The sequence below is a fragment of the Schistocerca cancellata genome, chromosome 5 (assembly GCF_023864275.1).
Source record: "Schistocerca cancellata isolate TAMUIC-IGC-003103 chromosome 5, iqSchCanc2.1, whole genome shotgun sequence".
NCBI classification, from domain to species: Eukaryota; Metazoa; Arthropoda; class Insecta; order Orthoptera; family Acrididae; genus Schistocerca; species Schistocerca cancellata.
The window spans coordinates 377,508,856-377,653,034 of record NC_064630.1 but is presented as its reverse complement, the minus strand read 5'-3'; the positions used below and the strand labels follow the sequence as shown (position 1 = coordinate 377,653,034).

At 43.8% G+C, this 144,179-nt stretch overlaps 1 protein-coding gene across 1 annotated transcript; it reads left to right on the top strand.

Annotated features, from left to right (window-relative positions):
* The first annotated feature begins 39,198 nt into the window (after nt 1-39,198).
* LOC126188026 (facilitated trehalose transporter Tret1-like) lies at nt 39,199-141,452 on the top strand. Its single transcript, XM_049929443.1, has 5 exons — nt 39,199-39,280; nt 64,378-64,763; nt 74,429-74,776; nt 107,838-108,131; nt 140,775-141,452. Exons 1-5 carry the CDS (start codon nt 39,229-39,231, stop codon nt 141,081-141,083), a joined length of 1,389 nt encoding a protein of 462 aa, XP_049785400.1. The 5' UTR covers nt 39,199-39,228; the 3' UTR covers nt 141,084-141,452.
* The last annotated feature ends 2,727 nt before the right edge of the window (nt 141,453-144,179 follow it).

Sequence of the window (144,179 nt, the reverse complement as noted above, 5' to 3'; positions counted from 1 at the left end):
TTTACAACACACAATGACCATAACTCCCAGTTGCAATTGATTTGCGAGTCAAGGTCTCTAAACGACATCGCTACATGTCGTGCACTATGTACCAAAGAGCATTTCATGACGTTTTGGTAGAACGCCTAATTAAGAAGTGCTGTTTGGAGGCAAACAAGTGGCCTAAGTTTAGGCACTGAAATATATAGCAGAAAATAATGGTCATGATCCAGTATCTATGAAACTACAAATGGGTCAATTTAGAAAAACGGATGTTATGACAGTGTCACAAATACACTCACCCTTCTAACGAATCCGATCAAGTACAAACAGCGATTAAAAATAATAGATCTACAGAGAATTTCAAGTATTCTCACGCTGAAATACTAATTGGTCCTATTGCCTATGACTTTAAATACGACGAAATTGACTCTTTCATCTCACACACATCATACTCCAAGAGATTATATCATTTTGTTTTCATTACATCCATACTAATATTATAAATGGGAAAGTAGCTGTGCTGTTACGTTTTCACTAGTTCGCTGAATCGATTTCCATGAAATTTCGTATGGAGATAGTCTGTACCCTAAGGAAGAACATAAGCTACTTTAAAAAGTGTGTAGTACAAAATATTTATTGATTTGAAGAAAATGACACGAATTAGAAAAATATTTATTGTTCGAAAAAGGTATTCACTCTGATTTTCTAACTTTATAATATCTGCGTAAATGCGTTTATTGGTCCATATGTTCTATGTAACACGATTCAACACAATGAATACAATGCTTATACACTCCTCAACGTGTATAAGCCATAGTCCCATAGGTCTCCTATATTATTAAATGTAAAAGTGACTCTGTTTGTTAAGTTTTCACCACTAAACCGTTGAACTGGCTTCGATGAAATTTGGTACGGATATAGCCTGAACCCCGAGGAAGAACATACATTACTATAGAAAGTTTTGTTACCTTTTTGAGCATGATTAATATTTTAAAATACGATACACGTGACTGGGACGCAGTAGACACTTGCGAGGTGGTCGATGACAGGTTTATAGCTTATCCCGTGCTAGTGCCAATCCAATGTTACTGGGCGCGCAGTTCATGACACTGAACTGCTACACCTCCTGGCATAGCTGGACAGTTTTTACGGATCCAGAGCAACAAAATCCGACGGTAAGACGGAAAACCAATTTAAAACTATCCGATATGCCTCATAAATGTAAGTCCGATTTAGGACGTAGATCATAAGAGAGCTTGAGCTGTTATAGAACGCAACAAACCTAGGAGCAATCTCAGATACACCGGACCTTAAATGAAGAAAGTCTTGCGACCGTAAGTGCTAAAGAGACATTAGAAGTCATAAGCCCGTCACGTTTTAGACGCTGAGTTTCACACTTCTCTTACAGCTACCGAGACGCTTGAAGACCCACAACGACAGCGTCATTGAAAGACAGAAATGTCATGCCTTTACAAGTATAACGCCGGAGGATTCTTAGGGAGAAAGGATAAAGATGGAGGAATTTTATTACGTTGATATAGATGGAAGAAATGGTTCAGAAATGGTTCAAATGGCTCTGAGCACTATGGGACTTATCATCTGAGGTCATCAGTCCCCTAGAACTTAGAACTGCTTACACCGAACTAACCTAAGCACATCACACACATCCATGCCCGAGGCAGGATTCGAACCTGCGACCGTAGCAGTCACGCGGTTCTGGACTGAAGTGCCTAGAACCGCACGGCCACCGAGGCCGGCTGCAAGAAATGGTTGGTATTTGCTGAGATAGAGACAATAACTCACTTCCAGTACTTGGTGAGCCAGAAGAAACCATAAAAACTATTTCTGTACGAATGTAATACACGTAGGTGGTTTTTAAATACAGTTGGAAAATATAATGCGTTCTTTCTGAGGACTTCTTTTCGTGTGAATACAGAAGTCAAAACGCCCGGTTTTTTACTTACTTTTAGGATTCAAGGTCAAATTTACCGTAGTATTGACCCCCCACCAGATAATCATCAGTGTGAGTCCCCACGGAATGACTTCATTGAGGATGAAACCAATGAAGCATACTGTAGGTGTAATAATGCCAAGACATCGAAAAAGAGACGGTTTTGCATATTCTTCGACTGTTGCATGAACGTAACCATCTAATAACCACTTTTAAAACAGCTTAAGAGAAAGTGACAGGGGAAGCTTGCAGATTAATGATCAAAAATGTTTCAAAGGCCTGTAAGCACTATGGGACTTGACATGTGAGGTCCCCTCGACTTAGAACTACTGAAACGTAACCAACCTAAGGACATCACACACTTCCATGCCCGAGGCAGGAGTCGAAGCTAGGACCGTAGCAGCAGCGCGGTTTCGGACTGAAGTGCCTAGAACCCCTCGACCACAGCAGCCGGCGACTAATGATCCACCCAGACAGTACGCCAAGTGGGGAACACTAGAGACGATATAAAGCACCATTGATAAATGAAGTAGCAGCTTTGGTTACGGGCGAACAGTTCTCAAGTCGCGATATCCTTTTGCAGTCTTGTGATGATAGATTAACTGAGGTGTTTGATAAACGTAAATACGAGGTATGTCCACAAAGTAAGTTCCGTTTGGTTATATGAAACAAACGTGTACAGATACAGAAGAAAAATTTATTGTACAAAAATGTACAACTGTTAGACTGCTTCTCTACATAGCTTCCGAAATTTAGTAGGCACTTGTCATAGCGTGCCACAAGTTTTTGAGTGCCTTCTTCACAGACGGTCGCCACCTGTGTATTCAACCATGTGGTAACATGTTCTTTCAGCTCGTCATCATCGTTGAAGTCTTGATCACCAAGGACAGATTTTAGGTGTAAGAACAGCTGAAAGTCGCTAGGAGCGAGTTCCGGGCTGTACAGAGGATGATCAAACGCGTCCCAGTGAAAGTCCCGTAAGAGTCGTTTGGTCATATTCGCCGTGAGAGGTCGGGCATTATGGTGGGACCGAGCAAGGTGGCTCAGTGGCTAGCACACTGGACTCGCATTCGGGAGGACGACGGTTCAGTCCCGCGTCCGGCCATCCTGATTTAGGTTTTCCGTGATTTCCCTAATTCGCTCCAGGCAAATGCCGGGATGGTTCCTTTGAAAGGGCACGGTCGACTTCTTCCCTAATCCGATGAGACCGATGACCTCGCTGTCTGGTCTCCTCCCCCAAAAACAACGACAACAATTATGGTGGAAAAATACATCTTTTAACAGCAATCCTCGCCGCACGTTCTGTATTGCGGGGCGCAATTTCTAAATGATCTCGTAGTAACCATGTGCATTGATTGTGTTGCGCCACTTTACGCTAGCACATGAAAGGTTTAGTTAATGGAAGGACTAGGTCACAATTGTCAAACATGATTGACTTTATTACAATATAACTCTCTGAGCAAGTTTCATTCCTTGGTGCTTTATACAATAAATACAGAGAGCACACAATTTTAAGACAAATTTTCTCATAAAACATTACTCTAATTAAATATAGAAATCTCTAAACAAATTCAAGCTGACAAGTAAATGACTATATAGTTAACTTCTGCAATAGTTTAACACAAGATCACTAAACAACATTAAACAAACTCGTGGTTTTAAAATTAAGCCAACGCTCACGCAACTACAGATGCATCAAGAGATAATATCAAGAGATATAATTGCAGGCGTATACTTAAAGCAGGATTACACAGCTTTCCTATCATTACACATGAACTGCCGCTCTCGGCACGAGCAATCAACAGGCCCAGCTCGCCCGTCTCCTCAGGCAGGTCGTTGTGCACACGGGAGAGAACTCGAAGTAACAAGACAAGCTTCTAAAACCACAAACAGATGGTGTTAATTCAACAAGCCTCAACAACATGTTCATACGTGCTTCAGGAAATACAGGCCAGACAATAATGACAATTTAAACTATGGCCTGGAAAACTTAAGCAACCAATTGGTCCCGTAAATAAAATTTTAAAAAAATTTAACCACACTTGATAAACCATCAAAACACGGGCATTTCACTACTAAGGAAATCGTTCACGACTGGCAGTTGGCAATACCCATAGCACAGATTGTAGTACCTGACGAGAATTTTGAATGAGGCAACGAGAGGCAGCAATACATTAAATCGCGTTGTTACCACATTTCATAGGCTGAAATTTTGCTCACCCCAAAAAAAAAAAAAAAAAAAAAAAAAGGAATAAAAAAATCTATCCATGGTTCCAGTGCCGTCGTGAGCAGAGGGTCAAATGGCTCTGAGCACTATGGGACTCAACTGCTGAGGTCATTAGTCCCCTAGAACTTAGAACTAGTTAAACCTACCTAACCTAAGGGCATCACAAACATCCATGCCCGAGGCAGGATTCGAACCTGCGACCGTAGCGGTCTTGCGGTTCCAGACTGCAGCGCCTTTAACCGCACGGCCACTTCGGCCGGCTGTCGTGAGCAGAAACAAGGCTGTCCACTCAAAGCCCAGTCAACCAATGAACGTCAGAATCAGCAGCGCCAGTACCAACAGTCTCTGTTCTACGCGTTGCCCGCTTATACTGCCGCCCAGCGTGCTTCCAGACACAGTGAATGAGCGATTCACGCCTCCTAGCGGCTCCGTGTTCACTCTTCTCTTCCCGTGCCTCGCCTCAGGCACGCGCTATACAGGCAAACTTCACGCCAGACGGTACTGATAACCGCTACGTCGATGTGCACACACCAGAATGTTTGGCTTCGTGGTAAGAAATCAATCAGCAAAATGCCTTTTCTGTCCCAAAAACGGTGCACATGACTTTTCGAGGTGTCAGGATTTGCTTAGGCTTAACCTTCGTTGTGGATGAAGTGTGCCTCCATACCATTGATTGCCGTTTTGTTTCAGGGGTGTCGTACAACACCCAAGTTTCATCCCCCGTGACTATCCGAGAAAGAAAACCATCGGCTTCTTCATTGTAGCGTGTCAAAATCTGAAGTGCACTGCCCATCCGTTGTTTTTTGTGTTCAGTAAGAATTTTGGGTACTCAACGTGAGCAAAGTTTTCAAAATTTCAGTTTTTCTGTAACAATTTCATGAATCAGTGATCGTGAGATTTGCGGAACTTCCATAGCAAGGGCACTAAGTGTAAACTTACGGTTGTGCTTAATCTTCTCTTCAATTATGTGAACCAGTTCATCAGTAACCACAGACGGGCGTCCACTTCGTTCTTCATCGTGCGCTTGATCACGTCCTTAATTGAACAGTCTGATCCATCTTCTAACCATTGAATCCCTCATAGCATTTTGTCCGTAAACCTCGCAGATTTGCAGATTTGCCGATGAATTTCCTTTGGTTTAACTTTCTTTGCATTTAAAAAACGAATCACAGACCTGATTTCACACGCCGTGGCATTTTCAATTACGGCTGACGTTATAAAGAAGTACTACAAAGCACACGTCGGCAGCAGCGATCTGAAAATGGCGTCCATGTCTTCTCTTTGAGTCAGAGTAGCTGCCGCGCCGGCTCGGAACTGCGATCGTAGCGCCGCTGCGGATAGAAATAGAAACGAACTTACTTTATGGGCGACCCTCATGTTATAGTGCGTTGGAGTACCATTTGTTTTTAGCAAGTGGAGGGAAAGACACGATTTTCAAATATCGTATAATGGACTTAACCCTGCCAAACAAGAAAGTGTCATTTATCGACCTGCATGCTTATCATAAGACGATACGAGAAAATAATTTTTATATGATATCACGATGCCAGCAACTGTCCAATCATTTTATGTCAATATGTATGTTTAGATAGAAAGCGAACGACTGAGACAAATATCATTAAAATCAAGCTAGGCTGACAGCAGAAATTATATCCATCTTAAAGACGCTGTGGCAAATGATGCAAATGTAAATCGTAATACTACGGGCAAGATAGTGACTGTACACTCTTCATTTGTCTATAGTTCACGTTACCTGCGTGAGTAAACCAAAATATGTGCACACGTATAATCGTCCTGATTTATTCATAACTTTCACATGCTACCCGGCATGGAAGGAAGTAGTCGATGAATTATTACCAGGACAGGCTGTTATTGGTAGACATACCATAGTTGCAAGAGTTTTTATGTTAAAAGTAAAGAAACTAATGTCAGTTATAACTAAGGGAAAAATATATAGAGAAATGCTTCGTTTCATGTATTCCATTGAATGGCACAACTGCAGTTTACTACATGTACGTGTTTCACTTTGGTTAGAAGACAAATTGAGATCTAATCAAATTGATAACATCATCAGTGGAAAAATACTTGATTTAACCGTTGGCAAGATACTGCACATTATTGTAAAAAATATGATCAATGGTCCATGCGACTGAGTCCTGAGTCTCCTTGTTTGAAAGATGGACAATACACGAAAAAGTTTCCAAACAGGCTTCACACCGCGCGACCGCTACGGTCGCAGGTTCGAATCCTGCCTCGGGCATGGATGTGTGTGATGTCCTTGGGTTAGTTAGGTTTAAGTAGTTTTAAGTTCTAGGCGACTGATGACCTCAGCAGTTAAGTCCCATAGTGCTCAGAGCCATTTGAACCATTTGAACCAGACTTCACAAGAAGATCATTCACAATGTACCGATAAACAAAGGTAGTGATCATGCTGTTTTCAAGTTCAGAAAGAGAGACCACGCAAATCCCGTAGCTGAGGTACACACATGTCAGTCCAGCCGTTATATCAGCAGCAATGAAGCTGTGTGCCCGCTTTCAGGTTTTCTGCTACACGAAAGACATCACACCGTGACACACCTCATTGTTCACTTAGAGAATGGTGAAAAGGTGTATTTTAATGAAAATGATTTTCGTGGGTGAATCCATAAACAACAATGATCGCATTTTTTAATCTTTGTGAAAGAAACGATTTCGCAAAAACTCTTCCATATGTTGAGGTACCGAGGTATTACATCTCGATTACACAAACAATAGGCTGGAAACGTCGAGTTCAAGGAATCCCTGTTCACATTTGGCCTGCTCCCAAATCCTGAGATCTTTAGGTGGAGTCAGCACGTGGAATAATCTTGCTTGAGAATGATGCTACACCACGTGCGAGAGACAATCTCTTTCAGATATATTAAAAAACAAAATGGTCAGTGCGAGGCAAAACGGATGTTACAGAATGATCGTGTGGCACTGTTCCTCCGAGTAAAAGTCTTATTTCAGTCAACGCCACCCTGGCCACCACCTCCCGTTCCCACCCTCCAGGAACAAAGAAAAGCGTAGGGAAAATGGAGTAAAGGTACAATGAACGTCGTTTATTTATTTATGTTTCTTTTCGTTCTTTTCTTTTTATTGTTATTTATTTATTTTTGTCATTAATACCGCCAAGAATATCACAAAACCGGCGTCACGCGAGTAGGAGGCCGCAGCATGACATCAGACTAATTGTGACTATCAACGCAAAATTTTTCCGAGAAGATCATTCTGATTACAAGTCAGTATATCGGATCTAAGTGTGGAAGCGGCAGGGGTCAGCTCTTCATGACAGGAACACCCCATGTCGAGGGTGGATTAAGGAAGACACTGCAGAGTAAATTGGAGAAAAATTGTATTTTGGATTGCAGACAATTGCACAATGGCGTTCATTAAGAAACAGTCAAAAATCAAGGATACTTTTCTCGCCATCAGCAAACAAGTAATGTGCTTCGTGTCGTCTTCGCTTGCGGGAAGTATCTCGCTTTCGGAAAGAGTGTCAGTTGAGTAGATATGTGATGAGGAGTCGTAGGGTAATTGGGGAGAACATTTGTCGTATCAAGAACCAGACACCTTTCGCCAATCGGGACTCCAGGCGGTGCTCGTCTGTGTCCATAACATCACAGTCGACACAACAATGGAGTGTCTGCGAGGTGAATCCTGTGAAGGCGTGACCGGCACACTTGCTTCCCATTGACAGTAATATACCATGCAGACTGGACGTCAGTGTCAAGATAAGGAGCGCAAACCGACCGCCAAACGGCACGCCAGTCAACGTGGGGAAGCTTCCCCTCAACAACATTCGGTGACCTGAGCTGCTGAATGAAACCATAGATCGACTTCGTCGTTGTCAATTGCTCCGTCAGTACCACAGTATGGACGTTTTTCGAGAAAAAACTGGCGTAAATAAAAAAAGGGAGGCGGGAATCCTGAAAGTAGGATAGGTGCTGAGAGAGAGTGTGGTGCTAGGGCCTCCAGCAATAGGCCGGTAAGGCACGTTGGACTAAGGCACCACAATGTCATGTGAGAGCCAATGAAAAGGGCTACCGCTCTGTCAGGGGAAATACAGAAGTGTCCGATCTTACCCGTCGGCTTTGACCCATGACGTCACAAATGTAGCGGAAACGACCATAAACAACAATTCCAATATGGCGGATATAAAAACATCGCATACGTATTATAAACACTGAAATACACAAGTTTCACAAAAAGCCTAATGACTCTAACGGGACAAGCGTGGGAAATTAGGGGTTTTTGGGTGGGGACAAACTAAATATACACAAATGTAGCCACCGACCGCCATACAAAACCACGCAATACAACGAAATAAATCAACATTACAAAACTGACCAAATACAAAAAAACACATTCCTATCCAGAATCGGACACTTCCCTTGACCTATATAGCTCAACAGAACCTACCGATCACATCCCCCAATACAAAACTAAAAAACCAACACTTCCCTTACACCTACATACATCTACAACAGCTCCCGATCACATAAATTACGATCGAACACTTCCGTTGACCTATGTAGCTCAACACAACCTACCGATCACATCCCCCAATACAAAACTTAAAAACCAACACTTCCCTTACACCTACATACATCTACAACAGCTCCCGATCACATAAATTACGATCGAACACTTCCATTGACCTATATAGCTCAACAGAACCTACCGATCACATCCCCCAACACCAACCTAAAAAACCAACACTTCCCTTACAGCTACATACATCTACAACAGCTTGCGATCACATAAATTACGATCGAACAATTCCGTTGACCTGACCATAAACGACACAAAGGTTTCACAAGAACAATCTGCTAACATTGATAGCAAACAAAGATAATAATAAACAAGTGGTACTCGAGGCCAGGCAGGGGGGGGGGCTGCGCCCCCCCTGATCCCCCCCCCCCGCCAAAAAAAAAAAAAAACTCCCAACCTAACCTCGTATTCAGTGCTACGCTACAGATCAATGTGTAGGTCCCTAAAAACGCGGGTCAAAGCCGACGCGTGAGATCAGATATTTCTGTTGACACAAAACATACATCAAAAACAAAAAAAACGGAACTTACCTCAAAAAAGTTCCAGCCCCAGAAACTAGATTGGCCACCACAATCACAATCAAATGCACCCTAACTAACCACTTTCGGCCTATACATTTTACTCACAGCCCTTAAAAAAACCCTAAAAATGCAATAGGCCTCTGGGACACTCTTCCGCCAACAGTACTCATCTAAATGAGACTGAAGGTTGGAAGAGCGCCTCTTCCCCCTCCCAAGAACTGACTTAACCGCCCCCCACATCCCCTCAATTGTGTTAGTGCAAGCCCCAGTATCATAATTCTTAAATTCTAGACTGTGGTTCACTACTAAATGATTAAATCCCCTGTCACCCAACCCCCTATAAGAAGAAAAAGCATCAGAAACTATTGTGGACCCGGGCTCTACATACTCCTCAATTAACCCCACTAATTCAGCCTTCGACCTCCTCTCTACAACCCTAAAAACACATTCAGTACCCCCACCCCCGTGAACAACAGCCCCCCACACCCAAAGACCAGCCACAGACTTCCCCCTCCCATACTTCCTTTTACCAAACTGCGACTCGTCCACCTCCACAAGCACCCCATGCCCACCCAACTTACCCCTGTACTTAATAAATTCCGAACACACTTCACGACAAAAGGAATACCAGTCTAAAACAGTCCTCTCACTCACACCAGTCTCAAACGCGCAAAAACTCTGAGGGCATCTATAACAAAAATAATATGTAATAAGCACAATCTCACGCATGCCCAATCTAGACTTCTCGAACCAGGTACCACGCCTTATAGAACGCCATACGCCATCTTTCCGGCAACACCACATGTATCCGTCGCTGGTCCGAGAGGCCGGAACTTTAACCAATTTCATCGCCTCAAGGCAAAGAGAACACTTAACAACTTCGGCGATTAAACCGAATAGTTGTAAGAACATGATAAGTTCTAACGCTGTGTCGCCCATCATCGCCCTCAACCGAACACTATTAAGGCGGTCTTTCATATCCATTCCTAAACAAAAAACCACAACCAAATACACTCAATAACAAACTCACCCGACGTACAGCAATGAGCATTAAATTAAAACAAACGAAAACCATGAACACACCACCAGAGAGCACCACAAACAAAAACAAGACATCTACAAACACGCCACAATCGCGAAACAAACTCCGCGCCGTAATGACGTCACACACCACAACACGCTTACGTCACGGGTCAAAGCCGACGAGTAAGATCGAAGGTTTCTGTTGACCCAGAAACAGTCAAAAATCAAGGATACTTTTCTCGCCATCAGCAAACAAGTAATGTGCTTCGTGTCGTCTTCGCTTGCGGGAAGTATCTCGCTTTCGGAAAGAGTGTCAGTTGAGTAGATATGTGATGAGGAGTCGTAGGGTAATTGGGGAGAACATTTGTCGTATCAAGAACCAGACACCTTTCGCCAATCGGGACTCCAGGCGGTGCTCGTCTGTGTCCATAACATCACAGTCGACGCAACAATGGAGTGTCTGCGAGGTGAATCCTGTGAAGGCGTGACCGGCACACTTGCTTCCCATTGACAGTAATATACCATGCAGACTGGACGTCAGTGTCAAGATAAGGAGCGCAAACCGACCGCCAAACGGCACGCCAGTCAACGTGGGGAAGCTTCCCCTCAACCACATTCGGTGACCTGAGCTGCTGAATGAAACCATAGATCGACTTCGTGGTTGTCAATTGCTCCGGCAGTACCACAGTACGGACGTTTTTCGAGAAAAAACTGGCGGAAATAAAAAACGGGAGACGGGAATCCTGAAAGTAGGATAGGTGCTGAGAGAGAGTGTGGTGCTAGGGCCTCCAGCAATAGGCCGGTAAGGCACGTTGGACTAAGGCACCACAATGTCATGTGAGAGCCAATGAAAAGGGCTACCGCTCTGTCAGGCACATGATACAGACCTAAACCGCCCCTGGAGCGTGGGAGGGTGAGGGTGAGTAATCGCTCGATTTGCGGTCATCAAGGCAGCTACCAGAAGCTTCGTCGCGGGTGGTAACCCATGCCAGTGACTCCCTGACCTCTGCACCGCTACGAAGAACGATGACGAGATCGTCTGCATATGCAGTTCAGCTAAATATATACTCACCGAGAGACATCCCAACGAGGCGTTGACGGAGGTCGCATAGCAACGGTCCTATGGCGAATGCATACAACAGGGCAGAGAGCGGGCAGCCTTGACGCACTGGTCGACAGATCGAGACGGGAGGAGTAAGACGGCCATTGTAGAGTACACGAGACGTAACTCCACGAAGGAGACGCATTACGACTTCCACGGTAGTATCAGGATAGCCCATATTGCGCAGCACCCCTTCCAAGAAGTCGTGATCGACTCGATCGAACACAAGACTGAAGCCCAGGCATACGGCGAGCTTGAGCAAGTGCGATTATGTCCCGATAGCGGCAGAGGGCAGTGCGGATGTTATTGGTACCTCCCGAAGAAGTTTGATCGGTGGAAACCGCGAACCGAGCTGTTCGTTTAAGTCGTGCAGACAACAGATCTTTGTATCGCTGTTGAGTAACCTCAAGGGGCGGTAATCGCATATCCGTGAGGTACCCCGAGGCTTGTGGATGGGAATGAGGAAACCATCGAGGAAATCGTCTGGATAAGGTCCTGACAAATTTCCGTGCACACTGGCGGCAGAAGGGGAAGAAATGTGCGATAAAACTCCAGTGAGAGGTCGTCAGGACCAGGCGACCTGTTCATACAATCCGCCTGGATAGCGTCATGGACTTCGTCCTCCGTGACGTTAGCAATCAGATCCATCGTCGCATCCACATGGTCTCGGTGAGCTGCCGGCAGTCGGGTGAAGTAAGGTGGATCGTGGTCAGTTTCCATGGTCCACGGCCGCGCCACACCCTTGGCGGTAGAGATTGATGGCGCAGATATGTGCGCCATGGTCAGAGAACGCAGTGGTTCAGACTTTGGCAGCCTGCACCCCTCTGATAATATCGCGATAGATGTGAACACGACCGAGTTGGCTGGAAGATGGCTAGTGAAATGCTAAACGCCGGACGATCGCCATGAACATGCTCACAAGAATCTATTAGGCTGAGGTGCTGGAGAATCGTCGCTAGCGCTGCGCACGGTGAATGACGTGGTAGTTTGTCTTTGGGTGCCTGGGTGCAGCTGAAATCGGCTCCCATGATCAATGCATCATGGCGGCCCAGGAAGAGACGTTCACGGCGGCGACCAGAACCAGATGGCGCATAGACATTGACGCTGCTGACGACACTGGCATCAGGGAGATAGGCAACTGCATCAGCGAGGGTACCGTCAGGTAAGAGGATAGTCACCCCATTAACAGTAGGAGTAGCATGTGCTGTAAACCCATGGGGAGCACAGTAAGTCGCAACGTGAACCTTCTGAAGGAGAGCTACATCAACGTCCGTCATGGAGTAAAACCAGTTTGTGGCGTACGCGAATAGAGTTGATATTGACAGTGAATTTGCGATAAGTCTGGGCCGGCCGCGGTGGCCGTGCGGTTCTGGCGCTGCAGTCCGGAACCGCGGGACTGCTACGGTCGCAGGTTCGAATCCTGCCTCGGGCATGGGTGTGTATGATGTCCTTAGGTTAGTTAGGTTTAAGTAGTTCTAAGTTCTAGGGGACTTACGACCTAAGATGTTGAGTCCCATAGTGCTCAGAGCCGTGTGAACCATTTTCGATAAGTCTGGAAAGCTGCCATCGCCAGGAGGACAGGCATTTCAAAGGCGGGAGAAGCACAGGGAACTCCCTGTAAGGCCCCCACGGAAGGGCACATCACCGTGATGCGGAGGGAGCCGACCCCACTAAGGGGGGTCCGTCGTTTTGTACACCTCCAGAGTGTCTATCCTCCGCATCGACGTCGTCCGCCCTGGGGACAGACATGTCACAGGGCCGGTTCAGTGGAACACTATCAGAGGTGCGCCCACAGGTAGCGTCAGACACGAAAAGGGAGGCAACCGCATCCGATTCAGACAGGGGAAGGTCGGTGTCCGGAGGTGGACGCTGACTGGAGATGGAGGCGGGGAAGGACGTCACGTCGTCAGGTGTCAGGGCGCCAGAGGACAGCGCACCATCAGTAGCAGGGTCGTCATTCTTTGCAGACTTCCGATTGACGCAGTCATCACAAGGGGTACGGCGTTGTCTCTTCCGTTTCCTCAGCGACCGTTCTTTCCTAACATGCTGCTCAGTGTCGGATGGCGCAAGGCTATCGTCCGACATGTGGCCAGACGGCAGAAAGGCAGAGGTAGGTACAGCTCCATGATCAACAACCATAGAGTCGGGACAGACAGCTTGTACCTGCTGACGGTCGTCGTTCCTTTGTATTGTTTCCAGGAGGGACATGTGAAACGTCCATCGCGTCTTCGAGAGGAGCCGACACCGGTACCGATTGATTCAGAAGGGGCGTAGCAGGGAGCACCGCCGCAGACGCGTAAGACAGAAGTAAGGAGCGACGTCTCCGATCGGCGTCTGAACCAGTCTACGTCGGAGACAGAACGGACATGGCCTTCCTGGCCACAACCTGAACAGGTGCGCGGTTGGCCATCGTAAATGCCGATAGCCCTGCAGCCGGCAATAGCCAAGTAGGAAGGCACTTGTTTCCGTAGTTAAATGTGTATCCGACGGACACCATTGAGGACACGGTACGTTTCGAACGTTTTCCACGTTTCAGCCACGTGATTGAGGACGTTGCCGTAAGCTTTAAAAGCGGCCACCGCAGCGTCCGACGGTACTTCAAACGGGAGTTAGAAAACCCGCAACGGTCGGAGGCCAAAACCAGTGTGATCAACCACGAAAGTCCCCATATGTCCGTCAGAGTATCGAAACTTTAGATCGTTAGCGTGGCCCAGCACAACATCGGTGCACAGCTCGTGATCATTCGCCAGCTTTATGAACACAGTAGTACTGAGGATCTAAAAATGCATTCCGAGAACGCCTTGTGGTCGGAGACGCATTTCATACCGTATAAAACGTTCAACTTCATACACATTCGGTCGTTCGTGATTTAATGGAAACATTGGCGGTAAGAAAATGCCATGATGGTCAATGAAATCGGACTCTGAAACAGGCAGCTTCGCGGAAGTAAACAAACGCACGCCCGCTAGCTAGCAGCACAACAGGCGAGACGCAAACAAGGCGTGTGCGCCTCACCACAGCTAGAGGCCGACTGCCACATTGAGCGAGTTGCGTGCCGATGATGAAAATGAAATGACGATGAGGACAATACAACACCCAGTCCACCACGAGCGGAGGAAAAATCTGCAGATAAGCCGGGAATCGAACCCGGGCCTGCTGCACGGGAGACAAGCATGTTACCACCCAGCCTCTTTTTTTTTTCTTTTGCCAAGTAGTACACAGAAATTGTCATGGTGCACAAAAGACTATCACTTCATTGTTGAAGGAAAGTTGCTCCGCTGCTCAGCGTGAGGAGGAAAATGTTAAAACAAAAATGGGAAAGAAAAAATGCCTTCTGCATTGGTAAGCGTCTGGATATTATCTTAAATTTCCGACTAGAACGTAAGTGCCATGAAGCAATTGGGATTCATACATACAGATCACTGGCAACATCTGCTATCTGAAATATTGGATTTGAAGCATTTAACTGTTAATTATGATTTTCAGCATATTTTCAAATATCATCCTGTATTCATAATGTTGACTCATTTTAAAGTGTTCAATTTCTATGTAAGAATAATAGTCTAGAAAAGTAGCATGCCTATTCTGCATAATAAACGATGCTGTGTGGCTCATGATCTACGTTGCAGCGTTGTTTTTTGCTCGTGGATATCTCAGTTTTTGTGGCTGGATGATCTCTAAAAGGTCTACGCCACTGGGCGTCGTACGGTCTATCACCGACAATCGTTGACGAAGAAAAGTTGTAATTTCTTTTGCATGTCCGCTCGTGAGCCTGTGAATAAGCGAATCGACTCTTCCGCATGGCCGGCCGGGGTGGCCAAGCGGTTAAAGGCGCTACAGTCTGGAACCGCGCGACCGCTGCGGTCGCAGGTTCGAATCCTGCCTCGGGCATGGATGTGTGTGATGTCCTTAGGTTAGTTAGGTTTAAGTAGTTCTAAGTTCTAGGGGACTGATGACCATAGAAGTTAAGTCCCATAGTGCTCAGAGCCATTTGAACCATTCTTCCGCATGCGTCACAGTTGGGCGTTGGATGAAGGCCTGTGTTATGTAGCTTTTCATTCGTTGCTACTTTATCGTTGACTGTTGGATACCAGTCGGCTACGACGCGTGATGGTAACATATCACTGTGCACATTCCGCCATACTATACTCCAATGTATATGTGGATGTTTTTCTCCGAGACGATTTCTGTGGTTTGTCGTCATGAGAAGGACATAAAGTTTCCTGTTCGTCAGGCTTCCGTTATCGACGATGTTGTGTCGAATGTAGCTCATTTCCATGTAGTATAGTCGCACATGTCGGTAAGAAAGTGGAATGCCGCTGATATTAATGGGTGGGTCAAGGCTATGAGGCTCCGACCACTGAATGAGGTTTGTGTGATACTGGTCCTCCGGGTACGAAACTCCTTCCTGATGCGATTTAGGAGCAGGGTTACACATTTTTTGTGCACCTTAATGAGGTTAAGGCCACCTTTGGACGAAGGTAAGGTTAAGGTATCGAATTGAACTTTGAAAATGTGCCCTCTAAAAAGAAACCAACATAACGCTTGTTGTATACTCTTTGCTAGATGGTCGAAGATTGGAAGAATTTGAGCCAAATAATTCATCTTGCTTGTAATGGCGATCTCTATGGTCTTAACTTTCTGTAGTATGTTCAACTCACGGTCGGAGTGAAGTGTCAAAGAAGCACGTAATTTATTAAGCATGTGTAGCCAGTTCTTCGTCGGGAATTTGTCTGGTTTGGCCTCAAAGGTAACACCGAGAGTTGTTTGATAATCCTTGACCTTGCACCAGGTAACATGGGATATGTCTCCGATACCGCCTCCGATCTGCAAAGCTGTGGTTTTAGTTATGTTTAGTATTGCTCCTGAAATAAACGTGAATGTTTGTAAAACAGTTTCTGCTGACAGGAGTTGTTGCGATGATGACACAGTTACGCATATATCGTCAGCATACGCAATGCATGGGATAGTGACAGACTCGACGCCAAGTCCGATCCCGCTATGCGCTAAGTTGTTCAGTAGCGGCTCTACTCCAATGGAGTACAAAATCTTTGACAGAGGACATCCCTGGCGGATGGACTGCCCAATGGAAACTTCTTTTGTAAAATGGCCATTAATGAGAATCCGTAAAGAGGTGTTTGTAGTAAGTTTGCGAATTAATTCTATGAGATGAAGTCCAAATTCTAGTTTATTCATGCTTTTAAAGAAGAAGTCATAAGCCTTCTCACAATCTAGAAAGATCAGAGCGCCCTGTTCTTTGGTTTCAGCATATGAACAGATGATGTCCCTCAAATCGCTGGCAGCTGAGATTGCACTTCGGCCTTGCACTGCACTGTACTGGTAACTGCCTAAAACCTTGTACATAACGGTTTGCATCCCTAGCTTAATCGATCTGGTAATGATTTTGAAATCGGCATTCAGGAGTGTGATGGGTCGCATGTTTTCGTCCTTCCTGCTGTTACCTATTTTCGGTAAGGGCAAAATGACACCTTCCGTAAATGCCTTGGGTATTACTTCCAGGTGTCAGATTTCATTCGCTATCGCAAGGAGTGTCGGACCGAGGAGGTTTCAGTATCGCTGGTAAAACTTAGCGCTGAGACCGTCGGGTCCTGGTGGTTTCCCTTTCTTTGCACTGTGGACCGCCAGTCGGATTTCGTCCTCTGTGAAAACAGATTCCAGATTTGCATTATCCTGTTGTGACAAGCGGCAGCTCAAGGTCTTAAGAAAATCGTCGCACGAGTGTTCATCAACGGATTGCTTCTTGTAAAGTTGACTATAATAGTCGTAGACGTGCGAGATGGTGTTACGTTCCTTCGTGATGGCATTCTGAGCGTCATCAACGACGGCTTCAATCAGCATGGCTTTACTCCGATGGATTGGTAGTGCGGCTGTACAGTTCTCTCAAACAGCGATAATAAAATTCAATAGTCTGTTTCTGCCAAAAGCTTCTTTGTCGGGCGTAACTCATGAGGGTGAGGCGTAATTTAGGCTTAGTACACTGAATCCACCACTGTAGAACGCTAGCGTAAAGACGTCGGTGCCGCTGGAGCCGTTGCCATGTTATGTTCACCTCCTCTTCAAGTTGGGCATCCTGCAGAAGGCTGACATTCAATTTCCAGTAGCCTTTCCCACGGTAAATTTGCTGGCGTTGTAGGTTAAGGTAACACTGATATGCCCAATGGTCGGAGATGTTGCAGGAGCTATGTCACAGTTCACTGTGTGTCGCTGGAGGGCATCGGACACAGAGATCCTATCCAGCCGACTGGCAGAATGACTGGTTACGAAGGTGTACGCTACCCGTGCACCGTGCAGTTGTTCCCATGTATCGTGAAGACGCATACCATGAATTAAATGTTCAAGTTCGATACATCTGTTCGTGTTAGGAGTTTGGTCTCTGCCGTTAAGCACACCTCCAAGGATATTATGTGCACGATAAGCGCTAAGAATGGGAACTTCGTTTTTATAAAAATTTGAACGATCTCTCTTATGAGTGCTACCTGAGGGGGCGTAGTTAACAATCTGCACACCATTCAATCGAAGAGAAATGCCAAGATCACTAGGCAGCCGCTGCACGTCCGTAAAGGGTATACCGTGGCGCAGAAGTATGGCAGTGATACAGCATCCTGGAGATTGATGTTATCAATAAGAACGCAACCGGGCACTTCTAAGACTGTGACTATCTCCTGTATAGGAGGGCAATGTCAACGCTGGTACCATACAAGATATCAGTTAGCGAACGGAGTTTCACTGCACTTTGAACCCTATTGACGTTAAATGTGGTAATATTATAGGTTTGGCTGTCGCACATGATGGCTCAGAGGACAATGAGCTCTGAGTGTTGGGATCGTCCTTCTCGACGGCTTTGAACCAATCTCGTTGGTAACGTCTGGAGTATGAGGCGAAACGTCAAAGCCATAACGGGTCAGGGAGTGGAAAAGGTTGCAGCACGATGGTCATGCAGCTACTGCAGCATCTCCTCGTCCTGCTGCCACACACGGCTCTTTGCTGTCGGGGTGCTGGGCGGTGCGCGAGTCGCCCTGCCCGCCACCGCCGGCTGAGTCTGTCAGCGTGGTCGCATCCGCCTGGCCACCACGCGGGGCTGCGACTGACGTCAGCGAGTTCCTGCGGAAGCGCTGCTGCAGCTGCTCGCTGCTCTGCTCGCTCTTCCTCTTAGCCGTTACAGTGCTCTGTTCCCTCTCAGCGCTCAGTAGTGCCTTCAGGTGTTCGGTTTGTTCACGAATGAGTTCTTGCCTCGCGGTGTTCTCACAGCGCACTGAGCAAGAAGATTGAAGTTCAGTCTCGCTGCCACTTTCTGACATGTGTACGGGTCTCAAATCATCCGACTTTCCCTCTTTGCGACTATTCCCTTTGCTTCTCCTTCGGCGGCCTTTCTTCGTTTCTGCTGCAGTCTCTGCCGATAGGGGTGTTTCAGGCAAACTGATCTACACCTGCTCCTGCGTCTCACACGGCTTAGTTTCAGAGGTGGCTGGCGCATCGTTGGTATCCAGCGGCAACTGTCCCGGCGAGGATGACGGGGCCGAATCGACGTCCGTCCTACCGAGAATGTCTTTGGCACTGCATTTCACCTGAACTGGCATATCCGCCTCGTAAACATGTTCCGGCTGCTGGGGTTGTGGTACAGTCCCCGCGACTACCTCACTCAATAATGGAACAAGCCGTTCACTACCGTCTGCAGGACGTTCCCGTGGAAGCTGAAATGGACACCGACGTGTGCAGTTCATCCGCAGATGTTCTATTGAATGGCAGATCGAACAGGTAGGCGGTTATCCAATGTAAGTTACCTGTGCGCGACAGCCGCCAATGAAAACATACGAAGGTATATGCTTTTTTAAGTCTACACGTACACTTCGCACGCCGCTGCTAACTTGGTAGCGATATGCACTTGACCATTTTTCTTTGGTAACTGACAAAACAGCGCCGTACAGTGACAGAAAACGTGCAATCGGATCATTAAGGCACTCAGGTGGCACATTATATACCCTAACGGCTCTCACTCCGTATCCCGAAGGCACGATTTGGACATTACTAATACTGCCATCATTATGACGAAATGGTCTCACGCCAGCATGCTCCTCGACGAATTTCTCGTAAGTGTCACTCGAAATAAATTTGACAAATAACGAGTGCTGCACAAAGTCCATCTGGAACGTGTCGACTATATCTTCGGGCAATTTCAAAAAAATGGCTCTGAGCACTATGGGACTTAACTTCTGAGGTTATCAGTCCCCTAGAACTTAGAACTACTTAAACCTAACTAACCTAAGGACATCACACACATCCATGCCGGAGGCAGGATTCGAACCTGTGACCGTAGCGGTCGCGCAGTTCCAGACTGTAGCGCCTAGAACCGCTCGGCCACTACGGCCGACCTCGGGCAATTTCAAAACCTCGAAAATCCACTCATGACTTTCAAACGCCGTCGGTCGCAATGCAGCGCGATCGAAAACACACTGAACGCTGTTCGCTCTGTTAATTGTCGACATCGTACTTACAACAGTTATACAGAAACAAACGTTAACAGCGCTCGCACACGCTGCTCAGCTCTCCACCTCAGCACTGCTCGCGACGTAAACACTGGCCCGCGCTACCGCCAGTCACCGCGCGATGTGCACTGGCCGAGTGCCTGAACACGACCAAGAGACCGTACAGTGCAGTTCAGCGACAGAAGTGCCAGAGCTCTTTGCGATGTTGATAGCAACCTAGGCTTTCAAATCTCCAACAAATGTTGGAAAAATACAAAAGTTTCATGGCGGAAGCTATATTATCAGATTTAAAGGCGTTACTATTACATACAATGATTTTATCTACAACTAATCTCTCATGAATGTGGAAGACCACGTAATAATAACAGAAACCATTTATCAAACTCCGGATTTAGTAGAGCAATTAGAACTGAGAAAGTTAGTATTGATTTACTATGAAAAATAAGTTATGACCTTATTCACTGCAACAGCAGCCAATGGAATAAGTTCCGCAATTCAGCCCAGAAAGGATAGTTTTCAACAACTTTATACAACAAATTGAGAGTGGTGAAGGCTGTTTGTTCTTTTTAGATGCTCTGCGAGGAACTGGTAAGACTTTTCTTCTAGGTCTGCTTTTAGCCCAAACTCGGAAAAGCAAAAGATTTGCTGATGCAGTAGCCTCCTCTGGAATAGCTGCTACGCTACACCATGGTGGGTGAACGGCGCACTCTGTTCTTCAGCTGGTGCTAAACTCGGCTTATGAAGGAACACCTATTTGTAACATATTATTACACGCGGACGTAAACAGTGTTCGTATTAATGTGACTTAACTGTGTAAAATAATTATTTTGAGGACTCCAGCACTCTCAAATGCTTGACGAATGACATCTTCCAACCGGGAGAAGCTGATATATCAGTAATTTTCTTATTTACGAAAAGTTTGAATCATAGATCTCCATCGGTTCAATACAAGAAATATACCAGACAAGCCAAGATCTTCGACATTAGGCATACAAGGAAATAAGAGCTCACGGCATAAAGTACCATGCATTTCAAGATGTATTTTGTTCTCCAAACTGCAGTGTATGTAGAGCCATAATGCTCAGTATAGTAGGCCCTTACATTACCGGACATGTCCCAAAGAACCGATACCATCGCTGACCATGCAGCTTGTTAGAATGAAATTACAATGAAATGAACACCCCTAGCTGCATACAGGCGTTGATATAAGTCAACGGGGACAGTTGAAAATGTGTGCCTCCACCGGGAATCGAATCCGGGATCTCCTACTTACATGGCACACGCTCTATCCAGCTGAGCCACCGGGGACACAGAGGATAGTGAGGCTGCAGGGACTTATCTCTGGCGTGCCTCCCATGAGACCCACATTCCCAACTTATTGTCCCGCACTCTGTTCAGTGCGTCTGCCCATTATGCTCATTATTCGCGGCTTTTTGCCGATTCCCGTAACAATTCATATATATATATATATATATATATATATATATATATATATATATATATATATATATATATATACCCGCCATTTGACCATCTTCCTCTGTGCGGATGCACGAACAGTGCCCGAACTCTTACGGGAATCGGCGAAAAGCCGCGAGTAATGAGTATAATAGGTAGGGGCACTATGAATATAGTGCGGCACAATAAGTTGGTAATGTGGGTCTCTCGGGAAGACATGCCAGAGATAATTCCTTGCATTCGCACTATCCTCTGTGTCCTCGGTCGCTCAGATGGATTGCCATACGATCATTTCATATCACAGATGCTTCCCGATCGCTGGCACGGTAGCTTAGCGTGTTCGGTCAGACAGTTAGCTACCCTCTGTAACAAAAAACTGAGTGAACTGATCAACGAAGAACCTAAATGGGTATCATCGGACGTCCGCCCCGAACAAATTCAACGGACAATATAGAACAAAATGAGATCAAAAAAAAAGATCGATAGAGCGCCTGCCATGTAAGCAGGAGATCCCGTGTTCGAGTCCCGGTCGGGGCACACATTTTCAACTGTCCCCGTTGTCTTCTATCAACGTCTGTATGCAGCTGGGGTTTTCATTTCATTGTAATTCCTTATAAATTGCTTGTGTATCTGATGTTAAAAAACTGCCCTTTACATTATATTTGTAATACTAGGTAAGTATTTACATTCTGTTAATCATATGTGTCAGGAGCGCATCCATGTAATTTTCTTACTACATTTAGGAGCATATGCTATGTGCTTTCGAATCTATCGCTGTATTTGCCGAGCTGATGATCATCTATGATTGAAACCAAATCTAAATAAAAAATGCTGATACAGCAATTTTGACACTATGAGTAAGACATTCCTGAATGTTCTGAATACAGCAAAAGAGCATAACTCATGTGGATGGGAATCTTTCTCGCCACTGTTTATATGTACAATAATACTAGTCTCTCGACGATTTACGAACTCAACATAGCAGTCATTCAGGATAGATGTTGACTCAATTTCCTTCGAGACAATGGTGAAGGAAAGCAGAGGACGAATGTCATAGTACAATGACACTTTCAAGTCTTTCGATAACACACATAAGCGTTTGAGTGCAGTGTCACGTGAACAACGCTGCACTTACGAGAGGCGTCCAATAGGTAACACAATTTTTTTCTCGACCAATATCGGTTAAAAAATGCGAAATTTGTTGTGGGCCGTTGTAGAATATTTCCTCTTCAGCCCCTATAGTTACATGAAGTTCAGATAGGTGGCGGCGCTATACGTAGCCTTCAAAGATTAGATTAGATTAATACTGGTTCCATGGATCATGAATATGATACTTCGTAATGATGTGGAACGAGTCAAATTTTCCAATACATGACATAATTAAGTTAATTGAACAACATAATTAAGATAATATAACAACTTTTTTATTTTTATTTTTTGTGTTTTTTTTTCTTTTTAATTTTTTAATTTTTTTCCTTAATTTATATCTAAAAATTCCTCTATGGCATAGGAGTTGTCATTCAGATATTCTTTTAATTTCTTCTTAAACACTTGTTGGTTATCTGTCAGACTTTTGATACTATTTGGTAAGTGACCAAAGACCCCTTTCTGTGCCAAAGTTAGATTTAATCTTGAATAGTGAAGATCATCCTTTCTCCTAGTATTGTAGTTATACACTCTGCTATTACTTTTGAATTGGGTTTGGTTGTTAATAACAAATTTCATAAGAGAGTACATATACTGAGAAGCTACTGTGAATATCCCTAGATCCTTAAATAAATGTCTGCAGGATGATCTTGGGTGGACTCCAGCTATTATTCTGAATACACGCTTTTGTGCAATAAATACTTTATTCCCCAGTGATGAATTACCCCAAAATATAATGCCATATGCAAGCAATGAGTGAAAATAGGCGTAGTAAGCTAATTTACTAAGATGTTTATCACCAAAATTTGCAATGACCCTTATTGCATAAGTAGCTGAACTCAAACGTTTCAGCAGATCATCAATGTGTTTCTTCCAATTTAATCTCTCATCAACGGACACACCTAAAAATTTCGAATATTCTACCTTAGCTATATGCTTCTGATTAAGGTCTATATTTATTAATGGCGTCGTACCATTTACTGTACGGAACTGTATGTACTGTGTCTTATCAAAATTCAGTGAGAGTCCGTTTACAACGAACCACTTAGTAATTTTCTGAAGGACATTATTGACAATTTCATCAGTTAATTCTTGTTTATCAGGTGTGATTACTATACTTGTATCATCAGCAAAGAGAACTAAATTTGCCTCTTCATGAATATAGAATGGCAAGTCATTAATATACACTCCTGGAAATGGAAAAAAGAACACATTGACACCGGTGTGTCAGACCCACCATACTTGCTCCGGACAGTGCGAGAGGGCTGTACAAGTAAAGATCACACGCACGGTACAGCGGACACACCAGGAACCGCGGTGTTGGCCGTCGAATGGCGCTAGCTGCGCAGCATTTGTGCACCGCCGCCGTCAGTGTCAGCCAGTTTGCCGTGGCATACGGAGCTCCATCGCAGTCTTTAACACTGGTAGCATGCCGCGACAGCGTGGACGTGAACCGTATGTGCAGTTGACGGACTTTGAGCGAGGGCGTATAGTGGGCATGCGGGAGGCCGGGTGGACGTACCGCCGAATTGCTCAACACGTGGGGCGTGAGGTCTCCACAGTACATCGATGTTGTCGCCAGTGGTCGGCGGAAGGTGCACGTGCTCGTCGACCTGGGACCGGACCGCAGCGACGCACGGATGCACGCCAAGACCGTAGGATCCTACGCAGTGCCGTAGGGGACCGCACCGCCACTTCCCAGCAAATTAGGGACACTGTTGCTCCTGGGGTATCGGCGAGGACCATTCGCAACCGTCTCCATGAAGCTGGGCTACGGTCCCGCACACCGTTAGGCCGTCTTCCGCTCACGCCCCAACATCGTGCAGCCCGCCTCCAGTGGTGTCGCGACAGGCGTGAATGGAGGGACGAATGGAGACGTGTCGTCTTCAGCGATGAGAGTCGCTTCTGCCTTGGTGCCAATGATGGTCGTATGCGTGTTGGGCGCCGTGCAGGTGAGCGCCACAATCAGGACTGCATACGACCGAGGCACACAGGGCCAACACCCGGCATCATGGTGTGGGGAGCGATCTCCTACACTGGCCGTACACCACTGGTGATCGTCGAGGGGACACTGAATAGTGCACGGTACATCCAAACCGTCATCGAACCCATCGTTCTACCATTCCTAGACCGGCAAGGGAACTTGCTGTTCCAACAGGACAATACACGTCCGCATGTATCCCGTGCCACCCAACGTGCTCTAGAAGGTGTAAGTCAACTACCCTGGCCAGCAAGATCTCCGGATCTGTCCCCCATTGAGCATGTTTGGGACTGGATGAAGCGTCGTCTCACGCGGTCTGCACGTCCAGCACGAACGCTGGTCCAACTGAGGCGCCAGGTGGAAATGGCATGGCAAGCCGTTCCACAGGACTACATCCAGAATCTCTACGATCGTCTCCATGGGAGAATAGCAGCCTGCATTGCTGCGAAAGATGGATATACACTGTACTAGTGCCGACATTGTGCATGCTCTGTTGCCTGTGTCTATGTGCCTGTGGTTCTGTCAGTGTGATCATGTGATGTATCTGACCCCAGGAATGTGTCAATAAAGTTTCCCCTTCCTGGGACAATGAATTCACGGTGTTCTTATATCAATTTCCAGGAGTGTAATCCCGAAATCCGCCGAAAAGGAAGAAAAGGAGAAATTAAATCCACCATTTTTGTCCTACGAAGACGTAAAATGAATATTTTGATTGAACCTCGTCTTGTGATACTCGGGTAGAAAATGACTTTTCATCAACTTCCGAACGTTACTCGTAGCACTATAATAAAAAGGTACAGAATAAACTGTTACGTAGCGTAGCACGGCGGGAAGATGGGCAGGCAAGATTCCTTGGGTCTGCTTGGGTTGGGCTAACTTGGATTGGTTGGGAGTAAGGCAGACTGGCCTCTCTGCTGGTAACGTACAGCAACTTGCCTGCTTAGACAACAGGCAAGCGTGCGCAGCTTAAAAGCAGAATATGTACACCTCTGAGTAAGAACCCATGCTGAGTTGGTGGATGTGTACGACAACAATGCACGACCATATGACACAGTGGTCACTAACGAATTCATTGTAGTCAAAAGTCTGAATGACGAAGAACGAAGTGGTAGACCATATCTCTGTGGAGAATCGAGAGGTCCTGGTACTCGAAGACCTCCGTATCACAGTTAAGACGATAATGGGAAAATGAAAATGAAACATAGATCAGTTTTGAACATCTCGCAAGACATTTTGAACATAACGTAAGTCACCGTCCCTTGAGTTACGCCGAATCGAAGCAGCATCGGAAATGATGCACATATGTCAGGCAAATATAAAATGGTTAGCTTCCTAGTCACCATGGACGGGTGCTGGGTGTGTCACTATGACCCCGAAACAAAAGAGTAAACTGAGCATTGGAAACCTGTGGATTCACGACAGCCGCAAAGGACAAGATCCAACCACAATCAGGCAAGATTATGCAGTGTAGTTTTTGAGACTACATTGATGTTCTGCTAACAGATTATGCTAGTAAGTAGCATACTACAAAGGGCATTCAATAAGTAATGCAACACTATTTCACTGAAGGCAGTTTGGTTTTATTCAGGATTCCAGTACACCATATTATTCCCCAGTATTTTGGATACAAAACCCTATTTTTGAATATAATCTCCGTTCTATGTGATAGCCTTACGCCACCTTACTGGGTACCACTCTACTGATGGACGTCGGAGCCAACGTCTTGCTGCATGAATAACCACCACATTCTGCTTCCCAAGGAGTGGGTCCTTCATTGGGGCAAACAGATGTAAGGTGCGAGATCCAGGCTGTAGGACGAGGACCCTATCTGGTGGATGAGTGTGTCAGCACTGCCAACAGAGACGTCCAGATGTGCAGCGAGGTGTTTTATAGTGATGCTTCGATCATATCGACTGAAAGTGTCCGCACGTTCCAACACTGCGGGAGTCACAGCTGAGTGCGGCCGGCGGCTCGCGGGAGATCGGACGGGTCTACGCGACCTTGAGATGACGACAGACGCCTCGCCCAGCGGCTCGCCGTGCTTTTGTGCAAGCGCCCATGAATATCTGTGATGCTCTGGTTTTCCGCGAAAAGAAACTCTATGACCACTCTCTGCTTGGAACGCACGTCCATTGCAGATGCAATTTTGAAGGTTACGTATAGCGCCCCAACACTTCAGAACTTCATGAAACTATAGGAGCTGAAGTGGGAATATTCCACGATGCCACACTAAAAATTCTGTTTTTTTTTTCAACCAAAACTGACCGAGAAAAAAGAAGCGTGGCATTACTTATTGAACGCCGCTTGTATAAATATCTCCTGACAAGGTTACAAGAGGATGTCAAGGCGAAGTGCCGCGGGATGTTGTTCGAAAGGGTGCTTTTGCTCCACGATCAACACCCCAGCTAATTCTAAGCCCAAATTTTGTCTCACCCATTTTTGCGTGTATGACACGGAATGATTTCTTTCTACTTCTTCTGCTGAAGAAATCATTGCGTGGCAGTGATTTCAAGAACGAAAACGAGATGATTTTTAAGGTGTAACGTGTGATAAACAACCGAACTACAGACCTCTACAAACAAGGTCTCCACAAAGTCATCTATTGTTGGGGAAAGTCTGTGGCTAAAAATGGTTCAAAGGCTCTGAGCACTATGGGACTTAACATCTGAGGTCATCAGTTCCCTAGAACTTAGAACTACTTAAACCTAACTAACCTAAGGACGTCACACACATCCATGCCCGAGGCAGGATTCGAACCTGCGACCGTAGCAGTCGCACGGTTCCGGACTGAAGCGCCTATAACCGCTCGGCCACCGTGGCCGGCAAAGTCTGCGACTGAAGGCTGAATACCGAGAGGAATACTAATACCACTAGCACATTTCACGGTCTCAGCTTGACTTTTTCGAAATGATGATCAAAACTAAGTGATTCCTCCTCGAAAAAATTGCAGAATTCCGTATAATTAGTTTAGTTTAGAGTTGTCGAAAACTTTCATATAATTTGTCTGGTTTAGAGGCGTCAGAGTACAAACACCCACAAGAAAGAGGAACACTTTTGTGAGATTCAAGTCACAGGGCTTCCGCGAGTGTTTAGCACAGCCGCTGTGAGGTGACCTTCGGCGGCTTCTGTGGCTCTGTCACGATGACGTGCACTCCCGGCCGGGAAGTACCGAACAACTCCGCCTTCCCGTGGGCTTTCATACTCTCCTCCTGGCCCTTGGCAGTGCGGACATTTCGTTTCCTCCGTGGTCAGTGTAATGGGCGTCCAGAGTGCTCTTCGTCTCCTCACGATTCCCGTGCCAACTGGAATTCCGTACTGGATGCATTAAAGCAAAAAGAAGTCAGAACATGGATAGAAGTGGAAAGGAACACAGTTAGTTAGTTAGTTTCGTATTTCATGGATCATTTGCGCGGTAAATCATAGTGATGTGGAACAAGTTATTTTTACATACACAGCGAAACTTATTTTGTTTTTAGATGTGGCTACATGCTGAACATTTACAAGAGCTTTTTAATGTCTGCAGATGTGGGTTAGTACTTTCTACCCACCTCCTTTTACACATTACAGTAATAGAAATTCTTCTGCGGAACAGAAGGAGTCGTAAAGGAGAAGCTTTTTTAGTTTGTTTTCAAATTTTGCTTTACTATCTATCAGACGTTTTATATCAGTGGGAAAGTAATAAAATATTTTAGTTGGAGCATTATGCACAACTTTTTGTGCTAAAGACAATCTTTATGTGGAATAATGAATGTTATTTTTCCTTCTGGTACCGTAATTATGTACATCAGTGTTCTTTTGAACTACAAAGGATTATTTACAATAAACTTTATGAGGGAATAAATATACTGTGAAGCATCTCTCCAAACAGATGTCTAGAAGGTGATCGTGGGAGTGCACCACATATTACTCTTACAGCAATGAATACTTTCTTTCTTATTGAATGAAAATATGCAAAATATGTCAGAGCACTGTTTTGCCTCTCCCCAAGATTTGCAATGATTCTAAGTGCAAATGCGCTTGAACTGCTTTGGGAGTTCCAAAGTGTGCTTTTTCCACTTTAAAATCTCATCAATATGAACACCTAAGAGTGTTGAAGCTTCCACCATATTTATTATTTCCTCACCATGTGTTACACTTAACAAAGGTGTAGTACCCCTAGATGTCAAACACCTGTGCTAGAAACTTCCTGCCAGATTAAAACTGTGTGCCGGACCGATACTCGAACTCAGGACCTTTGCCTTTTGCGGGCAAGTGCTCTACCAACTGAGCTACCCAAGCACGACTCCCGCCCCGTCCTCACAGCTTCACTTCTGCCAGTATCTCGTCTCCTACCTACCATACTTTATAGCAGCTCTCCTGAGAACCTTGCAGAACTAGCACTCCTGAAAGAAAGGTGGTAAGATAATTGTTTTCCACATCCATGATGCTTCTAAAATACCACATTATTTTGATCAATCTCCATGTCAGCAATAGTTGGCAAGCGTCCCAGTATTCTAAAATGTCTGTAAAAATATATTTGCAACGTAAAGAAAGTGCAAATGTCATAGTGTTATTTTACACATAAAGACACATCAAAAAAAGTTTTGCATCACATCGGTTTCGACAGAACCTGCATCTGTGTAGAAAATTGGAGTAGAGATCAACATAAACATCATTTCCACCCTGTTTATACTGCGACACTTGCCAACCATTGCTGATATGGAAAATGATCAAAATAATGTTGTATTTTAGAAGCATCATGGATGTGGAAAACAATAATCTTACCACCTTTCTTTCAGGAGTGATAGTTTTGCAAGGTTCGCAGGAGAGCTTCTGTAAAGTTTGAAAGGTAGGGGACGAGGTACTGGCAGAGTTAAAGCTGTGAGGACGGGGCGTGAATCGTGCTTGGGTAGCTCAGGTGGTAGAGCACTTGCCCGCGAAAGCCAAAGGTCCCGAGTTCGAGTCTCGGTCCGGCTCACAGTTTTAATCTGCCAGGAAGTTTCATATCAGCGCACACTCCGATGAAGAGTGAAAATTTCATTCTAGAAACCTGTGCTAGAATTTGCTGGACCACTGCCCGAAATATGCCTTGAAACGTTAATAATAAACTAAATTAACATCTATATACATTATGAAGGAAACTTAAGTCAACTCCTTCACACCATTGATTTTTTTTCTATACAGGTCTCCTACTTCCTGTTTTCGTGTGGACTTGTGTGTGTGTGTGTGTGTGTGTGTGTGTGTGTGTGTGTGTGTGTGTGTGTGTGGATTGTAATGTGAACGTTGTGTCATCTGAGCAACGCAAGCGGTGTGCTTAATTAAATGCTATCTGATGAAATGAGTCGCCAAATCTGTCTGAAATTGTGTACTGTATTCCAGTTAACTTGTACTAAAATAGTTACAAACCTTAAAACTGTATTCTAAAGAAGCTATCTCAAGAAATTCTGTAGATCAGTGACGAGTGGTACAATGCATGATGTCACAACACGTGTCTTGCAATACCAATACATAGAACTAGCAGAGTAAAAACTCTGCATCAAATTACAAATTGAACTTTGAAAGAATAAATGCCCAAAACGCTTCTGTTAAAATTCCCTGCAAATATACGTACCAAAACTCGCCAAGTAAAATTCCGAACACTGAATGACGCACAAGCGAACATACAACACTGCACTGTAAGAATAAGAATATTTGACGAAAGAAATGAGATCTGGACTAACCTTTAACTGAACTGATCCTGATGATAATTTTGAAATGCAATTCTTGAGTGTAAATGATCTTACTGTGTACTAACACTGATGTTAAACTAGCCCTAACAAAATTCCGTGACTTACTTTGCGGCAGCAGAAACTCGGTACTGCTCGAAAAAGGCGAATGTTAAAATGCTGCACAGCAGCAAACCAGCTAAATAAAACCTTGCCGAATTAGAACGCATGGATAAGCAACTATGGTACTATGGTACACAAACCATACTTTAAGCTTGAGCAACTGTGTTCCGCAAAGTGCAATGCGATGGCACACGATTAGAAAGTAAAACTTTAGTAAGGAGATGGTGGAAGAAACTGAGTTTACTGAATGATATAGAAGAGACTACCATTTAAGAACTTTGTTATGAAACTCACTTTTATCTATTACAATAATCTTTACAAAATTCACTTCTTATGGAAATATAACTCTGCTATGTAATTAGTTAATGAAATGGTAAAGGACTGGTGAATCTATAACTTTGAGGTGAAGCCACGTCACCAGGTAATTTTGCTTAATCTCGTTTCGACTATCAAACTAACCGACCCGAATCAGTAAAGAAAAATCACACCGAAAATTTAGTTTTGTCAGACTGATCACAAATCAAAAAACGAGCAAGCAATCCAGTGATAACGTTACCTGAATATCTTTACACTTCTAAAATCAATCCTTATAAAACCATATTTCCAAAAATTAACATCTTCTGCGTTTGTATTTCTGTGTCCTGCTAGTTATTCCCAGACCGCTCAGCAGCGTGACCAACACCAGACGCCCTCACTTAATATTCTCCTATTCTGCACAGGCAACGACTATACTATTGACAGCCAAAGATCACATGCTTGTACTCAGAACGTCGATGGCGTAAAATATCGACTGAGTAAAAACATCTGTCTGAAAAGGTATCCAGTGTACAAATATTAAGTATGACTCATCGAATAAAAAACTTACATCACTCTCATTGAATATTAAAAATAAGCTAGAAGCCTTACAAAATAATCGTGGAAATCCACTGTGATTATATGCATCTCAGTAGCTGGGCAGTCTGTTGCGTCAATGCTTATATTTCCATCAGAAAGATGACTAAGTGACCTAACTGCCGTTGCACTTCAAGGTATATTCGCAGACTGCTTCAAATCTTGCGGGGACAATAGTTTTCATTTCGCCGAACAGTTGGAGCACTTGACTGACATTATGAAACCTACCAATTAAGTTTACCTACTGCTTGTTGGTACTATGTAACACAACTTCAACAAAAAAGTTTGAGGGATGTGCACTTGATGCAGCATTCTGCAGTATCCTCACCAGCCAAACCGTCAGCTTTTCGTCAGTGGTTTCAGCTTTCAAGACAATACAAGAGGACACAGCTTTCAACTCGTAAACACCACCCACCAGGAGGTAGAAGTCAACTGAATGGAATGACCTGTAGTATGTTAACTCGATTAAAAGTGCTTGGACCAGTAGAAATTTGTAAAGCGTCCTCACACACGAAGAAGTGTGTTTCAGCAACTTCCCTACGGTCGGCACAAAGACTGAGGTTCGCGGTTCGCGTCCCGTCTGCGCACTTTTCCCTCCAATTCTCAAGAGGAGCCGCATCCGGTCACCGCAGGCTGAGATCCACAGCAGGGAAGTGGCGTCATATAAGACCGCCGCAACGGAAGACAGTGCCAACTGAAATCATTTCATTACTTTCATCTCCGATATTCAAATTCCAAAGCATCTATTACTCATTCAAAAGCATCTATCAACTAAACCATCACTCAATTTTTTTCTTCCTACTACAGAGAAGTTATAGTTTTAGGAAGGGCTGTATTCAGATCTTTGATTCCCTGACAAAAGCTGAATTCTGAATTGAGTACTGAACTAATAACCTTCAATTGAAAACATACATAAGTCATCATTTCCATGCCCTTAATGAAGTAAGACCAGACAGCTCCATTTGACACAGATTATATGATCCTCCGAAGATCCACAAGAAAGGTGAGCGATTACGACCAACTACCTTTTGTGGGTAAAATGCTCTCACCGTATTTGTTGTTCTGCTGGCTTTTTTAATAGGCTGATGTCAGTACGACTCAGGTAACTGGCAGGAAACCTTGTAGGCTATGCAACAACAGTGGTGACTAATTATGACTTCTTAATCCATAAAGTGATCAATTAACTGGACTTATTAGTAAGTTTAGACTTTGTCTCTCTCTTTACTATGTACCTTCTGATAGATTCGTTGTTGCTCATCGGCAGTAGGAGAGAAAGGAGGAATTGCGGTAAGTTAAGCAGTAATTATCATACTAATGTTTAAGATTACCCAACGTCAAAATTCAGTCGAGCTATTGCTAATGATAGTCAGTAATGCGCATATCCCCAAAAATTCATGTACTTTAGTTAAAACTGTGCGAGACGAATTATACTAATTAGGAAAGGGTGGTCGTGATGAAAGATGAGTCATGAATCAACCACATAGCTATACAGGGTGAATTAGCTTCCCTGCCGCTGTGTTTTGTGCAGACAACAACGCCATCAAATATCACGCTCAAGATTTTTATATTATCTCGCTCGCAACACGGGAACTGTTAGACCTACAGAAAAAATGAACTGAGTCTTTTTGTAGGAAATTTGATACAATTACATTTTGTACTGGGACACGTTTTCGCTGGCGGCCAAGGTTTGCGAGTTATTCAAGAAAAACGCATTTAAAGGTCGCTTTTGTACTTTTTTTTAATATCTCGAAAACTACGGCATCTAGCGAAAACGCATCATACTACAAAATTTAGTTAAGTTAAATTTCCTACAAAAACGTCCTGTGCATTTTTTTCTACAGGACTAATATTTTGTGTGTTGCGTGCTAGAGAATATGAATCTTGCTCGTAGTATTTGATAGCTTTATGGGTTGCATACAACCCAGTTGTAGGAGAATCTGAATCACCCTGTCACACTGTATATAATTAGTACAAGGAGATCATCTGTCAACGAAACAAAATAGGATTCTATATCAAACCTATTTATTGGAATAGTTCTCTTGTTTAAATACAATGAAGAGCCAATATCGTGTACGACCCCTGCGAGCGCGCAGAAGTGCCAGAAAAAGACGTAGAATGGACTCGAGTAACGTCTGAAGTAGTGCTGGAGGGAAATGACAGCATGAATCCTGGAGGGCTGTCCATGAATCCGTAAGAGTACGGGAGGGTGGAGATCTCTTCTAAACAGCACGTTGCAAGGCATCCCAGATATGCTCAATAATGTTCATGTCTGGTGATTTTGGTATCCAGTGGAAGTCTCTAAACTCAGAAAGGTGTATTTCTGGAGCGGTGTCGCATTGTCCTGCTGGAATTGCACAACGGACAAGAATGGATGCAGGTGACCAGACAGGATTCTTACGTACGAGTCACCTGTCAGAGTCGTATCTAGACATATCACACCCATTGCACACACCCCACACCATTACAGAGCCTCCACCAGCTTGAACAGTCCCCTGCTGACCTGCAGGGTCCTCTGATTCATGAGGTTGTCTCCATACCCGTACACATCCATCGCTTGATGCAATTTGAAACGAGACTCGTCCGACCAGGCAACACGTTTCCAGTCATCAACAGTCCAATGTCGGTGTTGACGGGCTCAGGCGACGTGTAAAGTTTTGTGTCGTGCAGTCATCAAGAGTAAACGAGTGGGCTTTCAGCTCCGAAAGCCCATATCGATAATGTTTCGTTGAATGGTTCGCACACTGACACTTGTTGATGGCCCAACATTAAAATTTGCAGCAACTTGCGGAAGGGTTGCACTTCTGTCACGGTGAACGATTCTCTTCAGTTGTCGTTGGTCCCCTTCTTGCAAGCTGAATTTCCGGACGCAGCGATGTCAGAGATTTGATGTTTTGCCAGATCCCTAAGATTCACAGTACACTCTTTAAATGGTCGTACAGGAAAATCCCCACTTCATCGCTGCCTTGGAGGGGCTGTGTCCCATCGCTCGTCCGTCGAATATAACACCACGTTCAAACTTATTTAATTATTGATAACCGGCCATTGTCGCAGCAGTACCCGATCTGATATGGGCGTTGCCGACCGCAACGCTGTATTCTGCCTGTTTACGTACCTCTGTATTTGAATACGCGTGCCTATAGCAGTTTATTTGGCACTTCAGTGTACGCACATCAAAAAAAGTTTTGCATCACCTCGGTTCAGATAGTTCCGGAACCTGTACGGGAAATTGGAATAGAGATCAACATAAATACTATTTCCACCCTTTTTACTGCTTAGGAAAACCACACATTGCATGTTGTGCCACCATACAGCGAGACATTCAGAGATGGTGGCTCAGATTGCTGTACACATCGGTACCTCTAATACCCAGTAGCACGTCCTCTTGCATTGATGCATGCCTGTATTAGTCGTGGCGTTCTATGCACAAGTTCATCAAGGCACTGTTGGTACAGATTGCCCACTCCTCAACTGCAACGGTGATTCGACGTAGATCCCTAAGAGTGCTTGGTGGGTCACGTCGTCCATAAACAGTCCTTTTCAATCCATCCCATGCATGTTCGATAGGGTTCATGTCTGGAGAACATGCTGGCCACTCTAGTCGAGCGATGTCGTTATCCTGAAGGAAGTCATTTACAAGATGTGCACGATGGGGGCGCGAATTGTCAACCATGAAGACCAATGTCTCGCCAATATGCTGCCGATGTGGTAGCATTATCGGTCGGAGGGTGGCATTCACTTCTCGTAGAGCAATTACGGCGCATTCCATGAGCACCAGCGGTGTACATTGGCCTCACATAATGCCACCCCAAAACAGCAGGGAACCTCCACCTTGCTGCACTCACTGTACAGTGTGTCTAAGGCGTTCAGCCTGACCGGATTGGCTCCAAAAACGTCTCCGGCGATGGTCTGGTTAAAGGCATATTCGACATTCATCGGTGAAGAGAACGTGATGCCAATCCTGAGCGGTCCATTCGGCATCTTGTTGGGCCCATCTGTACCGCGCTGCATGGTGTCGTGGTTGCAAAGATGGACGACGGGAGTGAAGTTGCGCACCATGCAGCCTATTGGGCACAGTTTGAGTCGTACACGACGTTTTGTGGCTGCACCAAAAGCATTTTCAACATGGTGGCGTTGCTGTCAGGTTTCCTCCAATCCATAATCAGTAGGTAGCGTTCATCCACTGCAGTAGTAGCCCTTGGGCGGTCTGAGCGAGGCATGCCATCGACAGTTCCTGTCTCTCTGTATCTACTCCATGTCCGAACAACATCGCTTTGGTTCACTCGAAGAAGCCTGGACACTTCCCTTGTTTAGAGCCCTTCCTGGCTCAAAGTAATAATGCAGACGCGATCGAACCGCGGTATTGACCGTATAGGCATGGTTGAGCAACAGACAACACGAGCCATGTACCTCCTTCGTGGTGGAATGACTGGAACTTATCGGCTGACGGAGCCCCTCCTTGTAATAGACGCTGCTCATGCATGTTTGTTTACATCTTTGGGAGGGTTTAGTGATATCTCGGAACAGTCAAAGGGAGTGTGTCTGTGATACAGTATCCACCGCAACTTCTATCTTCAGGAGTTCTGAAAACCCGGGTAATGCTAAACTCTTTTTGATGTGTGTATATGTGTATAGGATTGATCACAAGATCTAACTGAAGTTCGGAAACACCAAGAAGACAGAATTAGTAGTCGCTTAACACGAGAGGTACGAATGTCTTGACAAAGACCGGGAGAAAACATGTGAGATCACCATCCAAGAAAACCATCTTTGAAAACACGAACCCACAATTCCTGCTCAGCGTTTGCTTGATTACGCCGAAAGAATGGTTCACTGCGACATGCGTACTACAACAAAGAACTAATCGTGAATGAGCCCTCGTTCTTTCCATGAAATTACAAGATTCACAACAGTACTTGGCTCTATTATCGCAACTACAAATAATTTCTGAGACTCGTCACCCGTTTGCCTAAGCTTGCGTAATCGCCAACTTCTGCAAGTCGTTTAGTAGAAGACTGCGTGCGCCATGATCAGCCGCTGACTGCTGCTGGCAGAAAAGTCGTAATCACTCGCTGCCCACGGTGAAGAAGTCCTCTGTCGCCGACTACCGAAGCAGAAGTGATTCTTGTCAGCTCGTCAGACTGACTTGTTCCTGAGCCTGCATAATTTTCTGTGTACCAATGAGACGACTTTACGATATTTTGACCAATGTTTCGGTAGTAAATAAACTAACATATGTCCGAGTCGGTAACATTTTTGCAGCATTAACCTATAAAAGGACGCAATTCTTAACAGTTCTGTCTGATGGCACATCTCTACAATTGAGTTTTCTCGGCAGCCAATGCGCTGCGCTCCACGTTTGGATTTTCTGGAAACTAGTGTTCGGCTCCTCTCGTCTGCTAAATGATTACTCTTAACCAGGAAGAAGCTCAGTTGTAAATTTTCAACAAACGACTTGGCTGTCCCCTGTGGAGGAACACGGCTGCCTCGTTTCTTAAAGTACGACACGGAGGGCACTGTGTGTTCTGCAATGTCCTGCCTTGCTGGCCAGAAGATTGGTAAGGAGTCTTTGTGGTAGGCCGTTCCATTTCTCCACCAGAGCGTCTGACAATTGGACGTGGTGCAGTATGTCTCCCCAACTCGTCCCACACGTGTTCGATGGTCTCTAAGTCGGGGAGAGGGTAGGCCACTCCATTCGCTGAGTATCCTTTCGTTCCAAGAACTCCTCCACCTGCGCAGTTCGATTCGGTCGCGCATTGCCAACCACAAAAATGAAGTCACAGATTACCACTGAAAAGACGTACATGAGGCAGATCAGTATCACAGTTACTTTGACGGGTGAGTGTCGCGCGTTTTTAGATTCCACAGTGCTGGATGTCACCTCATATGACGAGAGGCGGCAAAAAGTAATGCAATCAGAAACATTGTCGAACGTAATCGAGAAAGGTGGGGAGGGGTTTGGGGGAAGGTACTGCCCCACGTCCACGTCTGCCAATTACCATCCAGCAGTTGTCAATCATGCTGGTAGAGGAATGGAACTACAAGAACCCCTTGACAACCTTGTGGTCAGCATAGGAACACGTTGCAGAGCATGCATTGCCGTCGAAGGTGATCACACGCTCTATCACACTGAAGAGCCAAAGAAACTGCTACACCTGCCTAATATCGTGTAGGACCCCCGAGAGCCCGTAGAAGTGAAGTGCCGCATCACGACATGGCATGGACTCGATTAATGACTGTAGTAGTTCTGGAGGGAAATGACACCATGAATCCTGCAGGGCCGTAAGAGTATGAGGAGGTGGAGATCTCTTCTCAACAGCACGTTGCAAGGCATCCCACATATGCGCAATAATGTTCATGTCTGGGGAGTTTGGTGGCTACCGGTAGTGTTTAAACTCAGAAGAGTGGAGCCACTCTGTAGTAATTGTTGACGTGTGGGGTGTCGTATGGTCCTGCTGGAATTTCCAAAGTCCGCCGGAATGCACAATGGACATGAATGAATGCAGGTGATTAGACAGGATGCTTACGTACGAGTCACCTGTCAGAGTCGTATCTAGATATACCACCCCAACTGCACAGGCGCCACACCATTACAGAGTCACCATCAGCTTGAACAGTTCTTGCTGACATGCAGAGTCCTCGGATTCATATGGTTATCTCCATACCCGTACACGTCCATCCGCTCGATACAATTTAAAATGAGACTCGTCCGACCAGGCAACATGTTTCCAGTCATCAACAGTCCAGTATCGGTGTTGACGAGCGCAGGCGAGGCGTGAAGCTTTGTGTCGTGCAGTCATCAAGGGCGTACGAGTGGACCTTTCGCTACGAAAGCCCATAATGATGATGTTTTGTTGAATGGTTCACACGCTGATACTTGTTGAGGCCCAGCATTGAAATCTACAACAATTTGCGGAAGGATTGCACTTCTGGCACTTTGAACGATTCTCTTCAGTCGTCGTTGGTCCCGTTCTTACAGGATCTTTCTCCGCCGCAGCGACGTCGGAGATTTGATGTTTTACCGGATTCCTGATATTCACGGTACATTTGTCTAATGGTCGTACGGGAAAGTCCCCACTTCATCGCCACCGACTATAACACCATCTTCAAACTCAATTATTGACAACCTGTCATTGTAGCAGCTGTAACCAATCTAACAACTGCGCCAGACATTTGTCTTATATGGGCGTTGCCGACCGCAGCGCCTGTTTACATTTCTTTGCATTTGAATACGCGTGCCTATACGTGTTTCTTTGGCATTTCATTGTAAGAACTAATGTCCAAGGGACCGTCACGAATCGGCGTGAATTCAGTGTAATTATTCTCTGCGGACAAAAGTCTCATTTCTGTTCGTCACATTTCAGCTACCTTATTTACTATACTGTAGCAGATCTTACTATGTACAACCTAAGTTTCATCGAACTATGTTCCTTGGCAGCGGCGTATCATGCGAAAGCTACTTTTGTTTTGGCACAGTAGTAGAGTTGTGTGACTAAGAAGAGGTCCAACAGCCTGTGGAATAATGTCATTCAACAAATCTGGTGCCCACTTGGAAGAAGTTAATTTCGCGAGGTTTAAGACACATGATTATGCTAATGCTTTGTTGACCCAATACGAGTACGATACATCAACAGTCAAACAAGAAATTTTATAGTACAGATTTAACATGAGTGATAGATTTTTGAAGTAAGCAACATTCCTCACTTCAAATCCATTCGACAACGAAGTACGACGTACACAACACATAAAGACTGATAAAGAACGAGTTTTAAAAATCGTTGTGGCGCTATGAGGAGGGCTTGAAAAACCCAATCGCAAGACTGACGTTTGCGTTGGCGGCAGCTTCAGAAGATATCGTTGAGAGGTATTCGATTATCGCCACACGCTGTCAAACATACCGCCACTGCACTAGGCCTCGTAGTATTCTTCGGTCTGTGCGATAAGAAGGAGCGCGGGCGCTAAGCGGGTGGTGGGAGAACCGTTGGCAGCGGCTGGGTCGGCAGCTTATGCGCTGGGGCCAGTATTCGCCGCGAGCCGGCCGCCGTCGCAGCCACTCATCTGCAAACATGGAGCCGCGCATGCGCGGGGTACTCATGCAGTTCACCGCTGCCAGTTCAGGTGCGTAACCACACCACTCGTCACTGGCCTAGCCACTAGAGATCAAAAAGGAAACGAGCGCGAATCCAGTGTTGAGGGTCACGTACCTTAGAAATCAAGGCCCTTCTGTTACGTCAGTGCTATTCCGGTTTCCTCCATTCCCCCTGTTCATTTCACGACTGTGACAAGTCTGGGAAGGAGACGCTGCGATCGTTTCATATACGACGACTCGTTTTCTCTTACTGAAGCGTGCAGAAGTCGTGACGTATCACGTAAATTCAGTGCATGATCTTGTTGTTGCAGTTTAGGCCGAAAATGACCAACTCTCGGGATGTGATGGCCTCCAACGAAGCTGTGAGACTGTGGAGGGTGTAAGACGAAATTTTAAGGGTTGCGTATGTATGTATATACTCCGAGGTGACAGAATTCATGAGTTAGCGATATGAACATATACAGATGGCGGTAGTATCTCTTACGCGAGGTATTCAAGATCAGTGCAGTGGAGAAGCTGTCTGACTCAGGTGATTCATGTCAAGAGGTTTCCGACATGATTATGGCGGCACGACAGGAATTACCAGACTTTGAACGCGGATTGGTAGTTGGAGCTAGACGCATGGGACATTTTCTTTATCGGAAAACGTTAGGGAAATCTGTATTTCGAGATCCAGTGTGTCAAGAATGTGCTGAGAATACCACATTTCACGCATTAGCTCTCACCACGGACAGCGCAGTGGGCTACGGCCTTCACCTAACGACAGCGGCGTTTGCATAGAGTTGTCAGTGCTAACAGACAAGCAACACTTCGTGAAATAACCGCAGAAATCAATGTCGGACGTACGACGAACGTATCCGTTGGAACAGTCCAGCGAAATTTGGCGTTAATAAGCAATGGCAGCAGACGAGCGACGCGAGAGCCTTTGCTAACACCACGACATCGTGCGGGAAAAATGATTGTTTGAATGCTTCTGTGCGTGCAGTAATTGTTCTAATCTTATTCTCACAATCTCTGTATGACCGATACGTAGGGGATTGTAGTATATACCTAAGAGTCACCATTTAAACCGATACTGGAAATTTTGTTAAGAGACTTTCTCGGAACAGTTTACGTTTATCTTCAGGAGTCTTCCAGTTCAGTTCCTTCAGTACCTCTGTGACACTCGCTGCATAACAGTCATTGAAGGTTAACTGACAAATGTCTGCACAGCTTCAAACAAATTCAGCAAAACAGATCTCTAGTGCCTGCCTAGAGGAATGATTTGAGTTCTCTTAAAAATACGATATTCACATTGAAGATACAATTCTGGCTCAAGTAAAACTAAAAGTGACACTTTGATATTTGATATCTGGTGATTACATCTTCCCAAAGATTAGATCTACATCCCGTTCTGAAAAGTACAGTTTCAATGTTTTTGTGTGATATGTTGGACGTTCAGTACCATGTCCTAAATACTTATTTAAAGGCTAAAACTAACATTTTCAACCTTGCACCCCAAATACTACGAAATTTTTAATTTATTCTACAGGGTGGTCCATTGACAGTGACCAGGCCAAATATCTCACGAAATAAGCATCAAACGAAAAAAACTAAAAATATCAAAACTCGTCTAGCTTGAACGGGGAAACCAGATGGCGCTATGGTTAGCCCGCTAGATGGCATTGCCATAGGTCAAATGGATATAAACTGCGTTTTTTTTAAAGTAGGAACCCCCATTTTATTACATATTCGTGTAGCACGTAAAGAAATATGAATGTTTTAGTTGGACCACTTTTTTCGCTTTGTGATAGATGGCGCTGTAATAGTCACAAACGTTTACGTGGTATCACGTAACATTCCCCCAGTGCGGACGGTATTTACTTCGTGATACCTTACCCGTGTTAAAATGGACCGTTTACCAATTGCGGAAAAGGTCGATATAGTGTTGATGTACGGCTATTGTGATCAAAATACCAAGGGGCGTGTGCTATGTATGCTGCTCGGTACCCTGGACGACATCATCCAAGTGTCTGGACCGTTCGCCGGATACTTACGTTAAGGAAACAGGAAGTGTTCAGTCACATGTGAAACGTCAGCCACGACCTGCAACAAATGATGGTGCCCAAGTAGGTGTTTTAGTTGCTGTCGCGGCTAATCAGCACATCAGTAGCAGGCAAATTGGGCGAGAATCGGGAATCTAGAAGACGTCGGTGTTGAGAATGCTACATCAACATCGATTGCACCCGTACCATATTACTATGCACCAGGAATTGCATGGCGACGACTTTAAACGTCGTGTACAGTTCCGCCACTGGACACAAGAGAAATTACGGGTCGATGACAAATTTTTTGCACGCGTTCTATTTAGCGACGAAGCGTCATTCACCAACAGCGGTAACGTAAACCGGCTTAATATGCACTATTGGGCAACGGAAAATCCACGATGGCTGCGACAAGTGGAACATCAGCGACCTTGGCGGGTTAATGCATGGTGCCGCATTATGGGAGGAAGGATAATTGGCCCCCGTTTTATCGATGGCAATCTAAATGGTGCAATGTATGCTGATTTCCTACGTAGTGTTCTACCGATGTTACTACAAGATGTTTCACTGCATGACACAATGGTGATGTACTTCCAACAAGATGGTTGTCCGGCACATAGCTCGCTTGCGGTTGAAGCGGTACTGAATAGCATATTTCATGACAGGTGGATTGGTCGCCGAATCACCATACCATGGCCCGCACGTTCACCGGATCTGACATCCCCGAATTTCTTTCTGTGGGGAAAGTTGAAGGATATTTGCTATCGTGATCCACCGACAACGCCTGACAACATTCGTCAACGCATTGTCAATGAATGTGCGAACATTACGGAAGGCGAACTACTCGCTGTTGAGAGGAATGTCGTTACACGTATTGCAAAATGCATTGAGGCTGACGGACATCATTTTGAGCATTTCTTGCATTAATGTGGTATTTACAGGTAATCACGCTCTAACAGAATGCGTTCTCAGAAATGATAAGTTCACAAAGGTACATGTATCATATTGGAACAACCGAAATAAAATGTTCAAACGTATTTTAATTTAAAAACCCACCTGTTACCAACTGTTCTTCTAAAATTGTGAGCCATATGTTTGTGACTATTGCAGCGCCATCTATCACAAAGCGAAAAAAGTGGTCCAACTAAAAAATTCGTATTTCTTCACGTACTACACGAATATGTAATAAAAATGGGTGTTCCTATTTAAAAAAAACGCAGTTGATATCCGTTTGACCTCTGGCAGCGCCATCTAGCGGGCCAACCATAGCGCCATCTGGTTTCCCCCTTCAAGTTAGACAAGTTTCGTTATTTGTAGTTTTTTTTTTTGTTTGATGCTTATTTAGTGAGATATTTGGCCCGGTCACGATCAATCGACTACCCTGTATATCGAACTATGCTTTGTGCAAGTGCTCTACATGACACTGAAATTGCCCGCATCTTGTGGTCGTGCGGTAGCGTTCTCGCTTCCCACGCCCGGGTTCCCGGGTTCGATTCCCGGCGGGGTCAAGGATTTTCTCTGCCTCGTGATGGCTGGGTGTTGTGTGCTGTCCTTAGGTTAGTTAGGTTTAGGTAGTTCTAAGTTCTACGGGACTGATAACCATAGATGTTAAGTCTCATAGTGCTCAGAGCCATTTGAACCATTTGACACTGTAATATAGATGATTTTCTTTACTACAAGCTACACTGAACCTGAAATAATAATGCAACGAGAAATTTTGTTACGTCCTTTCTCAAATCCACTGCGCAAGTGTTCAAATGGTTCAAATGGCTCTGAGCACTATGGTACTCAACTGCTGCGGTCATCAGTCCTCTAGAACTTAGAGCTACTTAAACTTAACTAACCCAAGGACATCACACACATCCATGCCCGAGGCAGGATTCGAACCTGCGACCGTAGCGGTCGCGCGGCTCCAGACTGTAGCGCCTAGAACCGCTCGGCCACTCCGGCCGGCGCGCAAGTGTTCAAAGAGCAGTGAAGTCTTTAGTACTAGAATCTGATTATCTGAACAGACCTACTGCCAGTATTTCATTAATATACACTGTTTTTAGAATAATGCTAGCTGCTGTAAAACCGCAAATCTACTTTTCATTAATTAAATAACACTTGCTTGCTCACACACAAATTTTTGTCCATTCATCATATAGTAGAAACATATCCTTTCACCATGTAAATTAACCAATATGTCCTCATAACCTCATTGGCAGAATCTTTATGCACCGAAATCGCCACTGTAGTATATTAAACCATTCTCCGAACAACGTGTTTTGGAGAGATCCTTAGTGCGTTGTTTCATTGAAACTAAACATTTTCGTAAAACATGAGTATGTCTTAAAACTTGTCTGGAAGTTCCAATAACTGAATATATAGTGTACAGTACTCGAAATGTTCTTTTCGAGACAGATATACCTCATTCGGCATATTGTTAATAGCAAACGCCTCATTGAAACACTCGTCACCAAGCACAGAGGCGTCGTGGTATCCATCCCACCCATGGAAGTTAAAATCTAACCTACTTCATACATCGACCAGATTCTAAACTAACCTGCTCGACTCTGCCAAAAACTGACGAATGAGGTCGGACGCACCGCGACCAAGCTGTCGTCCAGTGTTATCTGGCGACCACGGCGACGGAGTGTGACTATCGTTGCCTGTGCCACCGCGAGCGCAGCGTAAGGCGTATGGCGCGGCCCAGGGCAACGCGCAATTTTGTAACTTAAGGGGCTCCGGAACGCCCTATACTTGCAATGTTAAAATAACGCTTATAAATTACATCTTTCCTCACAAAGTATTTGAGGTAGGAAGTTGAACTTTATACAGATTATTTATTGGAATATGGGCTACAACTTAACACAGCGATTTTACAAAATTTTAGTTCAGTTATTAAAGATGATTTTTTTTTCAATTGTAATGAAAATTCACAACATTTTTTTGCAATTTTTATTTATATATTCAAAAACATACAGTTTTTTGGAAAAAGGCTGTGTTAAATTATGCAGAAGTTACGGTGTAACATTTACTGAAAGTTTGAAACAAATACGTTTGGAAGATCCTTAGAAAACATGTAATTAGTATGAGAAAATAAAAGTTTTGGGAATCGAGCGACAAAGATTGGATTAACTTTTTAGTGCATTCCAGGTCCATAGGATGGATTATCTTCATCCTCTGCAAACTACTCCTCCAGCTTCCTCTTGTTCCTCCTCCTGTTTACTCTTGCTTGTATTTCTAGACTCTTTACAGCCCTGTCTGCAGCCCGAAGGCGTTCCTTGTCTAAAGCAAGCATCGCTCGTACCATGTTAGAACCTATCTTCATTCCCATATTTGTAAATACCTTGCACCTTACAATGTTGCCATCATTGAAAGTCGGAACAGCATCATACACAGCAAAGTGAAGTGTTTCTATTCTAACAAATACAGTCTTGGGGATTCTCGACCATATAACACTATTTACACTTTCATTGGGGTTTTGAGTTTTTCCGTGAATACACTTTTCAACAGTTCAGGTGCTGCTAAGTCTCTGAAAATAGGTTTTATCACCTCCATTATTGCATCTCACATCACTAAAATGTACCTGATGAACACGGACGTTAATAATAACACCATTTGACAGCAGTTTAACAGCGCCACAGAGGGTCACGCCCATGTAGAACACTTAAAAAAAATTTAAAAATAGTTGTAGTCTTCGGAATTGAATAAATTATATATCTATTAAAAGGTAATAGTCTGTAGATTCAGAAAACACAAAAAAGTAAAAATTGAACTTTTCATGATTTTGAGCCTTTCCGGAGCCCCTTAATAGGCTGAAGTGGGACCGCACAAACTGGGACGCGACGCGATGGTAACACGACGGCGCTTGCGCGTGGCCGAGTGGCGCGGTTGTGGGCTTGTTGTCGCTTCGCACTGTGAGACGGTGAGCAGGAAAGCAGTCCTCCCATAAGCTTCCTTCGGCAACGCGCATGTCGGCAATGGTAGTATTGGCCGTCCGTTGAATATTGCTTCACTAATGTACTTTACTGTCATCGAGCAGTATTTCATTATTCGCCATAGCACTCATCGAAACAAGAAAAATAAGTCCAATAGTCGTGAGTCCGTAAACGCATACTTTCTGAGATAAGTCCAATACACATGTGTCCGGAAACGCATACTTTCTGCAATAAACACGTGTTGCAGAGGTGTTCAACGTGGCGCCCATTAACGACAGTGCAACCCTCTGCCCTCCGGCATAAGGAATCACGCACCCTTTGAACTGCACGCAGTTGTTTGTACCTGCTGGCATATATTGGCGTGGCATAGACCAATTCCCTCCAACGAGCCGATCAAGGTGTGGCGCACTCCCCTCCCCCGCCCATCACGGCCAATCAAGCGGTCCCGAAATGTCTGCGTCAGACCACATCAATATTCGTTGCTGCAATGGCACACAACATCCAACAAGATAAGCAATACATTAATGAGAGAGTCCAGATAATGCGTCTCACCTCTTTTAACTTTTGTGGTGGCACGTATGGTGTTGTTGAATAATTAGTTTATTAATGCTGATACGGTGCATGAAACCACTGAAAAACTTTTTCTCGTTACAGGGCCAAGTACGACTTCCCATACGTTGATTGAGAGTCGCTGTTGATGCCCTCTTTCCTAAATTGCTTGGTGATTTACACTATGTGATCAAAAGTATCCGGACACCCCCCAAAACATAGGTTTTTCATATTAAGTGCATTGTGGTTCCACCTACTGCTAGGTACTTCATATCAGTGACCTCAGTAGTCATTATCGTGTGAGAGCAGAATGGGGCGCTCCGCGGAACTCGCGGACATCGAACGTGGTCACATGATTGGATGTTACTTGTGTCATACGACCGTACGCGAGATTTTCAAAGTCCTAAACATCCCTAGGTCCACTGTTTCCGATGTGATAGTGAAGTGGAAAGGTAAAGGAACACGTACAGCACAAAATCGTACAGGCCGACCTCGTCTGTTGACTGACAGAGACTGCCGACAGTTGAAGAGGGTCGTAATGTATAGTAGGCAGATATCTATCCAGACCATCACACAGGAATTCCAAACTACGCCAGATCCACTGCAAGTGCTATGACAGTTACACAGGAGATTAGAAAACATGGATTTCATGGTCGAGCGGCTGCTCATAAGCCACACATCACGCCGGCAAATGCCAAACGACGCCTCGTTTGTGTAAGGAGTGTAAACATTGGACGATTGAACAGTGGAAAAACGTAGTGAGGAGTGACGATTCAGGGTACACAATGTGACAATCCGGAGGCAGGGTGTGTGTATGGCGAATGCCCGGTGAACGTCATCTGCCAGGGTGTGTAGTGCCAACAGCAAAATTCGGTGACGGTGGTGTTATGTTGTGGTCGTGTTTTTCATGGAGGGGGCTTGCACCCCTTGTTGTTTTGCGAGGCACTATCACAGCACAGACCTACACTGATGTTTTAAACACCTTCTTGCTTCCCACTGTTGAAGAGTAATTCGAGGGTGGTGATTGCATCTTTCAACATAAGCGAGCACCTGTTCATAACGCATAGCCTGTAGCGAAGTGTTTACACGACAGTAACATCTCTGTAATGGACTGGCCTGCAGACCTGAATCCTATAGAATAGCTTTGGGATGTTTTGGAACACCGTGCCAGGCGTCACCGACTGACATTGATACCTCTCCTCAGTGTAGCACTCCATGAAGAATGAGCCCCCAACCTCCAAGAAATCTTCAAGCACCTGATCTGACTGAACGTATGCCTGCGAGAGTGGAAGCTGTCATCAAGGCTAAGAGTGGGTTCAAATGGCTCTGAGCACTATGGGACTTAACATCTGAGGTCATCAGTCCCTTGGAACTCAAAACTACTTAAACCCAACTAACCTAAGGACATCACACACATCCATGCCCGAGGCAGGATTTGAACCTGCGACCGTTGCAGTCGCTCGGTTCCGGACTGACGCGCCTAGAACCGCTCGGCCAACACGGCCGGCGGCTAAGAGTGGGCCAACACCATATTGAATTCCAGCATTATCGATGAAGGGCGTCACGAACTTGTAAGTCATTTTCAGTGAGGTGTCCGGATGCTTTTGATCACATAGTGTATATATGTCCATACATGCTGGTTATGCAAATTCATAAGACCATCTCTTAAGAACCCTGCCTCATGAATAAACAAAATCTTGGATATTGCGGCACACTTCTGCAACAGCCATCGACAGAACCGCCTCTGCCATAATGATGCTGTGCGCTTAGGGCCTGAACGCGCTGTAGATGATACGGGTACACCAATTGCTCGTGAAGTAACCCCCAGATAAGAGAGTGAGACACACCTGCTGTCGCTAATCGTCGTCAGGCGTACAGGCTGTGCGGGGCCTTCCACTGTCAGTCTTCCGAGGTGCAAGATTACTTGAGCCCTCAGACTCTGGATAAGTCTGCCGAACAGCTTATCTGAGGACACTCTGCGCTGTGGATATTTTTCAGCTCAGCAGGCACGGGTTTGCAGACTACGTCCATTTGCTAAACCGTAGTAGAATACCATACTCGCCATTACACTTGTCTAGTAGTAGGCTTCCATTGCTAACAAGTGGTGGAAGATAGAAAATGTAAATGTACTGCACGATTTGTACGTACAAACGCGCTACAACAGTAAACATATAAATGAATCCTCATTAGTCAGGCAATAAAACACCATGATTTGTACCTAGAGTTGACGGCACTTTACAATAAGGCACACAAACACGACGAAAACTGACGTAGCTTACAACACGACTCGAACTACACAACTGACTGCAGACCACCTAATGGTAGGCACAATACTGTGAACAAGATTTCATAATACCCAGCCGACACTTTTTACGGAGCTCAACTGCAAGGACTGTGCTAATATCCGCAACCAATTGTCGCGCAGCCCTTCCTATAAACAAGTGTTTATCTCGGAAAGTATGATTTTCCTGACCCATGTTTATTGGTCTTATTTTTCTTGTTTTGTTGAGTACTACCACCTCTCAAAATATTCGACACATTTTTGAACAGTCTGTATTTTTCGGTTATATATCTCTGTATAGTTTTAGTGTTGTGTATCGTTATCGTTTTTCTTCTGTAAGAACAATGTACATTTCAATGACCGCTGGGATTATATCTTCTCCCTCCACAATCTCTTCAGAAGAAGAGGCACAAGAGTCATCGGAAGAATAGTGAAATAGCAAGAAATATTATAAAAGCATGTATCAGGAAGAAGTTTTAGCGATACAGTGAACAAGGTTGTCTAACAGCTGCCTATTACGCTGGTATATATGAACGATCTGTTACAAAAATTCTGTTGTTGTTATGGTCTTCAGTCCAGCGACTGGTTTGATGTAGCTCACCATCCTACTCTATCCTGTGGAACCTTTTTCATCCCCCAGTACCTACTGCAACCTACATAGTTCTGAATCTGCTTAGTGTATCCATCTCTTGGCCTCCCTCTACGATTTTTACCCTCCGCGCTGCCCTACAATACTAAATTGGTGATCCCTTGATGCCTCAGAACATGTCCTACCAACCGATCCCTTCTTCTAGTCAAGTTGTGCCACAAATTTCTCCTCTCCCCAATTCTGTTCAATACCTCCTCATTAGTTATGTGGTCTACCCATCTAATCTTCCGCATTTTTCAGCGGTACCACATTTCGAAAGCTTCTATTCTCTTCTTGTCTAAACTATTTATCGCCCATGTTTTACTTCCATAAATGACTACACTCCACACAAATACTATCAGAAATGACTTCCTGACATTTAAATCTATACTCGATGTTAACAAATTTCTCTTCTTCAGAAATGCTTTCCTTGCCATTACCAGTCTACATTTTATATCCTATTTACTTCGACCATCATCAGTTATTTTCTTCCCCAAATAAAAAATTCATTTACTACTTTAAGTGTCTCATTTCCTAATATAATTCCCTCAGCATCCCCCGATTTAATTTAACTACATTCCATCATCCTCGTTTTGCTTTTGTTGATGTTCATCTTATATCCTCCTTTCAAGACACTGCACATTCCGTTCAACTGCCCTTCCAGGTCCTTTGCTGCCTCTGACAGAATTACGATGTCATCGGCGAACCTCCAAGTTTTTATTTCTTCTCCGTGGATTTTAATACCTACTCCGAATTTTTCTTTTGTTTCCTTTACTGCTTGCTCAATATACAGATTGAATAACATCGGGGAGAGGCTACAACCCTGTCTCACTCTCTTCCCAACCACTGCTTCCCTTTCATGTTGCTCGACTCTTATAACTGCCATCTGGTTTCTGTACAAATTGTAAATAACGTTTCGCTCCCTGTATTTGACCCCTGCCACCTTCAGAATTTGAAACAGAATATTCCAGTCAACATTGTCAAAAGCTTTCTCTAAGTCCACAAAAACTAGAAACGTAGGTTTGCCTTTCCTTAATCTATCTTCTAAGATAAGTCGTAGGGTCAGTATTGCCTCACGTGTTCCAGCATTTCTACGGAGTCCAAACTGATCATCCCCGAGGTCGGCTTCTTCCAGTTTTTCAATTTTCATAATACTGTCTACATCGCACTTTTATAGACCCTCTATATACTCCTTCCACATTTCTGCTTTCCCTTATTTGCTTACAACTGGGTTTCCATCTGAGCTCTTGATGTTCATACAAGTGGTTCTCTTTTCTCCAAAGGTCTCTTTAATTTTCCTATAGGCAGTATCTACCTTACCCCTAGTGAGATAAGCCTCTACATCATTAAATTTGTCTTCTAGCCATCCCTGCTTAGCCATTTTGCTCTTTCTGTCGATCTCATTTTTGAGACGTTTGTATTCGTTTTTGCCTGCTTCATTTACTGCATTTTTATATGTTCTACTTTCATCAATTAAATTCAGTATCTCTTCTGTTACCCAAGGATTTCTACTAGCCCTCGTCTTTTTACCTATTTGATCTTCTGCTGCCTTCACTATTTCATTCCTCAAAGCTACCCATTCTTCTTCTGCTGTATTTCTTTCCCCCATTCCTGTCAATCGTTCCCTAATGCTCTCTCTGAAACTGTCTACAACCTCTGGTTCTTTCAGTTTATCCAGGTCCCATCTCCTTAAATTCCCACCTTTTTGCAGTTTCTTCAATTTTAATCTACAGTTCACAACCAATAGATTTTGGTCAGAGTCCACATCTGCCCCTGGAAATGTCTTACAATTTAAAACCTGGTTCCTAAATCTCTGCCTTGCCATTCAATAATCTATCTGAAACCTTCCAGTAACTCCAGGCCTCTTCCATGTACATATCATTCTTTCATGATTCTTGAACCAAGTGTTAGCTATGATGAAGTTACGCTCTGTGCAAAATTCTACCAGGTGGCTTCCACTTTCATTTCTTACCACCATTCCATATTCACCTACTACGTTACCTTCTCTTCCTTTTCCTACTATCGAATTCCAGTCACTCATGACTATTAGATTTTCGTCTCCCTTCACTATCTAAATAATTTATTTTATCTCATCATACATTTCACCAATATCCTCGTCATCTGCGGAGCTAGTTGGCATATAAACTTGTACTACTGTAGTAGGCGTGGGCTTCGTGTCCATCGTGGCCACAATAATGCGTTCACTATGCTGTTTGTAGTAGCTTACTCATTATTAAACCTACTCCTGCATTACCCTATTTGATTTTGTATTTATAACCCTGTAGTCTTGTTCCTCCTGCCACCGTACTTCCCTGATTCCCACTATATCTAACTTTAACCTATCCATTTCAATTTTGAAATTTTCTAATCTACCTGCCCGATTGAGGGATCTGACATCCCACTCTCCGATACGTAGAACGCAAGTTTTCTTTCTCCTGATAACAACGTCCTCTTGAGTTGTCCCCGCCCGGAGATCCGAATGGGGGACTATTTTACCCAAGAGGACGCTATCATCATGTAACCATACAGTAAAGCTACATGCCCTCGGGAAAAATTACGGCTATAGTTTCCCCTTGCTTTCAGCCGTTCGCAGTACCACAACAGCAAGGCCGTTTTGGTGAGTGTTACAAGGCCAGATCAGTCAATCATCCAGACTGTTGCCCCAGAAACTATTGAAAAGGCTGCTGCCACACTTCGGGAACCACACGTTTGTCTGGCCTCTCAACAGATACCTCTCCATTCTGGTTGCACCTACGGTACAGCTGTGTGTATCGCTGAGGCACGCAAGCCACCCCACCAACGGCAAACTCCATGGTTCATGGAGGTGGGGGGAGAGGGGTCAAAAATTCTAAAAGCGGAAATTTCTGCAGGTTTGTCGCTTAGTGTTCCTCGTAAAAAGCATCCAAGATCTTAGGTATATAAGTTTCACTGTGATTATTTGGATATGGATGTAATAGGAGACATTATACTACAAACATGTGGACATCACACTTTCACTGTAAGCTAGAAACATTCGAGAAACCCCCACGAATTACAATTCCTAATTGGCCCGTTGTGACGCGAGAAAGTATTTCAGTGGTTTCATGCACGGTATCAGCATTAATAAGCTCATTATACAACAGGCTACGCAAATCAAGAATGTTGTCGGCATTATTCTGAAAGTACCAGTATCCTGAAAGTGTGTAGTGATCTGATAAATTTAATTAGCTTAAATTTATTGCTGACAAACGCACCCTATATTCCTGACAATGTTTTTCGAACGACGTGAGCTCTTCCCCTCACGATGGACTTCTGGCTAGCTACCGCATTCCTGTCACACGCGTTATTTCTCCCATGTACTTCAGAAAACTGCTTTCTAGTCATTCTGAAATAATCTGTAAAATCAGCGAAACTCATCTCCTTCATAGTTTCACATTGTCCACAGATTTTCCTTTCAAACCAAATACATTTGTTTGGAGTTTGAAATATTTTATTTATTTAAGAAGAAACCAACACTTCGTCTTCAGGATTGGTCCCGGCGGAGGTTCGAATCCTCCCTCGGGCATGGGTGTGTGTGTTTGTCCTTAGGATAATTTAGGTTAAGTAGTGTGTAAGCTTAGGGACTGATGACCTTAGCAGTTAAGTCCCATAAGATTTCACACACCGTCTTCAGCATTAGTATGCGAATGTGATCCGGAACACAAGTGTAACAATAATAACGCTAACTAATTCGAGAGTTAAACATTGTCGTTTTGACCAGTTGTAGGTGTGTAACCAGTGTCTGGCATGTGCACGTCACTCCGCCTGAATTACACACTCGTCAAACGTGTCTCAATATGCGCAGGACCGCACGGCACGTATGGAAAATGCACGTCGCACAGTAATGTCGTGTACTTCACATGTGTTATACGTGTCTAAATTTGTACCTAGCCCTAGGCCAGCTTAGTTGGTCAGATTTTATTTCGTTTAACATGAGGGTAATGAAAAACTAAGACTGTTATAAAGTTATGAAGAAACTAATTACATTTCCGATTCGATAAAACCTTACCCTCACAAGCGCAGTAGTCTCGTAAGGCCAAAGAAACAAAAAACACTTTTATTCTTATGCCTCATATTTCTGCAAAATTCAGGCATGTTTTACCTTTTTTGAAAAAAAACTGCATTTAGTTTGTACATATCATTTTTTATTCTGACAAATTTTAAAAACAAATTTCATAGAGACAACAATTTTCTTCACAATCGGGAATGCAGGTCAGATATCGGATAGTTTGGTCATGTGGCTTAAGGTGCCAGCTATCTCACGATTGAGCCACTCACACTGTTAGGCATTAGTACAGGAGATATCAGCCTCCATATGGTATGAGATCATTGTACCTATCATCCATTAAAACAGTGTCCACCGTGAGACAGCCTAGCATGTATAGCATCAGTTTAGAACACAATAGGTCTTAGTGGCACAATAAACTTTTTAATTTTTATCATTGTTGTAGCAATGTCCCTTTCATTCATTTTTCATGTTGTGAGAACACTTTATGTTAGCATTACTTCTATAAGACTATCACTCTAAAAATTACAAACCATAAAATGAAAATGAATCTGAAATCTGTATGCACCTGATTTTGTATATGTTAGCATTACTTGTATGATGACTATCACTCTAAAAATTACACACCATAACATGAAAATCAATCTGAAATCTGTATGCAGCAGGTCTCACAAGTATCAGCACTGCGGGATTTATAGCCTCCTAGCTCCAGTGGGAGCAGAGATAGGGCAAAATTACGTTTCTCCAGGCCTGGCATATAAGCTGCTTGTATGACAGTCATGTTGTGTCGGAACAATATCAGCCTGCCAAATCAACCAGCTATACAGGGCAGCTGTATATCAGCGCAAGAAACAGTTTTCCAGGACCTGACAAGTAGACCGCCCTGCACAACAGATGTGTTGGAGTAATATCGGTCTGCGTTATCAACCTACTTTGCATGGTGGCCTTTATGTCAATAGCAAATGGATACAAGAGAGGATGGACAGAGCGAGGGAGAGCAGAAAATGGACAGATAGTTTGAAGGTGTAGAGGGGTGGTGGTACAGTGGAAAATAAAGAGGGAGAGATGGAGATGGAAAGAGAGGGGGAGGAAGATATGGTCAGCGAGGGTGAGAAGCAGATATGGCGAGAGAGAGTAGGTGGAGGAAATGGACAGGTAGAGGAACAGGAAGAGGCACAGAGAATGAGGAGCAAGAGACAGAGGTGGGAGAATGAGATAGATGTACAGAGGGAGGAAGAGGTGGACACACATAGGGGGAGGAGATGTGTTCAATATATATGCAGAAAGCCATGGGGAAATTTCTGGTATATATATTTTAAAGTTCCACAATCTGGTTTTCTGCCTGTACGTGACGGCTAATTTCAGAAACTTCTTTAGAGATTTTGACATTGTTTTCACAAATAGACAGATCGATTAAAGAGATAGGTTTGTGTGCATAATTTATTACAGCTATGCCACACAAGTCGTTTGGGCCATAAATACTTAGCAGGGGAGACTGGGGCTAGTTGACATAGATTTTTGTTTTTGAGTTTTCTATTTTAGCTCCAGTACTCGGAGAAATCCTAGTGAATGCAGCATATCAACATTTTTGCTACAAAATCATCTAAAAGCCATCTCTTAATCGCGTGTTTAGGTAACCCCAAAGACACTTTTTCTAAAAGTTTACAATTATGCCAAACAAAACCTGAACGTGGGGTTAGTTGGCATACTCGTAGGAGCAAGCTGTCATAACGAGATATGAATAGGGATACTTAGAACACAGCAGTTTTCAAAGAAATACATATTATTGTAGCAAAACGTGGGGTAACTTCCTTTTCAAGCAATAAGTTCCTCAAAAAATAATATCCCTCTGAAGAAATAATATTTGAACAAAAATAATTTTTTCTTACCTGTAAACAGTATGAACATAAATGTATGAACAAACAATGAATCCTTCTAGAAAAATAAATACTGCTTGGTATAATAGTTACCTACAGTTATTCAAATAGAATAAGCTCATTGTTTTAAATCGACCATGAATTTAGGAACTGGGTGGTAGTTTATGTGAATAGGGGGTCCAATTTCCGCACAGGTTCATTTTGGTCGTATTAAATTAAATCTCACGAATCTCGTTGCCATCGGTTTCGACAATCTTCCCTGGATACTGGCGGACATGGTACTTCACTAAAAGAAAGTAATTTATGTTGTATTCACGATGATCAGCACGCCCTTGAGACTGTGTTGGATTTGTTATTACTCTTGTTCGACGCGACTTATTGACGTCTTTGTGAGGTTCTCCTGGGTGTGAACCGTCGAATGAGAACCCCCAACATCGTCTTGGTAGCAGGCTAAGGGTGAAAGCTTTTCGTCATGAGAGGTTCACCACCACATTCATTAAGGATGACAAGCTGTCGCCACTTTCGGCATCTGTTGAGACAGCACCTACACTTCTATTAAAGTCAAGTTTGTCACTGAATATTTGCAGAACAAATATATTTAATATGTTATTAACTTTGTGGCCGGATTCGCTTCCCGTGCCCACAGTCACCAGTTAACCTGAGACAGGGAAGGAAAGTCATATGGGCCGACTGTCTCTGAACCATGTAAACTTTTTTATGAGGCAGAGACTGGCAACCAGCCAGTATTTGCATAAATGAGCACGGAAAACTGCCTAAAAGCGCTACTCAGGCCGGCTGATGTACTACACGAAAAGTCCAGCCGGGTCTCGCTTACTTTCCCGTCATGCGAGCTAGCAGCGCTTTACGGTAAAAGACATGTTATCAGCAAAACATTCGTACGATATCTACAACCAAAACACGCAAAAACAGCGTTGCAGATGCATCTACGTAACATATGATATCACACTATAAATAGTACATAAATGGTTCGCACCGTTCACTAGACCCACATCTTATTTATCTACCAGCGATAACTCCTGAATAAACATTTAATTTTTCCGTACCAGCTCTGCTTCTTGTTATTTTATTACGATGGTCATTTCTCCCTATGTAGATGGAAGTCAAAATATATTTTTACATTCACTGGAGAAGGTCGGTGATTGAAACTTCGTGAAAAGATGTAACCCCAATGAAAAATGTCTTTGGTTTAATGAAAGGCACCCCCACCTCGCTTGTCATAACCGCGACACTCTCTCCCTTATTTGTCGATAAGACTAAATAAGCTTCTCTTCTTTGAAGTATTTCGATATCCTATGTCAATAATATCTTGTAAGGATCATGTACCGCGCAACAATACTCCAGAAGAGACCGGACGAGCGTTCCGTATGCAGTCTCATTAGTAGATTTGTTGCATTATCGATAGCATTCATTACTTAATGTGAACAAGGAGCCAGTTCCGTTTCACAAGAACGATGATTCTGAATCGGTGCAGACTATGTGTCAATAGATCGTGTTCTTCAAGTCTTCGGTTTGCCTTCCCCACAACATTTTCTGTGTGATGGTTCTAATTTAAGCTGGTAGTAATAGCAATCCTAGGTATTTGGTTCAATCGATAGCCTTTAAATTTGTGCCATTTATCGTGTAATCGGAACGTAACGGATTCCTGTTTGTTTGGGAGACATCGCACTTTTTATTGATCAAAATCGACTGCCAGTTTTCGCACCATTCTGAATTATTTTGCTATTGGTTTCAATCTTCTGTATTAGACGGTAAATGACAGCAATATCCCCAAACAACCTAGGAAAGCTTCTCAGATTGTCTCCTTAATCGTTTATAAAGATTAGAAACAGGAGAGGGTCTGTAACACTTCCTTGGGGAACGCCAAATTTCACTTGTGTTTCCCTCATCTAAATCTATACTCTACAAACCACTGCCAAGTGTATGGCAGAGATTACTTCCCGCTGAACCAGTTAACAGGGCTTCTCGTTGCATTCATGCATGGAGCGCAGGAATATGACTTCCCGTTAGTTACGACGAACTGTGACCTTTGTGACAGTAAATCAGGATCCAATCGCACAACAACGACGATAATCCATAGGCACGCAATTAGGCTAGAAATCGCTTGTCAAAAAAGCTGCCAACATCCTTCTGGGGGTCTAGAAATATAGATTTAATCTGAAATCCTCTATCGATAGCATTCATTACTTCATGTGAACAAAGAGCCAGCTGTGTTTCACAAGAACGATGATTCTGAATCGGTGCAGACTATGTGTCAATATATCGTGTTCTTCAAAGTAATTTGCGATATTCGAACATAGTATAAATACAAAAATCGTGCTTCACACGACGTCAGTATTGGGCCTATAGGTCTGTAATTCAGTGGATTATTCTGTTTCCGTTCTTGTGCATTGGCGTGACATGTGTGAATTTCCAGTCCTTAGGTACGGGACTTTCTATCGTCGAGCGAGAGGTTATATATGACTGCTAAATATGGAGCTATTAGATCAGCATACTCCGAAAAGAGCCTAACTGGTATAAAGTCTGAACTGGAAGTGAAGTAAGTTGCTTTGCTACACCGAGTATATCTACTTCTAAGTTACTCATGCTGACAGCTTTTCTTGATTCGAACTCTCGAATATTTACTGTGTCTTCTGTGGTGAAAGAATTTAGGGAAACCGTATTTAGTAATCTCTTTGGATTTTTCTGCCTAATTTCGAGACAGAGTTTCGTTGGAGAAACTGTTAAAAGAGTTTCTTATTGATGTCTGCACTAGAATATTTAGCTTAACCGGAATCCACATATGGACGTTTGACTGAACACGTTAGTGTCATCATGTTTCCTCTGTATGTATATTTTAAAAAGCAGAATCTTTACGAATACAAGAAAAATTCTCATAATGTGAATTCTCATAATGTGTAACTGCAGGACTTACACAATGGCGAGCTGAAGCCTTGCTGTCAGTCGATCCTTAAAATGAGCTTCCTAAGCGCAACACGAAGAACGCTTCGATGAAAGTCTGAGAAGTGGTTTGCAGGCTGCCTGTCAAACAGTTTTCGCTCTTCGCTAAGGTTAATTAACGACAGAAATTGAGGCAAAATGGCAAACTAATAAGATCTGTCTATTAAAGTGGTTATTTCACACTGTTTTGCCTCTTTTAGAGGCAATAACAAGCAGCGGTAACAAAAATTTATGTCCTTGCTAGCCATCATTAAAGATGTTACGTGGCTACTGCCAATTCATCCAGTGCGAATTATACCTAATTTTTTGTAAATGGCGAATAAATAGACAGTTAACACAGACCAGAAATAAATAATGAGATCTGAAAGTTGCGGAAAACTGGAAAAATAGTAGAAAACGGAATTTATGTCCCGTAAGAACTGATATCGTCTATAGTACAGGCTCCCATGGCAACTAGTGCGCTTATGCAGTGTCATCAAGCGGAAGATGACCCAAATCTCGGAAATGTCTTATAAATGCTGATAACTCTGCCTATAAAGTAACGTAATCTTATCTCTGTCTCGGAACACGAGAGGGGAAACCACAACAAGCGAAACTATATTGATTCTTTCACGGAAACTAATGTAATGATCCCATGTAGGTGAACGTTCGACTTTGTAAATTGTATCACTTACACTCACAATAAAATGGTAAGATTATTCCGAATCAACATCAAGAAACTTTGTTTCAACGGGTTCCACAAAATCACATGAAAGTAAAGAATATTAAGAATAAAAAGCAGGTATATTGTAGAGCATGAAAATTGGCTTTGTCCAACTGAAATAAAAAATACAAGATTTAACAAATGTTTATGGATGTGAAAGACGTATCATTTCCCTCTCTTACCTTCATAATAATAATGATAAAAATTTTAACAAATAAAAAGGAAGAGATAGTAACTTGAAAGAAATATTTGTTTCTGTTGCGTTCTCAGTGTGGTGCTTTTCTTTGTGACTTAAAATGATTTTCTCAAACTTCTCATTCCATCAGGTGCTTAGCTACTGATTAATTCGTACTCTCCATCGTTGTCTTTCTTTCTTTCTGTGAGTGCAAACTAAGTTGACATTCGGAGAGGTGACTGATGACAGCGACCGTAAAGGCATTTTCCATTTCCAGTCCCTCCCGTTAGCAACTGCGCCGAGTGTCAGCTTAGAGTGAGGATACAGATATACTGGTTAATACTTCAGGGGTTTTGTAAAACACATGTAACCTAGGCAGTTAGTATAATTGAGAATCGTTCACAATTGGCTTTCAGCTAAGTTTAAGCAGCAATATTATTGTTAGTTAAGGCTTTGAGACGATTCTGGGTTTGTTGGGGCTCGATTTTTATGTTTGAGGTGTTCCTGCGGTGTCGTGCGGGGGTGAAAGACACCCTTTTGACGAGTTTTAGCCATCGCAAGCAGTCGCTCAGAGTCTACAACGTCGGGCCAAGGAGCTCCTACCTGGAGAAATGCCGTGGTTTTTGACAACACAGACCAAAGAGTGTAGAACGAAGGAAAGAGAAGAGTCGGATGACAGAAATTTTTCAGACCAGGTGTTCTTGTGAAACGGCTAAATTGTAATCTGAATTGTAAGCTGAGTTTGAGTTGTAGTCTTGCCAATAAATCAGATTGTGTCCAGAGTACACATCCTGTTATTCTTCATAGAAAAATAGCTTTACGTGAAGAACATCTGGAAGAAGTGGAGGTTCCGTCTGGTATAAGACAAAAACATACTTCCAATAGGGGAAACACTCACATCAGATTGCGCAGACAGTAACGTGTCTCAAGAATCACTCGTAAATAATTGTGCACTGAAAGTCTATATCTGCTTCCTATGTGAGATTTAAGGCTCCAATGTTGAAATGACAAATAGTCGATAAATTCCCGTATATCAGGCCCCTTGAGTTTGGCGAGAAAGAACGTCATGTGTCCAACAAGCCACGGAAACGCATTGTGTTTAGCGTCAGGGAAATATTTCCAATGTGGTCGCAAAACTTGGTCGATCCTTATCTTATTTATAGATGTTCTCGTGATAGAGAGCTTTTTTCTTACCCACTTCTAAATACTAATCGTTTTCTTGCATAGATACACGTGTTTCGTTTTCACTACACACTTTGCATAAGGCTGAGGAGATCAATTTGATATTGTATTTCTTAAGTAACAGTTAGGTAGGTTTCGGTGATGACATCTAATCATATAGCTCTTATATTTGTGGGTAAAATCTTTGCCTGGACTTTTCTCTAATGTTGTGTCCAATTTGTGTGAAGATATTTAATTGCCATGGGATGTTTAGGTGCGCATTAGATTAATTGTTGGTAGACTGTTGTTGAGACCTGTTGCAGCATGTTCTCTCATAAGATTGTTTCTACGTAGTCTATAGAGACATATCTGCGAGTTTTGCGTTCTGGATCGACATAAATCGGTTGCCCTAAACATGACGGCCAAACATTTGAAAGATATTTTCAGTGATGCTTTCTGCACCTTCCCTGAGTATCTTTAGTGTTGCAACCTTTCGTAACGACAATTTATTTTGCTCATCGTGAGCAATAGAAATTTTTTCTAGTATATCCCTCGAAGAAGAACACCAAACGGCTCGGACTGAAAGACGAAGAGCTAGAGAGACACAATTTTTGTGTAGACAAAGCAACAGGAACAGTACGCATGGTGATAATGGTAATCTTATTGCTGTTTTGAAAGATAAATTAAAATGTGCAATGAACATAATTTCAAATTATGGTGAGAGCTATAATTACGGTTTGATGGGTTTGCAGTGCAGATTTTGTAATGTAAATCATTTCCCATCTGAGGCTACTTCACGCGATACAACGGCATTCACATTGTGCTATAATAAGGGAGAAATTAATTTGCTGCCGTTAACATAAGATTTATTTTCCAGCACACTTTATCAAGGACTCACTTCAAATGATCGAACAATTTAAGAGAAACCAAAAAATTATTTGAAGAATACTTGTTTAGGAGGACATGTGGAACGTATACACATACGTACATCCATTTTTATATTTTGTTTGAATTTCGTGCAGAAAATCAAACTAAAATACTAAACCATGCTATGCTTCTCAGCGCGAGAGTAGAAACAAGCCGAAGGTACACCAAGTCGTCAGGCGGTCGAAGACGTCTGGCCGGTGCCCGATGATCAGTGGCTGCTATACAAGGTGTGTGGGAAAATTAACGAGACCGATTTTTTATCTACCAAAGGTTTCATTTTTTCATACAACAATATTATCTCCTTCAAAGTAGATCCTTTCAGCAGCTATACTCCGGCGGAATCATTTCCCGTCTTGGCAGCACCGCTGAAAGGTTGCAACTGGTAGGGTCTTCAACATGTTGGTCACATTCTTTTCAATGTTCTCCAGAGACTCAAAATGGAGCCCTTTAACGGTATTTTTCAATTTCGGGAAAAGAAAAAAGGCGTAAGGACTCAGATGAGGTGAATACGGGGACTCTGGAACAACATGAATGCCTTTTGAGGTTAAAAACTCCGTGATGCTAGTGGCCGTTTGAGATGGGGAGTTGTTATGATGCAGCATCCGCTTGTCTGCAATGTCCAGTCTCACACGATCACCCTTTTCCTGAGCCTTTTAGGGACATCTTTGTAAAGCACTTGGTTGACAGAGTTTGTCATGGAGGAACAATCTAACAAGAGCACACACACATTCGACGTTTTCGTGCTTTTTGAAGTTGAAGGTCTCCCTGAGCAGAGTTCATTTTCAACGTTTTCTAGGCCTTCGAAAAATCATTTGTGGCAGCATATACCTAGTTCTGTTGATAAGAAAGGCCAGTTTCAACTTTTCAAATGTCACATTCGCGGATTCCCCAAGTTTTACACAAAAATTAATGGCATAACGTTGCTCTAAATCCCGCTGTTCCATTTTCGTAACACACAACGAAAACACAGCTTCACTGACGGCGCTCTTAGACGCGATGGCTGTATGGAGCTGAAACTTGGGCCGAGCGCCTGGAAGGGATAAACACGCTGGTCTACACAAGCAGAGAAACACAGCATTCCAGATTGTTCACGGTATTGTCAGTCTCACACTTTTGGCATACACCTTGTATGGTGACGAAACTATTGAAGTGATGTGTGTGTAATGCTTACCACTTTACTGCTTCAGCGGTGCTGATGCACACGTTGCCACAGCAGTGCTGATGCACGTGTTGCCACGTTGTAGCCTCAGTGGTGCTGATGTATAGTGCCTGCAAAATACCGTGGCCGGTAGAAGCGCAGTCGGCTGGGAAAGCACGGGGAGAGTGGCAGCGGTGTGTGGTCGCTCAGAGTGCCGTAGGGGAAATGCCATTCTAAACTGAAGTCTACACTCACATTTTTAGTACATATTAAGCGGGGCCCTTCCACAACCACACTCGCAAGGTGACCATTCAAAAAGATTTGTCACCTCTTCTTTGGTTATTCCACAGAAAATGCAGTGATTTATTTTCGCCCGGTTTGTCTACCATCTGCAACTTTCAGAGAAGAGTAAAGAGTGAGCAATTTGGAGCAAAAACTACACATTTCTCTGGCTGCCATGTTAAAATTGGCCTCTTTTGTCAAAACTCAGTGGAGTTTAAACTGTCTCACCTCACTAACATGTTGTGTAGATGCAGTTGCGAGAGAATAAACTTGTAATGACTTCATTTGTGTTCTTCCAAAACCATAGCAGTTCCTTATTTCACCATCTGTCGATAGCCTTTAAAAATTATATTATTTAGTTGGAGAAGTCTGTATTTACTGGAATAACATGGTAGATAATGAAGTTTTGCTTAATAACATACAGCGAAATACTCTCCTCTTTGTGTGCTATCATTTGCCAAAATCTCGTTTCGATATCTGAAACCGTTTATGAAATATGAGGAATGTTGTGAGTGTTTCACACTAGCTTTATCGCTGGCACAGTGCGATCGCAAATGGGTGCGCTACGTCAGATAAATTTTCTCGAGACAGGTGACAGATATAGACATCCAACCAAGTCAAATGGTTCAAATGGCTCTGAGCACTATGGGACTTAACATCTGAGGTCATCAGTCCCCTAGAACTTAGAACTACTTAAACCTAAGTAACCTAAGGACATCACACACACATCCATGCCCGAGGCAGGATTCGAACCTGCGACCGCTCGGCCACTCCGGTTGGCTCAACCAAGTCGAAAGAAGTATTTAGTATGTTAGCTAAATTTCATAGCAGCAACTTATTATGTAATACACACCAGCAAAATCTGAGCGACCCCTATTTTTAATTTCAAACTTTCTTGAATTTCGGGAAGTGTCTTACTTCCACATAGATATCCCAATAACTATGACCATTAGTGAAATGATGGGCACATCATAATGAAACTGACATATAAAGTTACAAGTAAAGCAAAAATGAATTTTTTTACTGAATAGTTTCAATAAAATCATTTGAGGAAGATTGCCGGCCGTTTGCCTCGATTCTGTCATCGCCGATCACCCGAAAGGTGGCAAACGCTTGTCGGCCTTCCTATCTGAACAAACGAATGGACTCGTCCAGCACTTTGGACGGAAACTGGTCACTGCTAATCGGCCATCATATCGTGCGTGACCTATACACGTAGCCATGTTGATGCCGCAATGGTGCTGATGTACACATTGCCAAGTTGTTGCCACAGCGGTGCTGATGCACACGTTGCCACAATGTTGCCGCAGCGGTACTGATGTACATGTTGCCATGATGTTGCCACAGCGGTGCTGATGTACATGTTATCACAATGTTGTCACAGCAGTGCTGAAGTACATGTCGCCACAATGTTACTGCAGTGGTGCTGATGTACCGGGTGATCAAATAGTCAGTATAAATTTGAAAACTTAATAAACCACGGAATAATGTAGATAGAGAGGTAAAAATTGACACACATGCTTGTAATGACATGGGGTTTTATTAGAACCAAAAAAACACCCCATATTACTAGATGCTTGAAAGATCTCTTGCGTGCATCGTTTGGTGATGATTGTGTGCACAGCTGCCACTTTCGTTATGCTTGGCTACCCAGGTCCCCAGACCTCAGTCCGTGCAGTTATTGGCTTTGGGGTTACCTGAAGTGATCGACCGACATCTCTAGGGATGCTGAAAGACAACATCCGACGCCAATGCCTCACCATAACTCCGGACATGCTTTACAGTGCTGTTCACAACATTATTCCTCGACTACAGCTATTGTTGAGGAATGATGGTGGACGTATTGAGCATTTCCTGTAAAGAACATCACCTTTGCTTCATCTTACTTTGTTATGGTAATTATTGCTATTCTGATCAGATGAAGCGCCATCTGTCAGACATTATTTGAACGTTTGTATTTTTTTGGTTCTAATAAAACCCCATGTCATTCCAAGCATGTGTGTCAATTTGTACCTCTCTATCTACATTATTCCATGATTTATTCAGTTTTCAAATTTATACTGACTTTTTGATCACCCGGTACATCTTACCACAATGTTGCTGCAGGGGTTCTGATGTACATGTTGCCACAATGTTGCCACAGCGGTGCTGATGTACATGTTACCACGATGTTGCCCCAGTGGTGCTGATGTACATGTTGCCATGATGTTGCCACAGCGGTGCTGATGTACATGTTGCCTCAATGTTGCCACAGCAGTGCTGATGTACATGTTGCCACAATGTTGCCACAGCGGTGCTGATGTACAAGTTACCACGATGTTGCCACAGCGGTGCTGATGTACATGTTGCCACGATGTTGCTGCAGCGGTGCTGATGTACATGTTGCCACAATGTTGCTGCAGCGGTGCTGATGCACATGTTACCACGATGTTGCCACAATGGTGCTGATGTACATGTTCCCACGATGTTGCTGCAGCGGTGCTGATGTACATGTCGTGCGGCGTGTTCATCGGCTGGACGTCGCCAGTGCTGCCGTACCTGCAGGGCGCGTCGTCGCACATCCCGATGTCGCCGGCGGACGCGTCGTGGCTGGTGTCGACCATGTCGCTGGCCATGGCGGCGGCCGTGGTGCCATCCGTGGTGGCTGTTGAGCGCCTCGGCCGCAAGACGGCCCTGCTTCTGTGCGCGCCGCCGCTGCTCGCTTCCTGGCTGATGGTCGCGCTCGCGCAGGACGCCGCGCTGCTGTTCGTGGCCCGCGCCCTCGGCAGTGTCAGCGTCGGCGTCGCCTTCATGACGACGCCCATGTACCTCGGGGAGATCGCCGAGGACCACCTGCGCGGTGCCGTCACCACGCTCTACCAGGTCAGCAGCTGTCTGCTGCAGCCCATCTTGCAACACCTGTTAATTTAGAACGTGAGATGTTGGCTCCCTCATGCACCATCACCCAGAAAGTCTGCATGTCTCTTCTTTTCCCTCCGATTTACTCAACTATTCCTACTAAGAATATCTGAAAAACCAAACACATTAGCATGTGGTAACACTACCAGGTCAACACCACACTTTCTCTGTAAATGTCATGAAACAACTTGTTGTTGTTGTCATCTTTAGTCTAAAGACTGGTTTAATGCAGTTCTCCATGGTATTCTATCCTGTGAAGTCCTCTTCATCTCCGAATAACTACTGCAACTTACATCATTCTAAATCTGCTTACTGCATTTATCTCTTTCTTTCTCTCTACCTTGTGGATAACATCAGAAGTTCACTGAGGCTTTTTGCGGATGATGCTGTGATATATCGAGAGGTTGTAACAATGGAAAATTGTACTGAAATGCAAGAGGATCTGCAGCGAATTGACGCATGATGCAGAGAATGGCAATTCAATCTCTATAAGTGTAATGTGCTGCGATTACATAAAAAGAAAGATCCCTTATCATTTAGCTACAATATAGCAGGTCAGCAACTGGAAGCAGTTAATTCCATAAATTATCTGGGAGTACGCATTAGGAGTGATTTAAAATGGAATGATGATATAAAGTTGATCGTCGGTAAAGCAGATGCCAGACAGAGATTCATTGCAAGAATCCTAAGGAAATGTAATCCGAAAACAAAGGAAGTAGGTTACAGTACACTTGTTCGCCCATTGCTTGAATATTGCTCACCACTGTGGGATCCGTACCAAATAGGGTTGATATAAGAGATAGAAAAGATCCAACGGAGAGCAGCGCGCTTCATTACAGGATCATTTAGTAATCGCGAAAGCATTACGGAGATGATAGATAAACTCCAGTGGAAGACTCTGCAGGAGAGACGCTTAGTAGCTCGGTACGGGCTTTTGTTGAAGTTTCGAGAACATACAGGAGCCAAGCAGTATATTGCTCCCTTCTACGAACATCTCGCGAAGAGATCATGAGGGTAAAATCAGAGAGATTAGAGCCCACACAGAGGCATACCGACAATCTTTCTTTCCACGAACAATACGAGACTGGAATAGAAGGGAGAACCGATAGAGGTACTCAAGGTACCCTCCGCCACACACCGTCAGGTGGCTTGCGGAGTATGGATGTAGATGTAGATTTTTACCCCTCCCTCCCCCCTCAGACCCCCCCCCCCACACACACACACTTCCCTCGAATACTAAACTGGTGATCCCTTGGTGTCCCATCAACCGATCCCTTCAGCCAGTCACATTGTGCCACAAATTACTTTTCTCCCCAGTTCTATTCAGTACCTCCTCGTTACTCATGTGATCTACCCATCCAACCTTCAGCATTCTTCTGTAGCACCACATTTCAAAATCTTATGTTGTTTTCTTATCTAAACCGTTTATCATCCATGTTTCACTTCCACAGATGGCTTCGCTCCGTAAAAACATTTTCAGAAACGGCTTCCTAACACTTATGTCTATGTTCGATGTTTAACAAATTTCTCTTCTTCAGAAAAGCTTTTCTTACCATTGCCAGCCGACATTTTATATCCTCTCTACTTTGGCCATGATCCGTCATTTTACTCCCCAAATAGCAAAACTCATCTACCACTTTAAGTGCGTCGTTTCGTAATCTAGTTCCCGCAGCATCACCTGATTTAATTCGACTACATTCCATCACCTTCGCCTTGCTTTTGTTGTTGATGATCATCTTACATCCACCTTCCAAGACACTGCCCATTCTGTTCAAGTGCTCTTACGAGCCATTTGCTGTTTCTGGCAGAATTACAATCTCATCCGCAAACCTCAGTTTTTATTTCTTCTCTCTGAACTGTAATTCCTTCTCCACATTTCTCTTTGGTTTTCTTTACTGCTTGGTAAATGTGCCGATCGAATAACATCGGGGATATGTTACTACCCCGTCTCACTCACTCCGTTCTCAATCTCTGTTTCCTTTTCAAGCCCCTCGACTCTGGTTTTTTCACAAGTTGCAAACAGCCTTTAGTTTCCTGTATTTTACCGCTGCTACCTTCAGAATCTCATAGAGACTATTCCAGTCAACACTGTCAAAAGCTTTCTCTAAGTCTACAAATGCTATAAACGTGGATTTGCCTTTCCTTAACCTATGTTCTAAGATAATTTATAGGGTCATTATTGCCTCGCGTTGGCCCTCATTGCCCCGGTATCCAAACTGATCTTCCACCGAAGCCAGCTTCTAAAAGTTCTATGAAGTTCCGCAGTGGAGTTTCATTTTCACCTTGCAACAGAAAATCCAACTAACTGACAGCGAAACACAACAGTAACTCCGTAATGGCTAGTAGGGCCCACCCTGTATTATTATTATTATTATTATTATTACTGGCAGTAGTCAGGCAAAGCATTGGCAGTCTGAAGTCTTCCACTTTCTTCAAGTTCAGAAGTAAAGGCCTGGTCTAGATCTAAGTATAGTGCACAATTTTTAATGTGGTCGATTTTAAATGGAGGTGTAGGGTTCGGGTGTATCAGATATCGCTAGAAAGAGGAGCTGTGCAGAGGAAACTTGTTTTGCAACAAGTACCCTTAATGTGGTTTGTTAGCTTTCTTTTCTGAGAAGGACTTGCGGGTAGCACTCGCGATGCACTGAGAAAAAGAAATGCTTCACAAATGTTTAAAAAAAGGTTGTTGAAAATAAACAGTACTGGTTGAGTGACTCATTATTTCATGGCTTAAAACACAAACTAAATATCAGTATTGAAACTAAAACACTTCCTAATGTTCCTAATGTTCTGCAAAACTATATTTATTCGGTCACGAACTGACTTTCGGCTTCTCAGTCAATCTTTAGGTGACAACTGAATGTCGCAACACAGATAAACTTTGTGGGACCGTAGTTTCTCCCAACGAATACAATTATCAAATAACTTACGGGAATGCAGCCGGGTAACGTCATCGACAAGTGCCCATATTTCGAAAGAAGCACAGCCTGTCATTTTCAAGGCAAAACTGCAGCAAGTAAGGGCTGTGCAAGCGAACTTAAAACCTCGGTTTTCACATAAACGCCGTAGAGATAACACACACACACACACACACACACACACACACACACACACACACACGCACACACACACACACACACACACACACACACACACACACACACACACAAACACACACACACACTGTAAATACTAGCGCCATCGCAAACCCAAAGACGACCGACGTAAGAAATTACCAATAGTGAAATCAGTAATCATTTGGTAAGGTAGCATAAACTTTGTCCCTCTTCTTCTTTTTTTTACGTGAGAGAGAGTAGGATTCCATGCAGAATTCAAAGAAAATTTTTATGGTTACTTTCTAATTTAATTGCAACAGCTTCCTTATTAGCACTAGGTGGAAGTGCAGTAGGTGGAAGTGCAAGCCAGACTCTCCGTGTTGTTATATTCCGCAGGATTACCGTTGTCAACATAATTTTCCGCAGTGGCGGATTGACTCGACTGTTGTAAACATGTGTGCCGCATATGCTCAGTACAGCGGTCGCACATAGTTTTGATAGTCTGACCAATATATGACGTGCCACAACTGCAAGGAATACGGTACGCACCCGCCTTACGCATACCAAGTTCATCCTTTACGGGTCCTAAAACGACCCTGATCTTATATGTTGGTCAAAAAAAACATACTTCAGGTCATATTTCCGCAAAAAAAGACCAATCCTGTCCGAAATGCTCCTTGCGTAAAGCGAAATGGCTGTGACTTTTGTGCCACCTCGGTATTATCTTCAGTCACCCGGTGCACCATTGGTCGATAGCGCTACGCAAGTCTGGTCCGTCTTTCACTAAACCATTCTGATGAAAAGTGATTTCGAGATGGGCTAACTCAGCTGATAGAATCTCAGTGTCCGAGATTATATGGGCCCTGTGAACCAAGATACGAAGTATACCTACACATTGAGTCGGGTGGTAACAACTGTCAGGCGGCAGATACAAATCAGTGTGAGCAGGCTTCCTACAAACGGCGTGTCCTAACGTACCACCTAACCAACGCATCAAGGAAGAGAAGGCGATCAACCTTTTCCACCTCCATAGTAAAACGAATATTCGTGTGGATCGTCTCAGGTATTCTAAAAAGTCATTCAAATCCTCACCGTGATGAGGCCACTCAACATAATTATCGTCTACATAGCTGAAATACATGCAGGTTTCATAGACGCCAACTCCAATGCACGTTCCTCGAAATCCTCCAAAAACAAATTGGCAATAGTAGTTGACAACGGGCTTCCCGTCGCAACTGCATCTGTCTGCGCTTAGTACTGGTCTCTGAATAGAAGTAAGTGGAAGTCAGCATAGTCGAGATAGGTTCGCTAAATCGGCACCAAACCTAACCCCAGTCAGCCACAACGAATCAGACAGAGGAAGACGAACGAAGGAGAAACCACATAGTAGAATGCCAGAGTCATTCAAAAACGTTCCCTCTAATCGACGAAAGAAACCCGTTGAGTTCTTAATGTGGTGTTCACATCGACCTACTATAGGGCTCAACAGGGTAGCAACGTGTTTTTCTACACGTTATGTAGCACTGCATATGTTATTCACAATCAGAGGAATAGGAACCAATTCCTTAGAGAGGTCCTATAACCTAGGGGGGAGAGCACAGAAAGAAATGATACTCTTGATGGTTTCCTTTTCTTCAGGAGGCCGCTGGTCTTTCTCTCAATATTTTTTGTGGGGACAGCACCGATCCTGTAATACGTTGAATTACACAGTAAACACTGCATCTTCTCGTTCGCGAAAGGATCCATTACGCTCGTCAGGATCCATTACTGTCGTCGACAGCTGAGTTTTATTTCAAACAAATTTTTAGGGTTCATTCAACGATTCCTTTTAAATTTCGGCTCTTTCTTGGGATAAGCTGGATGATGCTTCATTATCGCAGCCTGACTGGCAATTTAATTCTGTAACTGCCCGGCATTTGGCGAAGTTTGAACGTCTAACACTATTTCTCGATATTTTGCGATAAATCTCACGGAGAAAGCTTTTGACGACATAGCTTTATCCGTGCTAGGGGAAGGTTTAAATTTTGCACCGACTTCCAAACGTTTCCCAGTGGTTGATTTTGTTAGCCTGTTTTTAAACTACCCCCCGATTTTAAAGAGAAGGCTAGAAGGGAGACATGATTTCCCTAGATGATATGGCTTCCCTAAGGTCCACAAGGAAGGGGTTTCTTCTTAGTCCGATTGTGAGTAACATTTGTTCTCCGAGAAAACGTGTAGCAAAACACCCTGTTAAGGCCTATAATAGGTCGATGTGGGCAGCACATTAAGAACTCAACGGATTTCTTTCGTCGATTAGAGGGAACGTTTTTGAATGACTCTGGCATTCTACACTCCTGGAAATTGAAATAAGAACACCGTGAATTCATTGTCCCAGGAAGGGGAAACTTTATTGACACATTCCTGGGGTCAGATACATCACATGATCACACTGACAGAACCACAGGCACATAGACACAGGCAACAGAGCATGCACAATGGCGGCACTAGTACAGTGTATATCCACCTTTCGCAGCAATGCAGGCTGCTATTCTCCCATGGAGACGATCGTAGAGATGCTGGATGTAGTCCTGTGGAACGGCTTGCCATGCCATTTCCAACTGGCGCCTCAGTTGGACCAGCGCTCGTGCTGGACGTGCAGACCGCGTGAGACGACGCTTCATCCAGTCCCAAACATGCTCAATGGGGGACACATCCGGAGATCTTGCTGGCCAGGGTAGTTGACTTACACCTTCTAGAGCACGTTGGGTGGCACGGGATACATGCGGACGTGCATTGTCCTGTTCGAACAGCAAGTTCCCTTGCCGGTCTAGGAATGGTAGAACGATGGGTTCGATGACGGTTTGGATGTACCGTGCACTATTCAGTGTCCCCTCGACGATCACCAGTGGTGTACGGCCAGTGTAGGAGATCGCTCCCCACACCATGATGCCGGGTGTTGGCCCTGTGTGCCTCGGTCGTATGCAGTCCTGATTGTGGCGCTCACCTGCACGGCGCCAAACACGGATACGACCATCTTTGGCACCAAGGCAGAAGCGACTCTCATCGCTGAAGACGACACGTCTCCATTCGTCCCTCTATTCACGCCTGTCGCGACACCACTGGAGGTGGGCTGCACGATGTTGGGGCGTGAGCGGAAGACGGCCTAACGGTGTGCGGGACCGTAGCCCAGCTTCATGGAGACGGTTGCGAATGGTCCTCACCGATACCCCAGGAGCAACAGTGTCCCTAATTTGCTGGGAAGTGGCGGTGCGGTCCCCTACGGCACTGCGTAGGATCCTACGGTCTTGGCGTGCATCCGTGCGTCGCTGCGGTCCGGTCCCAGGTCGACGCGCACGTGCACCTTCCGCCGACCACTGGCGACAACATCGATGTACTGTGGAGACCTCACGCGCCACGTGTTGAGCAATTCGGCGGTACGTCCACCCGGCCTCCCGCATGCCCACTATACGCCCTCGCTCAAAGTCCGTCAACTGCACATACTGTTCACGTCCACGCTGTCGCGGCATGCTACCAGTGTTAAAGACTGCGATGGAGCTCCGTATGCCACGGCAAACTGGCTGACACTGACGGCGGCGGTGCACAAATGCTGCGCAGCTAGCGCCATTCGACGGCCAACTCCGCGGTTCCTGGTGTGTCCGCTGTGCCGTGCGTGTGATCATTGCTTGTACAGCCCTCTCGCAGTGTTCGGAGCAAGTATGGTGGGTCTGACACACCGGTGTCAATGTGTTCTTTTTTCCATTTCCAGGAGTGTACTATGTGGTTTCTCTTTCGTTCGTCTTCATCTGTCTGATTCGTTGTGGCTGACTGAGGTTAGGTTTGGAGCCGATTTAGCGAACCTATCTCGACATGTGTTGTCTTCCACTTACTTCTATTCAGTGGCTAGCACTAAGCGCAGACAGATGGAGTTGCGATGGAAAGCCCGTTGTCAACTATTATTGCCAATTTGTTTCTGGAGGATTTCGAGGAACGTGCATTGGAGTTGGCGGCTATGAAACCTGTATGTTTTTTCTGGTAAGTAGATGATAATTTTGTTGATTGGACTCATAGCGGTGAAGATTTGAACGACTTTTTAGAATACCTGAGACGAGCCACACGAATATTCTTTTCATGATGGAAGTGGAAATGGGTGTTCCTTCATGCGATGTTCAGAAGGAAGGTGGGTGGTACTTTGGAACACGCCGTTTGTGAAAAACCTATTCACATTGATTTGTATCTGCCAGCTAATAGTTGTCACCACCCGGCTCAATGTGTAGGTATATTTCGCACCTTGGTTCACAAGGCCCATATCATCTCGGACCCTCAGATTTTATCAGCTGAGTTAGCCCATCTCCAAATGACTTTTCATCAGAATGGTTTAGCGAAAGACAGATCAGACGTGCGTTGTGCTATCGACCATTGGTGCACCATGTGAGTGAAGATAATACCGAGGTGACACAACCTTTTTGCCTTACGCAAGGAGCACCTTGAACAGGATTGGTCGCATTTTGCGAAAATGTGATATGAAGTGTGTTTTTTGGACAGCACGTAAGATCAGGATACTTTTAGGGTCCGTAAAGGATGATCTTGGTTTGCGTAAGGCGGGTGTGTACCGTATTCCTTGCAGTTGTGGCGGGTCATTATTGGTCAGACTATGGAGGACCGGTGTATTGAGCGTAAGCGACTGACACGCTTACGACATTCGAACAAATCCACCATGTCTTGACACCGGTCGTCCTATGAAATGTAACAACACGCAGATTCTGGCATGCACTTCCACCTATCGGGATAGTGTTATTAAGAAAATTAAATTAGCAAGTAACCTTATAAATAGAGATATTGGTTTTTGTTTGAATTCTGCATGGACTCCTGCTCTCTCACTTGTTAAAAAAAAACAGAGACAGAGAGTTTATGCTACCTCAGCCGTTAATTATTAATTACACTAACAGTAATTTCTGATGGCCGTATTTGGTTTGTGGTAGCGCTAGTGTTTACAATGTGTGTGTTATCTTTAGGGATTTACTGTGAAAACCGAGGTTTCAAATTCGCATACACAGCACTTACTTGCTGCAGTTTTGCCTTGAAAATGACAGGTTGTGCTCGTTTCGAAATAGGGCGCTTGTCATCGACGTCATCCGCCTGCATTCTCGTATGAAGATGGTTCTTTCGGACATGTCTGAAAGAACAGATACCATCTTCAGATAGTTAAGGTTAACCGACCATTGACCTTCTTTTTCTGTGCTGGATGCACACGCATTTCCCGAACTCTTACGGGACTCGGTAAGATTGTCTGCCGCGAGTAATGAGTGTAATGGGCAGGGGCACTACGAATGTAGTGTGTGGACGTTAAGTTGGGAATGTGCGTCTCACGGGGAGCGTGCAAGAGATAAATCCCTGCAGTCGCACTATCCTCTGTGCCCTCGGTGGCTCAGACGGATGCCGGCACGGTAGCTCAGAGGGTTAGCTACCTTCGGGTAACAAAAAACTGAGTGAACGGATTAACAAAGAACCTGAACGGGTGTCATCGGACGTCCCCAACGAACAAATTCAACGACCAATATAGAACAAAATGAGATAAAAAAAAGATGGATAGAGCGTCTGCCATGTAAGCAGGAGATCCCGAGTTCGAGTACCGGTCGAGCACATATTTTCAGCTGTCCCCGTTGATGTATATCGACGCCTATCGACAGCTTAGGGTCTTGATTTAATTATCATTGCATTCTCGTAGCTTATATGAACAGACAAACATAATGTGCGGCGTGGGACTTACACAGATTTTACTTATCCAGAAGATTTTTTTCATGGATTTTTTTCTTATATCTTCTGTACAGACAATATCTGTAAATCGCAAATCATGTTTGTCTGTGTTTGCGATAGTCAGTTGTCACCTGAAAATGGTCTGAGAAGCCAAAAGCTGGTTCGTGACCAAACAAATATAAAAATGGTTCAAATGGCTCTGAGCACTATGGGACTTAACTTCCGAGGTCATCATGCCCCTAGAACTTAGAACTACTTAAACCTAACTAACCTAAGGACATCACGCACACCCATGCCCGAGGCAGGATTCGAACCTGCTACCGTAGCGGGGCGGGCGCTTCCAGACTGAAGCGCCTAGAACCGCTCGGCCACTCCGGTCGGCAAACAAATATAAATTTGCGTAGCATTGGGAAGTGTTTTCCTTTTGAATATTATTATCATGTACTGCCAAACATCAGCGGAAAATTCAGTTAGGATTAGATATCATTTGTTTTAATTTGTCGTTTTAAAAATGACAGTGTTCAAGGAAAATTCTTTCTCATTGCTAATTTTCTTTGGACGGTAATGTTGAAGACGATGGTGCAGTTGGACAGGCGGTGAGGCGAGGGGAGGGGGGGGGGGAGGGGGGCTAATATCTAATTGCATATAGGGGTAGTGGTCTCAGAAAGTCTGGGGACCACTGGTCTAGGACCAGTTCCCTCTTTTGTAGCAGACCCTTTGCCTCAGACCGACTGTGTAGGCTATTTACCTGGTCTGGTGACCAGTGGCACGGTCCACGGACTTGGGTACAACAAAATTTTGGGAGCTGGACCTTTCAACTGACGTGGCGGATGCCGGCAGGTGCTGCTGAACGTGGGCACGCTGTACTCCTACGCGGTGGGCGCGTACGTGTCGTTCTCGACGCTGGCGTGGGCGTGCCTGGCGCCGCCGCTCGCGTTCGCCGCCTCCTTCTTCTGGATGCCCGAGTCGCCCTACTTCCTGGCCATGCGCGGCCGCGACGCCGACGCCGAGCGGTCGCTGATGCGCCTGCGCGGCGCCGACGACCCCAAGGCCGTCGAGCAGGAGATGAAGCGCGTGCTGCAGACCCTGGAGGAGCACAAGTCCTCCTCCGTGTCGCCCACCCTCATCTTCACGGACCCCACACACCGCAGAGCGCTCATCTACTCCATCTGCTTCATCCTGCTGCAGGCAAGCGAGCCACACTATTGTGCAAACTCTTCAACCATTTTCCATATGTGCCAATATTGCAGAGATGGTGTCACATTTCCTACTAACGAAAGAAAGTAGTTTCATATTCCGTGGATCATTTTGCACAATAAATCGTAATGGTGTGGAACGAGTCATTTTACATCCGCGTCGCAATTTAATTTCTATGTATGACTACATACTTAACATTTCTAAGTTATTTTTATGTAAAAGAGATATACAGATGTCACTTGGTAGTTCTTACCCACCACCTTTTAGACGTTACAATAATAGAAATTCTTCTACGGAATAGAAGGAGCACTCAAGGACAAACTTTCTAAGTTTATGTTCAAATTTTACTTTGTTGTCTGTCAAGACATTTTATCAGTGGCTAAGTAATGAAGTAAGACATCGAAGCAATTCAGAGGAGGGCTGCTAGATTTTTTTATCGGTAGGTTCGAACAACACATAAGTGTTATGGAGATGGCTCGGGAGCTGATATGGGATTCCCTGAGGGAAGGCGGTGTTCTTTTCGGGAAATACCATTGACAAAATTTAGAGAACCGACATTTGAAACTGAATGCCGAACGATTCTGTTCCCGCCAACATGCATTGCGCGTAAGGACCACGAAGATAATATACGAGTAATTAGGGCTCATACGCAGGCGTACAGGCGTTTTTCCCTCGCTCCATTTGCGAGTGGAACAGGAAGGGAAATGACTAATAGTGGTACAGGGTTCGATCCACCACACATCTTAAGGTAGCTTCCGGAGTACCTATGTAGATGTAGGTGTAGATATAGATGCAGATATAGAAGCGATCTAAATAAAATCTTTTTGCAGCATCTTATTCTATTTTTTGTGTTAAAGAGAACCTTAATGTGGAATACGAATGTCATTTTTCCTTCTGGTGTTGTAAATATGTACATCATTGTTCCTTTCGAACTGCAGAGTATTATTTACAACAAACTTCATGACGAAACAAATTCCTCATTCCTTAAATAGATGTCTACAAGATTATCCTTGGTGACGACCACATATTATTATTCTCACACCACGTTTTTGAGCAATAGAGACTCTCTTTCTTAAAGATGAGATACCACAGAACGTTATTCCATATTAAAATCTGCAAAATATGGCGACGTACTCATTTGTCTCTCCCCAAGATTTGCAATGATTCTAAGTGCAAACTTGGCTGAACTAAATTGTTTTAGGAATTACAGTATGTATTTTTTTCCAATTTAAATTCTCATCAATATGGATACCTAAGAATTTTGAAGTTTCCACCCTGTTTGTTATTTTCTCACCATGTGTTACACTCATCATTTGTGTAATACCCTTACATGTGCACAGCTGAATATGTTGTGGGTGAGATCATTCGCAGAAAACGTCAGTCATACTACCAATAACTTTGTTTACCGTTTCTTCGGTTTCTGTATACATGCTTGGATTGAATACTAGTGTCTGCAAGAAGAACTAATACTGCTCGTCCTGTATTGGACGGAAGGTCGTTTACATATATGAGGAACTACAGCGGATCTAAGATTGAGCACTGGGGAACCCCATACATGATTTCTCTCCAGTCAGAGTAATGTCCCCCGGACTATGTAGGTTGAATTACGAAGTGCAACTTTCTGCATTCTTTTGATTAGATACGACATCCATCGGTTGAGTTTTAGATAAGTAATGTGGAATTCCCCCCCCCCCCTCAAGAACCATGGACCTTGCCGTTGGTGGGGAGGCTTGCGTGTCTCAGCGATACAGATAGCCGTACCGTAGGTGCAACGAAAACGGAGGGGTATCTGTTGAGAGACCAGACAAACGTGTGGTTCCTGAAGAGGGGCAGCTGCCTTTTCAGTAGTTGCAGGGGCAACATTCTGGATGATTGACTGATCTGGCCTTGTAACAATAACCAAAACTGCCTTGCTGTGATGGTACTGCGAACGGCTGAAAGGAAGGGGAAACTACAGTCGTAATTTTTCCCGAGGGCATGTAGCTTTACTGTATGGTTAAATGATGATGGCGTCCTCTTGGGTAAAATATTCCGGAGGTAAAATAGTCCCCCATTCGGATCTCCGGGCGGGGAATACTCAAGTGGACGTCGTTATCAGGAGAAAGAAAACTGGCGTTCTACGGATCGGAGCGTGGAATGTCAGATCCCTTAATCGGGCAGGTAGGTTAGAAAATTTAAAAAGGGAAATGGATAGGTTAAAGTTAGATATAGTGGGAATTAGTGAAGTTCGGTGGCAACAGGAACAAGACTTCTGGTCAGGTGAACGTAGGATTATAAATACAAAATCAAATAGGGGTAATGCAGGAGTAAGTTCAACAATGAATAAAAAAAAATAAGAGTGCGGGTAAGCTATTACAAACAGCATAGTGAACGCATTATTGTGGCCAAGATAGACACGAAGCCCACGCCTACTACAGTAGTACAAGTTTATATGCCAACTATCTCTGCAAATGACGAAAAAATTGATGAAATGTATGATGAGATAAAAGAAATTATTCAGTTAGTGAATGGAGACGAAAATTTAATAGTCATGGGTGACTGGATTCGGTAGTAGGAAAAGGGAGAGAAGGAAACGTAGTAGGTGAATATGGATTGGGTGTAAGAAATGAAAGAGGAAGCCGCCTGGTAGAATTTTGCACAGTGCATAACTTAATCATAGCTAACACTTGGTTCAAGAATCATGAATGAAGGTTGTATACATGGTAGAAGCCGACCTCGGGGAAGATCAGTTTGGATTCCGTAGAAATATTGGAACACGACCCTATGACATATCTTAAAAGATGCTACGTTCTAGCATTTGTAGACTTAGAGAAATCTTTTGACAATGTTGACTGGAATACTCTCTTTCAAATTCTGAAGGTGGCAGGGGTAAAATACAGGGAGCAAAAGGCTATTTACAATTCGTGCAGAAACCAGATGGCAGTTATAAGAGTTGAGGGACATGAAAGGGAAGCAGTGGTTGGGAAGGGAGTGAGACAGGGTTGTAGCCTCTCCCTGATGTTATTCAAATTGAGCATGCAGTAAAGGAAACAAAAGAAAAATTCGGAGTAGGTATTGAAATCCATGGGAAAGAAATAAAAACTTTGAGGTTCGCCGATGATATTGTAATTTTGTCAGAGACAGCAAAGGACTTGGAAGAGCAGTTGAACGGAATGGACAGTGTCTTGAAAGGAGGATATAATATGAACATCAACAAAAGCTAACCAAGGATAATGGAATGTAGTCGAATTAAGTCGGGTGATGCTGAGGGAATTAGATTAGGAAATGAGACACTTAAAGTAGTAAAGGAGTTTTGCTATTTGGGGAGCAAAATAACTGATTATGGTCGAAGTAGAGAGGATATAAAATGTAGAGGGCCAACGGCAAGGAAAGCATTTCTGAAGAAGAGAAATTTGTTAACATCGAATGTAGATTTAAGTGTCAGGAAGTCGTTTCTGAAAGTATTTGTGTGGAGTGTAGCCAAGTATGGAAGTGAAACATAGACGATAAATAGTTTAGACAAGAACAGAATAGAAGGTACTACAGAAGAATGCTGAAAATTAGATGGGTAGAGCACATAACTAATGAGGAGGTATTGAATAGGATTGGGGAGAAGAGAAGTTTGTGGCACAACTTGACCAGAAGAAGGGATCGGTTGGTAGGACATGTTCTGAGGCATCAAGGGATCACCAATTTAGTATTGGAGGGCAGCGTGGAGGGTAAAAATCATAGGGGGAGACCAAGAGATGAATACACTAAGCAGATTCAGAAGGATGTAGGTTGCAGTAGGTACTGGGAGATGAAGAAGCTTGCACAGGATAGAGTAGCGTGGAGAGCTGCATCAAACCAGTCTGTGGACTGAAGACCACAACAACAACAAATGTGGAATTAATGGTTTAGCCAACCTTGTGTGTCTCACACAGTCAAATTCCTCAGACAGGTCGCAGAAAATACTAACCGATGCTATTTTATTATTTAATGCCTGTAAAATCTGGTGAGTGAACATGGAAATGGCATTCTCAGTATATCAGCTCTTCTGAAACCCAAATTGTGATTTTCTGAGGATATTGTTGATCAGATGTGCTACTGTTCTAGCACACGTCACTTTCTCAAAAATTTTGGAAAATTAATGTCAGAAATGAAAAATGTGGGAAGTTATTGACATCTCTCTTACAACCTTTCCTAAAGGTGGGATTAACAGTGGCATATTTCAGTCTCTCGCAAAATGCCTTGAGTTAGCGATGCATTAAAAATTTCCGATAAGACTGCTCTTGTTATATGGGAGGAAATCTTTAGTACTCTATTGGAAAAAGCACCAAAAGTAGATGAGCTTCTGTCTTTGAGAGAATGTATAATTTTCTTAATTTCAGAAGATGAAACTGGTGATACATTCATATGACTGGATTTTATGAGTGCTATTTTTTCAACATACTGTTGTTATTTTGCTCTTGAACTGTGTGTCCCTATCGTTCCCACTCCATTTAAGAAATTATTATTAAATATATTTTCTACCTGAGACTCATCATTTCCAGCCCTTCCATGCAGTTCAGTAGTGATGTTGTCTTGTTCTGTGGCTGGTTATCCCATCTCTTGTTTTACTACATTCCATACAGCCTTACATCTGTTGTTGGAATTACTGATTTCTGATATTATATGCTATGCTTGTTCCTTGATTTTTTAATAGTCTTTCATAGTAATTTTAAGTAGCTTTTGTAGTGGTCATCTACTGCAGGGTGTCTACTTGTTCTTGCCAAAAGACAAATTTCTCTTTTCCTTTCCTTTCACAAGATTCTTTAATCCCTCTAGTGATCCATGAGAAGCTATTTTCAAATTATGATAAGAATTTTTCATTGAATAGATTAAATTTTATTTTAGCATTTGATTCATTATAAATTTCATCCCAGGTCATTTCTTGTAAACTATTCTTAACAACATTTCTCCTGGCGTTGTTAATTATTCCAACTGATGTCCACTGAGGAGTATCCTTACTGTAAGGCACTAGGCAATTTATCCTGATGATTCTTTATGATCAGAGAGAACATTTGTTGCGAGGTAAACAGTTATTTTCTAGTTTTGGGTTTCAAAAAAGAAAACATTATCGATAAGCATCCTACTGCCTTTATCCAGTTTACTCAGCAGCATACTGCAAGACAAGTGTAGTGAAAAGCTTAGATACTTTCATACATATATTGCAGGACCAAGAAGGAATGAAGAAAGGAATAGCAAATAGCAAAATTTTAATAATATCAAGTACGAAATTCGTTTGCAGTGAAAAGTTTTATTTAGTCACGAATCAGCTTTCGGCTTTTTATGCCTTCGTCAGGTGGAAACCGAATCTCGCAAACACAGATAAAATGACGAGTGACTTAGATATTATCTGCACAGAAAGTACAGAAATTATACCATGTGGAGTGCTTATACTAAAAAGTGTCACATGTAGAATTAATTACGTACATTAACTGAAAAGCCGGCCGGAGTGGCCGAGCGGTTCTAGGCGCTACAGTCTGAAGAAACTTTATATTTTACGACATATGATTGGTTTAGAGCTAAAAGACGATCACAAAAGGTTTAATCTTTCCTCCTTACTGTCCAGCATCTCTTCTTTTTCCTAGTCTTTATGCTGTATCTTCACGGGTTCGGCATCTTAATCTCTGGATTAGGCAATGTTAGCATTAGAGGATGGCCGCATGCCCTTCACGTCGCCTCCCACCACCTTCAAATTCCACCTGGACCAACTGTGATTTTTCAGTAATCTTCCCACTTATCATTCTAAGGATTTAGAGGTCTGAGAGCTGTCCACTCTGCAGAAGGTGAACTGCGCAAATTCGTCTACCCTTCTCTGCTGTAGGCTCATAAGTGGGGCGAAGATAAAACTATGGCTACAACCTCCAGCAGACTGCTGGACTTAGGAAAAGACCAAACAGTTCATATCCATTTACAATCGAAAATATAGGCTCTCCAAGGTGAACGACACTATTATTCTTCTACTAACACTGATTTTTTTTTAGGTAGCCTTTCAGTTGCGAATGGGTTATAATTACTAGATGGTTCCATCATACAACATCTACTTATATTTATAGTTAGCTTCCAGGTGCTCTGCGGAGTTGTTGTTTCCATTTTCTGACAATATCTCGACCCGGCCGTCTTTTTCAGGTGCTGCGAGTTTTGCTGTTACGTATACTCACTGCTAGGACTCCAACGCGTCTACTGTTGGTCTCACAACTGTCTAACGTTAACAGTCGCGACTCTCCGTCTCGTTTTTGTTAGCACCGGCGATAGCAGCGCCCCAAGCGGCCAGTAAACAACACATCTGAATAGGACGAGTGCGACTACTAATGTTTATATTGATTTGTAACACAGTTCTTACAAAAGAGAGTGTATGTAGTTCTATAAAAATCGCCATACGTAAAAAATAACACCACATTTGTGATTCCTTAGTGTCCCAAGAAACTGGGAGATACAAAACCGAGCACTACAGGACAGTTTATTCAAGATTCTCTTCTAACATACAGACATTTACTGAATAATGTCGTTTTTCTTTAATAACAAAAAGTTGCTAGTAAACGCCAGGACACCTCACTTTCTACGGAAAGACGGCGTATATCGACTCAACAAAACAGAGTTTCGTTCGCTACTTTTTCAGCCAAAGCAGTGAATGTGTAACAAAAATGGAAATGAGCGTTTGGCGTCATTGTCCGGGAGGCCCCTTGCGGGGCAGGTCCGGCCGCCTTGGTGCAGGTCTTATTACATTCAACGTCACATTGGGCGACCTGCGCTCCAGATGGGGATGAAATGATGATGAAGACAGCACTACACCCAGTCCCTGAGCGGAGAAAATCACCGACCGAGCCGGGAATCGAACCCGGGCCTGTAGGACGGCAGTCCGTCACGCCGATCACTTTTTTTTTTTTTTTAATTTTGTTCGGTGTTGTTCGTTTCGTTTGGTCTGGGTGGACGTCACATGTCATTCGTTCAAGTTGATCGTTCATTCTTTTACTCAGTTCTTTTATTACAGAGGACAATCGGCCCTCAGCTATCGGGGCGGACAATGTGGAACGAAGGAAACCTATATGGAACGTAATGGCTACAATATTTAACGTATCAAATAAGCCACCACAACTGTAGCTTAAGAGAAAACCACACAAACCTAATAGTAAACCGCCATAAGCAATAAAACTATTTCCCAACACAGGAGAAGCAAATTCCACAATTGTTACTAAATCTGAGCCACAAGTGGCAAGAATCTCCAACACATTCACTTTTGAAACAAAAGTAATTACATATTCAAAAATATTCCTGTATTAGAAAGTGGAGTGAAGTGTGAGAATGGGCGAATCGTTGGCATCCATAAAAATGTTTTAAGTATTAGGGAAAGTGCCTATGATAATAACAACAGACAACAACAGAAATACACTCCTGGAAATTGAAATAAGAACACCGTGAATTCATTGTCCCAGGAAGGGGAAACTTTATTGACACATTCCTGGGGTCAGATACATCACATGATCACACTGACAGAACCACAGGCACATAGACACAGGCAACAGAGCATGCACAATGTCGGCACTAGTACAGTGTATATCCACCTTTCGCAGCAATTCAGGCTGCTATTCTCCCATGGAGACGATCGTAGAGATGCTGGATGTAGTCCTGTGGAACGGCTTGCCATGCCATTTCCACCTGGCGCCTCAGTTGGACCAGCGTTCGTGCTGGACGTGCAGACCGCGTGAGACGACGCTTCATCCAGTCCCAAACATGCTCAATGGGGGACAGATCCGGAGATCTTGCTGGCCAGGGTAGTTGACTTACACCTTCTAGAGCACGTTGGGTGGCACGGGATACATGCGGACGTGCATTGTCCTGTTGGAACAGCAAGTTCCCGTGCCGGTCTAGGAATGGTAGAACGATGGGTTCGATGACGGTTTGGATGTACCGTGCACTATTCAGTGTCCCCTCGACGATCACCAGTGGTGTACGGCCAGTGTAGGAGATCGCTCCCCACACCATGATGCCGGGTGTTGGCCCTGTGTGCCTCGGTCGTATGCAGTCCTGATTGTGGCGCTCACCTGCACGGCGCCAAACACGCATACGACCATCATTGGCACCGAGGCAGAAGCGACTCTCATCGCTGAAGACGACACGTCTCCATTCGTCCCTCCATTCACGCCTGTCGCGACACCACTGGAGGCGGGCTGCACGATGTTGGGGCGTGAGCGGAAGACGGCCTAACGGTGTGCGGGACAGTAGCCCAGCTTCATGGAGACGGTTGCGAATGGTCCTCGCCGATACCCCAGGAGCAACAGTGTCCCTAATTTGCTGGGAAGTGGCGGTGCGGTCCCCTACGGCACTGCGTAGGATCCTACGGTCTTGGCGTGCATCCGTGCGTCGCTGCGGTCCGGTCCCAGGTCGACGGGCACGTGCACCTTCCGCCGACCACTGGCGACAACATCGATGTACTGTGGAGACCTCACGCCCCACGTGTTGAGCAATTCGGCGGTACGTCCACCCGGCCTCCCGCATGCCCACTATACGCCCTCGCGCAAAGTCCGTCAACTGCACATACGGTTCACGTCCACGCTGTCGCGGCATGCTACCAGTGTTAAAGACTGCGATGGAGCTCCGTATGCCACGGCAAACTGGCTGACACTGACGGCGGCGGTGCACAAATGCTGCGCAGCTAGCGCCATTCGACGGCCAACACCGTGGTTCCTGGTGTGTCCGCTGTCCCGTGCGTGTGATCATTGCTTGTACAGCCCTCTCGCAGTGTCCAGAGCAAGTATGGTGGGTCTGACACACCGGTGTCAATGTGTTCTTTTTTCCATTTCCAGGAGTGTATATGCTTCCCATGCATGAGATGTGTTTGTATTCTCTTGCTCTCAACAGAATAAGCTGCAAATATAGACATATTCGAAAGTATTTCTTCATGAATGAGCTGTAGCTTATGTCACTGTATCAGTGTGATTCGGCTGTGTTTACATGTATTTCACAATAATTCATGACTCTTGGTAACTTACCAACACGTGGAACGCAAAAATATAAAACTATACCGTTAATTAAGCAGAAAATAATTAAAAGCATACATTATCCTTAAGAAACATTAACTGTCTGCTTTCTCGCGCCCGCATCTCGTGGTCGTGCGGTAGCGTTCTCGCTTCCCACGCACGGGTTCCCGGGTTCGATTCCCGGCGGGGTCAGGGATTTTCTCTGCCTCGTGATGGCTGGGTGTTGTGTGCTGTCCTTAGGTTAGTTAGGTTTAAGTAGTTCTAAGTTCTAGGGGACTTATGACCACAGCAGTTGAGTCCCATAGTGCTCAGAGCCATTTGAACCATTTTTGCTTTCTCGCCCCTTGGAGCGCTAGTGTCGCTCCAGCTGCCAAAAGGTAACAACTTTCGCACCAGAGCGTCGTGACTGTATTTATTAGACGGTAGTCTCACGCTGCTATTTATAGACGAGTTCGATTCCGTGGGCCCACGACACCCTTAGATGCTTTTTTTTTTTTTTTTTTTTTCAGAGTTCGCACTGGTATTCCGTGAAACGCAAAGTTTCTCGGCCGATACATGGCATCCTTTCAGCTAAGATAAAAAGTATTATTTGTAATTTTACAGACGATCTAGGTCTCCGAAAGCCGGGTGAGTATCGCATTCCATCAACACCACCTAGATCGAAAAACCGAACAACTGCAATAATCTGAAGTTGTGACGTCTACGAGAAGCGGCGAAAGTCGACAGATGTCTTATACTGTATCAACAACGTGTTGCGTATAAAAACATGTTGTGCTATGTGATCGTTACGAGATTGTGATTTAAGAGTACAGAAATCATATTGTGTGTTGCTAAGTGTTGTTTGCATGAGTTTAACGCAACATAACATACGGTTACGCAGTTTCATCTTCATTGTGGTCGTAAAATGTTGCGTACCAAAATGTAATGGAAATTACATGGCAGAAAACAAGGTTCAAGTGTCCAAGTTTCCTAAAGATGATGTAATGTCTTTATTTTCGAGCCATAGATAATAAATCTGTTATCTTCTGTGGATAAGCACCATCATTTTAAATTGAAATAAATGAATGTGTTACTAAAAGAAAGAGCTAGACATTGTGTAAGATTTTTGTCTTTTGTATACATTTAAATCATTTGTTCTTTTCAATTCATTCGTACTTATTTCCATTCTTATTGAGTCTGAGATAATTCGGAAGACTTGTTTATCATTTACGACAACTTTTACTCTTTGATTTTCGTTTGTAGGTATGGATTTATCTATATCTGTGAATATGGAAGGCCTGAAGCAGGCATTGGGCGTAGATATGATCTCAATCATTCAGTTTTTGCAATTACGTGGTCTTCTTCCTGATTATGTTCGATGTCGTGAGTGCTGGGAAAATACGCGCCTGAGAAGTGTGTGCTCGTCGTACTTAAGATTTCTTCATATGGAGGTGTACCAAAGATCGAGTATGGCGTACAATTAGATGAGGAACATGGTCTGAGAAATCGAAGCTGGCCTTGAGGGAAACCATGAAAAGTACATACTGTTGGTATTTGAGGTACACTGTGTGGTTTTGTGAGCCTGATTGTCGTGTGAGTGAGCGTACCGTTTTAGACTGGTATTCGTTTTGTAGGAAAATTTGTGGGGAATATACACTGGAGAGCCAAGAAAACTGCTACAGCTGCCTAACATCGTGTAGGACTCCCGCGAGTACGCAAAAGTACCACAATATGACGTGGGATAGACTCGACTAATGTCTGAAGTAGTCCTGGAGGGAATTGACACCATGAATCTGCAGGATTGTCTATAAATCTGTGAGATTACGCGGATCTTTTCCGGCTGAAGCGATGTCAGAGATATGATGTTTTACCAGATTCCTGATGTTCACGGTACACTAGTGAAATGGTCGTAGGGAAAAATCTCGACTTCATCGCTATCTCGAAGATGCTGTGTCCCATCGCTTGTGCGTCGACTATAACACCACGTTCAAAGTCACTTAAATCTTGATAACCTGCCATTGTAGCAGCAGTAACCGGTCTAACAAGTGCGCCAGACGCTTGTTGTCTTATATAAGCGTTGCCGGCACAACGCCGTATTCTGCCTGTTTACATATCTCTGTATTTGAATACGCATGCCTATACCAGTTTCTTTGGTGCTTCAGTGTATAAAGTATAGGGAGGCTTTGGGGGACCAGGTGTTATCGTCGAAATCGATGAGGCAAGTACAAGAAGGGGGAAACTGCTGAAGGATTATGGGTTTTGGGGACTGTAATTTCAGCTCCAGAATGTGATAATGTACTTCCACCCGGACGAAGAAAGCTTCGTTGAAATGAATTGAAGATCATGTGTCAGAGGCTTCTTTACTTATTCCCGATGGGTTTTCATGATACAGGGATTTGGGGAAAAGAGGTTTTCGGCATCTTGTCGTGAATCATGATAATGAATTCAGATATACATTACCTGGGGCTTATACCAGTAGTGTAAAAGGTTATTGGTCAACCATACAATCTGTTGTAGGGAGGGAGAAATGACGCATTTCGACACTACAGAGCCATTTAGATAAATATTCATGGAAGCATAGAGTGCCCGATACTTATTGCCCGTTTAAATGTTTTCTTAAAAGTCTGGGCACATGTACCCTGCAAAATTTGTTATTTTCAGGTGGGGTTGGGGTTGTGGGGTAAATGATAATTAAGGAAAAGTGTTGCTTTGGTTTTGGAGTTGTTAGGGTTGGTGTCTCATTCTTCAGTTTCTTATCTTACGTATTGTTTTTATGTGGGTATTTATTTTATTATTTTAGTTCATTTGGTTGATGTGAGCTTCTGGGTTTATATGTTTGTATGTATATCTGTATGTGTATTTTCTTGTGATATTGTCTTTCTTATGTATTTGTATGTGGGCATGTGAACTTTGTTGACGTCTTTCAAGACTAGCCTCTTTTTTGCGAATGACTTTGAGTACTGTAAGTTTAGTTTTTTTCGTTTTTATGTTGTACTGAATTTATCGTGTATTTCTTTGTCGTACTTTATTGTTCTGCGTTAAGTTTGGGTTCTCAACTGCAGTACGGAGTACAGTTTTTACAGTTATTGCTTTTTTCCCGTTTGCTAGAAGTTGTATTACTACGATATTTTCGAGTCCATACTAGTACTAGTCAACGCGAAAAGACCGACATACGTAAAATTCGTATCCCTTACTTCAGTTGATCTACATAAGTCAACTGAAGAATAGGATACTAGTGCTAGCAAACTCGAAAAAAGCGATCTATGTAACGTTAGTATCATTTACCTCAGTTGACCTACGGAGGTAAGTATCCCGTTCTTCATTTGACCTATATAAGTGAACTCAAGAACAGGACACAAATTTCATATATGTCACTTCTTTTCGTCTTCGTGTAATTCAGCTGAGGTATAAGATGTCAATGTTACGTAAGTCGATTTCTTCGTTTTCGTTAGTATTAGTACCCCACACTTCAGTTGACCTATAATATAAAGTATGTCTTTTCACCTTCGCTAGTACTAGTATCTACGGAGGAACAGAATGCTAATAGTAACGGAGACGAAAAAAGCAACACCTGTAAAATTTGTATCACGTACTTCAGTTGACCTATATAGGTCAAGTGAAAAATATGATACTACTGCTAACGAAAACGAAATAATCGACGTACGTTAAATTTGTAGCCTGTATTGCGATTAACCTATACAGACCAACGAAAGTTCGGGATACAACTTATACATATGTCAACAGATATATTCCATGCTAACGTCTCATCATTTGAAAGGGGACGTATATTCAAAAGAAGTTTCATTAAACAAAATTCTAGTAACTGAAGTTGCTCTTGAAGTTGTGCTGATAATAGATTATTATGTGAATACAACCGATTGCGATGTGCATGCCTCTGTGTTTTTGTATAAAAATATTATTTGGAAATACGTGGATTTTTGCTAAAGAACTACTGAACATTTAAAAGTGCCCCTAGATGTCCCTAACAGTTCATGTACACGAAAATAACGAATTTTTTTTAAAGACGTCACCAGCTTTGCAAATATGCTAGATGTGTTGCTTATGCTACGTACGAAATTCCTCGCAGTTATGCTTTCTTAATTGTTTTTTTTTTTCACATTGCCACACAAACAACTCTACCACGCGGGCCACGCACACAGTTCTCCACTGACGTTAGTTAAACCCGGATACCACAGACGCCGGAAGATTTGCTGCACAACAGTAAAGGGGCTACACGCAAACGGGTCGGAGACCCTGCTAAACGTAAGACTAGCCGTGTTCTGTTCCTGGGCTCGAGAGATGTGTCTGTGTAAAAGCGTGATTGTCCCTGACCACAATATGCACAAGGACCAGAGCATATTAATTTTCCGTTTCAAGGCACATCAGTATATGACAGATAATTTATTAACAACACACAATGCACCAACTCGTGCTTCCCAATTGGTAGTATTATATAAATGCTATGATATCCTTCACTGTAGTAAAGAACAATGAATATAATATCACAAATGATGTTTCTTTAAACCTATGTTATGGACTGGCAGATCTTTATAATTGCATTGCCGGCCAGTGTGGCCGAGGGGTTCTAGGCGCTTCAATCTGGAACCGCGCGACCGCTACGGTCGCAGGTTCGAATCCTGCCTCGGGCACGGATGTGTGTGGTGTCCTTCGGTTAGTTAGGTTTAAGTAGTTCTAAGTTCTAGGGGATTGATGACCTCAGATGTTAAGCCCCACAGTGCTCAGAGCCATTTGAACCATTTTATAATTGAAACTTCCTGGCAGATTAAAACTGTGTGCCCGACCGAGACTCGAACTCGGGACCTTTGCCTTTCGCGGGCAAGTGCTCTACCAACTGAGCTACCGAAGCACGACTCACGCCCGGTACTCACAGCTTTACTTCTGCCAGTACCTCACCTCCTACCTTCCAATCTCATTCTGGAAACATCCCCCAGGCTGTGGCTAAGCCATGTCTCCGCAATATCCTTTCTTTCAGGAGTGCTAGTTCTGCATGGTTCGCAGGAGAGCTTCTGTAAAGTTTGGAAGGTAGGAGGTGAGGTACTGGCAGAAGTAAAGCTGTGAGTACCGGGCGTGAGTCGTGCTTCGGTAGCTCAGTTGGTAGAGCACTTGCCCGCGAAAGGCAAAGGTCCCGAGTTCGAGTCTCGGTCGGGCACACAGTTTTAATCTGCCAGGAAGTTTCATATCAGCGCACACTCCGCTGCAGAGTGAAAATCTCATTCTGGAAACATCCCCCAGGCTGTGGCTAAGCCATGTCTCCGCAATATCCTTTCTTTCAGGAGTGCTAGTTCTGCATGGTTCGCAGGAGAGCTTCTGTAAAGTTTGGAAGGTAGGAGGTGAGGTACTGGCAGAAGTAAAGCTGTGAGTACCGGGCGTGAGTCGTGCTTCGGTAGCTCAGTTGGTAGAGCACTTGCCCGCGAAAGGCAAAGGTCCCGAGTTCGAGTCTCGGTCGGGCACACAGTTTTAATCTGCCAGGAAGTTTCATATCAGCGCACACTCCGCTGCAGAGTGAAAATCTCATTCTGGTGGCATTTTATAATTGCATTATTCACAATACAAATGTTCAAACGCATGTCCGCCTTGTTGGGTGCATAGATGTAAGCGCCTCTCAGTATTAGCATGGACACCCCTTAACATCTCTGTAGCGCAAGCATGACGTATCCATTCTTTTAAACACAACTGGATTTTCTGGTTCCGGTTCGTAAACCCTGGCTTTGATACAATCTCATACGAAAAAATTCAAGGGCATTAGTTCAATCAGGCGTCTCGCTGGCCATCGAATTCAACCACCACGACCTATCCACCGTTCAGGGTACACATTGCTGAGATATCCCCTAACCACTCTACAAGAATAGGTTGGTGCACCATCGTGCTGAAACCAGTGCCTCACAGCTAACTGAAGTGGGATGTCTTCTAGGAGATGCCCAAGATCCACCTCATTCTGTAGGAATTGCAAACACGGCTACCCAGTTAGTCTGGGAGCCAAATAAACTGGTCCAATGATGTGGTCTCCTAGAATTCCGCACCATACGTTAACACAGCAGTGCGCTTTCTTGTGATATGGTCATAGCCAGTGAGGATCTGCAGGAGCCGAGTAATGTAAATTATGTCTATTGACAGTGGCGTCATTGGCGAAATAGCATTCACCTCCCCATAAAATCTGCTTCATGAAATCCGGATTTACGGCTACTTCATTTACGAGACGTCGGCAGAACTACACCCGAATTTTGAAATCGTTTCCATACAGCTGTAGTGCAGGTGAAGCTTAAAGGGATACCATTTTCGTTCCTCCAGAATACTGTGTACAAAAGATCTCGATATTGCCAGGTCTGCCGCAGCTCTTCTTTGTGCTAATTATGATGAGAAATAGGTATTACTGGGCGAGATCTAATGACTTTCATACTATTAATAATAATGACTATCATGGTATTATTATTATTACGAGGGGTGTCCAGAAAGTAAGTTCCGATAGGTCGCTAAATAGAAACCACAGAGAAAATCTGAAACATTTTATTTACAAGAGTTAGCTACACTTTCCAGGTACTTCTCTACACAGTCGCCGCTCCGACTTACACATTTGTCGGAGTGTTATATCAAATTTTCAACACCATCGTCATAGAAGGCGGCCACCTGTGCTTTCCGATAATTCTCTACGCTGGTCTACAGCGGGTAGCCTGCGCCCAAGTGTTGTCTTCCTATCCAGCGTTTCATGCGAACAGAGATGATACTCAAGACGAGCCAATTAGGGCTGTGTTGTGGGTGATTGAACACTTCCCATCGAAAAGGCTGCAGGAGCGTCTTCACTGCCCCTGCAGAGTGCGGCTGAGAATTGCCATGAAGAAGGAAGTGCGTGGCAGTTGTGTTGGGTGGGCTGCATTCATTAAGGCGAAGCCTCTCAGCAGGCCCACCTACTTGGCGGGAGACATCGTTGTTCTAGGCACCTTTACTCGCTCACAGTCCGCTCACAACTGAAAAGAGCGTCTTGATGCGATCGATGGTCATACTAGAGACACTACCCAACACATCTGTGCAAAACTTCATTGGGTCTACACTGTGGTGTCCATTTCGCGACCGATCGGACACCCCTGGTATTATTATTATTATTATTATTATTATTATTATTATTATTATAGGTGCAAATAATACTTCATCCTAAATGCAATATAACGATAACACTTTCGTTTATACTACACTGTACTTATTCGTTATTTTCATGTAAGTTATACTTACTGTGCATGGGATGTGCACCAAAATACTCAATAACTTTCCAGGCAACATCGGGTGCGTAGCTGACTGGTCTTCCACGACAGCTCCCTTGATTCTTAAACACATTTCCCTACGTCTAAAAACATGTTTAGAAGGTAGATGTCGCTCTGTGAAACGTCGTGAATCCAACCTTCGGGCCTCAGCTGCATTGTGGGGCATCTCCCTGTGGATCAGTATCATTTCGGTGTAGTCTTCGCTGGAGTACATTGCAACTGTTACCTGTTTGACTGCAAGACCTGACTTGAACTACAGACGCACACGCGACCTGACCAGAGTGGAACCAGGAGGAAAACGCGCGCATTGGGGGCACAGCTCGGTGGAGGTTCGCTTGTGGGTACACTTCCCCTCTGGATAGCAGTGACAAGGCAACCCTCCTTGCACTGACGTACATGGGAAACATAAAACTACCAGAGGACGGCTTGCGTGGACCACCGGGTATGTGTTTCCTCTGTTAAATAACCTCATTCAGATATCAACACAAAAATCTTTAAATTTACGAGCCAAACGATTCTTTTGATGTTGGCTGCTTTGTATTACGATCGTCGCTTGGTTATGACGTTATGGTTGTTTGGGTTTGTCTGTGGGTGCTGTTGATTCCATGAGAATGAGGTATGTCTTACGTGAGGTAGATTATCAGAAAAGATGAGGAGAGATGCAAGGAACACGAGCAATATACCCGACAAAACAGCCAATCAAATCAGCTGTCGCTGAGCGCTGTCTCGAATAGTTATTTAATGTAATACGATGAGACCAGTATCGTGGTGCAAACATCAAGTTTCTGGGACAGCGCTATTAAGGAGTCTATCGAAACTAAGACGTCAGAAAAGCTAACAAACAAGGACTGCAGTTTGTTTAAATAACGCCTGGGATCCGGCACTCAGTTTATCAAAATTTCGTCGGCCATCATATCCACCAGTCGCTGAAAGAATCTGCGTTTCATTCAATGTCAATATGAGCTCTTAAAACTGAAAGAGCATCAAAGAGCGTAGTGGGCACCGGGAATCGAACCCGGCTATAAATAGCGGTGTGAGACCAACAATAGTCGGTAGGGGTCCAACCAGCGAGTACGCATAACAGCAAACCTTACAGCACCCAAAGAAGACAACTGGGTCAGTCGTCTAAATTCATATATTGCAAAAATATGTGTGTGTATGCGTGTGTGTATGTTCCACATCTCGTTCTAACTCACTGGACCGATTTCAGCCAAACTTCATACACATATCTCATACTGTTGACCTACTAAGGACACTGCCTACACTACGCTTGTCCGTCCTCTTTCAGAATACTGCTGCGCGGTATGGGATCCTTACCAGATAGGACTGATGGAGTATATCGAAAAAGTTCAAGAAAGGCAGCACGTTTTGTATTATCGAGAAATATGGGAGAGAGTGTGACAGAAATGATACAGGATTTGGGCTGGAAATCGTTAAAAAAAAGGCGTTTTTCGTTGCGACGGAATCTTCTCACGAAATTCGAATCACCAACTTTCTCCTCCGAATGCGAAAATATTTTGTTGACACCGACCTACATAGGGAGGAACGATAACCACGATAAAATAAGGGAAATAAGAGCTCGTACGGAAAGATATAGATGTTCATTCTTTCCGCGCGCTATACGAGATTGGAATAATAGAGAATTGTGAAAATGGTTCGATGAACCCTCTGCCAGGCACTTAAATGTGATTTGCAGAGTATCCATGTAGATGTAGATGTAGATGTACCGTCAGGCAACAATCGCTGTGTGAATAAGAATCACCGATTTATCATAGTTCAGCAGATATAACGTCATAAACAGTGAAATGCGTGAAAAACGCCGCATCATGCATTAGGTTTAAATGTATTACTTCCAAAATACTGACTGGATTCGCAATAAATTTCACAGGTAGCTCCCACATATGCTGCTAAGTGCACCTACAAAAGTATATCATGTTAACACACATAGTTTTGGAGATATTACGTCATAAACACTGAGATGCATGAAAAACTGCCGCACTGTGAATGATTTTTAAATTTATTATTTCTTTGCTACTAACTCTATTCGCAACACAGTTGGCAGACAGTACTCATGAATGTCGCTGAATGTACCTACACAAATATATCATTGTATGACACACAGTTCAAGAGACATGACGTCATAATCACTGAACTTCGTGAAAAACGGCACATCATGCACGAAATTTTAATATATTTATTCTATACTACTAAGACACTTGTATAGTCGAGTCAACTCAAGGAGACCCTGACACCTGGAAGCGCTTTTGAGAGCTTTCACCTGCGAAGCGCAAACAGCTGTAGGCGAAAACAGTAACCATCTCTACCGAGCTATGAAGAGGCGTGACCAGAAAGAGGTTTACAAAATTGTGTTGCAGAGACCCGAATCAGCTGCGCCCAGCTTACATAAACTGTCTGGGACCATTTTTCTTAATTTGGGTACTGTAATTATACATTTTTACATTATGCTTATTTCTTTATACAACTGTTTCATAATTCCAAAGGTGTTTTCACGAATATATGGAAATAATTTTTTTTCGATATTTCACAACAAACACAGTTCATTTTTTGTTTTCGTTTCAAATAGGAAAATGGCAGAATGAATACCCGGGCAATGCTGGGTTTGTCAGCTTACATTGTGCATTAAGTGGAGACAAAGAGTCAGCGTAACACCCGGAAGGGCACTTTAATCAATCGCACTGAGAAAACCTGAGAGATCACATTTATGTATTTATTCCAAAACGCATTCTAGGGCATTTGCTGTGATATAATGCCTCGTTGGTGTTTTTGTAATGAAAATTCTCTGGAAAAATGACCAATATTAATGTTATAGCAGCAGTTTTTACACTGCTCCCATGTAAATATAACATGATCGGAACTTTACTGCCTCAACAGACTTGGTGAACCAATGTAACATAGTTTCTGCCTCTCTCAGTGAATACTGGGTAGAAAATCTATGATACTTTTGAACTGGATATGTCTGAACTAGAAAGATAATGACGTTCAAAATCTGCAAGACGCTTATAAGCAAATCTGACTTTATAAGAAGGTGGGTTAATAAGTCTGGTAAATTTCCATAAAAGAATGGAACATTTTTGTTGCACCTTCATGGTTGGTCAGCTTGATTATTGCAGTGGTTGTATTTAGAATTTCAATAATATGCAGCGTACATTTCATTGTTGACAGCCGTTTGAATTGGTCAGTGTGTCGACTGCGATTGGAAATTGAGAAAACCGAGTTCTGTGCTGTCATTAAACATTTTCGTTTTTAAGGTTTGGATTGCCGCATAAATCAAAACAGAATTTGGTGAAGATCGCCCGGATTCTCCACCATCATTGAAGTCCATTTACTTTTGGATTAGTGAATTCAAACGTGGCCTGACAAGCAAAGAAGACGAAGCGCATTCCAGCCGTCCAGTTGAGGTCAACACAAAGGAAACCATTAATAAGATCCATTATGTGATAATGCAAGGCCGCCGATGTAAATTCGTGAAACTGCTGAGACTCCAGGCATCTCAACTGAGTGAGTGCATAACATCCTGCATGAAGAACTGGCTATGAAGAAGCTGTATGCGCTGTGGGTGCCTCGACTGCACACTCCACCAAAAGCGCATCTGGCATAACAATTCAACACAACGTTTGATGATGTTTAATCGCAATCCACAATACTTTTTGCGCCGATTTACGACTGTTGATGAAACCTGGATTCATTATTATACATAACAGTCAAAACGGCAGTCAACAAAATGCGCCAAGGCTGGTGAAAGTGCACTGAGGAGGGAAAAGACCATTTTATCAGCTGGTAAGGTGATGACCACTGTTGGATTTCCAAGGAACAATCCTCATAGATTACTTGGAAAATGGCAGAACCATAACTGGACCCTATTAAGCTTCATTGTTCGATCGTTTGAAACTTGCACTGGCTGAAAAAAGACAAAGGTTGGCACCCAAAGACGTGATCTTTCACCAGGATAATGCATCATCCCACACATCAGCGATAACAGTGGTGAAAGAGCATGGATTGGGCTTTGAATTACTTCCTCATACACCCTATTCACCAGACTTAGACCGAAGAGACTTCTTCCTGTTCCCTAACTTGAAACTTTGGCTTGCTGGGAAGAAATTTTCATCAAATAAGGAAGTGATAGTTACAGTCAACGAGAATTTTGCAGTTAACAAAACCTATTTTCCCATGGGATGAAATTTCTGAAGAATCCCTGGACCAGGTGTATATCCCTCAAAGGAGACTACGTCGAGAATTCAGATGAGTTGTTTACAAAACAAACATTTTGCTTGCTTTTTTACCATACTTGTCAACCCCCCCCCCCCCCCCCCCCTCGTGAAATAGTCACGTAACGTTGGAGCCAGTTCTGAATCTGAATGTGTGGTTGGTTAAAATGCAGCCAAGATCAAGGTGTACACTTAAAGAATATCAATACTGATGAGCCAAAACATTACCTGCTTAATGGCGTGTTGGTCCACTTTTTGTATCTAATACAGCGACGATTCTGCGTGGCATGGACTGGAAAATCCCTTAGTGGGTTTATTGAGGAGTGTGGAAACCTAATTTTTACGAAATTGCCATAAATTGTGGGAGCGGAACTGACATCCCATCGGGTGCAGATCAGGTGAATATAGTAGTAAAGACATCAACGTTAGTGCTCCTCAAACCTCTGTAACACGATCCTGATCTTGTACCACGGATAGCTATCCTCCTGCAGGACATCAAGCTGAAAGGGATGTGAATACAACTCTGAGATGCAAACATCAGGAGGGAGATCAACCGAAACGGAGAGAGAAAACTATCCAAAACGAAAGACGACGAAATGGACATTTGCAATAAAGTGCATAGGTACATACAGCGTGGATACGACAGTGTGGGAGATAAGAAGTCGCTTGGCAGCAGCACTGAACACGCGTCAGAACTCATAACTTGGACGTGGCAAAGATTTAACACCGTTCTGCAGTTCTTAGACCTACATTTTAAAGTAAAATCAGCTTGGAGGTACTGCCTTGGTCTGCTAAAGACGCACCTACGATTATAACTCAGACTTTTCCGCAGGATTTCTCAATAATTTCTGACGAATGCCAGTGTGGTTCCTCCAACAATGTCACTACCGATTTATACCCTCGTTAGTGCGAGCTAGCGCTATGGCCCTAATAATCGTGATGTGCACGGTGCATTAAACCCCTACCCTCCTCCTTAGAAGCAGAAAGCGATTTAGTGTTCGGGTCAGCACTGCATCTGAGTGAATTTCAAGCGATTCCTCACTGAAATTCTAAGAGTTGATTCGGTCTTTGTCCACGCTACTTGGAGGAGGAAGAGGAGATTCGTGTTTAAGGTCCCATGGACGACGAGGTCATTAGACACGGAGCGCCATCTCGGATTAGGAATAATGGAGAAGCAAACCAGTCGTGACCTTTCAAAAGAATCATCCCTGCATTTCCCTTAAGCTATTCAGGTAAATCACCGAAAACATAAACGAGGAGGATGCGAGTCTGATCCGTTGTCCTTCAGAATGCGTGTCCAGTGTGCTAGCCCCCGCATGGTACGCTGCTTGCAAGTACGCAAGATGTGACAAAGAAACGGTATAGTTCACATCCTCCATTTGCTTCTTCGTTTAAAGACTCTAACGTCAATTGGGAGTGCAGCTTGATTCGCACTTCTTTAGCCAGCCTTGTTTACTAATTGCCTCTCAGTCATTCTTGATTCTACATTGGTGCAGTGTACCGTACGTTACAGTGTCTGTAAAGTTAGAAGCAACATTCCTTATTCGAACATGCAAATTCTTTGAAGACGTTTTTTGATCCTTACATTCAATAAAATCGTAAAAATTATTTAATATCACAAAGCGCAACTCTTTGTGAAGAAAATAAGCCTTAAACCGTTACTGTTGGGTCATCCGCTGAGCAGATCTAGCCAATTATCGAGTGTCTTTTTGTTCAAAAAATCGATATATCTCGAAAAATAATTAACATTTTGTAACTTTTCCTACAAGTACATTTTTTTATTTACCGCGGACTTCGCTTACAGTAAATAGCAAGTATGGGAACGTGAATGTTAACGGTATTTTCGATATATCTCGAAATGTAAGAAAGCAATCAATACTTATAAACACCAATCGATAAATCTGAACCCCCACAACTTTCTCATTCAACATTTTTCGGTCGTAGATGTATTTTTTATGGTTTAACAATAACCATTTTTTGCATCTTTGCGGATATTTTTGGCCATGTCCGCCATCTTGGATCAGGTTTTATGAAAAAGAAGCTGTACTTAAAATTTAATTTCCTAGGCTCTCATGTTTTTGTTTTCAGATAATAATTTTTGCAATCACTTCTCCGTAATGCTTGGATCAGAACGAGGTCCGCTCACACAGCTTCGCCACACGGATGCAGTGCACTTTTGCATTCCCTACTCTGGGACAGGTTGAACTGACGACCATCACTTGTAATAAGAGCCAGATTTACAGACAGTGGCGCACTAGGCCAGAGGCATTTGGCACCACAACAGCTTCCCCCCCCCCCCCAACCACCATACACATACACACACACACACACACACACACACACACACACACACACACACACGAACATCTATTTTTTTCTTCTTTCTATCATTTTTTGTTGCCCTGCAAAATTAAGATGTTACAAGAATGTAGTCATCGAGGAAATCACTTAAACATTTCATGTAAATTGCACTTAGAAGCTATTTTTCTCTCGCAAAAAGGAAAAATATACCGAAGCAAGGACAGGAACAAGCTTGTTCTATATACTGTCGAGTTTTGAATGAAAAGGGTTTGTATAGGTAGGAAATTCAATAACCATTTTCACCTTAGAATAATAAATAGACCAATTTAGCTTATTGACAAAAAGAAAAGAAGTACTTTACTGTGAAATCAGCTATATAAACATTAACACAGAAAGTTAGCATTACACCCAGAAATAATTTTAGTTGAGACATCATTTCAGCAAAGTCATCAATTGTCTGAACACAATTAATTCTGTTAACAATTTCACTTTAAGTAGCTGTAAAGAACAATAGCTAACAAGCGCAGCAATGACAACTGAAACAATGTATGCGAATTGATGCGAAACGCAACCATGCACGATCTGATCAAAAGTATCGGGACATCTCTGTGTAATGTGGAATTGACCACTAGATTTCACGAGAGGTATAGCCGCCTGTATAAAAGGAGACAGGCAGTACTGTGTTGTCAGCGGCGCTCGCCTCGCTCGCCTACACATCCGACGTGGCTGGAAGAGAAGAGGGAGGCAAATTGGCTGCTGTGGTTGAGTTCCGCCTCAAGTTGGCCGGTAACTAAGAAGAAAGAGACGAAATCAGAGCAGTGCTACCGCTGTCAGCAAATTGGGCACGTCGCTGAGAATTGCAGAAATGAGGTTGCACGCATGAAGTGTGCGAAAGCACATGACACCCACAGCTGCACCAAGACAGGCGACGAACCTGTGCCGTGGGTCAACTGCGGTGGTGCACACGTGGCAGACCATCGCGGCTGGAGTTACATCAAGAACTGTAGCTGCGGCAACAAGACGGAGGAGACGCTCCAGCGAGGTCGCAAATGAAGAGTTTGCGGTGCCCTGCATCACCGAGAAAGGGACGCCATCAGTCGCCCGCTCCCCCACCATGTCGCCCCTGGCCGAAGAGGGGTAACCAGGCCACGCTGCCACAAAGAAAAAAACGGTGACTTCCGCGCAGTGTTGTGGAAAGCCACCGATGACGCAGTTGCAGCAGTCAGATCCGCCATGGCGGAGGGCAGGGCGACCTTGAAGGCGGAACTGAACAAAGCGTGCAGCCAGGTGCAGCACCTACGTAAGACACAAGCTCGTGTGCCTCACACAACAGAAGAAAACGCACCCGCCCCCACCAAGAGGGGGGAGGGGGTAGACACAGAAACACAGATGGTTACCATCCTGATCGATGAGGAAACGCAAGCAGCTTACATGGTGGCCATAGAGCTGGAGACACCTGCACCAGCCACACAGACAGACAGCATGGATGTGACTGCCTCACCAGCCCCTCAGAGATGCTGTAGGCTGAGGAGGTGGCCATAGGTATGGAGAAACTGCCCTCACCTGTCCCCTCTCCCAAAGCTGAGGTGGCGAAGACCGAAAAAAAGACAAGGAGCAGTCGTTCGAGAACCTGCCCTTCCCAGACAAGAACATCATGATGACGGTGCTTAACAAGATCATCATCTCTCTTCGTGATGGCGCTTACCTACCCCATGACTTTCCCTAACCCTTTGAGCCGCAGACATCCCTAATCTAACACACCAACCCTACGATTTCCGATGGGGGTGTGAAACCTTGAATTGGAAATCTGAGGCCCAGTAGTTTATGCTAACGGCAGACCTGGAACTAAGAAATTCCTGTCCTATTTTCACCGACTGAGACTGGAAGGACATGACCAATGAAGCAGTCAGGTTCTTACAGTAGATTTTACCACCACCAGAACTTGACTGCATCCTCGGTCATGTCCTTCTGGAAGAGTTTACCACCACCAGATTATTTCACCCTCACAGATATGAAATTCAAGCCACCAAAGAAGAACTGATATCCATGTCTCCCTATGATTTTTCAGATAACCATCGAGCCAATCCACTAACGAGGAGTCATGATCATCAACCTCACAGGAACAGAATAATCGACAACTATCTGCTCAAACTCCTTCCACATTGGACCAAGGACAAAGTCCATCAGTCAGCATAAGCATCAGAGTTTGTTGTTAACAGAGATGTTGTCGGTCAGAATAGCTCAGTAAGTTTGAGCATGAACTATACACTGGATGTCACATAAGTAACAAAATCTACCACGCACAGTTCAACCCATCTAAGGTTGCCTAAGTCAATTGCTGATAATGTGATTATGTAGTGGAAACATGAAGGAACAACCACAGCTTAACCAAGACCAAACAGACGTAGTGTACTGACAGAGAAGGACCGTCGAGCATTGAGGAGATTGATTATAAAAAAAAAAGCATGAAACCAGCGGAAGGAATCGCTCGTGAGTTCTGAAGTGCTACCAACAGTTCGGCTAGCACATTGACTGTGTGTAGCGAGTTAAAAGGAATGGGGGACAACGGTCGAGCAGCTGCTCGTAAGTCACGTGTTTCTGTAGTCAGCGCTAAGCGACGCTTGATGTGATGCAAAAAGCGATGCCACTGGATAGTGGGTGACTGGAAAAGGGTGCTTTTGAATGATGAATCAAGCTATAAACTGTGGCAATCTGATGGATTTGGCGAATACCTCCCATCATCTGTCATGTCAGCAATGAAGTACAGAGGACGTTGTGGTATTGCAGGTGTTTCTCGTGGTTAGTGTGTGCTCCCCTTATTGTGCTTAAGAAAATGCTAAAAGTGGAAGGATATGAAGACTTTTTACAAGCACACTGTACCGCATACTATAGAGGAACAGTTTGGAGACGATGATTATATCAGCATGACAGTGCACTCTCCTGAAGTAGACTGGCCGCCCAAGAGTCCCACCACCCAATCGAACACCTTTGGAATGTGTTGGAACGTTGTTTTCGCTCCAGACCCCAGTGTCCAACATCTCTACCTTCTCTGGTTTCGACTCTTGAGAAAGGGTGCGCTGCCATTCCTCCACAGACATTTAAACATCTCATTCAAAGTGTCTCCAAGAGAGTTCAAGTCGTCATAAAGGCCACTAATACGTGCCCGGACCCTTTTAATTAGATAGTGTACAGCAATTGCGACCAGGGGTATTAATATTCGCCATCCAACTGAACTCAAAAATTAACCAAACGCTCGTTAGTTAATTAGTTACATGTTCCAAAGCTCATTTGAGTGAATCTTTTATCGAAATAATGCGGTACGAGTCAGTTTACAGGATATGTATACATGATTAATGTTAACATTAATGAACAAATTATTATTTTTAGTCCTGACCATGCAACTACACTTTTTGTACTGGCTACCAGTTTTTTTAGTAGAAATTCGTCAATAACATAGGAGGAATTGTCAGGGAAAAATGATTTTAAATTAGACTTAAAGGCTTCGCTACCTGTCAGACATTTTATGTTATTAGGCAAATGATCAAAAATTATTGTTGCTGTATACTGAATCCTTTCTGAGACACTGACAGCTTCAATAATGGATAAAAAAAGATGTTATTTTTTGTCTAGTGTTGTAGATATGGACATCACTGTTCTTCTCATATTGCGATGGATTATTTGTGACGAATTTCCTTAACGAAAATACGCATTGTGACGCCGCAGTTAAAATGCTCCTTGAAAAGGTATCTGCGTGACGTCCTGATGTCCGTAGGTAAACACCAGCGATTCTTCCTACTCGCTTTTGTACAATCAATACTACTTCCTAAGTGATGAGTTAAACGAGAAAATTAATCCATACGACATTACTGAATATATATGCACAAAATATGTCAGGGTGCTGACACATTTGTTTCGAACATTACCAATTACACAAAGGGCAAAAGTAGCTGAACTTAGCTGTTGGAGAAGCTCATTAATATGCTTCTTCCTGTTCAAGTTTTCATCAATATGTACAGGCAAAAAATTGTAGCATTCTACCCTACTTACTGCCTCCTGCTCATGGGCTACATCAATTGTTGGTGTGATTCTATTTGTTGTACAGAACTAAATGTAGTGAGGTTTTTTTCAAAATTTAGGGAGAGTCCATTTTCAGAGAAAATATCATTTACCAGCTCTTCTGTTGCTTTCTCTGTAATGGGATTTATTATAATTCTAATATTTTCCGCAAAAAATACAAATGTTTCTTTGTTGAATGATTAACTGAACAGCCAAAGAAATTGGTACACCTGACTAACATAGTGTAGGGCCCCCGCGAGCACGCAGAAGTGCTGCAACACGACGTGGCATGGACTCGACTAATGTCTGTAGTAGTGCTGGAGGGGACTGACACCATGGATTCTGCAGGGCTGTCCATAAATCTGTAAAAGTACGAGAAGGTTGGGACCTCTTCTGAACAGCACGTTGCAAGGCACCCCAGATATTCTCAATAATGTTCATGTCTGAGGAGTTTGGTGGCCAGTGGAAGTGTTTAAAATCAGAAGAGTGTTTCTGGAGCCACTCTGTAGCAATTCTGAATGTGTGGGGTGTTGCATTGTCCTGCTGAAACTGTCCAAATCCGTCTGAATGCATAATGGACATGAATGGGTGCAGGTGATCATACAGAATGCTTACGTACCTGTCACCTCTCAGAGTCGTAACTAGACGTACCAGGGGTCCCAAATCACTCCAAATGCATATGCGCCACTTCATTACAGAGCCTCCTCCAGCATGAACAGTCCCCTGCTGACATGCAAGTACTATAGATTCATTAGGTTGTCTCCATATCCGTACACGTCCATTCGTTTGATACAATTCGAAACGAAACTCGTCCGGCAACACGTTTCCAGTCATCAACAGTCCAATGTCGGTGTTGACAGGCCCAGAAAAGGCGTAAAGCTTTGTGTGGTGCAGTCATCAAGGGTACACGAGTGGGTCTTCGGCTCCGAAAGCCCATACCAATGATGTTTATTTGAATGGTTCGCGCACTGACACTTGTTGTTGTCCAGCATTAAAATCTGCAGCAGTTTGCGGAAGGGTTGCCTTCTGTCACGTTGAAAGATTGTCTCCGGTCATCGTAGGTCCCGTTCCTGCAGTATCTTTTTCTGGCCGCAGCGATGTCGGAGATCTGGTGTTTTGCCGAATTCCGTATATTCACTATACACTCGTGAAGTGGTCTTACAGGAAAATCTCCACTTCATCGCTACCTCAGAGATGCTGTGTCCCATCGCTGGTGCGCCGATTGTAACACGACGTCCAAGCTCACTTAAATCTTGCTAACCTGCCATTGTAGCAGCAGTAACCGATCTAACAACTGCGCCAGACAGTTGTCGTCTTACATAGGCGTTGCTGATCGCAACGCCGTATTCTGCCTGTTTACATATCTCTGTATTTGAATACTCATGCCTATACCAGTTTCTTTGATGCTTCAGTGTGTAAGAAACATAAGTGGATCCAAAATTGGAGCCTCCCTTTGTGATTTTTTTCCCGTTTACTAAAGTTTTCTACTTTTCCGACATGATCTGATCTATTCAGTGTAACCTTTTGCATTCTTTTGTCAAGTATATTTCAAACCAGCAGCGTATGAAACCATCAGTTCCATAAAACTTGGGTTTTTCTCAGAGATTATCATGATCTACGCAGTCAAACGCTAGTGATGGTCTGCTGCGCTGGCTTCCTTTTTTTTATCAGATGTGTTTCATTTTTGGTGTATAACCACGTATACCGAATACACGTAGGTTGGAACTTAGATAGTAGGAACACTGCTGTGAAGACACTATGCAATGGAATCTGCTATTGTCGCTGATAGCACACGTTGTTGACATACGTACCTTACCTCCGAGCAAATGGACTCACCCATCCCATGTAACCGGCGTGCGCACAGTCGAGGGAAACACTGACACTTCTGAGCGAGCGGTCTAACGTAACGGTGTCACTATGTTTTCGAAACAGGAGCAATGGAGTTGGATTAAGGTTGAATGTGCCAGAGGTCGTACAGCAAGACAGTGTCATGAAGGCCTCAAGAGGCGTGCGGGGAATCGGCATTGCTGTACATAACAGTGGATAAAAGCCTTCAACGAAGGTCGGCAAATTGTGGCAGACGTGCATCGGACAGGTCGTCCTAGCGCGCATGCTGTTGCCGCGTTAGTGGACAGTGATCGACACCATACGATTTGTGAGCTCGTCCACGAAACCGGATTAGCGCATACGACTGTGCCTCGCATCCTGAAGGAACGCTTGGGCATGTGAAAAATTGCATCACGATGGGTCCCGCATGACTTGACGGAAATGCAGAAATGGAAGGGTTACGACGCTGCTCAGACGCATTTGGAGCGCTATGAGCGCGAAGGAGAGGCTTTCTTACTCCATATCGTAACACTGCATGAGACATGGGCCACGTCGTACGAGCCAAAACTGAAACGCCAATCCAACGAATGGCGTTATTATGGGTCGCCGCGAAAGTCGAAAGTGCGTCATAGCACCAGTATGGTGAAAATTATGGTGATTCTCCCGTACGACTCTGATGGTGTTATCCTAACGCATTACTTTCCTCCACGGCAGCCGGCCCAGTGGCCGTGCGATTCTAGGCGCTACAGTCTGGAACCGAGCGACCGCTACGGTCGCAGGTTCGAATCCTGCCTCGGGCATGGATGTGTGTGATGTCCTTAGGTTAGTTAGGTTTAATTAGTTGTAAGTTCTAGGCGTCTGATGACCTCAGAAGTTAAGTCGCATAGTGCTCAAAGCCATTTGGACCATTTTGAACCTCCACGGCAGACCGTCAGTGCACAGTATTACTGTTCGTTTTCGGAGCATCACCTGCGACCAACTTTGCGAAAGAAGCGGCGACTTTCTGCGCAAGCTGTGGCTGCTCTGTTCTGTCGATGGGACTGGGAAGTACTGTACCATCCACCATACTCCCTGGACTTAAGTCCTTGTGACTCAGATTTGATTCCGAAGATGAAGGAACCACTTCGTGGCATTCGCTTCAGAACTGTTCCAGAGATTCGACAGGCAGTAGACCACTCCATTCGGACCATCAACAGACCAGGCTCTGCTAACGGTATACTACGCCTTCCACATCGCTAGCAACGGGTTCTACACAATGCTGGTGACTACTCCGAAGCACAGTTCAAATGGTTCAGATGTTGAGTGTTGAGGTCATCAGTCCCTTAGAACTTGTTGTTGTTGTTGTTGTTGTTGTCTTCAGTCCTGAGACTGGTTTGATGCAGCTCTCCATGCTACTCTATTCTTCATCTCCCAGTACTTACTGCAACCTACATCCTTCTGAATCTGCTTAGTGTATTCATCTCTTGGTCTCCCGCTACGATTTTTACCCTCCACGCTGCCCTGCAATGCTAAATTTGTGATCCCTTGATGCCTCAGAACATGTCCTACCAACCGGCCCCTTCTTCTTGTCAAGTTGTGCCACAGACTCCTCTTCTCCCCAATTCTGTTCAATACCTCCTCATTAGTTATGTGATCTACCCATCTAATCTTCAACATTCTTCTGCAGCACCACATTTCAAAAGCTTCTCTTCTTGTCCAAACTATTTATTGTCCATGTTTCACTTCCATACATGGCTACACTCCATACAAATACTTTCAGAAACGTCTTTCTGACACTTAAATCTATACTCGATGTTAACAAATTTCTCTTCTTCAGAAACGCTTTCCTTGCCATTGCCAGTCTACATTTTATATCCTCTCTACTTCGACCATTGTCAGTTATTTTGCTCCCCAAATAGCAAAACTCCTTTACTACTTTAAGTGTCTCATTTCCTAATCCAATTCCCTCAGCATCACCTGACTTGATTCGACTACATTCCATTATCCTTGTTTTGCTTTTGTTGATGTTCATCTTATACCCTCCTTTCATGACACTGTCCATTCCGTTCAACTGCTCTTCCAAGTCCTTTGCGGTCTCTGACAGAATTACACTCCTGGAAATTGAAATAAGAACACCGTGAATTCATTGTCCCAGGAAGGGGAAACTTTATTGACACATTCCTGGGGTCAGATACATCACATGATCACACTGACAGAACCACAGGCACATAGACACAGGCAACAGAGCATGCACAATGTCGGCACTAGTACAGTGTATATCCACCTTTCGCAGCAATGCAGGCTGCTATTCTCCCATGGAGACGATCGTAGAGATGCTGGATGTAGTCCTGTGGAACGGCTTGCCATGCCATTTCCACCTGGCGCCTCAGTTGGACCAGCGTTCGTGCTGGACGTGCAGACCGCGTGAGACGACGCTTCATCCAGTCCCAAACATGCTCAATGGGGGACAGATCCGGAGATCTTGCTGGCCAGGGTAGTTGACTTACACCTTCTAGAGCACGTTGGGTGGCACGGGATACATGCGGACGTGCATTGTCCTGTTGGAACAGCAAGTTCCCTTGCCGGTCTAGGAATGGTAGAACGATGGGTTCGATGACGGTTTGGATGAACCGTGCACTATTCAGTGTCCCCTCGACGATCACCAGTGGTGTACGGCCAGTGTAGGAGATCGCTCCCCACACCATGATGCCGGGTGTTGGCCCTGTGTGCCTCGGTCGTATGCAGTCCTGATTGTGGCGCTCACCTGCACGGCGCCAAACACGCATACGACCATCATTGGCACCAAGGCAGAAGCGACTCTCATCGCTGAAGACGACACGTCTCCATTCGTCCCTCCATTCACGCCTGTCGCGACACCACTGGAGGCGGGCTGCACGATGTTGGGGCGTGAGCGGAAGACGGCCTAACGGTGTGCGGGACCGTAGCCCAGCTTCATGGAGACGGTTGCGAATGGTCCTCGCCGATACCCCAGGAGCAACAGTGTCCCTAATTTGCTGGGAAGTGGCGGTGCGGTCCCCTACGGCACTGCGTAGGATCCTACGGTCTTGGCGTGCATGCGTGCGTCGCTGCGGTCCGGTCCCAGGTCGACGGGCACGTGCACCTTCCGCCGACCACTGGCGACAACATCGATGTACTGTGGAGACCTCACGCCCCACGTGTTGAGCAATTCGGCGGTACGTCCACCCGGCCTCCCGCATGCCCACTATACGCCCTCGCTCAAAGTCCGTCAACTGCACATACGGTTCACGTCCACGCTGTCGCGGCATGCTACCAGTGTTAAAGACTGCGATGGAGCTCCGTATGCCACGGCAAACTGGCTGACACTGACGGCGGCGGTGCACAAATGCTGCGCAGCTAGTGCCATTCGACGGCCAACACCGCGGTTCCTGGTGTGTCCGCTGTACCGTGCGTGTGATCATTGCTTGTACAGCCCTCTCGCAGTGTCCGGAGCAAGTATGGTGGGTCTGACACACCGGTGTCAATGTGTTCTTTTTTCCATTTCCAGGAGTGTACAATATCATCCGCGAACTTCAAAGTTTTTATTTCTTCTTCATGGATTTTAATACCTGCTCCAAATTTTTCTTTTGTTTCCTTTACTGCTTGCTCAATATACAGATTGAATAACATCGGGGAGAGGCTACAACCCTGTCTCACTCCCTTCCCAACCGCTGCTTCCCTATCATGCCCCTCGACTCTTATAACTGCCACCTGGTTTCTGTACAAATTGTAAATAGCCTTTTGCTCCCTTTTTTTTCTACACCTGCCATCTTTAGAATTTGAAAGAGAGTATTCCAGTTAACATTGTCTACAAATGGTAGAAAAGTAGGTTTGGCTTTCCTTAATCTATTTTCTAAGATAAGTCGTAGGGCAGTATTGCCTCACGTGTTCCAACATTTCTGCGGAATCCAAACTGATCTTCCCCAAGATTGGCTTCTACCAGTTTTTTCCATTCGTCTGTTAAGAATTCGCGTTAGTATTTTGCAGCTGTGACTTATTAAACTGATAGTTCGGTAATTTTCACATCTGTCAACACCTGGTTTCTTTGGGATTGTAATTATTATATTCTTCTTGAAGTCTAGAACTTAGAACTACTTAAACCTAATTAACCTAAGGACACCACACGCATCCATGCCCGAGGCAGGATTCGAACCTGCGACCGTAGCGGTCGCGCGGTTACAGACTGACGTGCCTAGCACCGCTCGGCCACGCCGGCCGGCTGAAGGACAGTAACAGGTGCAAACATGTAACTCTTTTGTATCGGTTGTGAATAAATAGTTGCCACCATTTAAGTTCCAGCCCTCGTACAAGTCGCTATGAGGGTCGCTGGGTGCCCCCATTCCTCTCAGCACTCTCAGCTCTGGGCTTCCTAGCACAGGTGTAGAACCGGCCCTTCTCGTTATTCCCGCAGTCGTCCAGTGGCGTGATGGTGCTGGTGTCGTACGCGGCGGACATCTTCGCGCGCAGCGGCGCCGCGCTGGACGCTTCCGTCAGCTCTATGGTGCTGGGCGCGGTGCAGACGGTGATGAGCGCCGTGGCGGCCGCGGTGGTGGACCGCGCGGGCCGCCGGCCCATGCTGCTCGTCTCCTGCGCCGGCTGCACCGTCTCGCTGGCCGCCGTCGGCGCCTACTTCTACCTGGCCAACACCGGCGCCGACGTCAGCTCCTTGGGCTGGCTGCCGCTCAGCGCGCTCGTCGTCTACGTGGTGAGTCCGACGCCCTGTGTCCCGTGTCGGTCGCGTAACAAGAGCCACGCAGAATTAGAAGCAATCAGACTTGGTTACCGCAAGTTTCGATTTTGGGCCCTATGTTGTTCACAGGTTATTTTGTAATTAGAATTACCACTGTGATGCCGTAGTCCTAACTATAGTTCAATTATTTTATCTTGGCGATTCGCGCATGCCCGCCTAGACGCGGGAGATTGCTGCGTTGCCAGTTGTACGCGCCAAGAGAAGCAGCGCCATAGTACCGTTCGCAAACCTACGTTTAGCGGGAGGAGCGCGCAGTTCATAAAGTAAAGCCACCACGGCCGCATTAACCCTTTCGCTATACAGAGACGTGCTCCCCGCATTCCGCGATGTTGTCATCATTGCACTGCTCGCCTGTGCAGACACATGGTGTTTCGACTGCTTTGACACACTTTTATCATTCGATTTCACAAAAACTATTTGGCCAAAAAAATTGATTTTTACACATCTTCTTGACTGATACCTTGCCCCCATAAATGACTTAATTTTGTTTCGATGTTCAACGCAGTTATTGTGCAGCATTAGATGTAGTAAACCATTGCACGAAATTTTGAAGAGTTTGCAGAGGTAAAAGCCCATAGCGTATACTTTCCGTATGATCGATTTTAGTTGCCACTAGAAATTTCAAAAAATTACATTCAAACGAATAAAATTCATAGAGTAAGACACTTCGATATTGTTTTCAAAATATATTAAGCGCCGAGCAAGATTTGAACTCAGAACCTCTCGCTTAGCAGCTGTGTACAGTAACCATCACGCTAACACAACTCGTCATTCAATATATGTCCCATAGGAGTTTAAAATATCACCCAATATACCGACAAACACTGTTGGTATGATTATGAATTACGTTTCGTCGAAGTACAATTGGAAATAAACAATTACCGCTGTTCTTTATTGCGAAAAAGCGGTTAGTGAAAAGGATACAAACACCTTTCCTTGCTATCGCCTGAATTAGGAGGCTTATTGCTTGTTTGTTTTAATTAATTAATAGAATACGAAGTAATTGGAATAAAGAATGCTTCTTCCAAACTTTCTGTAAAAGAAAGTCTGCTATCAAGACATTGCTTTTGTTCAATTACTTTATTTATGACTGAACGTTTCTAAAACTGAAGACACTCGTCCATGCTCTGCACTTCACTCGAGCTCTTGCAACGTCGTTCTCTGTTCATTGGCTGACTGTGTTTTGTGACGTCAGATGCGCAGTACGAACCTAAACTCGGCCGCCGTCATAAATGACGCGCACTTTAGTGTCGAGCCATTTCACTACATTGCGCTTAAATTCACGTCTATGATTTCTTTCCACATCTCACATAATACTCTCTGTAGGATCCTCAGTACACAGCTATTACAACAGGTGTTCAATAAGTAATGCAACATATTTTTTCCTCGGCCAATTTTGATTGAAAAAAATGCAGAATTTCTTCTGGGGCATCGTGGAATATTCCCGCCTCAGCTCCCATAGTTTCATGAAATTCCGTGGCGGCACTATATACAGAGTGTTTCACTAAATGTGTTTGCCTCCGTAAGTTACGACGTAATAGGCGACGGAAATACACTCCTGGAAATTGAAATAAGAACACCGTGAATTCATTGTCCCAGGAAGGGGAAACTTTATTGACACATTCCTGGGGTCAGATACATCACATGATCACACTGACAGAACCACAGGCACATAGACACAGGTAACAGAGCATGCACAATGTCGGCACTAGTACAGTGTATATCCACCTTTCGCAGCAATGCAGGCTGCTATTCTCCCATGGAGACGATCGTAGAGATGCTGGATGTAGTCCTGTGGAACGGCTTGCCATGCCATTTCCACCTGGCGCCTCAGTTGGACCAGCGTTCGTGCTGGACGTGCAGACCGCGTGAGACGACGCTTCATCCAGTCCCAAACATGCTCAATGGGGGACAGATCCGGAGATCTTGCTGGCCAGGGTAGTTGACTTACACCTTCTAGAGCACGTTGGGTGGCACGGGATACACGCGGACGTGCATTGTCCTGTTGGAACAGCAAGTTCCCTTGTCGGCCTAGGAATGGTAGAACGATGGGTTCGATGACGGTTTGGATGTACCGTGCACTATTCAGTGTCCCCTCGACGATCACCAGTGGTGTACGGCCAGTGTAGGAGATCGCTCCCCACACCATGATGCCGGGTGTTGGCCCTGTGTGCCTCGGTCGTATGCAGTCCTGATTGTGGCGCTCACCTGCACGGCGCCAAACACGCATACGACCATCATTGGCACCAAGGCAGAAGCGACTCTCATCGCTGAAGACGACACGTCTCCATTCGTCCCTCCATTCACGCCTGTCGCGACACCACTGGAGGCGGGCTGCACGATGTTGGGGCGTGAGAGGAAGACGGCCTAACGGTGTGCGGGACCGTAGCCCAGCTTCATGGAGACGGTTACGAATGGTCCTCGCCAATACCCCAGGAGCAACAGTGTCCCTAATTTGCTGGGAAGTGGCGGTGCGGTCCCCTACGGCACTGCGTAGGATCCTACGGTCTTGGCGTGCATCCGTGCGTCGCTGCGGTCCGGTCCCAGGTCGACGGGCACGTGCACCTTCCGCCGACCACTGGCGACAACATCGATGTACTGTGAAGACCTCACGCCCCACGTGTTGAGCAATTCGGCGGTACGTCCACCCGGCCTCCCGCATGCCCACTATACGCCCTCGCTCAAAGTCCGTCAACTGCACATACGGTTCACGTCCACGCTGTCGCGGCATGCTACCAGTGTTAAAGACTGCGATGGAGCTCCGTATGCCACGGCAAACTGGCTGACACTGACGGCGGCGGTGCACAAATGCTGCGCAGCTAGCGCCATTCGACGGCCAACACCGCGGTTCCTGGTGTGTCCGCTGTGCCGTGCGTGTGATCATTGCTTGTACAGCCCTCTCGCAGTGTCCGGAGCAAGTATGGTGGGTCTGACACACCGGTGTCAATGTGTTCTGTTTTCCATTTCCAGGAGTGTATTTATTGCAGTAGGTCACCATAAGAAACCTTACACTGTCTGCGGAGCTATGAACGTAGTTTATTGTGTTATTATCCAAAGAGCTAGATCAAAAAGATAGAATTTTTTTAAATGGAACAATAATTGTTTCTATCATGCACTGGAATCAGTAACACCAGCTGTATTGTATACATAAACTTAAACTACATTCCTATCACTTTTAATTTGGGAGCTACAGCCCTTCAAAGTTTCAGGGGCAGATACCACACACGCTGTGCATAAAGCAATGCGCCTTCTAAATGTGGTGCAGCCGAGTTGTAACGGCGCCGGTGTCACGGAGCGAGAAGCTTCCTCGATGCGCTGTTAGACTGTCGACTTTCGCCGCACACAGCCGTATACCCGACAGTTCGAGACACACAAACAAACGGAGCTCAATATACCACAGTAACTGAAAAAAAGGCTCAAATCTGTGTGAAATCATATGGGACTTAACTGCCAAGGTCATCAGTCCCTCAGCTTACACACTACTTAACCTAAATTATCCTAAGGACAAACACACGCACCCATGCCCGAGGGAGGACTCAGACCTCCACCAGGACCAGCCACAGAAACTGACATCGGATGAGATGCCATACACGAACAACGAGTACTTTGACATGTTGCTGATGGTCGGCGAGTGCCGACACGATGCCACTGAAGCAGCCATGGCGTACGCCGTGAGATATCCTAGACGAGGAGCTCCGGCAGCCATTACGTTCTTACATGTCGAACAACGACTCCGGGAAACAGGCAGTTTGGTAATGCGCCGCAGTAACAGACGAAGAACTGCAAGAAGTGAGGATGTGTTTATTTTAGCTGCAGTACACCACGGTCTCATGTCAGTTTACGAGCCGTTGCTGCAGTCGCTGGTGTCAGTCTCACAGCTGTGTGGCGTATAATACACGGCCACAGATTTCACCCGTACCGCCTGTCACTACCCCAGGAGCTGCATGGGAACGATTTCCGTACGAGAGTTACATTCCGTGAATGGGCCATGCATAATTTCACGCTGGAGTCTTTAAAAAATATTATGTCCTTTGATGAGTCCACGTTAACAAATTATGGTGCAGTGAATCGCCATAATGTGCACTACTGGGCCGCAGACAATCCTTGGTGGGTACGACCTGTCGACTGACAACTTAGGTGGTCTATTAATGTATGGTATCATCAGTCCACACTACTTCCCAGGTACACTGACAGGTGAGTTATATAGCGTGTTTATGGTCGACAGTTTGGGCGGTCTCCTTGAACATATATGTCTACACACGAGAGTCACCCAGCCCATTCTCCGCATGCTGTTGTGGAAGAACTGGGTAACAGGTTTGCAGGAAGGTGGCTGGGACGCGATGGTCCTCATTCGTGGGCCGCAAGGTCACCCGATTTAACACCATTAGATTTCTTTCTGTGGGGATACCTAAAGGATCGTGTTTATGTCACTGAGCCCACATCCACAGATGATCTAAAACGGGACATCGGGGATGCTCGTTGCTCCGTGATACCAGCGATGTTACATCTCGTCCTCAGATCCTTTAGAAGGCACATTGCATTGTTCATTCAGGAACATGGACACTTATTTGAACATCTCATTTAAATCAACTTCCCGTTGCCAGAACATCCATCACCCACCACACAGCCATTTATTATGTACAGCATGTGGTATCTGCCCCTGAAACTTTGAAGGGTTGTAGCTCCCAAACTAAAAGTGATAGGAATATAATTTAAAATTATGTATACAATACAGCTGGTGTTACTGATTCCAATGCATGATAGAAACAACTATTGTATCTTTCTGCTGTAACTCCTTGGATAATAACACAATAAACTATGTTCATAGCTCCGCAGACAGTGTAAGGTTTCTTATGGTGACCTACCACAGTAAATATTTCCGTCGCCTATTACTTCGTAACTTACAGAGGCAAACACATTTAGTGAAACACCCTATATAGTCTTCAAAATGACGTCTTTAATGGAGGTGCCTTCCAAGCAGAGAGCTGTCATTGAGTTTCTTTTGGCGGAAAACCAGAGCATCGCACATATTCATAAGCACTTTTGGAACGTCTAAGGAGACATGACAGTGAACAAAAGGACAGTGAGTCGTTGAGTGAGATGTCTGTCATCATCCCAACAAGGTCCCACAAACCTGTTCGATCTCCTGTGTTCCAGCTGGCCACACACAGCTGTCGTCCCTGCAGTGTTGGACCATGCTGACACTCTCATAGGAGGTGAACGACGGGTCACAATCATCTCGCTGCTCAGTTGGACGTCTCTGTTGATAGTGCTGACACGTTCGTCCACTAGTTGGGGCACTCACAGTCGTGTACCCACTGTGTTTCTCCAGCAGCCTAACAGAAGACCAGAAAAAGAAACAAAGCACCACCTGTGCGGAATTTCTTGCACGTTACGAGGCTGATCTTGACAGTTTTTTGTCGAACATCGTCACAGGCGATGAAAAATCGGTTCATCACTTCCAACTGGAAACGCACGCCACTTCTCCTAAGAAGAAGTTCGATGCTGCACCCTCGGCTCATCAACTCATGGTGACAGTCTTCTGGCCCTCTCAAGGGGTTATTCTGTTTCATGTTCTCCTTCACGGTGCAACGATCAACTCTGAAGTGTATTTTGCTACCTCAGGAAATTGAAGAAATGCATTCAGCATGTTCGTCGCCACAAAAACACCAACGAACTTCTCCTTCCCATAACAAAGCGAGGCCTCACGCAAGTCTGCGCACCCAAAAGGAACTCACAAAACTTCATTGGACTATTTTTCTCCATCTACCCTACCGCCTGGGTCTCGCACCCTCCGACTTCCATCTGTTTGCCTCAATGACCGATGCAGTCCAGGGGAAGTAGTGCATGGATGATGGGGAAGTTATTGATGCAACAAGACGCTGGTTCCGACGTCAACCAGTAAATTGGTACCATGCGGGCATATAGGCCGCCCCAGTGCAAGGGCGCAAGGCTGTCGCACTGAACGGAGACGAAGAATAGGGTTTTGTAGCCAGAAGAGTGGGAAATACACTACTGGCCATTAAAATTGCTACACCACGAAGATGACGAACTACACACGCGAAATTTAACCGACAGGAAGAAGATGCTGTGATATGCAAATGATTAGCTTTTCAGAGCATTCACACAAGGTTGGCGCCGGTGGCGACACCTACAACGGTGCTGACATGAGGAAAGTTTCCAACCGATTTCTCATACACAAACAGCAGTTGACCGGCGTTGCCTGGTGAAACGTTGTTGTGATGCCTCGTGTAAGGAGAAGAAATGCGTACCATCACGTTTCCGACTTTGATAAAGGTCGGACTGTAGCCTATCGCGATTGCAGTTTATCGTATCGTGACATTGCTGCTCGCGTTGGTCGAGATCCAATAACTGTTAGCAGAATATGGAATCGGTGGGTTCAGGAGGGTAATACGGAACGCCGTACTGGATCCCAACGGCCTCGTATCACTAGCAGTCGAGATAACAGGCATCTTATCCGCATGGCTGTAACGGATCGTGAAGCCACGTCTCGAACCCTGAGTCAACAGATGTGGACGTTTGCAAGACAACAACCATCTACACGAACAGTTCGACGATGTTTGCAGCAGCATGGACTAACAGCTCGGAGGCGATGGCTGCGGTTACCCTTCACGCTGCATCACAGACAGGAGCGCCTGCAATGGTGTACTCAACGACGAACCTGGGAGCACTAATGGCAAAACGTCATTTTTTCGGACGAATCCAGGTTCTGTTTACAGCATCATGATGGTCGCATCCGTGTTTGGCGACATCGCGGTGAACGCACATTGGAAGCGTGTATTCGTCATCGCCATACTGGCGTATCACCCGGCGTGATGGTATGGGGTGCCATTGGTTACACGTATCGGTCACCTCTTGTTCGCATTGACGGCACTTTGAACAGTGGACGTTACAGTTCAGATGTGTTACGACCCGTGGCTCTACCCTTCATACGATCCCTACGAAACCCCACATTTCATCAGGATAATGCACGACCGCATGTTGCAGGTCCTGTTCGGGCAGAAAATGTTCGACTGGTGCCCTGGCTAGCACATTCTACAGATCTCTCCCCAACTGAAAACGACTGGTCAATGGTGGCCGAGCAACTGGTTCGTCATAATGCGCCAGTCACTACTCTTTATGAACTGTGGTATCGTGTTGAAGCTGCGTGGGCAGCTGTACCTGTACACGCCATCCAAGCTCTGTTTGACTCAATGCCCAGGCGTGTCAAGGGCGTTATTACGGCCAGAGGTGGTTGTTCTGAGTACTGATTTCTCGGTATCTATGCACCCAAATTGCGTGAACATGTAATCACATGTCAGTTCTAGTATAATATATTTGTCCAATGCATTTCTTCTTGGTATAGCAATTTTAATGGCCAGTATTGTAATTGCTGTATTGGAATCTTGAATAAAACCAACCTGCTTTCAGAAACGAATGTGTAGAGTACTTACTAAAAGCCCCTCTTCAATGAACGTATAACAAAACGCGCTGCTCTTCATTGGATCTTCTCTATCTCCTCTGTCATTCCTACCCAGTACCGATCCCAGATGACGAACAATAGTTAAGTATTGGTCTGAAGAGGCTTTTATAAGCTATCTCCTTTTTGAGAGGACAACACTTCTGGAGGACTCTCCCAACAAGTCTCAGCCTGGTATACGCCTTACCTACGGATGGTTTTATGTTTTCGTTCCACTTTAAATAGCTCCATACACATACTGCTGTGGAGATAATGGGTGTGACTGTTTTGAGTTCTTCTATCGTGTAATCATACAATAATTGATCTTTCTGCCTATTTATGAGTAGAAATTTCTTAATGTTGAGGGTGAACTTTGCAGGTCTTCCGGCATTTCGCTGCAGTTTTCTAGCATCGTGACTCCTCTGTATACAACAGCATTATCCGCAAAAAGACACATGGACCTTACTACGTTATCCTGTTTGTGTCCGTAGTAATATTTGTGCATTATTACCGTTTATAAACAAGACTACTTCTGCAACCTTGCAATGGACGCTCTTACGGTTACCTAATGCTTTATTAACTTTTTCTGCAATCTACCATGATCAATGCTGCTCTCTTTAATCAAGGGGCTCATATTCTTCCCTGTCTGAAATTAGGACATATCTTATCAGGCTATGGAGAAATTTTCTATCCTAAAAACCCACATGTGCATGCTACGAGCTACATGTACAGCCTGACCTGCTAAGGGGGTCCTACAATTTTCCACCCGATAACAGAGGTCGAGAAGCCCGCATCTAAAACAGTCATAGAATCGTTTGATCCTCTGGTTTAAGTCTTCCACTCGGCTTCAGACCAGAGGACCACGTTTCGTTCAGGGAACGATGCTGCAAAACGCTAATTAGCTCTGCTTCCACTCCACGTACGAAGCTAGTTGCCTTCAACAAAGCAGCCAGTCACCTTTAGGAATTGAGGACGGGCTCTGACCCCAGACGGTAGGTGTCATTCGTGCTGACACGAGCCACGATTTGCAGCTGAGTGTACCTTGTGCGCTCAGTCACTGTCGGTTGTGCCTTCTTCACATCTCGGACGTGACCCCCACCTACCGGCAAGCAAACAGAGTGGACACTGGCTTTCCTTCCTACCTGCTGTATCTCTAACCGCCTTCATCACTCGTCTAATTATGGAGCTCTCAGAAACTAGTTTCTCTACTCAGTTACAATGTTTTGGGCCCGTTTTGTGGGCCATACTTTCGTTTAGCTCATCAGTTGTGGTAATAGTCAAAGACAATTATCAGGTTACTCCAAAAGCCTTCGGTAGTTGGTTACACAAACCATTTGTGCACTGTGATCTTCGTTTGTTATTGCAGTGGTAGTATTTATGTCACGGGTGTGAAGTTCAGGTCCGGATCCGGTGTTGTGATCTGGAGAGGGTCACAGTACGCAACAAACTCTCTCCCCTCCCACTGCTTCCCTCTAAAATTAACTCGCCATTACACCCACTTTCAACGCACCACAGATTCTTACAATAAAAACAAACACAATATAACATGTTTTAATACACAGGTAACTATAACATGAACATGTTTCCATTCTTAGTGCATAACTTCAGCACAGCTACCAAGAAATTACATTTCAGGTAAATATAGCACTTGAAGAGCGTTCTTCGGTAATTTAAGGGAATTGTATGACATGTGCGCAGACACCTGGTCCCACATAATTCGGAAAAACCTACCGACGACTCATCGCATCCATGCCACTCACAATCGCTGCTTAGCTGCGTTCCAAGCACGGACCAGTAAACTATTAAGCAAGGAGTCGTAATGTTTTGGCTCATCGGTGTAGATATCCCGCATCTCACACCACAACTTCCAGGTCTTACCCAACACCGTTAACAGCTGAAGACGTAACACAATCATTGAAAAAAGAAGGAAACACCGTATTTAGTTACAATATCATCACTGACGCCAGCTTAAGAAATATTCCAGAGTCGATCGCGTAGTCCTTTCCACTCTTCACAGTATCATCCAATTCACAGATTATTTTCTACAGTAGCGGAAAATATCAAAACTACAAGGGGAATTTAATAAGTACAGGTAATGCAGCACAAGTTTTTTCTCGGTCAGTTTCGGTTGAAAAAAATAGCGGAATTTACTGTGGAACATAGTAGAATATTCCCGCTCAGCCCCTATAGTTCAAGTTGGTGGCGGTGCTATACGTGAGCTTCAAAATGGCGTCTGTAAACGAGATACGTTCCGAGCAGACAGCTGTCATTGAGTTTCTATTGGCGCAAAACCAGAGCACCTCAAATATTCATAGGTGCTTGAATAATGTATACAGACATCTGGTAGTGGAAAAATACACGGAGTGTCGTTGTGGAGGCGTCTGTCGTTGTCGTAGCAAGGTCGTGCGAACCTGTCCGATATACCGCGTGCCGACCGGCTGCATACAGCTCTGACTCCTGCAATGCTAGAATGTGGAGCCACTCTCATTCGAGGTGATCGACGGATCGCAGTCAAACACCTCGCTGCTCAACTGGACGTCTCTGTTGGTAGTGCTGACACACTCGTCCGCCAGTTGGGGTACTCAAAGATTTGTGCTTGTCTGGTTCCTCGCAGCCTAACAGAAGACCATAAAAAGCATCAAAGGACCGCCTATTTCGTCCAATGAAGGATGCACTCCGTCGGAAGCAGTACAGGGATGAAGGGGAAGTTACTGATGCAGAAAGACCAGTAGACTGGTAACATGTGGTCATATAGGCCCTCATAGTAACGAGGCGTAAGGCTGTCAAGTTCAACAGAGATTATGTTGAAAAATAGGGTTATGTAGCCACAAGAGTGGGCAATAATATGATGCATTGGAGACCTGAGTAAAATTTTCTTTCAGAAAAAAAGGTGTTGCAGTACTTATTGAACGCCGCTCGTACTACTTTTCCCAATAGCTGGTAATCCAGCCACCCACACGTCATGGTACCAACTCATCAGCTTCACTCCTGTGCTTAGAAAAATCCTTAAAAACATCTTCAGCCAACATATCCATTACTAGGTAGCAACATACCTACCTATTACAACATTCAATGTCGTTTCAGTCCTAACTACATCACAAATGGGCATCTCGCTCACTTTATCTACTTTACATCCACACAACTACATGAACGAATATCAAGTATCGTTGTCTTTCTTGACATCCAAGTCTTCTGTCAGGAATATCATTGTAGTCTTCTTTCCAAAATATAGACATCCGTTTTCAGGTAACATGTGCTTTGAATTCTCTTTCCTCCTCACTGCTCTACATATGCCCCAGTGAACCATACCTGTTCTTGTATATTTATCCTACTGCTGGCATGCCTAAAGGCTCAACCCTGCTCCTTTTCTCGTATATCTTGTAGATATATTGCTAAACCTCCATCCCCTTCCCATCTCGTCCAGTATCCTTATAAACGGAAAGGAAGAGTAAAGCCTGACGTAATGCCCATATGGTACCACCCACCTAGCTATCCATACGCTCCCAATCTCCCATGCCTCACTCCAACGTCACTACCATAAAATACAGCGTGTATCAAAAAGAATAATCCGATTTTAAAAAATCATAACTATTATGTTATTTGAGATATGTGCATGAACAACGCACTGCTGGAAAGAGCAAACTCGAGAGTTTTACGTGGTTCCCGTTAGGTAACGGCAGAGAGTGCCCACTTCAGTTCTAGTAAAAATGGTGTCGGGACAACAGAAAGCGTTTTGTGTTCTACGTTTTGCGCCGTGTGGGTCAGTAATAATTGTTCAGCGTGACTTTCGTACTAGGTATTGTGTGGATCCTCCTACAGCACAGAGCATTAGACGATGGCATGAACAATTCCGAGAAAGATGTTGTTTATGTACAGGCAAATCGCCTTGCCGTCCCCGAATGTTTTACGTAGAAGTCGAACGCATCAGCCATAGTTTCACAAGGAGTCCGCAGAAATCTAAAGGCGGGAATATTGATTAAATACGAAAAGGTATGAAAAAAACTTTCTGATTTTCCCGTTCATCAAAAAATAAAATTCATTGTATATGTTTATTAGTTTCAGAAATACAAGAGTGCCAAATCGGATGATTCTTTTTGGTACACTCTGGGTAATCTTTGATAAGAATAATGCTGGTATGGTATAATGGTGGTGTTAGTGATGCATGAAAATAATCACGTTCATTATGGAAGTGTAATGGTGAGCTATGATTATGGGGCGTTGTGGAACCGTAGATAGCGAATAAAAGTCATGGATGAGGAAGAATGAGGCATGGGGACCGGAGGAAAGAGGGAAGATGGTGTGAATTGGGGAATTGTGACTAGGGCTGGAATGAAGGGTGTAGAGGTGTTGGACACAAATATGGAAACAGCGTGAGAAATGCATGGTTAAAGATAAAAGCTGGTGCTAGCCAAGCTTGCGGGTGGCGCTGTTGCATTTGACCACAAGTGACAACCGTGGAACGCCCTCAGTACGTTGCAAGTGTCAGTCATGGTCAGAGCAGTGTTCTGTGTAGCTGTGATTGCACTGTGTCTAAGGTAATTGAATTCGAAGGTGGGCAAATCGTTGGTGCTCGTACGGTGGATGCTTCTGTAACCAAGATGGCTGAAGTGTTTGGTGTTTTAAGAGGCGCCGTATCGAAGACTTGAACTGCATACGTGGAAAGTGGGAAACATCACCCGCTAAGTCACAACGTGGACAATTGTGTGTCTTGAGTGATTGTGACAGACGATCGTTGTAGAGGATTAGAACGAAAAATAAGATGAAGGCAGCTGCAAATGTCACTGCAGAACTGAATGTGCAGTCACACTACCAGTACACGAACAACACAAACGGAGCTCCGTTATCTGAGAATTTCAGGGCGAAATGGAATTTCAAAATCACACATCTGTGATGCAAATGCCTGCAAAAGGAAAACATGGTCCCAAAGTCATATAACCTGGATTGTCATTTGATTGGATGAGTCTTGTTTCACACGGTTTCCAATTTACGTCTGATGTAGGCTGTGCCTACAATTAGACTGCTTGCTACCAAGAGTGAAACAGTGAAAAATGGTGGGATTGTGGTTATGATTTGACCAGCTGTGTCATGGTATTCCATAGGCCCCATTGGTACTCTGCAAGGTCGCATTACTGCCAACAATTACGTGACCATTCCGGCTGATCATGTGTAGCCCAGGGAACAATATTGGTCCCCCAATGGTAATGTTATATTCCATGACGACATGACCCCCATTCACACAGCTCGCATCATCCAGGGTTGGTTTTGTGAGCATGAGCATGAATTTTCGTATCTGCTCTGGTCACCACAATCGCCAGACCCCAATATTATTGAGCCTTTGTGGTCCACTTTGGACAAAAGGGCGCGTAATCGCTGTCCACCTCCATCATGTGAACTTGCCACCATTTTGTCGGAAGAATGGTATCAGATACCACTCGAAATCATACATGACCTATATTGACCCGTACTGAGATGGCTGAAAGCTGTTTTGAATGCCAACGGGTTTCTTACACGAAATTAGGTGTGTTAATGTGTTTGTGTATTTGGTGTATGTATATTTCTGTCCACCGTCCGTATCTTGGGACTGATTCCATCGTTGGGCAGTGGGAGTTGGCCCAAGTTCCCACAGAGAGGCATCAAAGCATCAAGACGCAAGGAAGGTGGGTTACGGATGTAGTGGTGCAGTATGGGACCTGGATTGGTGATTAGCAAATAGGACATTGAGTGCTGGGACTGGGTTTTGCGGATTGTGTACTGGATCCAAAGGTAATCCAAGAAGAAATAAAGGTTTGGGAAATGTGAGAGTTAGTATTGGATGTGAGTTGAGGTACACAGGTTTACGATCATCCATTCACCTCTGTTCTGCTTATACAGGGTATAATGGATATAAGTTCAGATATTTTTATATGTAGTCCCTTAATATATACAAACATCTTGCTTTTTCTCTGTGTCGCACAGTCTTTCCACAAACATGTTATACAATCTTTACGACCTGATGTTTTCTGCACAGTCATAACTGCACAACTAAGTGGACTATGCCTGTCAGTATAGATTAATCTGCTGCACTGTGGAAATAAGCATTAATGGCTAGGACTTGCCTCGCCTGCTTGGAGGTACTGCCCAGTCTAAAAACATACAAGTTGTAATGGCTATAACTGCTAGTCTGCAGATGACGTAAATATCGATGTAATGTTGTTCAGTATACCATCCTCAGTCACCAATAGAAATATCTGCTCTTATATCCGTCACACACCCTACACTTTCCTCACTTGTCCGCAGCACTACCAGATGGAATTCAATCTCATGGTGAGCTGAAATGGTTCAAATGGCTCTAAGAACTATGGGACTTAACTTCTGAGGTCATCAGTCCCCTAGAACTTGGAACTAATTAAACCTAACTAACCTAAGGACATCACATACATCCATGCCCGATGTAGGATTCGAACCTGCGACCGTAGCAGTCACGCGGTTCCGGACTGAAGCGCCTAGAACCGCTCGGCCACCGAGGCCGGCCATGGTGGGCTGAGTTCATAATTATGTTAATGCATGGTGTTTGTTCTTTCGGACATGTCCGAAAGTACAGACACCACGCATTCATGTAACTGATTCACTTCGATAGGTAATGAATCCACCACTCTCAGTACGGAGGCACATTTACGTCCGACCTTCTGCGGAAATCTCAAAATAGCAAGCATGGGGGACGTGGACAGGGACTGCAGGTATATGGCACTAGGTGGGATTGTGAGTCGGCCAAGAGGCGTGCCCAGATAGTCTGCACAATTGCGATAAATATTGCGTCTGGGTGGCGCAGTGGTTAACGCAACTTTCTAGTAAGCATGAGGCCCTGGGTTCGAATCCCAGTCCGGCACAAATTTTCGCTCGTCGTCGCTGATTCCGCGTGAAGTCCCGACGCAGTTCCCTTTCCTATCCTTTCTCTCCCCCCTACCTTTAGTTAACATAATTTGACATCATGATGTTTCGGCTCATCAGTGTATATTATTTCGTTCAGGCTTACTGGGATCCATGGAGCGATCAAAGTTGGTGTCTAAGCAGGATAGTGAAAGAATCTCCCAGGTAGAATGTGAAGTAGTTAGCCTTGGTGCTGTTATTAGGGAAGGGTCAGTTTTTATGTAATATCGGATGTGCTCTGGCATGTTTCTTTGCTCAAAGCTTGTGGAATCCCTTCGTATATTTTGTAGAGTTTATAGCGTTTAATCTACTTTAGAGCGTGTTATGTGCTGCTAGTTCCCACACAATATTGGTTGTAAGTAACTGCGAGCACGTTACTGAACTATCAGTGGTGTGTGCTACCACTGGCGATAGGGGACATTTTTATACGAAGGATTTGAGGAAAATATTTTGCAACAGGCCACTCTACAACTGTCGTACTTCTATCGTAACAGAAATGTGGATATTCATGTCCCTGCAAAATTCACTATTTCAGATTTAAAAATATCACATTCTTCAAAGCACGAAACATACAACTTCCACCGGCATGCGTTTGCAAAAGGTCTTGCCGAGAACACGAGAAAATCCTGGGCCTACGTAAAGTCCCGAAAGGGTCGAAGGCTTCTGTACAGTCACGCGTCGACCAGTCTGGTGTGGGAATACAAGGCAGCAAATGGAATGCTAAAGTTTTCGATTTCACGTTTAAAAAATCATTCATGCAAGAGGATCGTACAGACATACCATCGCTTGATCGTCGCAAAGACTCCCGTATGGCGCATATATAAACAGACATCCCTGTAGTCGAGAAGCAGCTGAAAGAGTTGAAAACAAATGTCACCAGGTCCGGATGGAACCGAAGATCCATTTCACAGAGTACTCCACAGCACTAGCCCTTTAATTTGCTCGCATCTATCGTGAATGTTTCGTCCACTGCAAAGTCTCAAGCAGCTGGTAAAGCGCAGGTGACTCCTGTATATAAGAAGGGTAAAAGAACAGACCCGCGAAATTAGAGGCCGCTGTCTTTGACATCGGTTTGCTGCAGAAGTCTTGAGCATATTCTAAGTTCCAATATAATAAATTTCGGTGAGAGAGAAAAGCTTCTGTCTACAAAACAGCACGAATATAGAAACCATCACTCGTGCAAAATTAAGTTTTCTCTCTTCTCTCATAGTAGCCTCCGAACCATGGACGAACGCCAACAGATAGATTTCATATTTCTAAATTTCCGAAAAACGTTGGTACGGTGTACCGCTGCCAACTGTTAACGAAGGTCCGAGAATACGGAATGCGTTCTCAGATACATGAGGGACTCGAACAGTTCTTAAGTAATAGAATCCAGTACGTTGTGTTGGACTGCGAGTGTTCATCAGACACGAGGATATTGTCTGGAGTGCCCCAGGGAAGTGTGACAGAATGCGAAAGTCTCGTCGTTGAGTGACTGTTGGAGGATACAGGATGCCTTAAACAGAATATCTGTTTGGTGTGATTAATGGAAATTTGCTTCAAATATAGAAAAATGGAAGTTAATGCTGATGACTAGGAAAAACAGTCTTTTCGAATATTAGTGGTCTGCTGGTTGACACAGCCACATCTAATCAAATATCTTGGCATGACAAGGCAATGCAATATGAACAGTAAAGAGCATGTAAAGTCGGCAGTACGGAGGGCGAGTGGTCGCCTTCGGTTTATTCGGATAATTCTAAGTATGTGTAGTGCATCCATAAGGCAGAATAGGCATAGAGCAATAGAGCACTAGTGCGATCCATTCTTAGAGTGCTGCTCGAGTGTTTCGGTCCTCCCAGGTCGATTTAAAGAAAGACAACGAATCAATTTAGAGGCGTGCTGTTAGATTTATTAGCAGTAGGTTCGATCATCAAGTAAGTATTATTGAAATGCTCGGACTCAGTTGGAAATCCGTGAACGGAGGACTACGATCAGTTCGCGAGACGTTACTGAGAAAATTTAGATATACATAATTAAGGCGAGACGGCAATGATCTCTTCGGTGCAGATGCACATCATGCTCGAACGCTTACGGAAATCGGCGAAATGCCGCTAGTAATGATGATAATGGGCAAGGAGCACTACATGTGTAGTACGTGGGTAAGTTGACAATTTAGGTCTGACAGGAGGAGTGCCAGGCTAGTCCGTGCAGTTATAATGAGCTCAGTGTCAGAGCATCGGCCTCTTAAGCAAGAGACCCAGGTTCGAATCCCAGTCCGGCACAAATTTTCACTTTCCCCCGTTGATTTCAGTCAATGGCCACTCGCAGCCATGTATGTAATTCCTTTGTGTATTAAGACATAGACACAGTCTTCTTTCCCTTGCTCTACTTGGAAATGGAACAGGAAAGGGAACGACTAGTAGTGGTAGATGGTAACGTCTGCCATAAACTAAATGGTGATTTATCTGGGATTACTTTGGCCATTTGTTGTTAACTTTAACTCACTGGTGGGAAAAAATTTAATTTTTTGTTACTAAAATTACGCTATTAGCGTGGAGCAAATTAGACAGCATCCATTTACTATGTGTGAATAATGATCTAGAAGGTAGTGAATTCTATGAAATAACATCGTGTTGGCAGCACCCAACTCAATATTGTTCATAAATATTTTAACAGCTATTACTCCCCAATAACGTTCACGTCAGTTAAGCTAAAAATACAGTGAGTGTAATTTTGCATTCCGTCAGTATTAGGTAACAAGGTCAGAAACTGTTATTTCTGTGAAATTCAATTTAGATAATATATTTAACACTTCTTTAAAATGGTGAACATCTTTGCAAAATATGGGGTTATCTTAGCCCGGGCCAAAGCAACCTCAACAAGAAAATGAAATGGTATTAGAGTCTGAATGTGATTCTTACAGTTTTTCTGGTGTGGAAGATGATGTCCAGCATTACCAAATGTTGAAAACCAAATTATCAGCTGAGCAATATGCTACGGTTTTATACGACAAAGACGAATATTCCGGAATTGGGACTGAGTCGACTGATGAGGGCACTTAGGTGAACTGTATGGGAAAGACAAAGTCCACTGGAAATGACCAGAACAAAAAAATAAAGTATTATATTTTTGAGAGAATTTGAGAATTATTAGTCCAACACGACTAACAAAACATGGCTATTTTCAGGTACCAGAGCTTCAATAAACGGTGTAATAATATATTTGTATAATAATATATTTCCATGATTCGACTTTTCTATGAAAAATTTCTGTCTTACGTATGTAGTCTTCATCCTACACTACTACAATAGCATCCCTTTGCCTGTCTTCTAGATAATTACTCTTTCTTATTCAATCTTCGTGTTCAGTTTACTGACGATGCATATTTCCTCCCCATTCTTCCCAGCAAACTGCTCCTCTTTGGATAAGACACCTGTGTTTAGTTACAGATCTGATTACGCCAGGAGCTGAAACATCATTGTAATTAAAGACGTACAGGAAGTGAAATGGACTGTTTTATTAAGAAAAAGGGCTTAATTAGCACTTACTAGCGTAATAACTCACATCGAATACGTTTTAATCAGCACCCCCTCACGCCACTGGTCAGAAAGAAACAAAGCAATTAAAATACATGAAGCTATCAATAAAGGACATCAGTCCCCGCCACTACAATCCCGCTATCCAATCAGAAATCAAGTTTCAATGACTTTCTTGACAATGTGGCATTAGGAGCAGGATGAAATAATATTATACACACTGTTTCTTTTTAAGTTCAAAAATGGTCCAAATGGCTCTGAGCACTATGGGACTTAACAGCTGTGGTCATCAGTACCCCAGAACTTAGAACTACTTAAACCTAACTAACCTAAGGACATCACACACATCCATGCCCGAGGCAGGATTCGAACCTGCGACCGTAGCAGTAGCGCGGTTCCGAACTGAGGGCCTAGAACCGCTCGGCCACCGCGGCCGGCTCTTTTTAAGTGTTCCATATTTTACAGGAAATAGTAGTGGTCAAAATTAGAAAAAAAAGTCCTATAAACAGATGTCTGGAAACAAATACTTGTTGAAATTTGGGCCTTTTGTCCTACGACATATATTTGTCTGTTGACAGCACAGGTGGTGATCACCAGAGTATACACCCATATTTACACGTTCTTCAGTCCTTTTTCTCAAAGAATCACCAACTCGTGTGAACACACCTGGCTGCTCTCAAATCTGGCCACACACATGAGACACGTGACGCACTGCCGATGGGTATGGAGTTTACCAAAGCTTTCAAATGTTCCCATAGCCTTAAATCTCAGAAATTAAGGACAAGTAAACGGTGAAAGATTGGGGCGGGGGGGTAAGAGGAGATGCCACCTGACATCCTCGACCAATCCATCACCTATTCAAAATTTTTGTTAGGTACTGTCGTACAAGGCGTAGGAAATGGGCTGGTACCTCGACATACCTAAATCATATCCGTTGTCTTTCTGCAAGGCTGTTGTTGTTGTAGTCTTCAGTCCTGAGACTGGTTTGATGCAGCTCTCCATGCTACTCTATCCTGCAAGGCTAACGTTCTCTAAATAGTTTGTCGCACGGTAGTTCATTATAACAACGCCCATTTATATGTCTGCTAAAGTATGTAGCCCTATGAGACTGGCACTTGCAATTCCTGCCATCACACTGTCACTCGTTGATGCTAAATCGAACTTGTCTTGCTTCCATGACCGCACGATGGTTTCCATCTGGCCACACAAGCGATATGAGCAACTAACGCCCCAGGAAGACAAGCCCAGAGCAGTAAGTACTGACCTCGCCACAACTGACTGCTATTGCAATACACATTTTATATCTACTTTAGAACAGAACTGTCTCCCGTAAAAATGGGGTACTTACAAAAATAAAATAAAAGATAAGAAAAAGCATACCACTATGTTTATGTATAACACATGCAAGAATAAGATACGTTGCATGTCAGAGAAGTAATGTGAGAATTCAAGCGCCAGTTTCAAATAAATGTTACGTTTCATGTAAGTACGGAGACTAAGATAGTAACATTAATCGATTTAAATGTCTTGTCAGTCACGTGCAGCGAGATAATATTTTGTTCTTGAAATGTGTGTAACCTTGTTACTCCAAGGCGATGATTAGTCTGTGTTCCCACATGCTTTGTATCCGAGATAAAGAAAGGCTAGATTACCGTTAGAATTTTTGTCGAGCATTGTTTCTCAGTAGATAAAATCTTGCTTACCTGACAGGGTCGTTTTGAGTCTAAATACCTTTAAAAGTTTTATCATTATAACATACAGAAGAGAACGGAAAAACCGACTGAGCTACTCGAAGGTCGAATTAAAAACTAAGTACTAACCTACTCACCCACACCGGTAGTCTTACAGCGTTATATTAATCTGATTACCTTCATTGATTACAGCAACAATGCTGCGTTGCTGAGACGTTGTTTGCGGGCTGTTATTCGTTTACGTATAGTGTTGTGCTTGTAAACTGTAACGTCACGAAGGATAACAAGTACCGGAATTCCAGCTATTGCGCATGCACTGTATGGTAGGATTGTTAAACCTGTAATTGATTTGGTAGTATACAAGATGCGAAATTTAGTATTGAACTGCCACCCGTTCTAACAAAAGCGGCTGTAAACTGGCTAGCCATCGAGTTGGACTGAGCTTGAATGGCAGATACGAGTACGTCGTTCCACTATGCTTCAATATTCTACTCGTATGTCAGAGTTCGTCAATAGTAATGGCTGGCGAGTAGCAATGTGTCATCTCTCGACAACACACACGTTTTCAGTGGGTGAGAGATTTCGGAGAACATGCTGACGAGGGCTACATCGAACACCCTCTGTATCGAGGTCCAGGGGTTGGGCAAAAATATGGAAACTGCGAGAAATTCGCGCTTGAACATAAATGCAGATACTAGGCAAACCTGCAGGTGGCGCTGGTGTATTTGACCACGAAGGGCACATGTGAAATGTCCTCATAACGTCGCAAATGTTATGTCGTGGTCAAAACAGTGTCTGCGTAGTCGTAAGTGCATTTTGTCGCACGAACGTGAATTTGAACGTGAGCAGATTGCTGGTGCTCGTATGTTTGATACTTCCATATCCAAGGTAAACGGACGTTTTTGGTTTTTCAAGAACCACCGTATCGCATATTTGTACCACATACAGGGAAAGCGAAAAAATATCATCCACTAAACCACAACGTTAGCTAAAGTGTGTGTTCAGTGATCGCGACAGACACTCAGTGAAAAGGATTGTAACGAAAAATGAGAGAACAACAGCCGCAAAAGTCATTGTAGAACTGAATGTCGCATTCTCGAACCTTGTCAGCATCAAGACAAAACGAAAAAAGCTCAATAAGTTGCAAATTGCAGAGCGGACTCCAAAACGACACATCAGTGGAGCAATGGAAAAAAGTCATTTGGTCATGAAGTCTTGTTGAACATTGTTCTGGTCGAGTTTACGTCTGGCGTAAGCCGCCACAAACCTAAAATGCAGACTACTTGCTGCCAAGAGTGAAACATAGCAGTCATTCAATGATGACTTGGGCTCCCATATCATGGCATTCTATGAGCCCAATTGTTCCTCTGCAAGGTAGCATTACTGCCAAGGGTTATGTGCCCATTTTGGCTGATCAGGTCCAGCCCATGATACAACTGTTATTTCCCAATGGCGATGCTCTGGTTCAGGTCGACACGCCCTGTGCTTACACAGCTCACATTTGTCTCATCTTCCCTGGAAGTCGCAATCACCATATCTCAATATTACAGAGCCATAGTTATCCACCTCAATCGTCGTTACATGAATTTGCCACAATTTTACAGGAAGAATGGAAAAGGATTGCCTTGAAAACCATATAGGACCTGTACTTATCCATTCCGAGATGACTGGAAGTTGTTTTGAAAGCCAACAGTTTTCCTACACCTTATTGGGCATGACAGTGTCTTGTGTTTTTGGTGTTCCCATATTTTTGTCCACCTCCTGTAGGTCAGCATAGTGCGGACAAAATGTATTTTTGCATTGTCTTGTTGAAAGACAATGCCACAGAGTCTTCGAAGATAGTGCACAGCTACTGGACTTAACACATCAAACATGTAATGGCTGCTGTCCAAATTACTGGCTGTGTGAGCCAAAGGTAATTGTGTTGTGCACCCAATGACATCCCAGACCATTACGCCAAATTTCAGACCCTAATGACTATGAAGAACGCAATCTGGCAAAGTTCAGAGCCTCCACACATGGATACATCCATCGTTATGCTGTACACAGAACCAGGATGTCATGGTACCAGTCCTGTGTCCAGTGTGGTCGGTGAGTCCCTGACACTGCGCCTCTTTATTGCCGCGTCAATCGACTCTGCAACAGTTGTCACCCTGCTGACTGTGTGTAGTACTACAGAGAAGCCACATTGCCAGTAAGGATATGCGCCCATTTCCTGATACCTGGTATATGACTGTATCTGTACGATCCAGCTTGGCCGAGTAAAGACTATGTCTGTCCTCTTTGGTGCTAATCACATGGGGCTGCTAAGATCCTGCATCATGTTTGTTACGGCCCTCCTGAATCCATTGATTCCATATTCGCATAACAGTTTTTCTACCCAGACCAACACGAGTAGTAATATCGCGGCACAGTAAAACACACTTTCGATGGGCCACGATCCAGCAGCTGTCATATTTCAACACACACTGGTAGACATATCTCCATACTCAAAGACACAATATCGTGCATAGTGGAGGATACCTTGTAACACACTTTCCCTTTCCTGTTCCTCTAGCAAGTTCATTGCTCCACTTCTTAACTGTGTCAACAGAGGTGCTATACTTTCCACATTTTAGGTGATCCAAGACAGAAAAATCAAGAGAGTTGAGGTCATGTCTTCTTGGAGATCAAGGTGCAGATTCTGCTCCACTTGTCATCTTGGACAATACTGGTGTGTTCGACACTATATAACAGTAGTAGTAAAATGTGCCAGTTCTCCATCATACATCTACCACTTTCCTAGGTGTCAAGTAGAGCCTAATTAGAAGGAGACAGTCGAAAAGTTTATATTTGTGCTAACTACAGTAGGAACGCAATGGGCATTCAAGATACAAACTGACCTTTGACATTTGCACTGCAACTTACAGGGGCAACAGCAAATGTATGACATCAAAATGCCCCAAGTCACATCCACCCTCCCCCTCCCACTCCCGTTACCTGCCCCTCTCCTCTCCTCTCCTAAATAACACAACTTTCTTGGAAATATGCCAACCAGACAGCTTCTAAGCCAACATGGACGTGTTTTGCTCTCTGAGTCACAACCCACTATTTTACTGGCCATTTAAATGGAACAGCCAATCAAAGCCCAGTATTTTACTAGCCATTACCAGTTACAATTTCATCCCAAAAGCTAAATTGTCAGTAATACTTATAAAAATACGTAAGATATTAGCATTTCAATTGTAGGCCCTCTTGCAGCTATGTCACTGATAGTACAAACGTTTTTACAAGTTTTTTTTAGTAATTATTCACCTCAGCAAGTGTCATTTCAGGGGGACAAGGTTATGCATCATTTTCTACATTAAAAAAGTAACTGGTGTTATTGGCTGGCTAATACAGCTTTTTTTATCACTTTTGTTCCTAAACATACTTGAGGTTATGTTGCTAGTGATACAGAGATAGAAGACTGTAAAATTGACCAGTTGGAACCATAGTTCCAACTGGTCAATTTTACCCAAGAGCTTTCTAAAAAAAGTTTATAGCCTTCCTTTCCTTAATCAACTGCTAAATAATACCAAGATTTATAGAATATTTAATCACCAAACATAACTTTTACCGACACTTTAGCACAGCTAACTGTATGAAAAATGTGTTTTGGAGAGATCTTTAACATGGTATATCACTTAAACTGTAAATTTTAGTAATACCCAAATTCAACAATGAAAAGCACCAAATATGATATGCTAGCTTCGTAAACACTTGGATCAACATAGTGGCTGTTTGGTTCAGTTGAAAGGCTTGCTGTACAACATCTGAATTTAAAACACATTCTTATAGGTACAAAACAACAGTTCCTGTGCATTCAACTGTCCACTTTCAGTTTCTTTTCAGAGTCAGCCAAACATTATAGTGACCCCACACTGGGGTATTAACTTTACCTTGCAGTTCAAAACGTCTGTCATGTTCTACTGATGATTATGGTGACTACACTTTCTACGCACAAATTTAGGACACATTACATATTTTGATACTGCAAGAGAAAAGGTATTAATTAAATGTAAAACCTGTAAAACATCACTTTAATTTGTTAGAAAAAGTACATTAATTTATACTTCCACTTTAAATTTGTACCATACCACCTAACCAGTACTAAGCAAACACACCATGAGTTGTCTGCATTAAGATAAATAAGAAAACATTCCCCCTATTGTGTTCCTTCACCATGGAACAACAAATCTATGTGCTCCTGTATCCTGCTTCACTCCATGTGGTATTGGTCAACTTATCATGTGCCTTCTACAATTCCTCCAGCATATTTTGACTTCAATGAAGAAATCAGGTACAGCCAAGAGTTGCAAATGGTATATGTTTATTCTTTACTGGTTTGAGATGTACACAGGTTATCCTTCTTCAGGAGCTGTTGAACGTTAACCCTGTTACAAATGGAAATGTATATTCAAATCCAGAAAAGAATTAATATTTACCATTCACAACTTTTGGCTGTACCTGAGTCCTTAACCAAATAAAATTATTGTATAGTTGCTGATAATGATCAGCCATGTTTGTGATATTAAAATCATTCAACACATGGAATAAGAATTTTAAAGTGCCACATGCGAATTTGACAATTAGATTTTTAGTGGCGTATTCACAAGAATCGAGTGCTGGCACTGACTAAAATAACTGTTGTGGTAGAGTGAGCCAATCACAGGATTTGCCACTGACAGAATTTACAGAATGACTGCTACCAAGTTTGCGAATGTACAAAATAACTTAAAGTGCTGTTGTATGTAGTCTTACAATGTTCATGTCACTTGACAGAAGCATGTGAAGGGTGGAGGAAAGAAAGGGATTCATTAGTAATTTGATCATGTTGAGACACTATGAAAAACAATTCTGGGATCAGCACATTTTGTCACTGACATTGATTTCAAATTAATTTTATGCAAGATTAGAAGTTTAAAAAACTATACCAAACAGACAAAGAAACTGGTGCACCTGCCTAATACTGTGTAGGGCCCCCACGAGCATGCAGAAGTGCCACAACACGATATGGCATGGACTCAACTACTGTCTGAAGCAGTGCTGGAGGGAACTGACACCATGAATTCTGCAGGGCTGTCCATAAATCTGTAAGAATACGAGGGGGTGGAGATCTCTTCTGAATAGCATGTTGCAAGGCATCCCGAATATGATCAATAATATTCATGTTTGGGGAGTTTGGTGGCCAGAAAAAGCATTTAAACTCAGAAATGTGTTCCTTGACCCACTCTGTAGCAATTCTGGACGTGTGGGATATCGCATTGTCCTGCTGGAATTGCCCAAGTCCATCAGATTGCACAATGGCTGTGAATGGATGCAGGTGATCATACACGATGCTTATGCATGTGTCACCTGTCAGAGTTGTATCCAGATGTATCAGGACTCCCATATCACTCCATCTGCACATGCCCTACATCATTACAGAGCCTCCACCAGCTTGAACAGTCCCCTGCTGACATGCAGGGTCCATGGATTCATGCGGTTGTGTCCATACCCATGCACGTCCATCCGCTCAATACAATTTGAAATGAGACTCATCCGACCAGGTGACATATTTCCAATCATCAAAAGTCCAGTGTCATCAAGGGTAAACGAGTAAACCTTTGGCTCCATAAGCCCATATTAATGTTGTTTCATTGAATGGTTTGCACGCTGAGACTTGTTGATGGCCCAGCATTGAAATCTGCAGCAATTTGTGAAAGAGTTATACTTGTGTCACATTGAATGATTCTCTCCAGTTGTTGTTGGTCCCATTCTTCCAGGATATTTTTCTAGCTGAAGATTTGATGTTTTACTGGATTCCTGATATTAACAGTACACTCGTGAAATAGTCGTGTGGGAAAACCCCACTTCATCGCTACCTCAGAGATGCTGTGTCCCATCACTCATGCACTGGCTATAACACCACGTTCAAACTCACTTACATCTTGATAACCTGCAATTGTAGCAGCAGTAACCGATCTAACAACTACGCCAGACACTTATTTTCTTATATAGGCATTGCCAACGGCAGCACCGTATTCTGCCTGTTTATATATCTCTGTATTTGAATACGCATGCCTATACCAGTTTCTTTGGAGCTTCAGTTTATTTTACATTATTCAAATGGCAACACTGACTTTATTCCACTGGCATTAATCTCAAACTTTCAAAATGACAGAAACTGAGACTCTTCAGATGCCAAAGGCTATGTAAAAAGCTACAGGTTTGTTCATGAACCCGGATTTTTATTAATTCTAACCACAAAGCCAAATTAAGCACAAAAAACAAAAATGTTAATTAATGTGACTTAGGATATGGTTGAGAAAAACTTAGCCCCCCTTCAGACAATATAGTGTATCGTCAATTCGTGGAAGAGGGTAAATGTCCTTTTTAGTTACCTTATTAAGCTTTCTGTAATCAACACAAAAGCACCAACTGCCATCCTTCTTCCTAACAAGGACCACTGGTGACAACCATGGGCTCTGCAAAGGCTGAATGATGTCATTCTTCATCATTTTCTATACCTCATCACGAATTATTCGATGTTCCATTGCTGACACATGGTATGCTCTCTGGTTTATTGGCTGATGATCTCCAGTGCTAATCCGGTGTTTCACTGTCGATTTGTCTAATGTCCTCTTCACATGTGGATTGAAGCATTCAGAAAACTCTTGAAAAATGGCAAGTAGCTTCTTCTGTTGTTCCTTAGTGAGATTTGGTGATAGTCAAGCTAGAAGATCTTGTCTCGTAGTGGTAATGCTAATTTCACTCAAAGACTCGGCATGGGAGGTTTCTATGACACTCAGCTGTTCTACAATTAATGGCTCAGCATTTGTTACACACGTCTTGGAAGGATCTGCGGTTCTCAGCAACAGTTAACTATCCACAATTCACTGAATCTGTTCTTAAACCAGATGACAGAGGCTGGGATGACCAAGTTATTCTCCAGTAGTATGCTTCTCTTACATTCCACTACAAGATCCACGGGGTGCTGCATGGAATGACACATGACAGTTACCTTTCTAGCACTGACTGCAGGAATGATCACTTCATCCAGCACACACAGTTTCCACACACTCGAATGCACATCTTCCTGTCCACAGTATCTCATCTCATCTAGCATAATCTTCGAGCGACCACAATCTATAATTGCCTGAGAAGCTTTCAACAAGCCCCATTCGAGAATGACGTCATGAATACACTACTATGGGTTGTGTAAGGCCACTTATACCCACATGAATGTTACATCTTCCTGTAGGTCTACATCTACATGACTACTCTGCAATTCACATTTAAGTGCTTGGCAGAGTGTTCATCGAACCACAATCATACTATCTATCTACCATTCCACTCCCGAACAGCGTGCGGGAAAAATGAACATCTAAACCTTTCTGTTTGAGCTCTGATTTCTCTTATTTTATTTTGATGATCATTCCTACGTATGTAGGTTGGGCTCAATAAAATATTTTCGCATTCGGAAGAGAAAGTTGGTGACTGAAATTTCGTAAATAGATCTCGCCGCGACAAAAAACGTCTTTGCTTTAATGACTTCCATCCCAATTTGCGTATGATATCTGCCACACTCTCTCCCCTATTACGTGATAATACAAAACGAGCTGCCCTTTTTTGCACCCTTTCAATGTCCTCCGTCAATCCCACCTGGTAAGGATCCCACACCACGCAGCAATATTCTAACAGAGGACGAACGAGTGTAGTGTAAGCTGTCTCTTTAGTGGGCTTGTTGCATCTTCTAAGTGTCCTGCCAATGAAACGCAACCTTTGGCTCGCCTTCCCCACAATATTATCTATGAGGTCTTTCCAACTGAAGTTGTTCGTAATTTTAACACCCAGGTACTTAGTTGAATTGACAGCCTTGAGCATTGTACTATTTATCGAGTAATCGAATTCCAATGGATTTCTTTTGGAACTCATGTGGATCACCTCACACTTTTCGTTATTTAGCGTCAACTGCCACCTGCCACACCATACAGCAATCTTTTCTAAATCGCTTTGCAACTGATACTGGTCTTCGGATGACCTTCCTAGACGGTAAATTACAGCATCATCTGCGAACAACCTAAGAGAACTGCTCAGATTGTCACCCAGGCCATTTATATAGATCAGTAACAGCAGAGGTCCCAGGACACTTCCCTGGGGAACACCTGATATCACTTCAGTTTTACTCGATGATTTGCCGTCTATTACTACGAACTGCGACCTTCCTGACAGGAAATCACAAATCCAGTCGCACAACTGAGACGATACCCCATAGGCCCGCAGCTTGATTAGAAGTCGCTTGTGAGGAACAGTGTCAAAAGCTTTCCAGAAATCTAGAAATACGGAATCAACTTGAGATCCCCTGTCGATAGCGGCCATTATTCGTGCGAATAAAGAGCTAGCTGCATTGCACAAGAACGATGTTTTCTGAAACCATGCTGATTACGTATCAATAGATCGTTCCCTTCGAGGTGATTCATAATGTTTGAATACAATATATGCTCCAAAACCCTACTGCAAACCGACATCAATGATATAGGTCTGTAGTTCGATGGATTACTCCTACTACCCTTCTTAAACACTGGTGCGACCTGCGCAATTTTCCAATCTGTAGGTACAGATCTATCGGTGAGCGAGCGGTTGTATATGATTGCTAAGTAGGGAGCTATCGTATCAGCGTAATCTGAAAGGAACCTAATCGGTATACAATCTGTACCTGAAGACTTGCACGTATCAAGCGATTTGAGTTGCTTCGCAACCCCTAAGGTATCTACTTCTAAGATACTCATGCTAGCAGCTGTTCGTGTTTCAAATTCTGGAATATTCCATTTGTCTTCCCTGGTGAAGGAATTTTGGAAAACTGCATTCAATAACTCCGCTTTAGCGGCACAGTCATCGGTAACAGTACCATCGGCACTGCGCAGCGAAGGTATTGACCACGTCTTGCCACTTGTGTACTTTACATACAACCAGAATTTCTTCGGATTTTCTACCAAATTTCGAGACAATGTTTCGTTGTGGAACCTATTAAAGGCATCTCGCATTGAATTCCGTGCCAAATTTCGCGCGTCTGTAAATTTTAGCCAATCTTCGGGATTTCGCGTTCTTCTGAGCTTCGCATGCTTTATCCGTTGCCTCTACAACAGCACTCGGACCTGTTTTGTGTACCATGGGGGATCAGTTCCATCTCTTACCAATTTATGAGGTATGAATCTCTCAATTGCTGTTGCTACTATATCTTTGAATTTGAGCCACATCTTTCCCATTAGCCACCTTTCAGCAGAAATGTTTTGTTGTCGACGAATACAGTTTTCTGCAATTGGAGATGGTACTTTTCTGAAATGACTAAATATGATGCTGCAGAGTCCACAAGAGCTTGGGCTGGTCAGCCATCCATGAGGATATTGACTTAGTTTCCTATCATTTTTGTAGAGATCGACAGCGGAGGATTTTTCTCTTCAGTGGCCTCATCTCCACAGAAGGTTGCACCCTTTAGTCTTCAAGGTTGCAGCAGCTAGGTGATCGGCTGGAGCTTCTACACAGTGATGGAGACCTTGATCGGCGTGTTGGGGAGCATCGTCTCCAGCGGCTAGCTTGCGGCGATAGTGACCTACGTTGGAACTCCATCCACATCTTCTTGCTCATCGTCGTCGTTCTGGAGTTGGCGTTGGCTAAGATCAGTCTGCTGTCTTCTGGCATGGGCGTCATCAAATATCCGTCACCTTTCTCGACAATAGCGCACCACATGTCCCGGTCATCCGCAGTGGAAACATACTAGTTGGTTATCCTGGGTCCTCCAGACGTCAGTCTTCCTTGGTGCCCAAACAGGTTCCTCGTGCGGCATTGTAGGAACGAACTCTGCCTGGGTCTCAACTTTCTCGTCGTTTTAAAGGGAAATGAAGGATGAGAGGTTGCGTTCAATGTCTGTTCCACTTCCTCCCTTATGACCTCTTGAAGCATCTCGGTTTTTTTTGCTTGCTGTGCAATCAAAGTGCCTTCTGAACTTCCTCTCTCACTATCTGTCGAAGAACACTTGCGAAATCAGTTTCTTCCTCCATCACAGACATCGAAACAACGTTTGGAAGCCTTTCAAAATTTTTGCATGTAATTCTTTTTCAATGCATTGTCCCGATATATTGGCACCATTTTATGAAGTCATCTGCTGTCGAAACCTCCTTTGGGAGTAGGGCTCGATACATGTCCTAAGCAACACCCTTCATGAGATGTGCAATCTTATCTTCCTCCTCCATTGTGGGATACACTATTTTATACAGATCCATGATGTCTTGAATATAAGATGCTTTAGTTTCTCCTAGACACTGTGCCCTGAGCTTCTGTCGTTGTGTGTTGCCGAAATACTTGCGCAGTTCTGCCTGGAAAACTTCCCAGCTTGTGAACTTCTCCTTGTTGTTCTCATACCATTGCTTGGCAGTGCCCACCAAGTAAAAAAATACGTTAGCCAAACATACGGTATTATCCCATTTGTTAAATTTGGCTATACGCTCATATACCATCAGCCACTTGTTTGGATCTTGACCATCATCACCAGAGAACCCGGAAGGATGTCTCATGTGGTGGCACACAGTTGCTGTCATCGTAACATCCTCTTCTTCTTCTGTCTCTGGTTGATTGCGATCTGCTGAGTATGGCTCAAACTCGGGTTTCTCGCCACGTAAATGGCGGCTCTGTCGTGGCCTGATGAGAGCCACTGTGTCGTCGATATTGTGTGCTATCACAAGTTCCAATACCCAGCACCTCCACTAGAATAATGTCATGTAGAAGAAGGTGAAAGTAGCTGAATGATAAACACTAACTTCACTTAACGAAGGTTTATTCAGCAATTGCACATACAAGAGCGCGGAGCGAGCTGCCTCCAGGCAGAACACATACAGTATCTATACAGCTACAGAACAATCCAGTACAGTGATTCTTTACATTTGTGGATACTTCTAGAATACACTCAAACTGAATATAGAAATTAAAATTCTACAGTCCAGGTGAGTTTTGAACTCACAACCCTCGGTGCAGCAGTAAACTGTTCAAATCAGGGAAAATCTGCTACTTCAAAAATATATGAAAATTCTGAAGGTACTTTGGGCAATATAAGCCTACCTGATTTGAGACGTAAGTGCACTCAGGTTAGTTGAAAAATTGGACACTGAACTGTTTCCAAACTAGGTAACCCACAGAGTGAAAATACCTATGGCTTACCAAATTATATCCTAAAACATTTAATTGACATTATACTGTTTCCTCTGCCTTAGCTTATAAACTGCATGTTTCAAGTTGGAAAAGTCACTGATGGCTCAAAGTACACAACTGTTGTCCCAGTTTATAAGGAAGGAGACAAAAACAGTCCTGACAGTTAAAATGCCAATGTCCCTCATTCCCATTGTATCTAAGGCCACAATACACAGCATAAATGAGCGACATGCATCTTCTTAGAGAACAATAAGCTGAGACTATATGGCTTTAGGCCATTGAAGCTGTAAAATCTCTGGCTGCAGGTGATCTGGAATCCTTTGAAAAGCATTCTTTTGCCTGTGCTATGCTCCTCAATCTGAGCAGAGTAATTGACACTACATCACTTTATGTCCTAATATATAAATTTCAAGAATATGGAATCAAGGACAATGAATTATCATTAATCAAATCACATCTGTTAGATAGGAGACAAGCTGTCACTGTAAATAATTGTAGATCAAATGTCCTACTTGTTACTATAGGCATGCTTAAATATTATATCTTATATCATACAGCCCTCGTACTGACCAGTCACAATACAGATGAAATGAAAAGGAGAACAGAGATAATGGTGGATGTGCTTACACAGTGGCTACAAAAAAGGATCAAATATTAAATAAAAACATAACTGAAACAATATATTATTACATCCACAAACAAAGTGAAACGATAAATGAGTGTAAATCTGTCAGACTACTATTAATTCAATTGGGCCCAAAACTGAAATGGGATGCACACACAGAACAAATGTGCATTAAACGACAAAGAGTGATTTACTTACTATGTAAATTAAAATCCTACAAAAACAGTGTTTATGTGGCAAAAAAAGCAGTGAGAACAATGATAAGAATTCCAAACAGTGTCATCCCAGCCACGTTCCAAATTAGAAAACATTAATTGTGCCATCTCTTAGTATTAAAGCCTGTCTCCTCTCAATAAAGCAACTAGTAAAAACTTCCAACTGTACTATTTGGAGGCAATGAGTTCTGACCAGTGTGCTGCAGGAGGATATGGTATGGGCAATGTTTCAAGTACTTGTCCTAAAGTTCTCTTCCATGTGATCAAGGACGTCATCGTCAAAGTCAAGAGCACAGTGTGTGCACGGAAGACCACAGCCAGCCCTCCTAGTTTCAAACATACTAATTTCTCGCAACTGTTGCTGTAGCCGGACAAAGGCATTATGTGATGTCATAATTACAAAAGGGACTGATGATGGCATCCTCTTCTCGGCTTCTGCATGTATTGTGAATTTGAAGATTTGAAAGTGATCCGATCTTGAAACTTATTTTATATCCAAGTGATACATTTTCGAACATGGGTGTCTTATCAAAACCAAGTCCCCTCTTAGCCCCTAAAAGGATATAATAGGAATTTTGAATTACCCTGTATAAAAAACTACCCTAGCAGTGAGAAACATATCATACCATTCCTTTGAGAGTTATTTGCAGTACCTATTCATTGGCATCTGTGTTTATGAAAAACAAGATTTCCATAATAGTGTCATATCCTAAACCAAACTGTTAATTTTTGATAAATGTAATGTCCAATTTTTAAAGTATTACTGTCTATGCATTAAAAGCTATATCATGTACATCATCAGTGGTAGATGAATGAAAAGGGCCATACCACATCTACTTCCGGTCATACAACCAGGCTGAAATATTGTCAACTTCTGACAAGATACTCACTTTCAATGAGATATGTCAAACTGCAGCTGTCTGCAGAGGAAGACAACATGATGATGGAACTGATGATTGGTGTGTGTGTGTGTGTTTAGGTTTTCAACTCACTGGGCATCGGGCCGCTGACATGGGTGGTCCCAGCAGAGTTGCTGCACCCATCGGTGAAAGGTGTGGGTACATGCCTGATGACAGTTGTTCTGGGCCTGTACGGGTTTGCCGTGGTGCGGCTCTTCCAAGTGGTGGCCGACGCACCGGAGTTGGGAGAGCATGTCGCCTTCTGGGCATTCGCTGTCTGCTGTGCACTCGGCTTTGTCTTCGTGCTACTTGTGCTCCCTGAGACCAAGGGCAAGTCCTTCCTGCAGATCCAGCAGGAGCTGCAGCGGAAAGCAAATTCCCCTGGATGAGGGCTACACAATTCTCAACTATGACTCGCTACACAATTCTCAACTATGACTCAAGTGTGGACAAAATGAACATGAGTTGCTGTGCATTACTTGGTGAATGTGCGTGCAGACAAATGAATACGACTCATTCTGCTGAATCAGCAGAACTCTTAAAACCAGACATGTGTGTTTCCTGCAGATGAAACTGTGGTGTAGAATCGTCAATGCATGTACAATGCTCTCAACTAAACATTTCCTTTTTTAGTTTTCTACGAAATCATACTCCCCTCTTATAATAAAGCACACCAGTTCAAGTATTCTTCCTTTATGCAACACTTCAAAACCGTAATTCTGTAATTTTTATCACACAAAGTAATGTAAAATGTTATCAGCTTGGAAATATAAGTAAATGAATTTGTAATAAAATGTTATCTTCGCAGTATTTACCTCCACCCCCTACCCCCCCCCCCTCTCTCTCTCTCTCTCTCTCTCTCTCTCTCTCTCTCTCTAAGGAAGAAGTAAGACTCAAGTTTAGTGTCTTGTGGAAGGTGAAGTCATTAAAAACAGACGACAAGTTTGGCTTGGGGAAGGATGGGAAAGGAAAGAAATTGGCAGTCTCCTTTTTGAAGGGACAATCCAGCACTTCTTTTTAGTGATTTATTGAACCATGGAAAACTAAATCTGAATTGATGGACATGGATTTGAGCTATCGTTGTCCTGTGTGAGAGTTCATTGTCTTACCATTGTACCAACTCTTGGTAGTCATTCTTCAATATGCACAACTCAATTAAATATCATGATCATACATCATGCATTCACTAATAGACGGACAATTTTTGATGATAATTTTATCTTAAGAGTGTCAAATAAAACAAATTAACAGAAATAGTGACAAAGATAGAGTGTGTCATAGTCAATCTCATAATGAAATATAATTCCTCCATCTAAAAAGAAAATAGTGATTCAAGAAACAGCATTGACAAAAAACATGTGTTCCTCATAAAACTAATGAAGGAACAATCTTGAAGATAAGAAAGTTGCACAATGATATAGAATATAATTATTACATGTAGAACAGTCTTAAGAAATGTTTCAGTACATTTGGGGTTATGACTTTAAAAGAAAACTGGCAAATATGCAAAGATTTTTCTAGTTGCATCTAATTATGACCTTACGGAGTCAGTCGCATTTCATATAAAGTGTTAACAATTAGTGCTATTCCTTCAAAGAAAAGAAAAGAGATGTTTTCAAATTTAAAGACAAAGAAGTGGATCTCATGGCCGCATACTGGGATCTGTTTACTTTATCAAGCACAGTGTCTGCAAATACAACAACTGCAACACATAGGGGGTCAGTGATGACATTGTGATACAATGCAGGTAGAGTAATATGTCTGGTGCAGCTAACAGATAGCCATGCAATACAACTTCACAAAGAGGCTTAACTAGACTTGATAAACAAGACATGAGCTCTTGAAATGAGTCAAGGTGTTACATGTTTATGCTTATTTCAATACTAGTACAGCCACTACTATGAATCTGCAAAAGGTGTTATTGTTAACTATTGGTAGAATATGGGTTGGTCAAATGCAGTGTGATGGGCAGAGAATGCTATTACTATAAACCATATTACAAAAAATGGTTCAAATGGCTCTGAGCACTATGGGACTTAACATCTGAGGTCATCAGTCCCATAGAACGTAGAACTACTTAAACCAAACTAACCTAAGGACATCACACACATCCATGCCCGAGGCAGGATTTGAACCTGCGACCGTAGCAGTCGCGCGGTTCCAGACTGAAGCGCCTAGAACTGCTCAGCCACTGCGGCCGGCAAACCATATTACATTACATACAATTATGGATTCACTTTCAAGGTATAGGACACAGTTGAAAATGCTAAAGGACTAGAACACCCATGAGAATTGTTACCTTCTGTTAATAGCTAGTCAGAAAAAGTACTCAAAGAAACACAGTGTTCCTAGCAAAGGAAATCAGGATTTAGGAAGTCAGTTTTTTCCCCATTGAGTACATAGGCCAATGGTGTATTTCTCATTAATAGTGTGACACCTTAACGTGCAACACATTACATGGATGTGATGTCATGGAGGGAAAGCACACAAATGAAGGTATATTTTTATTCTCGAACTAGCCTTGAGTTATCACTGAGCCTGACAACACAGTTGCATTTTGGGATGAGAAATTCAGAATGACATGTTTGTGTGCAACAATATTGTTGTGGCAGACTAATGGTGTATGCAGAGATCAGCACTGATGGGCTAATGAATCTACATTTATTTGAAAAGGTCCTTTGACAGCTTGACGTATGTAGACATAGACGACATTCTCCTCCCTTTCGTTTTATCGTATGCGGGTGGCATTGGTAATGCTTCCCAGATTTTAGATGACAGAGCTCATCTCCAGACAGCTGCATTGGTGAATGATGTGCTGCTAAGTGATAGTGCCATGTGAACACTGCAGTTAGTTTGAAAAAGACTTGCCAAAAGGCTACCTAGTATCTGGTATGCTCATATTCAACACTGACTTATAGTAGTGTTTCAGCTAAAGACAGGAAGTACTCACTCACATACCACAATAAGATACAAACACAAGCTGAGACAGTAGTAATAGTAGTAGTAGCTTTATTCATCTGTAGATCTCTTTTTGCAAGGATATAGGACATGTGAAAGTATTTAAAAATTTATATCAATTTGAAATAAGCTAATTCGTATATACATATATTTACAGACTTCTAGTTAGAGACGATCATTAGATTTATTCTTGGTATACAATACTTTTTTTACAAATAACTTATTAAATAATGTAATGCCACATTGTTCACTCATATCTATTAGTCACTGCACACACTATACACACATTGCTTCATAATACTTCACTCACTACACACACACACACACACACACACACACACACACACACACACACACACACAGGTGATCTCTGGGCCATTTTCTGTACCGCAACTTCCCATTTGCTATCCTGAAAAGCTGAGTCAGCATCCCTCCATAATGTGTAAGATGTTGAGCTCAGAAAGAGGAAGAGGTGTTAGTATTGTGTTATGCATGGTTTGAGGTTAAGTATTTTTAGAAAGGAAAAA

Coding starts and splice junctions, on each gene's coding strand:
- LOC126188026 (XM_049929443.1), top strand. CDS start 39,229: ATGGAGCCGCGCATGCGCGGGGTACTCATGCAGTTCACCGCTGCCAGT. Junction 74,777..107,837: donor TCTGCTTCATCCTGCTGCAG/GCAAGCGAGCCA, acceptor TTATTCCCGCAG/TCGTCCAGTGGCGTGATGGT. Junction 108,132..140,774: donor GCGCGCTCGTCGTCTACGTG/GTGAGTCCGACG, acceptor GTGTGTGTTTAG/GTTTTCAACTCACTGGGCAT.